Source organism: Dasypus novemcinctus, chromosome 9, assembly GCF_030445035.2.
Source record: "Dasypus novemcinctus isolate mDasNov1 chromosome 9, mDasNov1.1.hap2, whole genome shotgun sequence".
NCBI lineage: Eukaryota > Metazoa > Chordata > Mammalia > Cingulata > Dasypodidae > Dasypus > Dasypus novemcinctus.
Genome location: NC_080681.1, coordinates 9236503 through 9377877, shown reverse-complemented (window position 1 = coordinate 9377877; position 141375 = coordinate 9236503). Strand labels below are relative to the sequence as shown.

Sequence of the window (141375 nt, the reverse complement as noted above, 5' to 3'; positions counted from 1 at the left end):
CTCTCTAAGGAAAGAATGCAGGAAGCATTGATGCATTAGGTCCCATCCCTCTTTGGTCAGAAGTCTGTCTCTCCACCAACTGGCCAAAGGCTAACTCCCCAGGATTTCCAGGTTTCCCTCGATGTAGTCAGACAGCAAGACTTGCTGCCGGGAGGGCTGTCAGGGTTGACAGCCTGAAGGTGGTCTCAGCTCACAGTGAACATGTTGGTCAAAGAGGTGCAAAGAGATGCACGGGCAATTCCAGCCCTCTTCAAACTTCCACAACAACCAGCAGTGTGAGCTTGGGCAGGTCATTTCACCACTTGGAGCTTCCGTTTTCTCACACATGAAGGCGGTGGTGATGCAGGAGAGAGGAGGCAGTAGAGTTAGAATAAATTCTGCCCTGTGGCTCATTCAAAGTGTCTAGGACAGCTGTGCTAGATAGGGTAAGCTAGGTGTTGTGGCAGTGACCCCATAATCTGAGTGGGCTCTTTTTTGCTCATAAAAAATCCGATGAGAATGTTACTGGGAAGTTCTCTCCCAAGCAGTAGAGTTTGGTTCGGACATTCCCTATGAAACAAAACTCCCAGATGTGACCTGGAGAGAGAGAGGATGGGTCAGATGCCACACCAGCGTGTAGGAGAAGGCTCCCTGGGGAGGGTATGTCCTGGGAGTCAAAGTGGAGGAGGTGGGGCTGCGGGCAGATGTGGGAGGGCTCGGGGGCAAAGAGGGACCATGAAAACTCAGTTTGAGTAAACAGTGAGTGATTTGGTTGAGAGGAGACACAGCCTATAAAAGGCCAGTTAGTGGGGGTTCTGAAGACAGGTGGTGCGATGGGAAGAGGGGACAGGAGTCTGGATCGTGATCCCAGCTCTACCATTGATGAGCTCTGTGACCTTGGGCAAGTCATCAACCTGCTCTGGGTCTCGGTTCTTCATCCATAAAGTGAAGGAGGAATTTCAGGGTCCCGGCAGGCTTGAGAGTTTACCCACAACCAGCTAGATCAGTGGGGAGGGACCTCACTAGGTGGAATCGGAACTTGGCAGCTGACCCAATGATGGGGGTGGCTATGGCCTCTTCATCGGGGCAGGAGAAACAGTGGCCATCCTTATTGAGAGTGTGGGCAGAGATTCAGTTCCAAGACTCCTGATGAAATAGCTGGGTCTCCACAGGTAGTAAAGAACCCTGACGGGAAGCTGGGTTAAGTAACAGCTGGCACCAGAGAGGTGAGTCATGTCTGGGCTCCGCTCTGTCTGTCGGAGGGTTTATACAAGCACGGCAGGCCTTTGGCCAGTTCCAAGTGGCTGCTGCGGCAGCAACGGTAGGTGACCAGCGAAGCTTCAAGCTCTCCTCCCACGTTGGAGAGGTATCGTTAAGATGCAGCTGTCTAGCCAGGGACCCTAGTTCTCAATCCACTGCTGAGGCCGTGGGACGAGCTCAGGGCAAAAGAATGTCAGAGGAAATGATGTGTGTTATTCCAGGCCGAGGAGATTCATTATCAGCCATGCCTTCCCCACTCTCTTCCCCTTCTACAGCAATCTTGGAGGCTGCACGACAAAGACAGGAAAATTACAAGATGGAAGGAGCCTGGATGTTTGAGTCACTGCTTGGAGGAGAACTTGCCAGTGACATTCTCATCGGACTTTTCATGAGCAAAAATGTAACTTGTATTGTGTTAAGCCACTCAGATTATGAGAGCTAGCTTATCCTATCTAGTACAGCATCCTAGACACTTTGAATGAGCTCCAGAGCAGCAGCTTAGTTGTTCGGGGGAGTTACAACTTGGAGAACCTAGTGATGAACCTACAGATCAGTCACGTGAGATGTTCATTTAAAAAGTATTTATGAGGTTCCTACCATGTGCCAGATCATTTTCTTCAGCCTGGAGATATAGTGCTGGGATGACAAAGTCCACAGTCTTATAAGGTTTACATGCCAGTGTGGGGATACAGAAAACAAACTGATGTGCTAGATACATGTCTTGTAGGGTCAAAACATAACTTGCTTTTTGTCTTCCACTGCCCATTTAAAGTGATCGTTCCCTGACACTGCAATGGAAATGTGGGCAGATCCCATATTTTTCTGCCCACTCCTAGTTATAGACTACCCTTTGATCACTTTAAGAGTGAAAATGGTCTCAACGAAAAAGCTCAAACATCTCGTGCAATTATTAGGGCTTCAGTTTTGTTCAAAGGTTGAATTAGCACTTCTGAGTTAAGGCCTGTAGTTGATAGCTTCTGACTGCAGATAAAGTGATGTAGTCAGCTTTTTCTTTTTCTTGTTTTATCCTTTTCTCTATCTTACCTCACTCCTCCTTATTTTGCTCCTTTTAAAGAGAGGGGATTTTAAGGAAGGGGTAAGAAGATGGGAAAGTTTTTACTAGATTGGGAGAATTTTGTGTTCTTGGGCCAGGCAGGTGGTTAAAGCGGCTGCTCTCTTTGGCGATTCCAGTCACTGCTGTTCCTTTGGATCAGGTGGACACATCTTGATTGTGATGTGTTATTTGCTATTATTTCTTAGCCCCTAGGAAACTGGCCTTCTTTTTGTTGGGATTGCATCTTCCTCTAGGGACTTCCAATGGGTAGAACCCAAGGCAAACCTCTCTGACTTTTCTTGCATTATCCATATTGATCTATAGAAAATATTCGAGCATCTCTCATCCCAACAGGCTCTGGAAGCACAGACCAAACCCAGTACAGCCTTCTCTACCCTCTAATCCCAAGCCGACCACTTTAGTTGTGAGAATCAGGCACAAGTCCATCATCTAACACCCCTCTCCCCATCTCTCCAGCCTGAGGGAGCAAATAGCACTCTCTCTAAGTGGTCCTCTGAACGCCTTTTCCCAGGCTTGTAGGAGGTAGCATGCCCCATCTCACCCCTTCCCCTTGGGTGGAGGGAATTGGCTCTCAGAGAACAGCAACTCCTTCATAAATCCCTCCTTCTTTACTGGCATCCCTCCTTTTATTTATTTATTTTTATTTGAAAAAAAATTTTTTTTACAAGACAAAAATCCACAATTTTATTTATTTACTTTTCAATAAGTTTAAATCCTTGAGGGGTATGGCGTCACACGGATTCGGTGTCCAAAGGCCCTCGCTGGAAGCTTGCTTTGGAACTCAGCACGGGCCGGGCCACTGTTTCCGTGGGCGCGAGTTACCTTTCCCCAGATTACTCAGGCTTGCTTAGGTTTGCCGCCACGAGGGACTGTGTTGATTTTTGCTTTGTACACAAAAGCACAGCTCTTGCCCAAATAGAATTCAGTTCATTTTGGGCATAAGCGCCTTCAATTTGAAGAAGGGCTGTGTGCTTCCTCTGGTTCCGGAGCTCCCGCTTACGACCAGCCAAAGTGGCTTCAGACCCCAGCCCTTCAGACATATCTGCTGTTTTAGAAGTCCTGCTCCCAGCAGGCTCCACAGGCTCCCAGACGGCGGAAAGACTTCCCTCCTTGCACATACTCGATCTGGCTAAGGGGGTCCAAAAACCATTGAAAGCCTCTTGACCTTTGTAGATTTTGCATGTGGGGATCTAGCTTTGAAACTTCACATCTCTTGTCACGTATCTTAGTGGAAACATCTATTTTCACATCCTGTTACACAGGTAAACAAATAAATTAAAGAAAGCTAATTTCAGATAGTAATAAGCTCTACGAAGAAATGAAGACAGGGTGATGCGATAGAGAGTGACTTGGGGGAAGAAGAGCTCATTTAGAATGTATGATCAGGGAAGGCATTTCTCTCAGAGGAGGCAGTAATTTGCGATGTGACCTGAAGGACAAGAAGCCAGTTCTGCCAAGATCTGTGTGCGTGTGTTGGGGGAAGGTAAACATTTCAGGCAGTGGAACAGAAAGTGCAGAATCTTAGGTGGGAACAAGCTTGGTATGTGCCAGGAAGGCTCACTGAACTTGGATTTTATTGAGCAAAAGGAAGAGTGATGAGAGGCACTCTTGGAGAAATGAGTAGGGCCTTTGGAAAGTCATAAGAACTCTGGATTTTATTTGAAGTGCAAAGGGAAGCTGTTGGAGAGTTGTAGGCAAAGAAACAACCTGATCTGACTTACATTTTCAAGAGATCAATCAATGGCCATCGTCTTAGTGTGCCAAGGCTGCTGTAAAAATATATCACAGGCTAGTTGGCTTAAACCACCGATACTTCTTATCTCACTGTTGTAGAGGCTAGATGTGCAGATCAAGGGGTCACAGGATCACACTTCATCTGTGGCATTCTGGTGCGTCTCCTTCACATGGCCTTCTCTCTCCCAGTCTCCTGCTGACTGTCCAAATCGCCTCTGCCTGCAAAGGCCCCCGTCATATTGGACGAGGGCCCTCGCTGATCCAGTCGGGTCTCATCTTGACTAAGAACATCTTCGAAGACCCTGTTTACAAAAGTGTTCACATCCACAGGGCCGGGAGTTAGGACTTGGATATGACTTTGCAGGGGAACTGATTAGATTCATAACAGGCACGAAAGGAAAGATGGAGGGGGCCGGTTATTACAGAAGAAAACCCTTAAGAGACTTAACAGCCAGCTGCAATGCGAGAGACTGAACGGACCAATGGACAGGCACCAGAAAACTCGGACCGTTACAATGGTTTGGAGCTGTATATACGACCCCAAATATTCTGCTAAACTTCATCCACTCCTGCGGGTGTGAACCCCTTGTAAGTAGGACGTTCGGATGAGGTTGCTTTACCTAAGGTGTGGCCATTTATAAGCAGAGTCATTTGATTCTGCTTGTAAATGACTCTAGCACAAGGATTAGGACCCATCCTTGATCCTGTAAGCAGAGCAATTAATCCTACAGGCCTAGAGAGAGAAAGCCACAGAGGAAGTAACCAGAGGCTGAAATTGACAGAACCCTGAAGAGAAGGGCAAGGCTGCCCCGTGACCACTTTATGACAAGCCCAGGACCAGGACCCCCTGGCGGCCAGCCCCCGAACGCCAGTCTTCGGGAAGAAAGCAGGGCCTGGAGGACACTCGGATTTGAACTTTCTCTTAGCCTCGAAACCGCGAGCTAATAAATCCTCATTGTTTAAGCAAGCCCATTGCAAGGTATTTTGCTTGAGCAGCCAAGGAAACGAAAACACCTGCCTTCAGCGGTAATCAAGAAAGTCCAGCTCACTGCCTACAACCCTCTGTCCAGGGAGCTGGCCTTATCTATAACAACATCCCAGGAAGTCAAACCGCAATCCCTGCAACAATCAACCTAAAACAGTGGGACTTGACTGGTAATACAGCTTCCCTAAGCTTTGCCCCTGCTTCCGCCTCAGGACCGACTGGAGAAAGCCGCATATTCTCTGCTAACCAACCAAGGCTGCCAGGTCTAGTTAGCCTGCCTCTAGCTTCCTCGTGTCTAGACTCCAATCAAGGCATACCAGAGGCCTTCCCTTTTTCTACTCCAAAGCTTTCCTATTCCTCTGCCTGCTTTAAAAAAATTTTTTTTAACAAATCAAACATTGATGCATATTAATAAAGCATAAATCTGTCCAAGGTTTACAGTTGATGGTATTTGGTATAATTACATATTTGTGCATTCATAACTTCAATCATTCTTAGAGCACTTTCCTTATTCCAATGATAATAATAGAAAACAAACAAAAGGCATCGCCTCTTAAGCTCTCTTTGCCTCCCCTGCCATACAGAGTTGCAATTCTTTTTCCTTCTCTCTTGTATATTTGTATTTATGTTTTGTAAAAACGGCCTTATATAAGAATGTCACCCATATTCGTGTTTTACGTGAGGTTTTACTATCTCATACAGTCTGGTGTTACAGTTTTTATCTTTCCTTCTAGTAATATATAGACCTTAGACTTTCCCATTCAACCACTGTTATACCCATGTAATAGCACTGCTAGTTACAAACACAGTAATGTGCTTTTACCATTTCTATTCATTTCCAAAGATTGACAAACAACCTTTTCCATCAATCCTGCAAAGATTAACCCTCAGTTTTCCAATCTCTACCCTCCTTCTTTTCTGGTGCTCTAAATTCTAATTGTTAACTCCACAAGTTTACACAGTATATTTAGTTCATAATAGCACAATCATACTGTATTTGTCCTTCTGTGTCTGGCTTGCTTCGCTCAACGTCATGTCCTCCAGGTTCATCCATGTTGTCACACGCTTCTCGACTTCGTTTCTTCTTATCACCACATAGTATTGCATCGTGTGTACACACCACCATTTGCTTATCCATTCTTCAGCTGATGGACACCTGGGTGGTTTCCAGCTTTTGGCAGTTGTGAATGATGCCGCAATGAACATCGCTGTGCCACGGCTCTCAGTTCTTCTAAGTATATACCTAGTAATGGTATCGCTGGGTCCCATGGCAAGTCTATATTCAACTTCTTTAGGAACTGCCAACAGTCCTCCACAGAGGCTGCACCATTCTACATTCCTACCAACAGTGAATAAGTGCTCCTATCTCTCCACATCTTCTTCAACACTTACAGTTTTCTGAACTTTTAATAGCGCTGCCTGCTTTTTTTCTTTTTCTTCTTCATGGATTAAAGTTTTTATTGTAGTTTACAGTCTCTCCTACCCAATTCTGGAGGTTATGGCAAGATATATAATGGCCTGTATCTGTTATTGCAATGTCATTCAGAATAATTCCCAAATCCTGAAAATGCTTCTGTATTACACCTATTTTCCCTCTCTCTGCCCTCAGAACCTGCAATGGCCACTGCCTCTATATCAATGATACAATTTCTTCCATTGCTAGAATCACCATAAATCTATAGTAGAATACCAATAAGTCTACTTTAGTCCATAGTTCATTCCCCAGTCTTGAAGATTCTGTGATGGTGATGCCCACTCCACTTCTAATTGAGAGAGGGCTGTGAGCCATTAGGGCCAGTGGATGGGACTCTCTTGTTTGCAGTTGTAGACGCTCTCGGTTCCTTGGATGGTAGTTGTCCATCATCACCTCCTTGGTAGTTGTGCTGGGTGTGACCAATGAACTGGAGAGTAGGTATTGGAACTCTGTTCTGATTCAGGGCCCAGCTGGCACATGGACAGCCCAAAGATTTTCTGCCTGCTTCTGAGTCTCTGTCAAACACATATAATGGTGGCTGACTCCCTTGCTTTAGCAAACTCTGAATACCTTGTCTTTGTCCTCTTTTGGGTGTACTTTATTTCCACAATTATTGTGGAGGTTCTACTGAGATCCTGTCTGAGTTGCCCATCATCATGGACCCCGGCCTTTGCCCAGGGATGGTACGCACAGAGGGCCCTGTGCCAAGCTGCTCATGCCTTGTCGAGTCTGGACCAGCATGGTAAGTGTTGTGGTATCTACAAGTGCTCTGACTGTCATAAGAAGGAGAACCATCGGGCGGAGCACAGGCACAGGCCCTCTAAGCCTCTTTGGGCCAGCCTCACACACTGGGGTCCACGGTTCTCACCAGACCAGCATCCACTTGGACAAACTTTGCTGTGGGTCGCCTGGGTAAGGTTCTCCTCCTGCCTCGATTTCTGGCCTCGGAGTTTGACTTTGATCCAAAGAGAACATTCTCTAAGGTTTTCCATCTGCTGGGGGATTGTTAGGTTTGCACTCAGAGGGCCCAACCATCAGGTGGGGGGTCCAAAACATGAGGTGCACAGCATTGCATTTTTTAAAAGACTTTTCCCCCGCTGAGATGGCTTCCTTGTCTGTTTTGCTTGTTGTTGTTGTTTTTGCTCATTGTTTGAGCTCGCTATCTGTCCTCTGTGTCCATTTGTTGTGTACTTGTCTTCTTTTTAGGAGGCACTGAAAACTGAACGGACCGAGGACCTCCCATGTGAGAGGGAGGTGTCCATTGGCTTGAGCCACCTCCACTCCCTGCTTGTTGAGTCTCTCATTGTGTTTCCTCATTGTGTCTCTTGTTTTTTTTTTTTTGTTCATTGTCTGCTTGTTGTTTTTGCTTGTTGTTTGTCTTTTTTATGAGGCACCAGGAACTGAATCTGGGACCTTCCATGTGGGAGGCGGGTGCTCAACTGCTTGAACCAGTCCTTTCCCAACAGCATTACGTTTTGATGAACTTTTTCCGGTTTTCATGGTGTCATTGAAATCTAAATCCTCTACCCCTCCAGGAAAAACTTTCTTACATATACTTTCATTACAATCCTAATTCTTACAGCTACCTTTTTAAATGGCATAGCTTCACCACAAATAATTTGGGCCTTCAGTAGCCACTTTGGGAAGGATTTGACTTGAATGAAATTGTTCATTTGAAAGGTGCTTCAGAAAAGAAAGGAAATAGGATGTCTTGGAGCCAATGGTTAGCATTTTTTAATTGGTATGCAGAGGCTTCCAGACGAAATTCTGAATTAAAAAAATTGCTTTACTAAAAGATTCTTTGATTAAAGCTAATGAGCAATTTGGCAAACATAAGCAACAGCAAACTGGACTCATTGCCTGGTAAATCTCCCCTTCTTGTACTGCAGTTTCCTCCCCACCTCCAGTTCTCCCTCCTCCCTGAATCCATGTGATCTCTCTGCCTTTGTACCTCTGTTATCTCACTCTTCTTCCCCCTGTCCAAATCTTCTCTACCTTTTCCCCAGAGTCTCCCAAAACCCTAAAATGCCAGTTACCTCTAAAAATCCAGTCCTCCCATGAACCAGGTATTCAGGCACCTGTGGAATTTGAATCCTAAATGTGAGCTGAATTAAGAGCTATAATTAAGGTTTTCCCTAAAGCCCAACAAGACCGGCGAATATGTATAGAAGAACTTGGAATTCTTTTGAGTGCATATGCTCCAGAGTTACCTTGTGCTCATACTGGAACCTCAGATGGTTAAATCCTGGATGGCAAAAAGCTGCTTGGATTGACCTCAAAATGTCCATGTGAAAAGAGATAATATGGAAGCTAAAGGACATGATTTAGCAGTTATGCCAAACAAGCTGCCTTAACCAAGGTTATGATCCTATCTAAACCATCAAAGGATAAATCTCTGGCGGGATTCAAAGAGGACATTATAAAATATCAATGTTTAGCCCCGGATGATTTCAAATGGATAGTAGCTACATTTCTCCATTAATCTGCCCATTATGGAATAAACAAATTGGTTGCTATATTCAATCACCATTAATGGGAAAACTTTAAAAAGACACCTGAGGTTATTTTTGGATCATCTGTCAACTCCATAATCCTGAAAAAACTGTATAGATGCGACATGGCCAGGAACCAAAGCCTCAAGGGCCCTGTCCTGGTTTGAGTCATTTGTGGACCCCAGAAAATTCTTTTCTTAAGCTAATGCATTCCTGGGCTTGCAAACCTACCTTTGATTAGATCACTTTACTTAAGAGCCTTTGATTGGTTTGCAGGACCAGGGTAGGTCCTAGTCCTGTCACTGGGGTCCTTTATAAATGGGCAAACCATGAGAGAGATACAGAGAAAAAGTACTGCCGTTTTACCCTGCCATGAGTAAGAGGACTCCAGGATTGCCTGCAGCCGCAGAAGACTACACCCCCACGGGGCTGAGAGAGGCTGAGCGAGGCTGGAGGCTGGAATCATGGAGCTGCTTGAAGCTGAAGAGACGAAGCCCAGAGGAGAAGGGAGAGGTAAGTCACTGTGCCTGATAGCCCGCAGCTAAGCTCGGGGAGACAGCGAGCCTGGAGGAGAAGGTGGAGAGAAACTGGCAGGCCTGCCATTTTGCCTTGCCACGTGCAGGAGTCCAGGACTGCCCTTAGCTGTGATTCGGTGAGACATCATCTCTGATGATGCTTTACTTTGGACATTTTCACAGCCTCAGAACTGTGAGCGTTTCCTCTAATAAATCCCACTATAAAAGCCAACCCATTTCTGGAGTTTTGCTCCCAGCAGCCTTGGCAAACTAAAACAGGTCTTTCGAACATCTTCAGATGGACCTTTTTTTTTTTTCCATACCAGGGAGCAGAGATCAAACCCGGGACTTAGTATGTTAGAAGCTGGCGCTCAGCCACTGAGCCACATCAGCTCCCTGAGTTGTTTTTTGTTTGTTTTGCTTGTTGTTCTCTTCTGTTTTTTTTATGAGGCTCTGGAAACCAAACTCAGGACCTCCCATGTGAACAGGAGCTCAACTGCTTGAGCCACATTGCTCCCCTTCAGATAGATTTTATCTTGCTTCCACCCTCCATGGGATTTGAATAAATTTTAGTTATTGCATGTCTATTTTCAGGTTGGGTTGAAGCATTTCCTTGCCAAAAAGCTACAACCCCTATTGTTGCTAAAAAACTGCTTCATTTCCAACCTGAGGTATCCCAACTTTAATGTCAAGTGCTCAAGGCACACACACTTTACAGGAACCATTATGAAAGAACTTTGTAAGGTATTCCCCCTTACTCAAAAGCTACACTGTCCTTATCACCCACGATCTTCTGGAAAGTCTGAGGGAACCAATGGCATCCTTATTAAAACTAGCAAAACTTAGGGAGTGGGTGTAGCTGAGTGGTTGTGTGCCTGCTTCCCACATACGAGGTCCCGGGTTCAATCACTGTACCTCCTCAAAAAACAAACAAAGAAGTTAAAAAATAAAACACTTGCAAAACTTTGAGAAGCCCAAGAGCTCCCTTGGTCAAGCTAGCACTCATGGCCACGTGGTCTGCTCCCCCAGGGACACTTAGGTTACATCGGTACGAATTGGTAACTGGAAGGCCGATGCATTTAGGGATTTCACCTCTGATACTAGACTCTGCCCTACAGCATGCAGATATGGCAAAAGACTGTAAGCGGCTTATGTGCTATACTCAGTCCTATCACCAACATGTTAAGGCTGCCTTCCCATAATATCCTCCTAAGCAGCCTCTTTATGATCTTCAACCGGAGATTTTATCTATTGAAAGAGATATCAGAGAAAAAGCACCTGCAAACCTCATTGGAAAGGACCTTATCAGATACTATTAACAGCAAATATGGCAGTGAAACTCCAGGGAATCCATTCTTGGGTTCATGTTTCACAATCAAAGAAGAAATTCAGAATTCCACAATTGAAAGACTACTCCAATAGAGGACCTTAAATGGAGGAATCACAGAGATCCTGCAGGAGCAGATGCTCTTTGGAAGCAGATAGTTGGCTCAAGACGTCAGAACAAGACTCCTATCTAATTCCTGTTTTGTTTTTTTTTTACTTACTTGCTTACAGTCATTCTTCTTCTCATTTTCTATAGGCCCCTTCTTGCCATCCACCCATAATGGCCTTTTGTCTTTTCTTTCTTCCTTATTATAATGGTTAGGTCAGACTCATTTTAATGCGATTCTTAGATTACACCCAAACAGTTGCCACTGTCTTCAATCTTACTGATTCTGAATATGCCATCCATTACCAGACCCCTATGGTAAAGACTTCTTGACAATTCTGGTTTCATCAAATGAGACCAAAGGGAATTAGAGTCAAAGGCATTTCCACTTACACCTACACACACAACTGATGTTAAACACATCAACCTGTGACTCTGCTAGAGTCCTTCTTTCCCAGCAGAAGAGTCAATTATTGCAATCTATTGATCAGACCCCAGGTAATGCTAAATTTGAATCTAACAACCTGCATACGGCAAAAACCCAATTACTTGCCATCAGGAAGAGCCTGATAGTGATCCAGATATGTAACCTGGCTATTGTAAGGCCTAGCTTCCAACCTCATGCCATGAACAACAACTTTTATCTGGGTCTCCATGTGCCCCTACTGGATGTTACTTCCTCTGTGACCAGGGTTGCTGGTCCCATTTGCCTCAGACTATACCTCATGTACTTTAGGAATAGTATCCCAAGACTGTTCACAGAAACCCTAATGTTAGAAATCATCAAGCCTGGAAATTCCAACTCAGACATGAGCTCCAAAATGAGGCCGTTCTTGACTGTTCAGGCATACCACCTGGGGGTATTACTGACTCATTGTTTATGCAAACAGTCAGAGCAGTGTTCTTACCAGAGGGAATCATGCAAATAGAAAAGACTGTAAGAAACCTATCACTAACTCGGGCAGAAGTTATTAACAGTACCACATCTGCCTTAGATGGACTACAAATCAGTCTCAAGTCACTGGCTGAGGTCATGGTGGACAATTAGGTTGCTCTAGATTTCTTGTTGGCTAGTCATAGCGGCATCTGTGCCATTGCTAATATATCATGTTGTACTTGGATTAATGAAACAGGCAAGGTGGAACAGGTTATACATTGCCTGAAGGAAAGAGCTATTTGGCCCTTTAAGTTTGATCTTCATGGACTACGGAATTTTTTCCATTGCCCTGGGTTGGGTAAGTGGGGTTACCAGTTCCAAAGTATCTTACATGGACTATTTTTGTGTGCATGGCACCATTCCTGGGCAGGCTGCACTTTTCTCGTGTGGGGCGGCTCCCTTTACGGGGTGCACTCCTTGCACGTGGGGCTCCCCTATGCGGGGACACCCCTGCATGGCACGGCACTCCTTGCGCGCATCAGCACTGCGCATGGGTCAGCTCACCACATGGGTCAGGAGGCCCGGGGTTTGAACCCTGGGCCTCCCATGTGGTAGGTGGACGCTCTATCAGTTGAGCCAAATCCGCTTCCCTAACGTGGACTATTAATTGGTCCTGTTTTGTCATGGTGGTCATGATGCTGGTCCAGTGTATTCTATCTGGAGTTTTAAATGTTTCTTTCTATACAAGCTGTTTTAGTTTCCTGGCTGCTAAAACAAATACCGTGCAATGGGTTGGTTTAAACAATGGAAATCTATTGGTTCACAGTTTTGAGGTAAGAGAAGTCTACCATCAAGGCATCGTCAAGGCGACTCTTCTGGAAGACTAAGGCATTCTGGGGCTGGCTGCTGCCCACCTCTGGTCCTCGGCTTTTCTCGCATATGGCAGCCTCTCCTGGCTTATCTGGGTTCTGTTGACTTCCAGCATCTTAATAAGGCTCTCTCTTTATGTGTCTGAATTTCATTCTACTTGTAAAGAATTTTGGTGATAGGATTTAAGATCCATCCTGATTCAGTTGGGCCACACCTGAACTGAAGCAACCTCATCAAAATGTTCTATTTACAGGGGGTTCACACCCACAAGAATGGTTTACATTTAAGACCATTTTTTTTTCTGGGGTACATAGTGGCTTCCAACCACCTCATAGCCTCTTTCTCATGAGATGATTGATGTGATGATGCAATAACAAAAGGTCAAAGTTGAAATACAGTTGAGTGAAATACAGTTGACTCTGAAGACAACTACACAATCCCTGAGCTGTAAAGCTCTTCAAATTATGATTCAAGTAAAATTTATGTCCTTGGAGTTGCAATTCGGCTGAGCTCAAGTTAGCAATGTAATTGTGGAGAGCTAGCAAAGAGGCAGGGGGACCTAGAGGGCTGGCTAAAGAGTTTGGAATGCCTGGAAACTGTAATTCTACAAGATGGGCCACTGGAAGAAACCACTTCCTACTAGGAACTGTAGATCTCAATCTTCAGGTAAAACCCTTGAAATAAACGTTTTCTCCTACTAGGCCATGTGACGGTGCATTTCAGCAGTGAGCCCAGAAACACAGATCTTACATTTATTCTGTGTTAGGTCAATTACGTAAACACCCATTTAGCTGCTAGAACCACTGTGTCAGCATTTAGGGATCTCTAATGGAGCAAAGGAACTCCCGACTGCTTGAGATCTGCCCAGAGGCAGTGCTGTTTGTTGGAAAGGATTTGCTTCTGGTGTCGCTATTTTCATTTGCTTTCTGTACAACTGGTAATACAAATGGAAATGTGCACTTGTCGCTATCGATCTAGCAATGGCTGGGGTTTTCTGGATATAATCTAATTTTAGGGGTCAGGGCTTTTTTGCTTGAGGTCCCCCCTCTCTCCCCCTTATGTGTGAAGCATTCTCTCTTGCTAAAGTGCTCTGATGTCCTGGTACTAAAAGTGTTCAAAAAACACAAAGTGGTCTTATTGATCATGGGAAGAGAAGGCTCTGAATGGTAGGTGGAATGCAGTTGGGAACGAGCCATGCGAGATGCGCAGACCTCCTCCCTCACCCCTCCTAGGCAGCAGCTGCTCAGACTGTTCTCTCTTCTATCAGCCTCCCTGACCCTAGATCTCCTCCCTCCGCTTGGACCCACCTTGCCAAGCTGTACTCCAGAAAACCAGGTCACCCCGTACCTAACGTTTCCCTGGCCAATGACTTTTAGCAGCTTGTTGAAGCTCGCTGTCTTGTAGCTAATCCTTGCTCAGCCCAGCCATGCGTGCTGCCATTAGGGAACACCGTAAATCAGCCCTCAAGGACTATAATCGTCACTGTGATGGTCGGAACACAGACTCACTCCCGCCCTGGTGTCCAAGTGGCAGCTCCTGGAACAGGTCCCCCATTGTCTTCCTAACAGCTCCGGCATCTACTGAGTTTAGGGTCTCAAATCTCACTATTCCTAGCACGTTTTTCCTTAAAACAAACATTCTTTCTTGTATTTTCTCTGCTATCTGAGACTGGCACCTGTTCCCCAGCTTCCACCTATGGATTTCTCCACCAGCCCTAGCCACTTGCCATCAGGCAAGTCATTTCATTTATTTGAATCCTATTTTCTTCTTAGGTAAATAAGAGTAACAACCCTCCCTTCCTTCTTTCCTGGTGTTGTGCCAGGTGCTGGGAGATTTTGTGGGGGGCCTGCAGGGATGATACAATGAGACATGACTTGTGAATGCCCCTTTCATGATATAAGGCCCTGCACAAAGGCTAGGAATCATTGTAGTAACCAAGAAGTGTGTAGAGGAGGTGGGGCAGTGAATATATAGCAAGAAACCAGTGAGAAATAAGACATAATCTCCGTCTTTAAGGAACTTAAAACGTGTGGTATATACAGATAAGAAAACAGTCGCTTACAATACAGAGTGGTAAGAACTACGGTAACGCTAAGTCCCTTATGAGAGTGACTAGAAAACACATCTAACCTAGACTAAGGGGAGTCAGAGAAGGCTTCCAGGAAGAGGTGCTGGCTATGTGCAAGGCTGAGATCAAAGAGGGACCAGACTAGGAACTCTGAATTGTTTGGTCTGGCTCCATCTAAGAACAAAGGCCAGTGATGAGGCTGGAGAGGCAGAGGCCAGATTATGGAGGGTTTTGACATTTTGAGGCACTATTGAAAGAGTTTAAGCAGACAGTGACATGATCAGATTTGTCTGCATGCTGAATAGGGAATGTCTTGGAAGGAGGAAAAACTGGATGAGGAAGATCAGTAAGTATGCTACTGGGATAATCTGGTTTAGAGATTACAATAGGATCATCTAGGATGCTGCTGGTTGAGAAGAAGTGAGTGGATTTAAGAGATACTTGGGATAAATTTTGATGTTACACAGGATATGGGGACGGAGGAGAGAAAAGGCCAAGGGTAACACCCTTATTTCTAGTTTGGAGAACTATATGGAGGGTGGTGCCATTTCACTGAGGTCAGGAAGATGGAAGGAGAAGAAAAGTTGGGGTGAAGAGGGAAGCGGACTTGGCCCAGTGGTTAGGGCGTCCGTCTGCCACATGGGAGGTCCACGGTTCAAACCCCGGGCCTCCTTGACCCGTGTGGAGCTGGCCCATGAGCAGTGCTGATGCGTGCAAGGAGTGCCCTGCCACGCAGGGGTGTCCCCGTGTAGGGGAGCCCCATGCGCCAGGAGTGCGCCCCGTAAGGAGAGCCGCCCAGCGCGAAAGAAAGTGCAGCCTGCCCAGGAATGGCGCCACCCACACTTCCTGTGCCGCTGACGACAACAGAAGCGGACAAAGAAACAAGACCCAGCAAATAGACACAGAGAACAGACAACCGGGGGAGGGGGGGAATTAAATAAATAAATAAATCTTAAAAAAAAAAAAAGTTGGGGTGAAGAAAGATGATATTTTCAGTTTCAGGTTGTGGCTCATTTTCAAGGCCTATGGACTCGACGTGCGTTGGCTGGCCAGTGACTTTTCATGTATGGTCTGGATCAAACAAATGAGTTATTCTAATCAGATTCTGTCTCTAGGGAGTTTCAACCAAGCCATTGAGTATTGCCAGTCAGTCATGGGCATTGGTGGAAGTCCTTCCTGAAAGGCTGGGGAAGAGAGGAAGATAGAACAGATAAACAACTGGGAGACAATGACACCACCCCTGAGAGAAAATGACACATAGACAGGCAGAGGCAGAGAAAGAGAAGACACCTGGCTTATTCTCTAAAATTTTGGTTCCAGTTCCCATGAGCCTGGCTGCCCTTCCAATCTCTCTATCTATCCATATATCTATATCTATCTATATTTATACTTAGGTACTTATAGTAAAAGTTTCATTTTACTTTAGTTCTTTTGAGTGTATAACCAGAAAAACCCTAATTAGAATATACATTGGTACCAGGAGTGGGGGTTTGAAGTCATAGAGCCTTCAGACATGAGGTATCATTAGGATGAAACATAATTTTAAAAAATTTATCATAGGATGGGAAGCTTGCAGCCAGTGATTTTTCATGGCAAAATAACTAATTAAATAGTCACGTGCTATTCTTTGAGACCCAGATATTATCAGACCAGTGGTGACCCTTTGGGGGCTTGATGGTTGAATGTAAGGATTCTTGTTTATAACTTTAGATAAAGGCAAGCAGCAAAGAGGCAGGTTTCTATCCAGAATTTCCTGTCCATAAGCAAACAAGAATGGGAGCGTGATTATGTAACTCTTGCGCAGGAAACTTATTTTGCCTGTAGCCAGAGCTCTCTAATTACTTACAGTCAAGCCCAGAAACTAATAGGCCTTGGAAAACCAGGGTCTTCTTCTAATTTTCTGTCTCATTGAGTTTCTAGTGCCAAAATTAAAGCTTTAATGGACAAAGATGGATATTCAGGCCATTGGAAAAGGATTATTTGGGAAGAGAAGGAGTTGGCGGGAAATACGACACCTGACAATCTCTTCCAAACATTCACGCTCCTTCTTTCCCACGACACAAGAAGATCCTTCTCACTGGGAGCTGAGACTCGTACTTAGGGTCTATGGATAAAGAAAGACATTAGGAAAGACATACCTAGGACTTTCTCTACCCTGAGGTATTGGACATTAAGAGAAGGACAGTCAGATGGAAGGAGTGAATCCTGAGTTCTAAACAGAACCTTTGTGAACCTGCTCCTCAGGATTAGCTGCAGCTGCTAAGAACAGGCAGCCTCTCAGGCATGCTGGCCCTACAGAGCCAGCTAGGGCTCCCTGCTGCTTCAGGATTTGATTTATGCTGGAACCAGAAGCCACTGCATGGCCTTGTTCTAGAGACCTCCTTCTTTGCTCTCTTTTTCTAAGTAAATGCTTTCCCACCCCCACTCCCCCACCCCCGGTTGTGGCCTGTTTTTTTTTTCTCCATTGTTGGATACTGGGGGTATGGCAGAGATTAAATTTACCATTTAGTTCACAGATTGTCGGAAAGTGAGGAGTACCATTTGGATAGGATCTCACAGAGCTAGCACATATGTTGTGCAGTCTGAGGCAGGCAAGCAAAGGTTGAGATGGCCTCTTGACGCTGCTTCTGAACAAGGAGCAGAAGGTGAAAATGAGCTGTTTCTTATGGGGACAATATGTATGATTTGTAGGTGTAAATGTGGTCAAGTTAGGCAAGAACATCTCTGAAATTCTATGAAATGGAAAAAGGTTGAGTGCGCCAGACAGTCAAGCAGTAGAACAAAACCAACAGGCTCATACGCCGTGCCCTGTCCAGTGAGGCTGGAAGGGGCAGCTCTAGAAGGCACGCGATCCCTGCTCTCTACAGGGCCACAGCTGATCACGCCTGGTGGACCCCCAACCCAGGGAGGCCAGTTCTACGCTTCCCATTGTCCAGTGGAGTGGATGGGCTGATCCATCTTCCTCCCAAAATTTGAAAATGTGCATGAAGACACAGAGTCTGTTACCACTTGGAGTAGACTTGAGTTGGGTCCTCTATGTTTGGAAGATGATGAGCAGGCAGAGGAAGGCGATGGGGAGAGAGAACCAAGCAGACTCAGAAGCCCACCAATATGAGAGGTGGGCGGCCCCGGCGAGGGGAAACAAAGTGCTGCTGCTGTTCTCCTTGGGCTTCCCCCGAGCTAAATTCTAGCTCCACTCGGGTCTGGCGGGATTTTATTTTCTGTCCTTGAAGTTCACTGGATTTCTGCTTTCTTTCAATAAATTCCGAACCGTGTCAGAAATCTAGAGTTCAGGTGAGATCTGGGGGTGGAGACGTGGTTTTCGGATTCCTCAACATTTCCATGGAATTGAGACCCTGGGAGTGGATGAAATCACCCCAAGAGGGTATGGAGAGAAACAGGAAAAGTTGTTTTCTGATCATTATAAATACCTTACATTATGCCGTACTTTTACAAGACATTAAATGTTTGTATATCTTATTTTATTTACTCTTCCAATCAGTTCTGTAGGGTAGCTCTTTTTATCATCCTCACTTTACAATTGAGGAAAAGGTGATAAAACAGGGTTAAGTTGCTTCGCCCTGGTCCCGCTTTTCTATGGCAGTAACAGTGGTGTGCCAGGGCTTCTGGACTGAGTCCATTTGTCAGCTCCCTTAGGAACAGGTAGGACTTGGAATTCACAGGGCAGGGCTACCTGCCTGGACCAGAATCTGGGGGGGAGCAATTCTCTTCTTGGGGTGGGCATCACTTGGTGAACATCAGGACGGGTGTTGGCTGATATTTGCAGAGAAGTTGGAAAGACAATAAATGAGCAGAACGAGGCATGCTTACCCAGAGTTCCTTATTTCTCGTTTGGGGTCTCTCCTCTTCCCTCCCCCATGGCTCACCCTGGATACACACCCCTCCTCGTGGGACACCACTGACACGCCCCTGACCAGGGGGCACGGATGGGCCCGGGCTCCAAAGTGAGCCTTCTCTCCAGCCAAATTTCTGTCCCTCAGGGCTGGGTTTATTGCCCCAGTTTTCTGAGTCAGGGGGTAGAGTGGGGGAGGGTGGTAAAGGGAACCATGTGGGAAGAGCGCTGCGTGATCACATCAGTCTGGGAAATGCTGAGTCAAACAAACTCAGAGAGGTTTCCTGCCCTCAGTTCTCCAAGAGTTAAGTGTGTTCATGGGAAATCTCCCAGAGGAGAATATTATGGGCAGGATTTCTCAATCTTACTTGACCACAGAACAACTTCCTAATGTGGTAACATGTTAAGCAGTAAGGGGGAAGGGGAGAAAGAGGTTGTGGCAGTGGGAGGCTGACGAGAACATCTCAAGTTCACCTCCAGGGCTTGCAACCACCTCCTCTATTCGTGAGCACCTGGCCTTGACTGCAAAGAGGGGGCGTGTGTGTGTGTACGGGTGGTGTGAGCAGTCGTGTGTTTGTGTGCCCATGCACTCACGCACGGAGGCACAGTTCCTGGCTCTTAGCTCAGAGTTGGGACTGTAGGAAAGGGTTAAGTTTAGTTTTCACAAAGGGGAAGCCAGAGCTGGCTCTGCCAGTTGGAGGAGGCAGGGAAATGGGTTCTAGCAGCCTTGGCGTGCCAGGAATTTGAAAAATGGTGCCAAAATGGGGGGGGGGGGGGCGCAATGGTGAGATGTGGGGGCGGGGACAAGAGTCAAAGAGATGCCAAATTGGAAAAGTGAGCCAGGAGTGAAAGTGGCTCTGAGTTTCCCAGCCCGCCTGGATGTAGAGAGCGGGGAGCGGGGACTGGAAGCGGGAACGTGTGACTTAGACGATTCTGATAGGCCGTAACCCCTGAAGTACCCAATCAGGGGGAACAGGGCAGGTACCTGCGTGTTAGGTTTAGGTTATAAATATCACTGTTTCTTGTGGTTTGGCGCACTGGCCATTTTATCCAGAGTGCGCACCTATTCTTGCAAGATCATTAATAAAATTCTTTTCTCCTCCACCATCAGGTGAGCTTTTGTTTTCTTATAGGTGCAGGTTTCTTTTAACAGGACCCAGACTGATTTTTATCACTTAGCTCCAGAAGTGTTCAGGGCCCTTCGGGGACTCCCTGTTAACTAAGGCATCGCCTGCCCCACAAAGGCTGGAGGTGGGGGTGCAGGGAGGACTCTCGTGCATTCTTAAAAGTGCAGACAGGGGAAAGGAAAGCGGTAAGAGGATACTTGCACCCTGGGTGTCCCCTGGACCCGTGGGTGCTTCCTCTTTCTGTCCTGCCCTAAGTATTGAGGACCTGGTGGGTGAGCCTTTGCATGAACTTCGCTCAAATTGACACCCTCTGTTGATTTTTGTGCCCCTAATTACCCTTTCAACTTGGCTTTTTTTTAGAGGCTTGCCATGCACCTCATTATCAGCTCGTTAAAACTCCTGCCTCATATTTCTACCATTTACACCCTTAATTAAACACAGTGGCCTTCGTTATCTCAGGATGCTGGTCTTGTTAGCATTGAAATGGGAGGACTTAGCTCTGGCCTAGCTGGCTTCTAAGTAGTCCTTCCGCTTCTTCCAGTTTTCTTGCCTCGAGCCCGGGCTCCCCAGGGTCGCCTCCGTTCCCTTTTGGTTATTCTTTTCACGATCTAGGGCTGAGCCTGGAGAGGAAGAAGGCTTGGATTCTGGCTGCTCCGCGTTTTGCTTTCGTTTTGTCTTGTTGCTTTTTTGGCGTCTTCGGCCTCCTTCCCCCGCCCTCCCCGGAGTTACAAGGGAAGAGGTTGGTTGGGTTTATTTTCTTTTTAAGGTTTTGCCAATGTGTGACCAGAACAGCACTGCTTAATTACATGCACCCCAGGAGGCAGATCCCTGATCTCACACCTGCTCATCTTCCCAACTCATCAGGAAACGCTACCTTATTATCTCCTCCTGGCGGCAAGTTTACGTTCAAACCTTCTTGGTGGGACTGGCCAACACGTGGAAAGCGTCTGTCCTTGGAGGTCCCGCCGGGAGGCCGCTGAGGTCAGAGCGGGGAAGGCTGGCACTTACAGCCTGGGGCCCTGGGCGCCCGGCCGAGAGGGGAGGCAAGGTGTAGGCTCACCCAGGGCCCCTGTCTAGCGCTTGGGGCCTGTGGGGGACTTGCACTTTGGCTGGGTCAGGGCCAGCTGCCAGTGGTCTGTCCTTTGCGGCCTGGTGGAGCTCACAGACTCCCTGGCGAGGGGTAAGACTGTCGTCTGTGCTGATGGCTGGGAGAGAGAGGATGGGGTGCGGGCTGAGACCCTCGGGCACAGTTAGGGTCACGCTCATCTAGGTCTGAAATGCGGCCCCTTCTTTCAGCTTCCTTCCTCCGCCTAATGAGACAATACTAACAGAGCCGCCCTCCTGGACAGATGTCAGGATGAAGCCAGGTAATGCAGGAAAGGACCTGGCACATTAGAGTCAATTACCAAAGAAAAAAAAGAAAATAGGAAGAAAAACAAAAACAGTCAGTTAACAGATGATAGCTAGAATGAAAATTAACCTTGGTATTATTAGAAAACAGTGACCATTCTGGTCCTAAGTGGCCACTCCAGATAATAGGGGCAACTTAGAGATCCTTTCAAATCATGTATTCTCTTTAGGCTCTTTCTCCCGGAAATGACCCTGTGCTCTGGGGATAGCGTAAGGCAATTCTGGGTCATTTTGATGGTGCTGATTTTGGCCTTTAGGAAAAATCATCTACTCGTTTCCAATTAGATTTCTCCAACAGACACTTATTGAGCACCTAATATGTGCCAGGCACTATGGAAAATGCATTGAGGACATCAGCTTTCAAATAGCCCTCTACTCAGGCGGGGAGACCCTAACAATAAGGTACATCAGAATGAAATATATCCTAGAACAGAGATGTGGGCATTGGACTTAGAGGAACAGAGAGGCAGGAGCCACTGATTTTGACCTATAAGGTGCAAAACGTGGGAGGACAGAGGAGGAACAGCTGAGCAGGGCCATGAAAGGTGGGTCAAAGGGGGAATGCCAGAACAGCCCAGGGGGAGGGCACAGGATGAGCCCTGTCGTGGAGAAGTGGAAGTGCAAAGGTATTTGGGAAACCCAGCTTGTGTGGAGCAAGCAAGTGGAAACGTAGGCCCGACAGTGCCCGGCCTTGAAAGGCACTTGAGAGAATCTGAAGGAATGGGGCCCTTAGAGAAGTACATCAGACCCTGGTTTTAGGAACGGTGAAGTTCGATTGGCAGTGGTCCTCCTTCACTATCAGGAAGCCCCCTTGAATCCTTTATCCCCGTTGATCTCACAGTCTGATTTGGACCACTTAACAAATCGCATTTATTAATAGCCCCAAGATTTTATGGAGGCACACAGACAGTTTTCAGTTGTTCCTTTTTATTTATTTATTCATTCATTCATTCTTTTTTTTTAAAATTTATCTCTACCCCCTCCCTCCATTGTCTGCTCTCTGTGTCCCTTTGCTGTGTGATCTTCTGTCTGCTTGTATTCTCATTAAGTGGCTCTGGGAACCAATCCTGGGACCTTCCGGAGTGGGAGAGAGGCGATTATTCTCTTGCACCACCTCAGCTCCCTGGTCTGCTGCGTCTCTTATTATTTCTCCTCTGTGTCTCTTTTTGTTGCATCTCCTTGCTGCACCAGCTCTCTGTGTGGGCCAGCGCTCCTGTGCGGGGCAGCACTCTGCATGGGCCAGCTCACTACACGGGCCAGCCTGCCTTCACCAGGAGGCCCCGGGCATCGAACCCTGGACCTCCCGTATGGTAGACGGGAGCCCAATCGCTTGAGCCACATCCGCTTCCCTCGGTAGTCCCTGTAAACACTGACGACCCCATCGAGATGCCAGCGTACCAGATTGGGGCCAATGGGGTAGAGAGGTAGGAGAGCAGAGTTCAGAGGCCCCTTGGGCAACCACCTCAGTTGTCTGGGCCAGAGGAGATGAGAACCTGGGCTCAGAGAGGGGTACAGCTTCAGAGAGGCACTGACAGGTGTGAGAGAGGCAAGCCGTGGGTGGAATGGACAGAACGACTGGCTGCGGGGCCGAGGAGAGGGGGAACGGCAGATGACTCAGAGGCTCCAGGCCTGGGGACAAGACTATTACTTTTGCCATCACCGAGAGGGGTCAGGGGAGGACTGGTGGTCTGGAGGAGAGGCAGTGGAGAGTGGGCTGCACTGAGGCTGAGGTCCCACGGCCGTGTATGTGGCCTCCTGCGGGACGATGGGCACTCAGGAGGGGTCACTGCTTTCGGTCGGCTCCAGGCACTTCCTCACTGGCAGAGAAGCCAAGGCTCGCTGAACCTGCCACTGTCACGCCCATGAGCCCTCCCATCCACTCTCCCTCTTCCCTTCCGCTCCAACCAGTCCCCAAGTGCATGCGAGGGGCTTCCTAGAATTCTCCCGTGTCTGTGTCTTGGACACCGGGCAATGCTTGTTGACTGGGAGAAGCAGAGGGTTGGGTTGGGAGGAGGGGTGGGACAAGGGGCTCCGGAAGAGGTAGCCGGGCAGTGGTCCAGCACTGCCCCCGTCGCTGCTTGGCCCCAGCCCGCGGCCTGCTGCTTCAGAGCTGCGGCTCCTGGTCACGAGCCACCTGTCTGCACCTACTTTTTTTTAAAGTAAACTTTACTTCAACTTCAAAAGATAAAATAACAGGCAAAGGGCAGCTTAACCAAAGCATTACTTTAAAAAACTCTGTCCAGGCACATTTATCTCATCTCATCCCCGAAATAAGCCCAGCTGTTTCTCCAGTGTTCAGAAAGATACATAAATAAGCACAGACTGGGCAAATGACGCGACCAAGGTCTTGTTAATGAAGAAAATGAAGGAAAAAATGCTTATTCATATTCATATAACACTAAACCCCATATTCTTATAGCATTGATATAGGGCCTTCTTTGCCTTTGCTACAAAAACATTATAATATTACTCTTACTTATAGTCCATAAATTACATTGGCTGTATTTCCCCCATGTGTCCCCATATTCTTAACACCTTGTATAATACAAACACAAGGAGAGCTTTCCTGTATTTATATGATTAACCATAATCCTCATATATACAGGACCTAGATTATCCTCTTGCTGTCTTTCAATTAACATTAACCTCCCTAGCCTCCCCCTGTCAGCCACAATCACGCGTACAAATCAGCAGGGTTTGCTCTACTCACGATAATGGGCCACCATCAACTCGATCCGTCACCACGTGCTCACGATCAGCCTTCTTAAACATTCTGCACACATTCAGGATCAGCTCTGAACACAGTATAGTCAGAACTACACCCTGAGCAGCAGAGTTCAGCTTAGGAGGAGCCAGCACGTGGGTTCAGAAGGGAGCTGATCCCCAATGTCTGCTCCTTGTTTTCTTCTATGGAGACAGCGGCAGGGAGGCGGTGATGGGAGCAGGTGGCTGGTCCCGCTGCAGTGGGGACTGAATCGCAATAGCCTTGGTTGGGGCGTGACCTTCGGGGTACTGGGCAGAGTGGGAACCAGAGTTTGCAGAGTTAGCCTTTGCTGTTAACATGCCCTCCTGTTCAAGTGGACAGTGGGTGCCCATAGGGCGGCCAGACAGATGCCCAGGTGTCCTCTGGGGCAAGAGTTCCCCCCGTCCCCAAGGCTGCCCAGGAGTAGACCAGGGTAGTTTGGGACAGACGCTGGCCCCCTGTGACCGCCTGCCATTCAGAATTCAGAGCATATCACCCGTGAGCGGGCGCCAGGCCGGGGCCTTCTCTCCTGCTCAGCATATGCATGAAAAGAAAGCTAACAAGACAAGGCAGCGCACAGCAGCAGCGTCTAAGCGGGAAGAGTGAACGCAGGGAGGGGAGGCCCCTCTCTCCTTGCAGAGGTCGGGGAAGGCTTTTCCAGGAGGAGAGGCTTAGTTAGGCCTGAAGGAATGGGTGGGATTTAGGTTGCCCAGCACAAAAGGAGGGCATCCTGAGGGGCAAGAACCAGCATAAGCAGACCCCGGCTCTAGAACGGGTAGGGAGATGCGGGGAGGATCGGGGGTGGAGGGCCTTGAATGCGAGACTGATACATCATCAGTTTCATGTAAAGAAAGCCCTTGGCAATTCATAAAGCATTATGCAAAAACATGAGTCATTCTTTTTCCCCCGTGTGGGCAAAAGGGGAGTCAGTGAAAATTTTGAGTATTGGTGGGATGCATACCAGAGGAATTAGGGAGACTAAACCACCAGGGAAGTGGGGAACGGCTTTTCAGGGGTTGTCACGCGGTGGTCCAGGGAACTAATCTGATTAGTTTGCCCAACACAGAGTTGTTTTTTGTGTTTTTTTTCAATTTGTATGTCTTTAAAGTTTGCACCCTCCACCTCCCGTAATCTGCCACTCTGCCTTTGTTTTACAGCCTCCCACGTTTCTGCTACCTGCTCAGCCCCGGAAGGTGGAGTTTTGGAAGGCTGGAATGGCACAGAGGGGGCTGGAGGTAGGAATTCCAAGTAGGAATTCCAGCAGGACAACTAATGAGGCCAAGAGCAGAGAGATCAGGAGGAAGGTGAACTATAAAGAAGAAATACATACGACAAATGGACTGATGAAGGGAGAGTAAGGGAGTCAAAGATTAGCCTAAGGGAACAAAGCTCCTGGCGTTCACAGACGGCGCAGGAGCCGGCTCCCAGCGATGATCGCTTCTGGAGTGTTGGGTTGAGGTGCAGCTACGGGCCTTGTCTAAGGCAGTTGGCAGGTCGGGCCTGGGGCTCAGACCCACGGGTGCAGGGGTGCAGTTAGGGAGGAGGCAGGTGACGCGGAGGTGGGTGACGTTGTCCAGGCAGAGGATGTGGCCTGAGCCTGGGGACAACCTCACTTCTTGGGGTGTGTGTGCAAGAGTTGGGGTGGCGGAGAAAGTGGATCCAAGGAAGGAGACAAGAGCCAGGTAAGGAGAGGCCGGCTCTGATCACTGGCGGGAGGCACTCCAGAAGCCGTGGGGAAGCTGGCTTGGGGTTGCTCAGTTGAATAAGCTGTAGGCTTTGTGGACTGTTGGGCAGGTGGTGGGGAAGGGTTCCTGCCCTTTGACCCCGCTCCCTAAATGGGGAACCACCAGGAGGGTGGGGCTCCTGGGTATTTGGTGTCACTGGGGCTGGCCCTGGACTCCCTGCACAAGCTAAATTGGACGGTGGAAGGACGGCCTCTCCTCTGATGTCACTGTGAACTCTGTAAGCAGCTGTGCTTGGACAAGCCTGAGCTGTTGTTGCTTTTTTTAAGATTTATTTTATTTATTTCCCGCATCCCACCCCCCACTGTTGTTTTGCACTCGCTGTCTGCTCTCTGTGTCCATTTGCTGTGTGCTCTCTGTGTCTGCTCATCTTCTCTTTAGGAGGCACTGGTAACCGAACCCGGGACTCCCATGTGGGAGAGAGAGGTGCTGGATCTCTTGAGCCACCTCAGCTCCCTGCTTTGTTGTGTCTCTCATTGTCTTTCCTCTTTGTGTCTTCTTGTTGCATCAGCTCACCATGTCTGCCCATCACGCCAGCTCACTATCTTCCTCACCTTCTCCAGGAGGCACCGGGAACTGAACCTGGGACCTCCCTTGTGGTAGGCAGGAACTCAATCGCCGGAGCCACATGCACTTCCCAAGGCTGTGCAGTTGCCATTTGTCCTGAGCGGGCTGCCCCTGCCCTTCTCCCCAGGTAGTCTAGGACACCACGGCCGCCCGGCCGTCTCGGCGCCCCGAGCCAGAAGCTGCATTCTGGTAAATGAGCTGGAGCTGCTGGAGCTTTGAAGCCTGCCTTGGCCACGTCAACTTGCGGGGTGGGCGCGCACGGCCAGGTTTCCATTTGGGCTTTGGCTGTTCCTCCTCCTTGCACCCCAGTCGTCCTGTACAGTTAAAGAGAACGGCCACTCTGCTGTGACAGCAAGTGGGGAAGCTCGCCTTAGGGGTAAGGATTGGGGTTGGGGATGAAAACCGCTCGCTGTCACTTGCCTTCATGTTCTTCCCAGAAGCGAAAAGCCAGCAGGTTTGCCCACCCCCAGTTTGTCTCTGAAGCGGTGTCTGGTATTTATAGAGGACTGAGGCGGGTCCAAGGAGCGCAGATGGAAATCCTGAGCCCGGAATTCTCCAGAGCGACCCTCTCTTGGCTTTCTCTTCCCCGCAAGGTCAGCTAAGGTTTTCTCCTAGAAATTTTGGAAAAGCGCAAATGAGAAATCTACACTAAAACAATCCGTCCTTCTCTTGGTGTCCCTTGGTATGTTGTTGTTTTTTTCCTAGATTTATTTTATTTATTTCTCCCCCACTCCTCTATTCCACCCCTTGTCTGCTCTCTGTGCCCATTTGCTGTGTGTTCTTCTGTGTCTGCTTGTCTTCTCTTTAGGTGGCTCCGGGAACCGATCCCGGGACCTTCCCAAGTGGGAGAGAGAGAGGTGATTACTCTCTTGCGCCACCTTAGCTCCCTGTTCTGCTAGGTCTTCTTATTTTCTCTCCTCTGTGTCTCTTGTTGCGTCATCTTGCTGCACCAGCTCTCTGCGTCAGCTGGCACTCCTGCACAGGGTGGCTTTCCCACGCAGGGCAGCTCTTCTGCACGGGGCTGCATTCCCACGTGGGCCGGCACACAGGCCTGGGCCAGCTTGCCCTCACCAGGACGCTCTGGGCATCAAACCCTGGACCTCCTACATGGTAGATGGGAGCCCAATTGGTTGAGCCACATCCGTTTCCCTCTTGGTGTGTATTATATAATTAGCAAGAAGGTGGGTGAAAGGCGAGGTGAATGGCTCAGCGGGGGGCCTGGAGAGCCGCTGCAGCGTCCACCTCTCCGGGGGATGCGAGGAAGCCCACTGTCTCCTGTTCGCACAGCCCCTAGGACCCTCTGCTTCTGAAATTACCTGCCCGTGCTAACCTACCGGCCAGAAACGGGGGTTGTCGATCGTCCAAGCCTTCCAGCTGCAAGGAAAAGGAATTGCGAAGATTTGACATTTAAAAAGACAACTGCAACGAGTGAGATATCGACTGACACATTCATTAAATGTCACCACTTTTGTTTCCCTTCAACGTTCAGTGCTTAAGTAGTTCTAAATTAATTACACAGCCCCTTGATTTATTCTTTACATCCCCTTCCCTGCTCCCTCCCTCTCCAGGTATAACTGCAGCACAGTGCTTATTCCCTCTTTTTTTTTTAGCAAATTTTTAAATTGTCTTTTTTAAAAAAAGATACATAGATCACACCAAATGTTACATTAAAAAGTATAAGAGGTTCCCATAACCCCCACTCCCCCCCCATCAACCACCACTTTCATCAGTGTGGCACAGTCACTGCATTTGGTGAATGCATTTTGGAGCACTGCTGCACCGCATGGATAGTGGTTTACATTGTAGTTTACACTCTCCCCCAGTACATCCAGTGGTTATGGCAGGATATATAATGTCCAGCATCTGTCCCTGCAATATCATTCAGGACAACTCCAAGTCCTGAAAACGCCCCCACATCACGTCTCTTTTTCCCTCTCCCTGCCCTCAGCAACTACCATGGCCACTATAGCAATGGGAAAAAAAATTTTTTTAAAAGATTTATTTATTTATTATTTCTCTCCCCTTCCCCACCCCCGCCCCAGTTGTCTGTTCTCTCTGTGTCTATTTGCTGCATGTTCTTCTTTGTCTGCTTCTGTTGATGTCAGTGGCACAGGAATCTGTGTTTCTTTTTGTTGTGTCATCTTGCTGCGTCAGCTCTCCCTGTGTGCGGCGCCATTCCTGGGCAGGCTGCACTTTCTTTCGCGCTGGGCGGCTCTCCTTACGGGGTGCACTCCTTGCGCGTGGGGCTCCCCTACGCGGGGAACACCCTGCGTGGCAGGGCACTCCTTGTGCGCATCAGCACTGCGCATGGGCCAGCTCCACACGGGTCAAGGAGGCCCGGGGCTTGAACCGCGGACCTCCCATGTGGTAGACGGACGCCCTAACCACTGGGCCAAGTCCGTCACCAACAATGGAAGAAATTGATGTGGCTTATTCCCTTTGTCCTCAAGTTCCCACTCACAGAAGGTGAGCCTTCAAGGAACGGGAGATGGTCCACGCCGGAAGCGCTCTCAGGGGCAGGTCAGAAGCCGAGCCTGATGGGGCCTTCAAAGCTCCTCCATCCCGTCGTACAGATGAGGGAAACGCGGCTCAGGAGGCTAGGTGGTCTGTCTGAGGGTACAGTGGGGACATTTGGGGGCTAGAACTTGAACTTTGGGCTTCCGGCTCCAAGCTCTTGGGTGTCCTGGAGGTGCTGGTGTGGAGGAAATGCCTCCGTCCTCACGTGGCAAGTCTGGCAGGAGCCAGCGCTGGGTGCCCGGCAGCCACGGGGCATAAAGAAACTGACCACTATAAACCCACCTGCAGCTCCATTGCCAGGGAGGGGGAGAGCATCAGGGCCCTGACAGGTGGGGTCCAGGGGGGACTCTGCTTGCTAAGTCAGGCGTATTTGGATCATCTGGCAAAGAAACTTACTGGTAATTTAAAGAATATCTGCAGCTCGCCAGGCTCTTTGATTTCATAATCCATTTTAACTGCTGTGTATCATTGCCGGTAATTTCTCCAGGGAGATGAAAGACCAGGAAACAAAAGGCCATAACCCTTTCAACTGTGATTAGCAAGTCACCGAGACTCCTCTTTTAAAAAAACAACAACCAAAAAACCACCTTGACATTTCTAGCCATGGGTTTTCTTTCCTACTGCCCCAGCCTGAAGGGTCCCTGTAAACCTGGCTCAGGCACAGCCTGCAAAGGAGAAGGCACAGAGAGAAGAAATGCTACGTGCCCCAGGACAGCCTGCGGCAGCTGCCCACGTCAGTGCCCTCTGTCATTCTGGATAATCCCTGATGTGTCAGCAAACTTCCCCAATCTGCAGGCAAAAAGGCCAATTCATGGAAGAGAATCACACAGCCGCAGCTGGGAGCCCTGCAGGAGCTGGCTCATGGCTCCAGTACTGAAAGGCAAAGACGCAGCGAGGCAAGGGAGCCAAGCTAGCCCATGTGAGTTCCTGAGCTGGCTGGGTTCTTCTGCGTCCTCTGAGTTCTTCCCTCTGTCCTGTCACACAGGAGCTCACATCAGGTTTCTCCTTTTAAGTCTAGCGGCACAAGCTTTGCTCAGAGCTGCAGCCTGTACAGTGCTGAGTCACCCTGCCTTGCCTGAACTCACAGCTGCCTTTCTAGCAGAGCAGCTCAATTGCACCAAATCTTCCACTCTTCCTTGCATTGTCCAGCAAAGGACATATTTATGGGGAGACTGGCTGGAGTCTGGTGCCACGGGTAGATCCTGCAACTCTTTAGCTATTCCTGGAGGAGCACCTCTGACGTGGGGGATGGAACTAGGATGCATGATAGGATGGATCACAAGGAGGAATGAGGCTCGGGTCTCCAAGGCTCCGTTTCAGGGCACCTTGCGGGGGACAGGCACAGACGGCTGGGTTAGGAAACGCTTCCCTAGGATGCTTTGAATCCCTGGCATATCTCTAGCATTGCCCTTGCCACATTACAGAGTAATTTTCTATTTATGTGTCTGTCTCCTTCTTGGATTGTGAGCTCCTTGAAGAGATGTGTTCTTGTTTTTTGTTTTGTCTTTCTTGTTAGGTACCAGAGCTGGGGATTGAACCTGGGACCTTGTATGTGGGAAGCTGGTGCTCAGCCACTGAGCCACACTGGCTTCCCAGAGTTGGTTTTTTCATTTGTTTTGCTTGTTGTTTGTTTTAATTTTTTCAGGAGGTACCAGAAACTGAACCCAGGACCTCCATGTGGGAGGTGGGTGCTCAACCACTGGAGCCACATCTGCTCCTGAGATAGCTTCGTGACCTTGGGCAAGTTCCTTAACCTCTTAGGGTTGGCGGGAGAATTAAATGAGATAACCTGTGTAAAGCACTTAGGACAGTGCCTGGCATATGCTAAGGGCTTAATGTATGTTAGTTATTATTACTAGTTTGTATAGCCCCAGCCCTAGCATGGTACCTGGTATACACTTGGTGCTCCATACATGTTTGATGAGTGAATGAGCAAGTGACTACCTATGTGCGTGCAGTTAAAGAGGGGAGCCTATGTGGACAGGACTCAGTCCAGCTGAAGCTCTTGTGTTGGTAGGGATGGCGTGCTTTAAACTCAGGCAAAAGTAGGACTAGGAGAGAGAAGCTGGGTTGCAGGGTTGAGTTTTGTCAACAGGTTGGGAGAATGACCAGAAAACTTGCACTTGCGGGAGAGGATTCCCACGGGAAACTGGTGAGAGCTGAGTTTAGCGTGAAAGGTCTGGCTGGGTTTGATCTCCAAGCCATGTGCTTGGCTCTGTGCTCAGGTTCTCCAGCAGGTGCTAGTTAGAGATGAGGATGGGTTTGTGGATGGAACGTCAGCCAGTGGCATCTCGTGCGGCGATTATAGTGTCCTCAAGAATTGGGCCCCTGAAAATGTGGGTGAAAGTAGATTTTTGTGAATCAAGTTCTCTTTAAGGGCCTCGGAGGAGCTTGTTATGAAGAATCATCGTATGAAGCCCTTGATTGATCTGCTTTGGCTTGTCAGCGCTTTCCTCGAGCCACTTTGCTTGGGCGCGTTTACACACGCCGCTCTCTTTTCCCTGGACCTCTGCATGTCGATGGTTCCTGCAGATGCCCCCTTTGAGTCTCTCCTTGTCTACTTGTGCCTGTTTCGCAGCGTCAGCCTCCTGTCTTCACACCTCAACTGTGTGTAAGCTTTCTATGAATTAATGCCTCACTCCCGCTCTCTCTGCTAAGCGGCTTCTTGGCCTCAGCTGTCTGCTGGACGTCCCTCCAGCATCTCGAACTCAGTTTGGCCCAAACTGGACTCACCGTTTTCACTCGTTCTGCTGAGTTCGTTTCCAGGAAAGGTACCGTCGCTCTTCCGGATCCTCGTGTGCAAAACCGACAGCGGTTTTGAGTCTCCCTCCCCTCTCCTTGCCTTCCAGACCGGATCAGCGGCCAGCCCTGATTTCCATTTGCAATCACCCCTCTGGGGCAGGTGCCCTGTGTCCAGGAGCTCTGTCCAGGCCCTGGCTCAGGCCGCCCCCCAAGGGAATGGCTGCCACTATCAGCCTCTGCCTTCAGCCTTTCCCCGTGGGCTGGGTCACAAGCCATGTCAGCCCCGTAGCTGAGAACTGGCTGGAGGAAAGGAGACAGGGAGAGGCAAGTCCTGCGCCCTCTTCCAGGGAATTCGACATCTGGACGGGAGAGCATAGCGCGGCACAAACGATAACATCCCGAGGAGCTTCTGGCTGAGAAATCGCCCAGAAAGCGAGGCTGGCTAAGTGGACTGGGTAGGGCAGCCAGGTGGATGCTCGAAAGCAGGCGAGCCTGCAGGTAACCAGCCTGTTTGGCAACAGGAGCCAAGACAGCCACGGAGGGAGGGGCAGCAGGTCTGGTTCCCAGGCGAAATATTTGGCAAGAACTGGGTGGGGTGGGGTCTGTAGCCTGGGGGGTACAGGGTTCAGGACAGGGGAAATGGAGGGCTCTTTGGGGAGACCAGGCATTGTGCCTGGGCCGACGGGGGTGGGCAAGGTGGCAACTGAGCCCAGGGAGCTCGCTGTCTTCTTAGATTCAGGGTACTTGGCAGCCCTGAAGAAATCCCAAGTCCCGTCTCTGCTCTGCACCTTCACTTGTAAGGACCCCTAAGCTTGGAACAGTCCCCTCCACTCAACTCCCACATCCCCAAATGCCACCCGTCTTCAAAGGCCTGGCTCAAACCCCATCTCCTTCCTGCAGCCACCACTCACCTGCCAAGCTGTGATACTCTTTCTTGGACTGCTAGATCCTTTGGCTGCACCTGACTTTGCTTCACTTAACCACTTTCTAGTTTGGATTATTGTTACTTATGTTGCTGTCCTATCTCCCTTATGAGACTAAAAGCTCTTTGTGAGTGTAGCAGCTTGATATGGTTATGAATTCCAAAAATAGATATTGGATGATGCTTGTAATCTGATCTGTACCTGGTCATGATTGAGTTAGGATTAGGGCGTTGAGTCCCCACCCCTTGGTGGGTGGGGACCCACAGATAAAAGGCACAGTGAAGGGCAGAGTTGGGGGTTTTCTGATATTGGAGTTTTGATGTTGGAGTTTGATGCTGAAGACTTAAGTTGGAGCCCCAGGAAGTCAGCTCGTGGAGGAAAGAGAAGCCAGCCCCAGGAAGAAAGGAACCTTGAAGCCAGAATAAAGCAAGCCCCAGGAGCGTAGGAGCCCAGGAAGCCTGAGCCCTGGGGGATGTCGGCAGCCGTCTTGCTCCAACACGTGGAAATAGACTTTGGTGAGGGAAGTCACTTACGCTTTATGGCCTGGTATCTGTAAGCTCCTACCCCAAATAAATACCCTTTATAAAAAACAACCAATTTCAGGTATTTTCCATCAGCACCCCTTTGGCTGACTAAGTCAGTGGGCAAACTCAAGCCTGAGCCATCTTCACCACCCCAGCACTTAGGACAGGGTCTGGCCCAGAGCAGGGGCTCATGATGCACTTCTTGATTTCATCCAACGATGGATAGAACACATTGTTTCTCCTGGTTAGTTTCTCTGAACCAGCCATTCACTAGTCCCCAGGTCTGCTAGGTGCACTGAGGTCCTCATCAGTGCTGTTAACCAGGGGAGCGGATGTAGCTGGAGTGGTGGACCACCTACTACCCAGGTGCCCAGATTCAATCCCTGGTACCTCCTGAAAACAAAGTCAACAAACAAATGAGAAAACCAACTCTCGCTCTCACTGGGGAGCAGATGTAGCTCAGTGGTCGAGCACCTGCTTCCCACGTAGGAGGTCCTGGGTTTACTCCCTGGTGCCTCCAGTTCTCCTGGCCATGTGGTGGGGATGTTCATCTCCAACCCCTTGTGTGTTGGGGGGCCATGTGAGTAGGAGCTCTGGCCAATGAACTGTGGAGGGAAGTGGCGCATGTCACTTCAGGGCCGCAGCACTGATGCCACTACGAGAGCATTTGGGGTGCCCTTTTCTCTCGGGCATGGCCACCAGCAATGTTTGAGACACTGGCTCATCCGCCCTCCTGGTCCCCCTGAGTAAGTACAATGAGCGGAACCCCACCCCACCCCCGCCCTGCTGACCTGTGCTGGACATCTAGCATGAATGAGAGATAAGCCTTTGGTGCTTCCAGACACTGGCACCTGAAGGCTGTTTGTTGTTGCAGCAAAACCCAGCCCATCCTGACGGGCACATTTACCCTGTTGGCTTATCAACTCTAGACACAACCAACATGTCACCAAATCCCGCCGGCTGCTCGGTGACCCGAAGGGAAGGCACTGCCTCTTTTAGGCAGCAGAGTGCTTCTCTCAGCAGCTCAGTTCCCTCGCGTCTCTCTGTGGAGTGTCAGTAATTTAGACGCAGATGTGCCGGAATGGATGGTTCCTTCTATTCGCTTCTCCAAGGGCTGCCTTCGAAATTAATTAAAAGCTGGGGGTGAGCAGAGAGGATATTCTATTAAGTGAGAATGTTCTTTTTTTAAATGTTCCAGTCTGCAACAGGATTTTTCCCGTCACTTTGCCAAGTTCTGTTTTATGAGAATTAGCAGGACTCCTCTCCTGGTAGGGGAAAGCCTTGTACTTCGCAGGTATGAGTGTGGCCTGATTCCCTGGAGAAACTTGGGCATCTGGAGGGGCTGTTCGCGGAGTGAAACAGCTGAGGAGGCGGCCGGGCTCCTCGTGCCAAATGCTCTGCGAGCAAAACACAGGTGGATTTGCAGCCTTATGGGGCACGCAGGTGTGCCTCGGGCAGAAGGAAAAATAAACAAGCCCGTCTGCTGTACCTCTAATTGAAGGGAAGTGGTTGTCTGTGTGAAACAAAGATCAAAAAGAAAAGCTTTGCAGCGCCCGCTGCGCACGCTGACTGCTAAACCTCAGGAACATAAAATGACAAGAGAAATGGGCAAGAGACAAAGTTTTAATTGAATAAAAACTCCAGGCTGTGACAAGGGCGGGAAAACAAGAAGCAGTAATTGACAACATAATGTTTTTAAAAGGACGATGCAATTAATTAACATCTTGGGTAAGCAGGAGGGGGCGGGGCATCTTTCAGTCCAGAAACATAGCTGAGTCAAGAAGGAAACTTTGTGTCTCTTAAAAAAAAAAACATCTATGTGCAAATAGTTCTAGTTAGGGAGACTTGGGCAAAGCTCACAACAACCCAAGAGGTTTCTCATGCCAGAGGAAGCCAGCAAAACGAATCACCTTGGTGTTTCTTATTATTCTCATCGGGGAAGAAGAAATATTAGGCTAGATAATGAGGTTGGCAGACATTCAAGTTTCATCCATGCTTCAGGCTGAGAACTAGTCTCAGGGGTAGCTCCAGAAGCTAAAAGTCTCCCTGTGGAAATTTCCCGAGCCTGCTGGAGCTGGAGTAGGAGCAGTTGGTTAGGGGGGCTGACCATACTCTGCCTAGGAAACGATTTTCTGAAACCATTTGGGCTGCTTGCTCGTGGGACATAGCTGCTCAAACAGGAGAGCAGGAGCTACCCTATGATTCACACGGGTGCTCCTTTCTCCAAAAGGTGAGGACGGATCATCCTCACCGGCCTAAGGGTGTGATGATGACAGCTGGATGCACGCTCTGAGCTCCCTTCCAGGGGACCCATGAACTGATCTCCTTGACCGCGCGAGCGCCGCAGGTCCCTGGGTAACCTGCAGGACCCCGGCACCTGCTCGCTGACTGAGACGGCCATCCGCATGGCGTGAGCGCCGAGTCAGAAGCAGAGGGAAGTCCGGTGCCGCCTGTCTCGGCGTGACCTTGGGTTTTTGTCCTCATTCTCCAGCTGGCATCCGGCTGCAGGACGGCCAGACCAGGCTGGTCTATTGACCAGGAGACATTTGGGGAGAGAAATTCGCTTTCCCTCAGTGACCCCTTAGCCCCTTAGCCTAAGGCCCGGCCCGGGCTGAAGTTTGGGGTAATGTACATTTAATTTTCTAAGCCGAAAACTTCTTTTGCCACAACACCCCGTTACCTCCTGCTCCATCCGGTCAGTCTGAGGACTAGTAAGACATGACCCAAAGCTGTTATCAGGAGAGAAACCCGACCATTGGGCTTAAAATGAGGGCGACTCTATCGAGTTGCTGCTCCTGCAACATGGGGCATATATAAAGAATAAGACACAAGGTTGGTGCGCAGCGTTTATGGCCTTCTAGTGTTGAAAGGGAGGGCTCTTCGGCAGACCCGTCCCGGCTCTGGAAATCGGCGTTGTTTAGCCACAAGCCGAAGAGGAAACGTACCTCCGTGCGCTCACCAGGGCTGTACAAACCAAGACTGAGCAAATCGCTTTACCTAAGGGGCTATTAATACAACAGAACTGCGCTATTTCAATGCTGAATCTTTCAACCACTTTTTTTCTCCTCCTAAACTGAATTTGGCCTAAAGTAGAGATCTAAAGGGGGAAAAAAATCCACTAACACTGAAACAAAGAACACTGAAGTACTTAGTAATTTATAGAACTAAAGTTTAACGTGAATATTGTCCCAGAGTCAACAGGTCTGAAACAGGCGCGTGCTGACTTGCTATCAGTCAAGATGATTCTCTCCGTAAGCAAGGTGGACTCAGACTGTTACTCTGATTTTGAAACTACCCATTCTGAAAAGAACATTTTATCTCAGGTTCCCTTTGATTTGTTTAGGCATTTCATACAGCTGCTTGATACTTCCTGGAATGATAAAACTATGCATAACACAGAAATCATCCTGCAACATATGTGCCTCTCTTCCTTTACGATGAAGGTCATTCTTGCGAATAAAGATCTTGTTCTCGAACGAATGTGGTCATTAACCGTGGCATGTCAGAAAACAAACGGCCTGTTTGGTTTCAGCAAACTCCTTCCTAAAGAAAATGACCGAGTTTCCATGAGGGATCCATATGTTTTCAGTTCACGAGGAAAGCAGATGAGGAAGGGAAGTGAGAAACCCTGCACCACCAGGGGAAACAGCTCTCAGCGTCTGCGATTGCAAACCCGGGGCCAGGAGTCGCATCTCAGTTTATGTCACACCAGTGAAGAAGATCCCGAGGGTCATAATCAGCCCCAGCAGGGCTCTTGGATTGGCACCACGCCTGCAGGACACAAAATGCAGCCGTAACTCCATCCCTCGTCCTGCTCCAGGACGGCGGAGCTCGTGGGGACACAAAATTTCAGAAACTCGATCCACCTCCAACAGAAGAGACTGCTATTTTACACCGTATGTTACAGAACCAACCGCTCTCCCCTCGGCTTTTTCCCTCCTTTTTTTTTTCCTCTTCTTTTCTTGACAGCGGATCCAGAAAAAGTGAAAAACCACAAAACATCACCTTGGGAGACAGGAAAGACGAAGACAGATCCGACTACACGACAGGTGTCTCGGCCAATAACCGACAGAGATGCAGTGAAGACCCTGGAGTGAGAGGCCCGCAGCCGTCCCCGCCGCTGCCGACCAGCGCCCCGAGGACACGGCTGGCCCCGCTGGTGTCGCTCGGCCCCGCGGCTCACGGCGTCGGAGGTGGTTTCGGAGAAGGGCACGAGCTCTCACTGTCGAAGCTGGCAGCTCGGCCCTGCCACTGCGGAGAGGAGAGAGAGCTGGTCACCGACTGCCGCAGAAGCTTCTAGCACCCCTTCCAGAGCTGATCTGGCCCATGCACTGAATTCACCTTTCCCAGCTTCTCGGAAGCTTTCTCGAATTTTGCCATGAGCCATGCAAAAAAATAAAATAAAATGACGTACAGAAAAACATCTTTAGACTTTCCTGTTTGGAAGGCCTGACCTTTAAAGCGGGAAAGCTTCCCTCCCCGGGGGGCACGTGGGAGCGGGCACGCGTGCTCGCCCCGCGCGTCTTAACGCGGGGCCACTTTTCACACTGAAAATCAGATTACGCTCGCCGCAAAAGAGGCGGTGTGCAGAGCGCGCGGGTACTGCCAAGAACGCGCGCTCATGAATTATTAGCAGTTTGTCTGGGCGCTGCTGGAACAGCTGAAAGCCTGCTCTTGCTTTACTTTCGGGCTCTTCAGTTTCAAAGCCGCCGGAGGGCGTTTGCCCCCCAATTTGGGACAAGGTTGGAGGTGCAGGCAGGTGGGGTCCCCTCCCCCTCGGCCACCCCCAACCCCTTCCTTCCCTGCGGATCTTTCGACTCCCAGCTGGATTCCTCTCACCCCGGCCGTGGCCCTCGGGTGGGAGTGGGTGATGCGGCGAGGCGTCCTGGAGGGAAGGAGAGGGCCGAGGCTGGACGGCCCCCCGCCTTAGCCATCCGACCCCCCATTAAAGCGAGAGGACCAGAGCTACAGTGGCGGCTGCCGGGCAGGGCCTGAGCCGGCGAACACCCTTGCCCTGGCTGGGGGCCGTTGAGCGTGAAGGTGGGTCGGCCTCCTCCACCCGCCCCATCCTTCTCGTGGGCTGCAGAGACCCCGGGCCCCCCCCAGAGGCCCGCAGGGCAGCCAGAGGGAGTGAGGCGGGCGGTCAAGGCGCCTCCCTGACCCTGAAGGGCAGCCCCGCTTCTCCCCAGCTTCAGGGCTCTCCCTTGTGCCGCAGGGGCCAGGACAGCGCACTTGTGGGTAGGACGGGGGAGAACGTGGACCCCCCTCGGCACGGCTGTCTCCAGAGAGCCGAGCCACCTAAACGGACCCCTGGCCACCCAGCGTCACCTGGGGAATGATGGAAGCCCACCCGGCTGAGTAGAGACCCAGCCCTGGGCTGGCCTAACGGCCCCAGTGCTGAGAGCCTGTGTCACCCTGCCCGTGGCTCAGTTTATGGGCTCAGTTCACAGCACTCCCCAAACAGGCCACCTGGAAGAGCTTTACAAAAGTAGCCCAGGCCGGACAACGGCGATCACCGTCGTGTGACCCAGACCCGAGCGATCTCGGGACTCCAGAACTGGCTAAGGAAACAAAGACACAGAGAAGGCAAGGTGTCGCTCAACGTCACACAGCGAGGTGGGGGCAGAGCCAGGATCCAAAACCAGGTCTCCTAACTCTCAGGTCAGCGCTCTTTCCACTCCATCCTGCCACTGTCTTAGCATCGCGCCACACTGGGGGGAGGAGGAGACGCAAAATGTGATAACAAACCTAAGCTCTTTGGGTCCACACCAGGTACTTACTCCTAACTCCGGGTGGCAGTCTCTCGGCTTGCAGGATCCACGTGAATGAAATCACAACCGAGGGTTTCCCTGGTGAAATATTTTAGATAAATAAATGCCTGGTCGCCGAGCCCTTCGTGACTTCTGACTCAAGAATTTCTTAACCAGAAGGTGACAGACGACAATTACTAACGCTTCCTTTTAACAGACCTTCATTCTCGGAGCTCTCCATTTTCTGTTACAGCCTTTCATGTGGGGGAAAGATTGCCTTGTAATTGCTGGCTTCTCCCCTGGGTGAGCACGCCACTTAAACAACCTGGTTGATAGGCCAGGTCAGAGGAGAGAGAAAATGAAATGGCTACACGGGGTTCATTTTTGTTTGTTTGGTTTTTTTCCCTTTATATCACAGCCCAAAGAGTAGTCACACCGAGTTTAATTGGTTATCGGGGACAAATGAAGAAGGAACACTGGCTCCCCTGCTAGGTCCTGAGTTTTCCTACGAAGATAAACAATGGGAGGAGATGGGGTTTGTGGACAACGGGAAGGTGAACGCTTCCAGCGGGTCTGCCTACGTGGCTCTGAAATAGCAGGGACCTGGTTCCTGGAAGATTATTGTTGCAGGGTGGCTGTGTTCCAGAAAGGTCTTTTGTTGTTCTGAAATGGGTCAGGTTCCAACAGAGATCTCAGATCTCTGGCAGAGGCCCCGAACTTGGCCTTGCTTAGAAACACGGCCGGGCGCAGGTCAACCTAGACTCTGCGTGGGTGACGCGGGTGACACACGGCCCAGGGCCGAGGCCACTGCCGGAGAAGGGCGCGCGCGGTGGTTTAATTAATTTTTATTCGGGAGAAAATCCCAGCAGGGAGAGATGTCTTTTCAGTTCATCTGTTCCCCCTCAACCTTATTTTAAACTCCAAACAAGCAAGCAAGCATGGTGCTCTCTGTTCTCATTAATAAAAAAGGAATGATCGCAGCACTCGAAACGCCTCTAAGAAAGGTGCAATATAAATACAAAGTGCTTTATAGATGCAAAGCCATTTATCTTCCCGGGAGCTGGAGAGTAAGATTTCTCTCTGTATCAGACAAATGGGAGAAACAAGCTCCAGGAGCACAGCTCTTGCTCGGGGTCCAGAAGAGACTGAGAAGAAGGCAGGTTGTGGGCTCTCAGGATGGTGGACAGGCTGTACGTTCAAATCGAGTGCATCCCCTAAACACCAAACGTACTACTTAATATCAGCCTGCTGGGGTTCTAGAGGCATCTTTATAAAGATCCTTGAACGGTGGGTGCTCAGAGTGTAGGCAGATATATATATATTTTTCCCTACAATTTTGTGCTGGTGAAATCCTAAATGGCCCAGATGAATGTCATTTTCAGCTTCTTGATTCAGAGAAATGATCAGCTGAGCAGAAAATGGTAGGCGAGTATGTGGGGGGCAGGGGGGTCTTGGTGGAAGAGGTGCAGAAATTGTAAACCCAGAGGACATGAATCAATTTATTCTCTCTTCGTTTTCCATATACTGTAACTTTGCCTTTACAGACTCATCAAATATTCATTTTCAAGGGCTTCACTTTACCTTCCATTCCTTGGCGCTCTGGACTAGTGGGGCGGAGGACTCAGAGAAAGGGGACTGGAGGTCAGCTATGTGGCTTACTTAGGCTGCCTTCATCGCCAAGGACACCTCTGTGTCAACGCCCGTGCCCCTCTCCACCCCAGGCCCCGCGCCAGCCCCGGCTCCGGCGGCTCCTCCCGATTTGCCGCGGCCAAAGGATTAGAGGGGCAGCCACAGCGCAGGAGGCACACAAAGGGCCCGAGCCATCCCGCGGGGCCGGGGACTTGCTGAAGAGCAGAGGAGGGCCCGAGGGGTCACCTCGGCTGCCCCCGCGTGGTGCCGATTAGGGAAGAGTAGACCTCGGTGGGGCAGTGAGTCCCCAGAGGGTGGGCCGCGCCGCTTGGTTTCCAAGCCGCCCCAAACGTTGGCACAGTCTTAGCCTATCCTTACCTGTCTCCCAGGGACTAAAGAGAGGGAGAGCGTAGCACCCTGCCTGGGTGCTCAGTGACGTGCCGATGTTGTCGGTCAGTGACTGACCTCCCGCGTCGGTGGACGGGGGCCCTGCGGGCCTCGCCCGCCTCTGCAGAGAGGGTCTTCTGGAAAAGAGCCTCTGCTGCAGGTGGGCAGAGGGCCCCGGCGGGAGGGGGGCCGGGGAGCTGAGAGACTTGCTCTCACTCACGGACGCCCCACGGCTGTGGGAAAGCAAAGCCAGCCCAGGCAGAAACACGAGGGCGCGGATCCACAGGAGCTTTACCTCCACGCCTGCAAGGCCCCAAGGGACGAGAGCTTCCCACGGGGCCCCGGGGAAGTCCGCCAAGTGGCCTGGCTGCCCCGTGCCGCTCTCTGGCCCACAGGACCACCCCTGCAGCTCCCGGTCTCTCCCGAGGCTCCTCCTGCTGCGGGAAGCAGGTGGACATGGGCGGTTTTCCCATCACACCCTTTCTGCTTCACGGGGAGCCTGCAAGGGATGACTCTGCTTTTAAGAAGACTCTGCAGTGCCTACAGCTGAAAGCAGGAGAACTGCATCCAGCATCCATGTGGAATCTAAGCCCCCTCTTGACGTAGATGTGGAGTGGACACAACCATTCCTGGGTCCACAGGATGGAGGAAGAGAGTATGGATTAGAGTGGACTTACTGATATTCTATTCATGGGCTATTGTGATTAGTAATAAAAAAAAATGTGGCATTGGTGTGGAGAAAGTGGCCATGGTGGCTGCTGGCGGTAGAGAGTGGGAGGAAGAGGTGTGATGTGGGGGCATTTTCGGGACTTGGATCTGTCCTGGGTGGTGCTGCAGGGACAGTTACCAGACATTGTGTGTCCTCCCATGGCCCACTGGGTGGACTGGGGAGAGTGTGGGCTATGGTGTGGACCATTGACCATGAGGTGCAGCGGTGCTCAGAGATGTATTCACCAAGTGCAATGAATGTCTCATGATGATGGAGGAGGTGGTTGTTATGGGGGGAGGGGGGTGGGGGCTATATGGGCCCTCATATTTTTTTAATGTAACAGTAAAAAAAATAAAGACAAAAAAAAAAAAGAAGACTCTGCAGGGAGCGGGTGCAGCTCAGTGGTTGATCCCCTGTACCTGCTGAAAATAAAGAAAAACTCCACTCCTCACCGAGGGCCATGAGGTGGAAGGGCTGAAGCTGTCTCATCTTTTTTAGTAGTAGATTTTTCCAGTGCTGTACAGCTCTCCGGACTTACCAGGCCTGAAGGCTCTTAAGATGAGTAACTGCTCAGATTTTCTAGGACACGGACAGTGGGATGAGGTTGGTGAAAATGGGGTTTAAGGCTTGCCTGCTCACCCCGACATCCCAATCCATTTGAGAAAAAGACCTGGGGACCTCCAAGGTGATAAATCACAGAATCTTAAAATGGCAGTGGTCCATATAATTCAAAGGACGCTTTGCAGGTGAGAAGGAAGGGCCGGGCTCACGGCTCTACGGCACAGCGGGCGGGGCAAGGACTGGAGGCCGGTGGTGGGACGCCCAATCCGGGGCTCTCTCTGCTCCACCTTGTCGGGCTGGGCCCCACCCCTTCAGCCCAGCTACCCGCCCCGACCAGCTTTCCCGAGAGGAGGCACCTGCCCTCGGCTCTCCCCCCCGAGCGGTGAAAACTGCCAAGCGGCCAACTGGCCCGAGCCTCTGGGAACTCACTGCCCCCGCAGGGAGAGGATTCCCTGCCACGTTCTCATCTCGCTCTACTTGGGACCTGCTCCTGAAGGAGGATCAGGACCCGGGGGCCTCATGGAAGCACAGCGGGCCTGGCATCGTGCAGCGGCTGCACAGACGTCCTCTGAGGGCTGGGTTTTTTCCCATCAAGGACCCGGTTTTGCTTTTGGCACCCCCGCGTCAGGGTCTTCCGTCGGGTGGCTTCCCACCGTCCCCCTCCCCCAGCCCCCGTCTACTGCTCACACGCCGGGCGAGCGGCACGCGGCCTGCACTGCCCCCTTCCCACGCCAGGCCCGGGGGCTCGCGGAAGCCGATCGCCCTTCTCCAGCCAAGGCGGCCATGCAGCGAGCGTGCAGGGCCCAGGCGCGACCTCACCCACCTCTTTGAAGGATTTCTTTACCTCCACCAAGGAGTGCCAGTGCGCGATGGGCTTCCGTGGGTAGGCCAGCATCTCGTTCCAGTGGTCCCTGCCCAGGCCTTCGGCGCTGATCCCCACGCGACAGACCCCGATGATCTCGTTGTGGCCCACTCTGCGGGAGAGACACAGGGCCCAGCGGGGTGACCGGACGGCCCTCGGAGGGCGAGGCCCTGGGGCCCGCAACCCCGCGAGCAGGTCCGGCTCTCAACTCGGGGCTCTCGAGACCGACGTGGGCAGCACCTTGGAGACAGGTGAGCAAAGGCTTGCAACCATGTCTGGAATCCCAGGAAACGGTGGGCGGATGGCCTGACTTGGGAGGGGTCAGGCTCTTCCTTTGATTCGGCCAGGACAGCACAAGTTCGCGGGAGACATGGGCAATGGGAGATAAACCGTTTCGAGCACCACCTCTCCATACCCCCGGCGGCTGCGATGTGATTGACTCAACCGGCGAGAGCATCAATCACAGGCAGATACGCTCACCGAGCACCCACTGCTCCCGAGAACTTGTGCTGAAGCTCCAGGGTGAACGCTTCACTGCCTGGTGTCTCTCTCTCCTGCCTAAAGTGACAACTGGAGAGAAGGAGCCACAGCCGCTGGCGAGAAAAATGCTTTCGAGCCAGCCTTGATGGAAGAGCAGGATTTGGATACGCTGAAGAGAAGAGGAGTATCTGAGGAAGGGGAGGTCGCGTTGGACGGCTAGGCTGTGTCCAGGGCCTGAAAGGTCTTGAGCGTCAGGGGGGCCAGCGGGACAACAGGAGCCTGGGAAGGTTCTTGAGGAGGGCAGGGCCGGGAACACTTAGCCTTTACGGAAGGGGTGCCCTTTGTGTGTGGACCAAGGCAGCAGCTGGAGGGAAGGGGGCAGCTCAACGGCTGCATGGCCATCCCGGAGTGACAGTGACAGCTGCAGCCAAAAGGCGTTTTGGAGGACAGGGGATGAGGCTGAGTGCCAGGTGGAGGAACAGGAGCAGTCAGGGAGACTCCAGGGTCTCCTGTCCCGGGACGCTGATGAGCGGAGCTGTCCCTGATGCAAATGGGCCAGCTGGGCAGGGTGAGCTTAGCCCTCTGCTTAGCGGGGTCCAGGCTCTTCCTCCAAATTCTGTACCCTTCTTGGGCGGAGCCAGATTAGAGAACAACGTGCACCTGAGCCCCTAACCCCACGGTCCAAGGTCAAGGCATCCAGTACCGGATGCGAGTGGAGACGGGAGGGGACCGTGGCCTCTGGCAACCTGCACCTACCGATCATAATCCATAACCCACACCTACCGATCGTAATCCATAACCCACACCACCTGATCGTAATCCATAACCCGCATGGACTAGTCGTAATCCATAACCTGCACGGACCAATCGTAATCCATAACCCGCATGGACTAGTCGTAATCCATAACCTGCATGGACCGGTTGTAATCCATGACCCACACGGACCGATCGTAATCCATAACCCACACCTACTGCTTGTAATCCATAACCTACATGGACCGATCGTAATCCATAACCCGTACCTACCGATCGTAATCCATAACCTGCATGGACCGGTCATAATCCATGACCCACATCTACCGATCGTAATGCAAAACCCGCACCTACCGCTCATAATCCATAACCCTCACCTGCCCGGACCAATCGTAATCCATAACCCTAATTTACCGATCATAATGCATAACCCGCATGGACTGATCATAATCCATAACCCGCTCGGACCGGTCATAATCCATAACCCGCACCGACCAATCGTAATCCATAACCCACACCTACTGGTCATAATCCATAACCCACACCTACCGGTCGTAATCCGTAACCCGCACCGACCAGTCGTAATCCATAACCCGCACCGACCGATCATAATCCATAACCCATGCCTACTGATCGTAATCTATAACCCATGCCTACTGGTCGTAATCCATAACCTGCACCTACCAATCGTAATCCATAACACATGCCTACTGATCATAATCCATAACCCGCACCAACTGATCGTAATCCATAACCCGCACCTACTGGTTGTAATCCGTAACCTGCACCTACCGGTCATAATCCATAACTCATGCCTACCGATCGTAATTCATAACCCACACCGACTGATTGTAATCCATAACCTGCACCTACCGATCGTAATCCATAACACATGCCTACTGATTGTAATCCATAACCCGCACCTACCGATCGTAATCCATAACCTGCACCGACCGATCGTAATCCATAACCCGCACCTACTGGTTGTAATCCGTAACCTGCACCTACCAGTCATAATCCATAACTCATGCCTACCGATTGTAATTCATAACCCACACCGACTGATCGTAATCCATAACCCACACCGACCAATCGTAATCCATAACCTGCATGGACTGATCGTAATCCATAACCCATGCCTACCGATCGTAATCCATAACCCGCACCGACTGAGCATAATCCATAACCCATGCCTACCAGATCGTAATCCATAACCCGCACCGACTGAGCATAATCCATAACCCATGCCTACCGATCGTAATCCATAACCTGCACCTACCGATCGTAATCCATAACCCATGCCTACTGATCGTAATCCATAACCTGCACCTACTGATCATAATCCATAACCCACACTGACCGATTGTAATCCATAACCCGCACCTACCGGTCATAACCCATAACCCATGCCTAATGGTCATAATCCATAACTTGCATGGACCGATCGTAATCCACAACCCACACCTACCAATCGTAATCCATAACCTGCACCGACTGATCGTAATCCATAACCTGCACCTACTGGTCGTAATCCATAACCCATGCCTACTGGTCATAATCCATAACCCGCATGGACCGATCATAATCCACAACCCGCACCGACTGATCATAATCCACAACCCACACCTACCGGTCGTAATCCATAACGGAGATGAGCAGGCTGACTTGGTCCATGTTCTCCGGGGGAATGTCGAAGATGATGGCCTCATTGTAGACGGGATTGAGAGTGTTCTTCTTTATGGTTGTCTTCTTCTTCTTCAGCCTCCGCCCGTCACAAAGCAGGGACACTTTGACGTAGGGATCTGTGCCAAGGCGGTGGAACGGGAAGGGATTGTGTTAAACAGCTGCTCTGAAGCATCACTTGCAGCAGAGGGATGGAAGCCCTAGACCGACTGTCGCTCATCAGATGGCATCAGTGTGTTGTTAAAATAATTGAATCACCTTGTATTTATGTAGCACACCTGTCTCTGAGGATGCACAGGGCTTAATAAATAGAGTCTTTAGCTACCTCTGTATTCTTGGGAGAGAGCTTAATGGACTTTCACTAATGGGGAAGCTGGTCCCAAATGAGACAAGCCATCTGCCCATGGGCCCATGGCTTTAAGTCTCAGCCCCAAGATGGCCAGCTGGCTCCAAAGGGTGGTGAAGCCGAACAGAGGCACTCAATTTCTTTCACCGACTTGGACTCTTTGTCTCTGTTTTTTATCCTAGCATCATTAACCAAAGCATAAGGGGGGTAAAAATAGAGCTCTATTGCCTGAGGAGTAGCAACGAGCTGGAGGAAATTGAACAGCGACAGTCCCGAAGCGTTCTCGACCTTCTCACCCGACAACATGACCGAGTCCCGTCGTCCCGATAAGCTCATCTCCGCTCGGCATCCTGCAGGGCAGCGGTGGCCCTGCTCTCTGCTTCCCTGGGAGCCGTTCCCTTCCTGCTTCTGGGCAGTGGAGGAGGACGGCGCTGCGGCCAGGGCGAGTGAAGGCGGATCCCATGCCATTTGGGACCGCCGGGAGACATTTCATTTCTCAGGGGGATCTTGGATCCTCTCCATCCAGAGAGACATTCTAAATAGGGGGTGTCTTTTTCCTGCACTCCCACATGCCTCCCATTGCTGTCTCTTCTTTCGTTTTCTGAATGGGCATTTCATGGTCATCTCTCTACCCTGAAATTTTCTACTCATCCGAGTGAACTGACACCTATTGTACCCCACAGCCCAGGTGTCTTGCTCACCAGCGTAATTGCTATTTATGTTGTGCAGCTGAAGAACGGGGAGGGCCGCTCGCAGGTAATGATAGCTTTTGAGATGCTGGTGTTCTGACACGCCGTCTTGCCCGGAAGCCAGGGCTCCTGTGAATCTGTCCAGAGGTGCGGGCTAAAGCCGCCAGCCCCCCCTGGCTGGGGTATTCACTGGCTCCTGCAGGGCATCCAAGCACCCACTAGCCCCTCATGGTGGACACTTAGAGGAAACCGCAGCACCTGCAGGTAACTCCAGGCCATGAAAGCATTTTCACAGACATCTAAATGAGCTGTAGATGAACCAATGCAACAGTGGCAGCTGTGCCTTAGCCATGGGGACACTTGGGTTTAATGGGGGACCCGGGGAGACCCTCGGGTGTTGAATCAACCTGCCGTTGTCTCTGACTACGCATTTGAAAGGGCTCTGTCTTGGGGGAATTTTCAGGGCACAGAAAGGAGGATTTTTGAGACGGCTCTCCAGCTGCCACAGGCTGCATTCTCTGTGCATATGCCCCGGGGCACTGTTCAGGCCAAGGCGGCGTGGGGGAAAGCTAGCTCCAGGACCTGTCTTTAACAGGGCAGCCTCTAAACCCCCTAAGGGTGCACACTGCCTGGCAAAGCGGCTTCTGGCTTGAGCAGGCTTACATGCGGCCTCCTTCCCCTGCCATGCCTGTTTCCACACACTCCCACGTCACCAGGCTTGGAAAAACGCGGGCAGAGGCGCCTGTCCCAGGGGTCACTGGGCAAACGCCTTATTACTGACCGGGAGAGTCTTGGCTCCCTTCTCCAACTCCATCCCCCCCTGTAGGACATACCCGATTTATAAAAGTCAGTGGGTATGCTACCCATGCAGGACCCGAAAATCTCCAAGAGGCTCGGCAGAGAGATGACTGTCCCTTGGGGTTGTCTGGGGCAAAAGTTTGTGGCCCCGGATGACCCCTGAGGCTCTTTCCCTCCCCAGCAGCCTTTGGTGCTCCGCGGAGCTGAGGGAGAGGGCACAAAGACCAGCCATGCATTTCAGCCTCTTTGTCGTGAAAAGTCATCATTTACTATGTGTCAGGCACTATGCTAAGAGCTTGACAGACATCATACCATCGAAACTTCACATCACTGCTAAACAATTTATTATAATCATCCTCGTTTTATAGATGGGGAAAGCGAGGCTTAGAGAGATTTAAAGACTTGCCTGAGACTTGAACTCAGGCCTCTTTGACCCCAAAGCTCACATTTCTAGCCACTAGACTCAGCAGTACAGACCAGAAGTGGCTGAAGTGGGATGGGCTGACTCACTCACCACCACTTTACGGCATGCTGATCCTTGCTACTATTTTGTATTATTTTTACTTTCATGGTTCCGGCAGATAGGCTTAGAGAATTGCCTCAGAAGTAGTGTAGACCAAGGAGAATAGGAAGGTTCTTGTTTTAATTAGTTTATTTTTTAGGAGGTACCAGGAACTGAACCCAGGACCTTGTCCATGGGAAGCAGGTGCTCCGCCACTGAGCCATATCTGCTCCCCAATGAGAGGTGGGTTGTTTTGTTTTTAGGAGGTCCCCGGGGGACCTCATATGTGAGAAGCAGGTGCTCAACCACTTGAGCTACATCTGCACCCAGGTTCTTGTTTTTGGAGGTCAGGGCCACATAAACCAAGACCAGCCACTAAGTAAGCTCCATTTGTTCCCTAGTTTAGTGCAATATCAAACCAGTCTGGGCTGAAGGAAACCTCCAACTAATTCTCAAAAACAGGAGACCCAGTATGAGACGCAGAGCACGTGCATCCTCCAACCAGGTTCCTCCCGCTACAAATTCAGTCATTCTCCCGGAGGAAACTGAAGAAACAAAAACTTACGGCTCGGGCATACCATCAGCATACAATAAATGCAAATAAAAATAATTTAAAAATCCATTCCTTCATTCTTCCTTCAATACAGATTTATTGAGTGCCTATTACGTGCCATACGCTATTCCAGGCACTTGCTTACATGAGTGAACAAAATAGAAATCCCTGACAAAAATTCCTTGCATTTTCAGAATCAAGCCAACAGTTTATACCGGGTTCCAAACTCAGGTCGAAAAGAGGGGCAACGGGGAGAGGAAGGTTAGAACGTAACACACAGAGACACGGAGAAGTCGCTCAGCCCACATCCTCTGCTTCGCAGCGGGCTTTACGATGACCTCGGTGACCTCACCGTCAGCTCACTCTCTAGCACTTCAGTTTAATTACATCAGAGCAGATAGTGTGGGGACTTGGGCGGCAAGATCCTCCTTTCCTCAGCATCCCTGAGTCCTTGGTGAACTTCTGTCCCTGGTTCATACTTATTTTGATATTAAATCTTCATTGTTTGTATTTGGGGAAAGCAGACTTGCGGCTGCGTAAGAGCCTTTCACGTGTCAGAAGACATTCTTTAAGCTCCTCATCGTGCCCTAATGTGTGCCCCGGGGGAAGAGGCATCAGGGAGGGCACGATTTGGGGGGAGCTTGTGTCCCTGAAGAGGCGAGCACACAGAGGCAAAGGAGGCTGGACCGGGGCCCCCCGGGCTTCAGAGCTGCAGTAAACACACATGGCTTTAGTGTTTCCCAGCCACCTTTCCCTGGAACCTCAGTTTCCAAGGCCTAATCCCTCATCACCTTCCGGCTGCACTGGCGTGCATCTGGGTCCAGGTGTTTTTGGCTGGACTGTCACCTCTTTATGGCAACCGTGATTACACTAAGGCACTTTCCAGGAAATACACAATGAATCAATAACATGAAAAATCCCTGACTTATTACCCAAGTTCAGAGGAACCTCCTGAGTGGTTTTATTTTAATCATCATCAGAAGAGGTTCATGGAATGGGGGCTGGGAAGTGGTGAAACTAGGGAATTTTTCCCCTGCATTTGCTATTCTGTGCCTGTTCTTCGGGAGGCTTCACCCCATTTCACCTCTTAGCGCAGCCTGAGCTGACAGCGGGAAGGAGGCTAGGACTCAAGCTACTCGTCTGTTATTTCCAAACTCTAAATGCCTTCTCCTACAGGGACTTGTGGGATCCTAGGGCAGGGATTAACCTCTGACACCCTGTCCAGCCCGCAGGTCTCCGTGGCTGCCCCCAAAGGAGCATTTCCTCTGTTGCTAGAATAGAAATCTATTTCTCCTGCTGTGCCCTGCAGCTCTTCTGGTGCTGAGGTTGAGGCCAGGAGCCCTGCGGGAAAAACTCAAATACAAAGGCACTTTGCTTTGCAGCCGATTTGCCCCTTTGACTCCGCACAGGCTCACCGTAGGCCGTGTGGACCCACAGACCTCCACTCGTTTACAGCTGGCGTGACCCTTCAGAAGGGCCGAGGGCCTCTTCTAAACTGGGGATATTTTCCTGACGTCTTATGCTCTTCTTTTTCTAAGAGAAAGGATGATAAAGATAGCTGAGGTCCAGCGAGGGTTTATTATGGCTCTGACACGTTCTGAACCCTGGAGACGAATTAAGTTGTTTATCCTTAAAGCTACCTGTGCAAGGCGTTATCAGTCCTGTTTTTCAGATGAGGAAACCAAAGCATTTACACAGCAAGGAAGTGGCAGAGATGGAATGCAAATCCAGGTGGTTTACCTCCAGAGCTAGTGCTCCTCCTACCGTAGTAAGCACGATTGTCTCCAGACACCCCATCCAAGCCCTAAAGTCTGGGCCGCTGGGAGGCCACACGGCAGGGAGGTTGGGTCCGGGAGGTACCTGAATAGCCTGTGATGTCCATCGCCTTGAGGTTCCGGCATTTGATCACGGTGAGGGTGAGCCTGCCTGCGGTAGGCAGGTAGCAGAGGGAGAACATGATCTCTCCCAAATCCACGCTTTCCTGCAGAGAAGCAGACAAGAGCGCAGATGAACTTTGCTCGCCCGGAAGCTGCTGCGGGGGAAATCTGGGGCCCAGGAGAAGCTCTTGGAAGCAGAGTGCCAGGTCTTTAAGACCCCAAGGGGAAAGCGGGTGTGGCTCAGGCAACTGGGCTCCCACCTACGACACGGGAGGTCGCTGGTTCGGAGCGCAGTGCCTCCTAAAGAAGACAGCGAGCTGGCGTGACGGGCAGGCGCGGCAAGGTGACACAACAAGAAACACAAGAAGAAAAAACATAATGAGAGATACAACAGAGCAGGGAGCAGAGGTGCCTGGTGCCTCCTAAAGAAGACAGCGAGCTGACGCAACCGGCAGGCGTGGCGAGCTGATGCAACAAGATGATGCAACAAGAGATGCAGGGAGGAAAAACATAACGAGAACACAACAAAGCAGGGAGTGGAGGTGGCTCAAGTGATTAGGCACCTCCCTCCCATATCAGAGGTCCCAGGTTTGGCACCCAGGGCCCCCTAAAGAAACAAGGAAGATGAACAGATATAGCAAGTGCAAACTATGAAGGGGTGGGGAGAAATAAATAAAAATATAAAAGCCCCCCAGGGCTGGCCTCCATGCCGGGAGTGGCAGGGCAGCGAAGGCTAGCAGTGAGCCTCTTCAGCGGAATTTGCCTTCTTCAATATTCCCTCTGCGTTTTGCTCAGATTCTGGTCTTAGTCCTTGCCACTCTGCTTCGGCCTCGCTTGCCCTGCGGACCCTGGCCTGCCAGCCCCTTTGTGGCCCTCAGCTGATTTCCTCCAGCGCCCTCTTCTCAGACTCTGACCCCATTCCCTCCCTCAGTCCTGGCCGGAAGGCTGTGACAAAGCCCTGTGCAAGACAGAGACTCTGGTCATCAGGGGTTCCCTCCGCCGGCAGATCTGACATTCTTTTCTGCTTCTGTCCCTCAACTCGGTCATTTGGGGTCCATCCCTTTGCCTTGACAGCTTCCTTACCTCTTCCCTCACACACCTACCATTCTTTTTTTTAAAAAGAGATTTATTTATTTATTTATTTTACTCCCCTCCCCCCCACCCCGATTGTCTGTTCTCTGTGTCTATTTGCTGCGTCTTCTTCTTCGTCCGCTTCTGTTGTTGTCAGTGGCACGGGAATCTCTGTTTCTTTCTGTTGCGCCATCTTGCTGTGTCAGCTCTCCGTGTGTGCAGAGCCATTCCTGGGCAGGCTGCACTTTCTTTCGCGCTGGACGGCTCTCCTTACAGGGCGCACTCCTTGCGTGTGGGGCTCCCCTACGCGGGGACACGCCTGCGTGGCAGGGCACTCCTTGCGCACATCAGCGCTGCACATGGGCCAGCTCCACACGGGTCAAGGAGGCCTGGAGTTTGAACTGCGGACCTCCCGTGTGGTAGACGGGCGCCCTAACCACTGGGCCAAGTCTGCCGCCACACACCTACCATTCTAACTCCAGCTCTCAGGGCAGGAGGAATCCGTTGCCCTGATGGGGACGTTCTGCCAGTCTAGGAGACTTCTGCTCCTCCATCCCGTGTGGGATGGCAGGCCTTGGAGTCACGTTGTCCCTTCTTAAATGTGATCACCCTTCACAGACAAACCTGGTCAGGAGCCTCTCCTGACCCCTGAATCATCATGGCCAGGAATCCCAAATCCCAGGAAGTTCCTGGGCAGCACGGACTAGGAAAGCTTCAAAAAAGGCGAGGCTGTCCATCCGTTGTCGTCAACACTGCTTGCCAGACATCTTCCTCTTCCTCCTGCCTGCTCCCCACATGGTGGAGGGGGGCGCTGGCCTCGTGAAAGCTGCCCCCTGCCGGCTTTGAGGTTGGCTGGGGGTCCAGGCTATCGGGATGCTTCCTCCCAGGTTTGAGGGGAGGCTCTGATTTCAGGTTGAGCCATATTTTTCATTCATTCATCCAACAGATTTTTATTGAGCACCTGCTACGTGCTTGCAGGTGTTGAGAGGGGCACTGGGGTTGTAGGAGAGAACAAAATAGACAAAAGTCCCCGCCCTCATGGGGATTACATTTCATTAGGGAAATGGACAGCAAAACGTTAAATAAATAAAACGTGCTAGTGAAAAGTGCTGAAAAAAAATAAGGCAGGGGATATGAAATGCCTATGGAAGAGGCTACTGATTTTGAAATTTTAGAAAGATTGGCCAGGGACGGCCTGCCTGAGCACGGGACTTCTGAGAAAGAGAAGAGCCAAGGCATTGGTCCGTTCTCTTCAGAAGGACCGTTTTCGGGAGACTCCTAGAGCCGCTGGAGGCTTGGCCGCAGGCGTGGATAATCCTCGGCGACCCCTCCGGCACCCCCCCAGGAGCGTGTGGTTCCAAGGATCTCCTCTAGGTGGCGTTCACACCCACACTTTCCCCGGCCCTAGATTTGTGTCTCATTCTTCTCCCACCCCCCCCACTCCACCCCCCAATCAAACCCCAGGGGCTGCGGGAGTGGGACCCCTTCCACCCCCGCTCCCCAGCTGGGGCCAGAGCTCGGCACCCTGTAGAGACGCCTCCCCGCCCAGCGGGACCCCGTTGCCTCCGCGGAGCCCGGGAGCCAAGACGGCCACCTGCAGAGCTCCAGAGCTTCTGGGCTTTAGAGTTCTACGAACGAGGCAGGGAGCCTCGCCCTGATTGCCTCTGTTTCCCGGAGAAGGAACTTGGGACTCGCTGCGCCGGGCCTCGCGGCAGGAGAGGCGGCTGGCCTCCGACCCTCAGGGCTGCAGCAGCTCTCCCAGCCACCCAACCCCACCCAGCTCCCAGCTCCTAGACCACAGCCTCATCCCCGGGCTCCCTCGCTGGCTCGCTCCTGTTCCCCGAGTGCCTGCCCGAGGCACTGCTCTCGGCGGTCGAGCGGGGCCATCACCGGTTCAAAGACCCGAGAACAACGAAGAGCAGCAGGCAGCAGGCGCCGGGGTCCCCGTCTCCCTCGGGTGCCTCTCGGTCTCCCCAGGGGAGGTCACGGGAGGCAGCCCCGGGAACTTGCCCTGTGCCCTGTGACCTGGCATGGCGGGAGCCTGGCTGTCCCCCTCCCACTCGGCGGTGCCTCTGGCCGAATGTCTCCTCTCTGACCAAGGCCCTGAGGGCCGCGGAGAAGCCCAGCTCCCTTAGGTCCCTTGATAATCCCCCGAGGTTCGGTCATTCCCCGGGTGGCAGCTGCCCTTTCTGGGTGCGATAAGCGCAGCAGCGCCACGGGGACCAGTTGCATTTTATCGTGTGCTCTGCTACATCGTTGTCCCCCGTGTGCACAACTTAGAGAAGTTAGGAGAGCAGACCCTGGGCCCCGATCAGTCCGCTGCAGGCTGTCACAGCTCACCTCTGCCCAAACACCTCGGGGGCCCCAGGCTTGGCTCCCGGAACCAAGGCCCAACTTCTCAGCTTGCATCCAGGGCCCTCGATGACTGGGGCCGCCGGCCTCCCCGCTGGGTCCTCTGTCTCTCTCTGGTCCCCCTGCCAGCCCTCTGGCTTCGGGCCCTTTTGCCCAAATGCCTCCATCTCCGTTTCGCTCCGACAGTCGTGCCTACGCGGTAGGGCCAGGGCCACGTGCCCCAGCAACGCTCCCCCAGGCCTGCCCTGCAGCCCCTCTCCCCGCGTCCCTGGAGCGTGCTCTCGCAGCCGTTTCCAAGTCCCCGAAGCTCTGCCCCGGCTTCCCATGCAGCTGAACGTGAGGCCAGAGGCCCCTCGGGCACGGGGGCTTCTGCCCTACACCTGCTCGTGCTTCCGAGGCACCCCCCAGCCACGCAACAGGAGCTCTGCAAGGGCCCGTGCAAAGAGCTGATTGCGTTTTGGCAGAAAGGAATGGTTCTCAGTGTGAGAGCTGCGATGGAGTAAGGCGCCTGGGAAGAATCTGCATGCTCCGACTGCTTCAGGAGCGGGGAGGCAAGGGGGGGATGAGCAAAAGGCTGCCGTCACTTTTAGGACATTGGACTTGTCCTGCATGACATTGCAGTGACGAATACAGGCCCTTGCCTATTTTGCCATAACTTAACAAAACTGTGCGGGACAGAATGCAAACTATAGTCCACGGTAAATAGCAATGCTTCAATATGGGTTCATCAGCTATAACAAATGCAGCTCACCAGTGAAGGATGTTGGTGATGGGGGAACGTGAGGCAGGGGGGGCAAGTCAGGCATACGGGAACCCCGTATATTTTGTTATGTCACATTTATGTAATCTAAAGCGTCTTTTGTAAAAAATTAATTATTAAAAAAAAGGCTGCCACCCCTTGCCCCACCGCTGCCATCCTACAGGGGAAGAGCTGAGCTTTCACAGCCTCTCTTTTTTGGGGGGCGGGGAGCAGGTCCTGAGCTGACTTGTTTTTGGACTTGGGAGGCTTGCCTGGGGACACGAGGGAGACCTCAGGGTGAACAGTGAGCCCCCAGGATGGGTCCCTGGGGGAGAGCCGGGGCCCAGCGCGTGCCTTCTTTCCCGGAGCAGGCTGGCGCCCGCGAGGGCCACATCTACAGCGCCACGGAGAGAAGTCCACCTGCCTCCGCGGGCGCAGACGGGCGAAGGGCCTCGGGCAGGTGCCACCGCGTCTGGGAGGCAGGAGGGACACGCAGTCCCGTGCTTCTGCCGTGGGCCGACGGGTCCCACCGGGCCTGGCGGCGAGTTAGCAGCTCTCGACTGGGTAGACGGAGGGCCGTTCTGTTACTCCGCGCACGCAGTAGGCAGAGAACGGGGTTATTTGATCAAGGAAAAGAAATAGGCTCATTTTGAGTAAACAGAGAGAAGGGAGCTGAGCAGAGACAGCACGTCCTGTGGCCACGCCCCTTCCCGGCCTGGCAGGGCCTCCTCCTGCCTTGCCTTCCTTCTCAGGAGGTCTCCCCCCAGATCCCGTGCGCCCTCCTGGTGCGCTCACGCCGGCCTCCTATCCTCATTAAGCATGCCTGTGGCTGCCGGCTCTAATAAAACCAGGGGTACGGGGCTGCAGAGCGGCGGTGCCTCATCGCTTTCATCTTCCTCTGCTGCCAGGAGAGGCTGCCGGAGGGGCCCTGCCTGGTAACGGGCTCCCTGCTGCTGGAGAGGGCCCCGATGTCCAGAAAGTGGCAGGAGCCAGCGTGGCGTTCTCAGCGCCTCTGACCCAGGCGCTGAGAGGTTGGACCCGAGCTCCATAGCAGGTGGCTAAAAGAGTCTTGGCTGGGGCTCCAGGGGGGCGGGCCTGCTGCCAGGGAGCGGGAGGAGGGTGCTGGCAACCACGCAAACTGTCCTGGCGTGTGACCTGTCCACCTGACACTGCTGCCCATAATAGCGGAGCCCTCCCCTGGCTGCAGCACCCTGGGTGTCTGGGCACAAGAGCCTAGCGTGGCTCTCACTGGCTGCCCAGGGCCCATCTGCCACAGCTTGTTAAAGCACTTCTCTCTCTCTCATGCACTCAGCCCTGGGCAGAGAAGAAAAAAAGGTCCTATCTGAGGGCTGCCCAGAAAAGAGCCGTGAACGGTGAGTCAGGAGGCCTGAACTTCAGACCCTCTCTTGCTAACCAGCTGAGACCTTGAGCAGGTTATTTCACAGCTCCAGGCTTCTGTCTGTTACGTGGAGTTGCCCTAGATGATCTTTTTTTTTTTTTTTGGAGGTAACAGGAATTGAACCCAGGACCTTGTACATGGGAAGCAGGTGCTCAACCACTGAGCTCCATCCCCTCCCCCCAGATGATCTATCTTTAAAGCTGTGCCCAATCACAAGAACACACGATTCAGACTGGAAAAGTCCGTCATCAGCCATCACCGATTGAGAGGGCCCGAGCAGGCTTAACCGGTGCCTACTGCCCGTCTCGAGGAATCTAGCAATTTCGTGTCGAAATGCTCTCATTCCTTCAGCCCTCACTGCCCCCAAATGTTCTGTTCTTCTCCAGGGCCCACGTGCTTCCTCCTAAGTAGGTAGCTAGCGGCGTCGATGCCACCGTGCCCGTCTTGGGACTCCGGGCTGAGTGAGGAGAGAGCGCTGCTTCCCCATCTCTTAGAGAACACTTCTGTTCTCTTAATCGTTAAGTGGCTTGTCTGAATCTCTCAGCAGCAGCAGAGAGGCATCCGCTGCACTTTCAGGAAGGCCACAAGGGACCTAAAAGGATCTCTGAAGACCCAGGCAGGAAGGGCTATTAAGTTACCCTGGGATGGCGGGGCCTGGGCAAGGGCTGGGCACGAAGCCGAGACAGCTCCAGTGGGGAAAGAAATACCCAGGGCGCAACCCCTCGGATTGGGCCCGGGGCTTGGTATTGGGGGTCCAGAGGTGGAGACCTGAACTTGGGACTCCGTCAACAGCCCTGGTACCTGCTCCCGTAGCACCACTGAGCTCGTCATCAGAGCAGGTCCCGTAGCATTGCTTTAGGGGATTATATGATTTGCGCCTGGTTCCTCCGTAGATGGGGGGCTCTTGAAGGGCAGGGAAGGGGTCTGGCTTCATTTCCATTACAGCGCCGACCCCTAGCCCAGTGCCTGACCTAGAGTAAGTACTCAGTAACTTCCGGCTGGTGAATAGATGGTTGAAAACGAGGATTTTGGGTCAGGCTGCCTTGGGGCGAAGCTCCAGCTCTCACACGTATGAGTCATGTGACTTTGGACAAACTCCTTAATCTTTCTCCGTCTCTGTTCCCCAATCTGTACAATGAGGCTAATAATAGTACCTACCGCACAGGGTTGTTGTAAGGATTGCATGAGACAATTTGTGTAACGTGCTTAGCATAGTGACAGTGCCTGGCAGTAAGTATTAGCTGCTATTATTAGTGGTACAGTTACTATTATTGTTCTCAGTATAAAGAGCTCACAGTCTTGGGTCAGGGGAGAGAAAGTCACACACGTCGGTCATCTGATTTGGTTTGATGAGTGCACAGTGGAGGTGTGGAGAAGATGGGGAAGAGAAGATGAGGGCACCATAATCTCTGCCAGGGATTTCAGGGCAGGCTTCCTAGAGGAGGTACCGTTTGAGGGAGAAGGATCTAAAAAGATGAGGAAAGATGTGGCCAGAGAGCATGGGGCAGGAGGGGGTGGAGGGGAGGCTGGAGCAGCACAGATGAGACTGGGGGGCTATGGGCGAGCATCTCTACACTTGTTCTTCCTTCCTATTTCCCACTCAATCCACGGTGTCACCTTCCACCCAGACACCCAAGCCAGAGGCCTTCTTCATGTTATCATTCATTCGTTAAGCACCTCCTAAATGCTTGGGGATGTGGACAGAGAGAGATGAAGTTCTAGCCCTCCAGGTGCTTGTATTCTAGGGCGGGGGGGCAGGGGACAGGACAACCACAAACATACACTGAGCAGGAGAGAGTCCCGGTGTGGCCAGTGAACCAGGGCCTGGAGAGATGGAGGAGTGAGAAGGGGGGGGCTTTAGACAGAGTGGCCTGGGAAGGCCACTCAAGACCTGAAAGGTAAGGAGGAGTCGCAGAAGAGTGTTGAGCAGAGGGGATGGCAAGGAGAGGGGCACCGGTCTGGCGGCCCCATCTGTGGGGGCCTGGAAAGGGGCTGCCGTGGTTGAAATGCAGCAGGAAAGGGGCGAGGGCAGGAGGAAGAGGTGCTCAGGGAGACATCACCAGATGTGGTAGGTCTGGAGAGCCACCGGGACTTTATTCCAAGTGTAAAGCAGAGCCTCTGGAGGAACGGAAGCGGCTGGCTTGTGAAGAAAGTGAAAACAGAACAGGAAAAAATATTTGGACACCATGTATCTCTGAGGAACTCCTACAACTCAACAACAAGAAGACCCCCCACACACACTCGCACCCAAAAAAATGGGCAAAGGACTTGAAAGATACTTTTCCAAAGAAGATATACCGATGGCCAATAAAGCCTTGAAAGAGGCTCAACATCTTTAGCTGGATGCAAATCAAAACTCAATGAGATACACTTCACGCCCACTAGCATAACTATTATTAGGAAAAGTGGAAAATAACAAGTACTGAAGAGGATATGGAGATATGAAAACCCTCATCCTTTGCTGGTAGGAAGGTAAAATGGTGCAGCCACTGTGGAAACAGTCTGGCAGTTCCTCAGAAAATTACCATATGACCTGACAATTCCAATTCTAGGTATACAGCCCGAAGAATTGAAAACAAGGACCAGACAGATAATTGTACACTGATGTGAATAGCAGAATTATTCACGAACGCCAAGGGTGGAGGCAACCCGTGCATCCATCAACAGATGAATGGAGAGACAAAATGTCTATCCGTACAGTGGAATATTATTCAATATTCAGAACTTCATTCTGATATAAATTACAAAATGAATGAACCTTGAAGACAGTCTGTTGAGTGAGATAAACCAGACACAGAAGAACAAATATTATAGGATTTCACTGAAATGAAATACCTAGAGTATGCAAATTCATAGAGACAGAAAGTAGATGACAGGTTACCAGGGGCTGGGGGTGGGGGTGGGGGTGGGAATGGGGAGTTGTTATTAATGGGAACAGACTTTCTGTTGAGGGTGTTGAAAAAGTTTAGGTGATGGATGGTGGCGATGGTAGCCCAATATTTTCAATGTAATTAATACCACTGAATTGTAGACTTGAAAGTAGACTTGAAAGTGGTTAAGGGAAGCAGATGTGGCTCAAGCGTTTGAGCTCCCACCCCCCACATGGAAGGTTCCAGATTTGATTCCCAGGGCCTCCTGGAGGAGGTGAGCTGGTGTGATGGGCAGGCATAGTGAGCTTGTTGCAACAAGATGATGCAACAAAGAGACATAAAGAGGAAAGACAGGGAAACGGACTTTGGCCCAGTGGTTAGGGCGTCCGTCTACCATATGGGAGGTCCGCGGTTCAAACCCCCGGCCTCCTTGACCCGTGTGGAGCTGGCCCATGCGCAGCGCTGATGCGCGCAAGGAGTGCCGTGCCACACAGGGGTGTCCCCGCGTGGGGGAGCCCCACGCGCAAGGAGTGCACCCATAAGGAGAGCCGCCCAGCGCGAAGGAGGGAGCAGCCTGCCCAGGAATGGTGCCGCCCACACTTCCCGTGCCGCTGACGACAACAGAAGCAGACAAAGAAACAAGACGCAGCAAACAGACACCAAGAACAGACAACCAGGGGAGGGGGGGGGGGAATTAAATAAATAAATAAATCTTTAAAAAAAAAAAAAAAAAGAGGAAAGACAATGAGAAACACAACACGCCAGCGAGCTGAGTTGGCTCAAGCGACTGAATGCCTGTCTCCCGGGTTTGGTTCCCAGAGCCTCCTAAAGAGAAGACAAGCAGACAGCGAGCGCAAACAACAAGAGGGGGGTGGCGGATTAAATAAATAAAATAACTCTTAAAAAAAAAAAGAAAGTAGTGAAAATGGGAAGTTGCATGATGGCAGGGCAAAGAGAGGAAGTCAGAATTACTCTAGATTTCTCTCCCGCCTTCAGCCTCTAGTCAGTCAGTTTAAGCCGTGCAAATTCTTTCTCTAAATAGCCCCAGACTCCGAGTCCCTCTCATGTCCCCCCACAACACCACCTTAGCTATGACCCCTCCCCTCTGGACCACCGCAGCTTTCTAATTCCTCTCTGTCCACTGCCTGCCGCTCATCCTCGGCTGTAGCCAGAGGGTCGCTCTCCTGCTCAATTTCCCATTTCACATTTGCTTCGTAGTTGGAAAATGAAAACCCCTTCTCCAAGTGAACTGTCACCTGGAAGCCCAAATACGTAACAGAGATGAAAAGTGGCCCAGAGACAGGGCCCTCAGAGTGTCACCTTCAACTCCTCAGCCGCCTCCTTGGAGCTCTGAGGAGTCAGTTTGAAAATCAGGTATTCACAGAATCACATCCATGGCATTCAAGCTTCTTCATGCCTCGGCTCTGGCCTTTCTCGCCAGCCTCACTTTCCACTTAGCCAGTGCTTATCGTGTGCCATCCTGTCCCAAGGACCTGCACATCGAGCCATACCAACTTCACCGGCCCCAGTGAGATGGGAGCTCATCCTAGCGCCATTTTTCACAGGGGGACATCAAGGTTCAGAGAGGCTATGCAACTGACCCAAGGACACACAACTAGTAAGTGGTGGAGATGGAAGTTGAACTGAGACAACCCAACTCCAGAGCCCACAGGTGAACCAGGACACCTCTACGGCTCTCCCCTCCCCAGACTCTCCAGGGTCTTTCTCCCCTCCACGCCTCTTCCCCTGCCGCTCCCCAGCCGAAACCTCTCCTTACCCCTGTCCTGGACAGCTCTCCTCTCCCCAGGCCAGCTGTCCTCTTAGCTTCTCTGGGGTCACCTCCCCTGATGGCCTGGTCTGCCTCGGGGGTGGTCTGCCTCGCGGGTAGGGTCCCACTGCCCTGCGAGGTAGAGGTCTAAGGACAGGTGCTACCAACGCCCTCATGCGCAGGCCAGGCGTTTCAGGCCACGTGGGCAGGCTCTGGCGGCACCCTGGGCGAGGGGGTGGGGGCCGAGGGGCGGAGAGCGAGGTGGTCCCTCCAGGCAGCTCCTGCGCCCGCACGCCGGGCTCAGCTCCGTCCCCCTTCCTCTTCCGGGGTGCGCAGAGAAGGCTCCTGCTGTGAGCGCCCGCCCTGGGTGAGGTGGGCCGTGCCCTGCTCCTCCCCAGGCCTGGGCCCCCGGGGCTCCGGCGAGAATCCCCGGGGCGGCCTAGTTGGGAGGGCGGGATGTGCCTGCTGTGGCGCCCGGGGGCTCCCTGCTGGGTGCTGGGTGCTGGGCAAGCCGTGCTTGTTTTGAGCTCTGCACCCACCTGCTCTCTCAAGTGCTTTCCTGCCCTGTGGGCTTTGCAGGGCAATGAATAAACGATCGCCCGGAATGGAGGCCCCTCCGAGGAGCTCTCCTATCCTCGGGCTGCAGCCTGCGGCGTGGAGGGGGCGGCCCTCCAGCCTGCGGAGAACGGAGGTGCGGGGGGAGCAGGGGGGAGCCCCGTGGCTGGGCCCGCTCCAGGGGACCCGTTGAGAGACTAACGCACGTCCGCGGGAGGGAAATGCTGCTGTATCTGAGCATCTTCGGGGAAACAGATGGTTTTATTTAGGAAACTTTTCTCAGTCTCTCCTTTGTGAACCTGCCCTTGAAAAAGAGGTCTGGTGCCTCACACGCACCATTACTTTTGGGCAAATATCCGTGAGTCAGAATCACACTGGGAGGTACAGATTTCTTCCCAGTGACTTTTAAAAAGGTGGGCGGAGGAGGGGAGGGCCCGCGAGGGGGTGGAAAGGAGCGCGAGGGGAGCTGAGTTCGGGGCCGTTGGAGAAAGAGATGCAGGCGGCGGCTGGTCAGGGCAGAGAGCCAGCAGCATGGGGTTCTCGTCCACGAGAGGCAACGGGCTCTCCTCGGACCCGTCCTTCCACTTGGCATCTTCATTAACGCCGGCGAGCAGAAGGAGCAGGTGCGGGGGCAGAAACGGCACATTAATGAAGTTAACGATGAGCATCCGCCTTCATTCCTTGCCTCCTGCCCTGCTGTGTGGTTGTCAAACAGCTGTCGGTTTCCACCGGGGAGACGGCAGGCATCCCATCTCTGCCCCGCTCGGGGCTGTGGTAGCAGGGGAAGATGCCCAGGTCCTGGTGGGGATGGGCTCCTGGGACAGCCGAGGACCGTCTGTACAAACAGGTGGCCTGGGGGGTGCCAAACAGGCAGGGCTGTGGTCTCAACCAAGGTGCACGCTGGACCGATCATGACGGTGGCCTCCGCTTCGTCATCTCTCTGTGGGCCCAGGCTCTCTCAGTCTTGCCATGGGAGGCTGCTCTGTGAAGAGCTTCTTTCTAACCTTTGAGAGAATTGAATGCACTCTTCTTGAAACATCTACTCCCTTGGGGTTCTCTTCCCACCTCTCCAGCTGCTCCTTCTCAGTCTCCGCAGAGTCCTCCTCCCGTGCTTGCCTCTGAACAGTGGAATTTGCCAGGACTCACATCTGGACTCTCTTCTCTCCTCAGCCATCCAGTCCTTTGATGCTAATGACCATCTAGCTCCATGCTTGTGACTCCCAACTTTATGGCCCCGTCACAGACTTCTCTTCTGGGTTCCAGGCTCATACTCCAACACAACAGCTCTGTGGGACGGTCTCACAGAAATCTAGATTCTCAGATGCTCCCAAGGGAACTTTGGTCTTCCATTTATAGCCTCCTCCTAGTTCCCCCAGCTCAGGAGAGGGTTCCTCCATCTACCCGGTTGCTCAAGTCAAAAACGAGACATCATCCTTGAGGCTTGCCTACTTTTCTTCTTCACATTTAGTTCCTCACCAAGCTCAGTCAATTTTAGCCTCAAGTTAGAGTTCAGTCCACCCACGTCTCTCCATCTCCCGTGCCACAGCAGAGGGTCAAATCATCGTCTTTCACCTGCCCTCATCAACTGCTTCCTAGCCCCCCTGCTCCCTTTGCCCCCTGCCCATGTTCCCTTACCAGGAACAACAGGGCATACATGATGGGGCCCCACTCGTCAACCCCAGCCCTTCTCACTGCTTGCCAGCTACACAGGCTTTCTTTCACCTTCTTAAATATCCCAAGTGTTCCTGCTTGGCCCCCAGTCTTTGTGCATTCTGTTCCCTTCTCTTGACCATTCTTTCCCCAACTCTTCACATGGCAGATGCCCACTCGTCCTTCAGGTCAAAGACACACTCTCCACTCCAGACTGCGGGGTCCCAAAGGACAGGGGCTGGGTCAAGGATGAGGCAAATGGGGTGTCCAGGGTACAAAAGTTAAGGAGATGCTCCCGCTCTGGTTTGTGCCTGACCCTGAGTCTCCTCCAAGGTGTCCCCTTAAACTTGGTGCCTTAGGTTGCTTGCTTGCCTGATCCTAGTCCCAGTCTTGTTTTTTTTTACCCACCTCTGTGTTCCCAGTACTGAGCACAGTACCTTGCATTTAACACAGAATAAATATCGACAAGTATTTATTGAATTGACGAGCAACTCAACTTTGTTGGACTGTCTTGGTGAAGAAGGTGGTGAAAGAATTGGTGAGACGTGTGGGCCCTTGCTGAACCTCAGCCTTTGGACTGCCCAGGAGCAGTTGTGGGGAGCAAGAGGGTTTCAGGGCAGAGGACATCAACAGAGAGCCACATGAGGTATTCCTCAAGGTGTGGTCTGAAGATCTCCTGCGTCGGAGTCACTTAGGATGGCGGGAACCTGATTCCTGAGCTGCACCCAAGATCTACTGGGTAGGAATCTGTGAGGTGGGGACAGGGTATTTGAATTACTGGCAAACACTCCAGGTGGTTTTTTTGTAGCCCCATGTTTGAAACATAAGGCAAAAGAAGAGATTCTGGAGCTGCCCTGGGTCAGAACCTATTAGAATCTCTGTGACCTGGGATGCAATGGAGAATACTAAATATCAGAGCTGCCAAGAAAAACTTATGACCATGAAAGGGTCTCTTCTCCACTGCTAGGTACAAACAAGGCTTTCAATGGGTCAATGTCATGTGGGGTCCTGGCTATTCCTGGGCTTTCCTAGAGCAGCTAGCTCGCCGTTGCCCTGTACCTTTTCCCTGTCCACTGTAAGTTTCCCTGGATAGTAAATTTTAGCAAGAAGGTACCTCACCCAAATATAGAGAGGGCTGAAGAACACTGGAGGTCAAGTAATGAATTTTGTGGTGCCTTAAAGACAACTGGCCTCATTCTGTAAATATTCCTTACTGTTTTCCAAGTGTGCTTCCTTGACCAGAAGCATCAGCATCCTTTGCCCACCCTTCTCCCCCTAGAGCTATTGACTCAGAAATCCATGGAATGGGGCCCCACAATCTTTACCAAGCCCTCCAGAAGAGTCACAGGCACTGAGAATTGTTGTCTTATTGAGTTCGAAGAGTCAGTTGGGTAGACACCCAGTAGCTGGTGGCAGGTACTTCACATCTCTTCCACTTCTTTGACCCTACTTATTTTGGCCATCAAAGTCCAAGTCAAAAGAGGAGAAGGGGCCTAAGAGCTACGGAGCATCTACTTGTTAGGTAGGGACCGATCTGGGCACATAATATACATTAAATTCAGTTCATGCGTACAACATCCCTTGGAGGATCATTGCCATGTTATGGATAACAGGACTGAAGTTCGGAGAGGTTAAGTAACTCGCCTAAGGCGAGTCAAGGTTGGATCTGGACTCAGGTCTGTTGACTCTGAAGGTCTTGCTGTTCTCTAGCACCCCATCCAGCCTCCTGGGGAATCATCTGTGGGTACCTGACTCCCACCCCCACCCCCTCCCCTAACCCCTTCTCCCCACTGTTGGGGACCAGATGAAAACCTATGGGTTTTGAAGTCAAAATTCTCAGCATTTTGGAAGCAGGAAGTACTGGAGGAGAAACTGCTGGGACTGAGGAGTATTTCCTTCCCCTCCGCCTGCCCCTGCCTGCCTCCTCTTGGAAGGAGACAAATGGATGGTGTCAACCTGCATTATAGATGGCGGGAGGATCCATCTCCTGCTCAGTTAAACCAGCCCGTGCCAGCACCCCGGCCTCGGCCCGTCATTTCTCACGAAAAGCACCTGTTCTGTCATCATCTCACTAAACACTAAACGGCTCCCGTGGACACCGCCTCGTGGGAAACGGCGTGGAGGGAGGCAGCTGGTGGTGGGCCAGAAGCTCTTGTCCCCACGCAGCAGCTCCGTGGAAGGACCCGGGTTCTCCCTGCGTGAGTCTCCCCATCTGAGTTTGTCCAGGGCGCAGCTGTCAGGACTGCGAAGGGGAAACGCGGACGTGAAGAAATCGTGAGAAGATGAGGTGCCTCCCTCTGTCTCCTGCAGGGATTTTCCTCACTTTCATTTTCCTGCTTCCTGAGGTCCTGAGGTGAGGCGAGGAGATGGCTGCAGCCCCTGCAAGCGTCCTGGGGGAGCTGACTGTGCCCTAGCCCGGGATGCGGTCCCTCGATGTGGGTCCCGGCAAGGCGGCTGCAGTCACGTGGGACCAGGCGGCAGGAGATCCCAAGGGCTGGGCCAGGGCGTGCGGCCCCCACCTCCAAGCAGGGCCACGGTAACCCTAACAGCTGATGCCTGCCTTTAAAAGACTCAGCAGCACTCTTCCAGGGCTTCCCGCTCCTGGAACGGAGGAAGTTCTCCTTGATGTTGCCTCCTGGGGCGTCATCACAGCTCCGGCATTCGCTTTCAAAGGCCTGAAGACTGTCCAAGCTTTCACTCCAGCCTCCTTCTCCAGGGCACAAACTCGGTTTCCTTGGCCTTTGCAAATCTCCAGGCATTTTGTTGGCCTTCATCTAGATGTGCGATTAGGAGAAGCATTAAACTTAGAGCTCGGAGCCCTGGGCTCAAATCCCAGTCCCTCCCTCCCCAGCAGCATGGTCCAGTCACTACCTCTCCAAGCTGTAGCTTCCTCAGTTGTAAAAACGGAAGCCAACAATCTTAGGAGTCGTCCACAGAATGGGGTCGAATGTGAACATTCAATGAATTGATGAGCTTCCAGCACCTTGCACGGTGTCTACTGCAGAGCAGGCCCTTAATTCATTTAACCAAAAAGGTCCTGCCCCATCTGGCTTCATTCTGCGGTGGAGCTGCCTTCTGCAGCCTGAGTGCCTCCCCAAGCCGCATTCTGACAACGCATCCCTGGGAGGAGAGAGCAGCCGTGCGGGAGAGGAGATGAGGCCAGGCGGGCCACGGCCCCGAAGACCCCCGAGGAAATGCAGAGCTCTTCACCGGGAGGTTGCACTGAACGAGGTCCCAGGTCTCCCTCACCCGCTGCTCACCAGGGACCGCGATGACGAAACTCCAAATTAGCTCCATTACTGTAACTCCTCCAAAAATTACAGGCCGCGTGTTCTGCTGGAGCCAGCTAATGGCGCCCACTGGTGAGCTGGTGACACTGATGGCTATTTCCACCCATTCAGGCACCCAGAGCAGAGTGGCAGAATCACAGAAGGGACAGTTCAGGCAGGGCCTTGGGAGTGGGGTGGAGAGGGATGCCCGGAGAAGCTGGAGTAGCTGGAGAGGCTGAAGAAGCTGGAGTAGCTGGAGAGGCTGGAGAAGCTGGAGGGGCTGGAGAGGCTGGAGAAGCTGGAGGGGCTGGAGAGCCTCGGGCTCCTGCCTGCCCCTTTACCAGGGCTTGCCGAGGCAGTCACGGTGAGGAGGGGTGCCTGAACGGGAGGGCAGGACTTATAGGTCCTTCCTTCCTTTTCTCTCCCTCCCAATCCTCGAGGGGTTGGGTGACCAAAAACTGCCTCGTTGCACTGAACGTTGGAAAATCCCCCAGCTCAGAAGCAGCCTAGCCTGGCATCAAGAAAAGGCCGTCCCCTACAGGCCACACCCCTGGCACGGCCCATCTCCTGCTGCTTCCTGGGTCGCCGTGTCCACGTCCCAGGTTCCTTCTCCAAGTTGATGCCCAGCTTGTCCTCCCACACAGCCGCCGCGTTTCCCCTCTGACCCCTTTCTCCCCCTCCCCCATCCCCATCTGCCTCTCCTCTCAAGCATGAGACAAAGCTGTTCCCTGCCTGTGCCAGCCGAGGCCCCAAAGGGGAGTAAAAGTAGCTTCTTCCCAGACAGACCCAGGCCCCGTCTTGCCAGGCCTGGCAATGGGGCATCACCAACTCCTGGACCTGGGGTGGCTTCTGTACACGTGGGCTCACTGCCAGCCACACCCCCCAGGGCTCTGCAGAGCACCCGGCAGCCCTGCGCTAGCCCCACCCCCCACCCCCCGGGATCTCTGGGCAGTGAGGGCCAGAGTGGGAGCTGGGTCTGCCTAACGCTGCTCTGTAAGGAATTCCCAACAGGCACTTCTGCAGTGAGGAGTTTCTGAGTCAAGACCTCACTGTGATAATCAGCGTTAGAGCTCAAGGGTCCTCAGAGATGACAAAGACCACCCATTTTACAGAGCAGAACATGGAGGCCCTGAAAGTCTGGCCCAGCTGATGCTAGAAGTTCTCCAACAGCTAGATCACCTGGGAGTACTGGTCTCTCACTTTCCCACTGAAATACAAATACCAGATGCAAGCTCAGGGTGCAGGGCTTCAGGGGACACACAAAGAAGACCCATGGGTGGCAGTGGAAAGCTGGGCGCCTACCTCCACCACAGCAAGGCTGGTTCTAAGGAAGGACCTTAGAGATAGTCCTAGTAGCTAGCTTTCAAAGAGCACTTGCCGTGTGCCAAGCCCTTGGCCGGGAGCTCGGTGTGGGTTCTCTCCTTTAATCCTCAGAAAGACTCCACGGGGCAGGTTCATTCTCTCCCGCATTTTACAGATGAGTTCACCCACCCACTTAGCTAAAGGGGAGGGGGATGTGGCCGGAACCCAGGCACCCAGCCCCAGGACCCACCTCGGAACTCCCGTGCCAGAGCAGCTTGGTTTTCTGAAAAGCTGTCAGTGAGAATCATAGTCACTGTACTCATTAACCCAATGTTTTGGTTTCCCCTGAAGCTTGGGGAGCCCTGATTAAGTACAGTGTGACAGGGCGTTACATATGTTAATCTCAGTGACTTGATTTTCTAAATCTTGTCTTTTCTTAATTTCATTTACTCATCACAACAAATTGATGAGCTGGGTTGTATCATTAACCCTCAGATGAAGAGACAGAGGCTTACAGGTATTAATCAGCTTTCAGAATTCAAAGGGCCCCGTCTGAATCAGCCCCGTCCCCATGTCTTTTGTGTTCTGCTCTGTGTGGCCCGCGGTAAAAATTGCTTCCTGTCCTACATCCAGGAATAGCTTTGTTTTTCCTTAGCACCGATTTTCTTTTGCTTTATGGACATAGAGTTCAGCCACGGTGCTTCCCTTTTTTGCCATTAGCTGATAGAATGCTTGAAGTCAGAGGGGTGGCCTAATTCTCATGCATTTTGTGTAGTGGCCTCTCTGGACTCTGCTTCACGTTCTTTCACTTTTCCTTTTGCTACATCTGCATGTTTTACACTTAATTTTAATCTTGCTATATGCCTTGTAAGCTAGCTCAAGTCCCTTTTGGAGCAACCCTGGGTGATAAACAAATACTGAGATTTTTTTATTATTTGCTGTCCAACCTCAGACAAAGCACTTGATCTCTCAGCGTGATTTTCTCTATCTGCAGAATTAGGAAAATGCCCCCTACAAAAAAATATGGTGAGGGTGAAGCGAGATAATGTGTGTGAAAGGGCTCTGGCAGTTCAATCGTGCTGTAGAAGGGAAAGGTGGACTCGTCATTCATACCCGTGGCATTAACAACGAGCCGGGATTGCTGCCGCTGGATGCCTGCACCACGGGGGGCCACACCCACGGATCGGTGAGGAGAGCCTGGCTGACCAACACCCGGTCCTACGTCCCTCAAAGATCCCCGCAGAGGGGTGCGGCCCGAAGGAGCCGCTGATGGGCTTCTCAGAGCCCCCCGACCCTGCCCTGTTGGGGGAATCCCCTATTCTCACACCCGAGGCAGGCCCTTAGTTGAAGCTGTCCCTCCTGGGGAGCCAAGACGCTGAAGAGGGACAGGTGGGGTCTCCAGGGCCACCACAGGCCCCCAGGAGAAGGTTGGCAGGGGCTCTGCGGGAAATCTCCAGGATTTCTCAGCCTCTCACTTGGGAAGGAGGGCCCAGAGGCCCCGCCCACCGGCCGCATCTTTCCACCAATTACAGGCGAGCGGTGGGCGGGGCCGCGGTGGGAAGGCCGCTGGGGCCACCGGAGCTGTGAGCGCCTCCTCGTGGCCCTACCCCCAACCTTCTCCCTCCTCTCCTTTCCAGAACCCTTCCAGAATCACTTAACCTCAGAAACCGGCAGGACTCTTCCGGCCGATTCCTCCATCCAGGCTCACAGCCTCCAGCCCACGCCTACCCCTCCACACGTCTATGATTTCCTAAACAACGAGGAGGCTCTTGGGTTCCATCACAATGTTAAGGGTGGTTACCGAGGGACGGCGGGTTCTGCTGAATAGTATTTCTTTTGTGTGTGTGGTTTTCTCTATTTTCCTGAAATATCTAAAGCAAGAATGTAATATGTTGCCTGGAGGCAATATATAATACTAAGAGTTCTACGGCTTTTAAAGAAAGTGATCTCAGTTTTGGCTCTCTGCTCAACCGCTTTACGGCTGTGGGACTCTGGGGGAAGGTTTGTCAGTTTTCCTCATCTACAAAATGGAAATGCTTCTTTCTCACTGTATTGAGGGGTTAAATAAGATAGGGAACTCGGAAAGTGCTTTATGAACATGTTAGATATGGTTGTTAGATTGAGGAGCAACAGACCGTGCCAAGAACCTCGGGAGGCCCTCTCCTTGAGATTTGGTTACAACCCTGTGAAACAGAGGTTATTGTTCATGTGTTCCCAACGAGAGCACTGAGAGGGCATGCGATCTGCCTGAGGCCACACAGCAGAGGCAGCGACTCCGGCTCCTGCTTACCGCAGGTTTCTGAGAGGGGTGCTACATCTGACTTTGGACCCCTGTCCCCTGCAGAAGCCTCGTGAATCCTGACTTATGATAGAGCTGGCTGCGTGGCCTTGACTAGTACTATCCCCTGATCCTGCCTCAGCTTCCCTGTGAGTAAAAGGAAGAGGGAGCTCTATCCTCTGTTTCTCGATGTGTGGGAGACGCAGCCTAAGGGAGGCTGTTGTGGGCTAATTACAACCCTCCACATGGGTATGTCATAAGCCGCAAAAACTTCAGGACACAAGGTCTCCCCGAAATCCTTTTTTCCAAACGTTTCTCAGGGCAACCAGAAAGAGTCCTCTTGGGGTGGGGGAAGAGTGGATAAAAAGGCAAACCAGGTGGAGTGGGGGGAGCTCTGTGGTTGAGCACCTGCTTTGCACGTGCAAGGTCCCGGGTTCGATCCCCGGAGCCTCCTAAAAAAAATAAAAATTCAAAAGAAAACCAACCAAACAAGCCAATGAGGTGACAAATGAGAAGCGGGCTCCCCGCTGCTTCCCCCGGACACCCACGGCGTGTGAGAGGTCCAGTGCGTGGGGGCAGCAGATGGGCAGCCAGGGACTCTGCTGAGATTTTCCCTTCCTGTCCCATGGGAGAGAAAACAGGAGCTTGGCCGGAGTGTCTCCGGAAAACATTTCCCAGATAGTGTTGGGGGCATATTTTTCCCTGGGGAACAGTCACTCCCTAAAGAGAGCTGGGTGCCTGCCCAGTCTTGGACAGGATTTGCTAATCCAAAAAAGAAAAAAAGCCCTGTCAGCGGGAACTGGCATTACCAAGGCATTTGTGGCCTCTTTTCCTTACCCAAACCTGAGAAAAAAGGCCCAGAAGCAACAAGAACGTCTGGTCCCACGTTTCCCCCTTCAGAGCCACCTCAGAGCCTTGCCCCAACACCAGTGCGAGGGCTGGCCTCCCAAGACAGCTCGTGGCTCCCACGTTCTCCTTAAGATGCACCCCTGCCCATGGCCCCCTGGTCCCTCGGAACTTAGCAGTTGCAGTTGGATCTTCCTTGCATTTTCACTTTCCAACTACCTCCAGCTAGCTGCTCTGATGGAGTGGTGTTGGGGAGGTGGGGGGAGGGCTAGTGACAGCGTCGCCAACAGGGCCCTTTGGGACTTCTTTAGCTGGAGAGGGTTCCTGATCGGGTGGGGAGACCCTTTCAAGCAGGTGCCTCAAGTCACAAAACCAACCCTGTCCCCAGCTTCTCAAGATGGGAAACGCTTGTCTCGGAACTAAGTCACATTTTCATGACACACCGCCCGAGTTGTTTTTCTCTCTTCGGAAGTTGGGCTGTTCCCAGCACAGGGTCCAATGTGTCACTAAAGAGATGTGAGTCACCCAGTGGCTCTGGGAGGGGAGGGACACACTCTGTCCCATAGGGAAGAGCCCAAGCCAGTGCTGTGGGGGGAAGGAACTACCTCTCCCCAGCCCCACCCCACAAAGGGGTGGCTTCCCTTATTCAGACAAAATGGGGAGGCTGCCTGGGGGCAGGGGAGAGGGACTCCAGAGAAGGCCAGGTGGGGAGGGTGGCGGAAGCAGGGTCCCGGTATCTTTTCCCTCCAGGTTTCCCCGTTCTTTTCTTTCTGGGTTTTCTCTTTGGTTCTAGCTGCCTGTGGTGATTTGGAGAATGAAAAGCATGTTCTTTTTTTTCTCCTGCGGTACCGGGGCTGGGAATTGAACCCAGGACCTCGTATGTGGGACGCTGGCACTCAACCCTGAGCCACCTCTGCTCCCCTGAGTTGGTTTTTTCATTTGTTTGCTTGTTGTTTGTTTTTAGGAGGCACCGGGGACCAAACCTGGGACCTCCCATGTGGGAAGCCAGCACTCAACTGCCTGAGCCACATCCACTCCCCAAAAAGCATGTTCTTAAACTTAATCTATTCCTGTGGGCGTGAGCTCTTACAAACAGGACCTTGGATGAGGTGACTTCAGTGAGGAAGGGCCCCGTCTCAATCAGGATGGGTCTTAATCCTCTTACTGAAGGCCTAATAGGGAAGGTCCAGAGAGAGAGAAAAAGCTGGAAGGCGCCGCCAGAGGCTGGAAGTGAAGGGAACCCAGAGAGGGCGAGGCCGGCAGAGGCGGCCATGTGCACGGCCATGGAATGGGCGAGGGTCCCTGGCAGCCAGCCAGAACGCCCGCCAGTCTTGGGAGAAAGCATCGCCTCGAGCCGCCTGGGTTTGAGCTTCGTCCCCGTGGTTCAGCCCGCCAGGGCGTGCTATCTGCTCTAGTAAGGAGGAAACTACAACACTACGCTACGCCGTGCCCCCGCACCATCTTTAAAGGCCCCAAGCAGAGACCTAAACCCTCCCCCTGGTTCCTGCAGGACCCCTGAAGGAGCCCAGCATAAAGAAATAACTTCTGCAAATACCAAGCACAGACAAAAGGAAATCGCCACAGGCAATGCGAACGGACGACACATAGAAAGCCTTTGTGGCGGCCGACTTGGCCAGTGGTTAGGGCGTCCGTCTACCATATGGGAGGTCCGCGGTTCAAACCCCGGGCCTCCTTGACCCGTGTGGAGCTGGCCCATGCGCAGTGCTGATGCGCGCAAGGAGTGCCGTGCCACGCAAGGGTGTCCCCCGCGTGGGGGAGCCCCACGCGCAAGGAGTGCGCCCGTGAGGAAAGCCGCCCAGCGTGAAAAGAAAGAGCAGCCTGCCCAGGAATGGCGCCGCCCACACTTCCCGTGCCGCTGACGACAACAGAAGCGGACAAAGAAACAAGACGCAGCAAATAGACACCAAGAACAGACAACCAGGGGAGGGGGGGAAATTAAATAAATAAATAAATCTTTAAAAAAAAAAGAAAGAAAGAAAGAAAGAAAGAAAGAAAGCCTTTGGGCTCTTTAATTGCTGGACTGCGTTTGGGAGCGGGGCGACTTCGTAGGCCCTGCCTGGGCTCTTCCCGGGCAGCTTTCTGCCCATTTCTGTGGCAGGGCAGCCTCCCTTTTCTTGACATTTATCTGCGGGTTCCTAAACAACCTGGCTCCTTCCTGGCAAAGACCCCATCCAATCCTCCCATCCAGCAGGGACCTCCCTCTCTGGTCTCATTTTGGTGGGGACAACCGGTTCCTTCTCAGCCATTGGCCATGTCACTCTTAAGTAACAGGAGAAAACCAATGCCGTTGAAAACACGACTGCCTTCTCTGGAGGGTGTGTCCTGTTAATGGCAATGTAACAATCTCCAAGTTCCTGCTCTTCCTGGAGAAGACGGCTCTTCCATTGTTCAACTGAATATGTTGTTGGGTTTTGACTGTGCGAAGAAGGGGCTGGAACAGAGCTCAGGTGTAGCAACGGGAGAAAATGAAATTACTTAGTACCAAAGAGGGGTGTAGCTTGTTAATTTGCCTGTGTTTTAAGGAGTGGAACCTGGGGAGATGATGGAGAGGAGCCAGTAGGACAGTGGGAGCTGGCACTATATGGCAGGGCATGGGAGGAGGACCCTGGTGGCAGATGTCCAGAGGGCTTCAGAGGATAGGCATGTCCACGTGACAATAAACTCTCAGCAGGCAACCTTTAGCTCTCTGCATTGCTTGGGGTGGGTGGAGCTGGGATGTAGTCTCTGATAGGGTCAATGAGGGAAGACTCAACACAAGAAGAGAGGAGAACCACATCTCAGAAGAGGCAGACTCCTGGAGCACAGGGGACCATGAAAACATGTGCTCTCCCCATCCCAGGAATAGGCAGGACTACTGGGAAGAGCATGTCTGAGCCAGCACCTGACAGGCAGCCTAGAGGAGGGTTAGGACGACGCACTGCGGAGCTAACGTGCATGGGTTCAGCTCCTGGCTCTGCCTCCCACTAGCCTTGTGAGCTTGAGCGGGTCACCTGCGCCTCCTCATCTCTGACCTAGAGGTAACAATGGTACCTCTCCTGCAGGCTGGTCGGGAGAATTAAGTGTGCGCTAGGGCACTTAGAATGGAGCCTGGCACATCGGACGCCGAGAAGCTCCGGCTAACGTCCTGCTTATATCCTCAATAGCAATTCTGCACATACGTGGTCATCTGAGCCTTATTTCTCACCCCTTCCTCACGTTACCTCCAGTCCCCTGGTGGTAGGTTGAATCATGTATGCCCCAAAAGGCGTGCTCTTCATCTTAATCTGTGTTGATCTTGTGGATCTTGTGGGTGTGAACCCATTTGCAAACAGGACCCTTTGATGATGAAGTCTCAGTTAAGGTGAGGACTCATTTGTGTACAGGATCTTCTAAAGTCCTTTTTCAGTGCAGCCACACTGAATCAGCATGCGCCTTAGCCCACATGCCTGGAGTCTTCAAGAGAGAAGCCAGGCACCAGAGAAAGTCACAAGAGGCGATCAAGGACATCACCCTGTGACGGGGACTGCCATCACTGGAGTACTTCTGACCTGGGAGGAAGCATGGGCCTTGCCCACATCTTGGTTTTGGACTCTAGCCTTCAAAACCATGAGGAGACAAATGTTTGCTGTTCAAGACAACCCATCGGTTGACCACAGCTGTACCGGCAAACAGAGACACCCTCCCCCCTACGCATCCAGGTACGCGTTTTCTGATGACAATACAAGAGAGCTCCTAGAGAAACCAGTCCCATGGTCAAGGATATGGGAGCCCTCCCTGAACTTCAGGCTGTGACAAGTCCAGACGACTAAGATCAGAACTCTAAAATGACAGCCATGGGTGTCTTATGATGGTCTTTGGTGTTCCTCAGGCTAGGATGGAAGGCATCACCAGCTGTGCCGACCGGAGCGGGTGAACATTTCCGCTCCCTGCCCCAGCCCCCCTCATCTCAGGGGCTGCCTCCCTCCTCTGACTCCTTCATCCCAAGGCCAAGTGGACTCCACGGAAAGCTCTCCACCCCACATCTCCCTGCAGCCCTGAGGAGACCCGGAAGGTCTCAGGGACTTTGTCCAGAACGGAAGGCATTAATCTTCATGGAGAATGAGTAGGTGTCAGTCCAGTCTCGAGAGGAAAATGTGGCTTCAGGAGAGGACTGATGAGGATGAATGAGGGACAGATGGGCACGGGGCGGGGTGGCGCTGGCTGCTGTTCAAGTCACATTTTTCAACACCATGAAAATATGCTAGCAACAGTACACGGGTTGACCTAGACCCCACAGCAAACCTTTTCTCCTTCTCCCTCCAAGGTATGAATGTGCTTACTGGGGAGGCTTTGAGGGTGGGGATCGGCTGGCTCAGGGTTCAGGCACTTTGATAAACAGCCTCAGCTTTCCTCCTTGGTTTTCTTCTGCCCTTGCTGGTTGGTTTGCCTATTTCCAGAGTCTTACCAGATTTTCCCTGTGTAGAAGAGACTAAGAGTTGGCAGAGGGGAGGTAGTCCTTGCTCTGCGCCCCTTGACCATTCAACCTTGGCTCCAGATCCTCCCTTCTCCCTGCAGGATGGAGAGGCTCATAGGTGCACAACGAAGGCAGTGGGCGGGCAGGGAGCTGGGAAGCAAAGTGGGAAGGGGGGTGGGGTTGAAATAAGTTTTAAAAACCCCACAAAGCAAGGCAGGGCAAGAGAATTTTGTCAGGTCTATAAAAACCTAGGGACAAGGAAGGCCGTGGGAAGAGCATGGGAGTGGTCCAGAGATGCACCATTCCCTGAGCTACCCTGGGCCAGCTGTGGGACTTCTCTCGCCTTCTGCCTGCTCCTCTGTGGCAGGGGGAGGTTGGTCCAGTTCATCTGGGGAGTCCTCTCCAGCTCTGCCCTTCTCCAGGTCCAGGAAGCATGGAGCTACAACCTGCGGTTTGTAGGACAATTACAAGCGCCTCTCAGGTTGCCCCAACCCCCCTAAGCTGGCGGCTCTTCTGGCCCCCAGGGCCTCTGAATCGTTGCTGCTCTACAGGACCTGGGGCAGCCCCTTGCTCCCCAATGAAGCCTGCAGTGCCTACTTCGTGACAGTGTCCAGAGGGCATGCTTGGCTGTTGCTTCTTTGGTACCCGAATAATCTCCAGGAGAAAACGTCCCTGTGGGTCATCAGACAACAGACGCGAAGGCAAGCGCATCAACGCTCTGCGGGGCGAGGCGGGCAAGCACATCCAGCGCGCCGTGTCGGAGCGCGTTCCTGTTGGTGCATGGGTTGGTGGCCAAATGCTTTCCCACTCATCCTCTTGTAGGGGAACATCGAGATATTTATACCACTGAGACACACAGCATACGAATGAGGGGTCCGCAGGGCCTGGCCAGCTGGTCAGCTCCGTGGCGAGGAGGGGCAGACCAGGGCTGCGGTGTGGTCACCCGTGGGTGCTGGACACTGCAGGGGGCAGTGAGGCTGGGTGGTAGGGAATGTAATGAGGATGAGAGTAGAACCTCTTCATGGTTCTGAGCCTCCAGCAGCCCCTTAAGGCCATTTCCTCCGAAGCTACTGGGAAGAGCCTATTGTCAAAGGCAACTTAAATGACAGCGCCCAAGGCCCGGAGAGCTTTTGTGGGGAAAACTGCTCACAGCCAGGTCAGAGTTGCACCAATTAGCTGGGCTTTCCCATGCGGCCCAGGAAACCTTCAACCCTGTGTCCCCAAGCCCGCGGGTCCGAATCGGCCCAAGTGGGAGGGTGTGGGAGGGTGAGGGCGCGCCCGTCCCCTCGGCAGGAAGAGGTCACAGGCTTGGGGTGCTCAACTGGGCCCAAACCACGAGCTGCAGCGTCCACGCCACACCCCTCCTCTTTCCATTCCCAGGCTCTTGAGAGCTGGTCAGTCCTTTTCCAGGTGGACCTTGACCCTTGGGCAGTCCCGGCAAAGCCAAGGTCCCACGATCAGCAGAGTGCGCACCTTCTTGGGACCTGAGCTTGGGCCACGGAGGGGGCCTTCGATGCATCCCCCACCCCCCCACTTGCTCCCACGTCTCCATGGGAGATGAGCTCTGGGTGCAGGGCTGCAGTTCTTATGAGTCTGGCAGCAGGAAAAGCTGCTCCTGGCTTTGAGGCTCCCATCGATCAAGAGATCCTTCCGGGGAGGCGAGCAGGTCACTCTCCCCCCGCGCAGCTGCCCTCTGCCTGGGCAGGGGCGGAAGGAATAACCAGGAGGCGGGACTTTTCTGCCCACCAGCCTGAGGGAGGGGCTGCTGGAGGAGAGCTCAGCAATCCAGAAAAGGACAAGGATAATGAGGCCAGGCCCCCCGGAGTGTGCGGGTAAATGAACGTCCAGCGAGGACGATCGGGCGGCCAGGCTGCTCCCGCCGGGCGGCGAGTAAACAAGGGAGCCCGGCAGCGCCCACTGGCGGCTCCTGACTCGGGCAGGCCCGGGGTCAGGTGGCCTGGGGGGGGCGGTCACAGCCCGCTTCCCCTGGGGGAGCAGCTCAGGCTGCAGGGCCTCGGGAAGGCAGCCTTTCCCCTCCACCCCTCTTGGGGGCTTCCGAGGGACCCTGATTTGCCCCGTGGGCCTCTTTCGGAAAGCTCCCCCTCTCTGCTTCCATCCTGGCTTGGTCCCACATGCAAGAACCCAGGTGCTGGGGAATTGAAGGCAGAATTCTAAGGGTCCTGAGGCCTGACCGCAAAATCCTGGAGGAATGCGTGGCTCTGGCTCGAGTTCTGTGAGCGGCCTGGGGCTGCTCGCTCGGCTCTCCCCACCCCCAGCCCCCGCTTTCCTCCGAGGGATGGCCCCAGCCCCCGCCGGGCCAGCTGACCCCCTGCAGAGCCAACCTTCCTAGTCCTTTGAATCTTTTTTCAAGGTCAACTCCCTGGGGAAAGTTTCCCTAAAATAACCTGCACTTCAGTGTTCCCCAAATGATGGACCACCAGACGGGTTCTAACAGAACGGCTCTTCTCAAGGCTGAGGAAGAGCTCCCCGTGGCTGGATGAAAGCCGGTTCCCAGCCTTGCCCCTGCCTGATCGTCAGGGCATGCGACACAGCTGATCCTTCCCTCTCTCCTCCTGGGAAGGCTTCCTTTGTCTCCCGGGAGACCTGGCTCTCCTGGGTTTCCTCCTGTTGCCCTGGCTGCTTCTGCTTTGCTGAGATTTCCTCTCGGCCTCCGTGGTGAAACACGAGAGCGCCCTAAGACCTGGTCCTCCTTCCTCTTTCCTTCTCTAGCTACACTTCCTCCCGCTGGGATCTCAGCCAGTCTCATAGCTTTTAACACCATTTGTATGCGGACATCGCCCACATTTCTATCAACAGCCAGTGCCTCTCTGCCGGACTCTAGACTCCATATCCAGCATCTCCACCTGGATGTCGAAAAGGCATCTCAGACACAACATGTCCAAATCTGAACTCCAGATCTCCCTCCCCAAGCTGGTTCTTCCTCCAGGATTCTCCAGCTCAAAAGATGGCAACTCCACCCTGAATTGTTCAGGCTGAAACCTTGGTTCTTCTGTCTACACCCTCCCCCCTCCACCCAATCGCCAGTAAATTCTGCTGGTTCTACACATAGGCAGAAGCTAGTCATGTCCGACATCCCCTCCATCCTCGTTCAAGCACCATCATCTCTCCTTTTTAATGGCAATAGCTCCCAACCGATTTCCTCAGTTTGTGTTGGTTGTGTGGTCTGTTCCTAGCCCATCACCTAGAGAAAGGATTTAAAAGTTTGATTGTAGAGTTCCATTAACCTTTCCTGCCCCCTTATCTCTCTCACTTCATCTTCTTTACCCCGCCACCTCCCAAGCGCATTTGTGCTCCAGCCACACTGGCCCCTTGCTATTCCTTTTTTTTTTTAGGAGGTACCCGGGAATCAAACGCAGACCTCATACATGGGAAGCAGGCACTCAACCACTTGAGCTGCATCTGCTCCCCCTTTGCTATTCTTTGAACAAGCCAGGCACTCTCCCACCCCAGGGCCTTTGCACTTGCCTTTTTTCCCCCACCCTGGCTCTCTTCCTCCAGATATCTGAGTGGCTCCCCCACCATTTTTCAGGCCTGCCTAAGTGGTACCCCCTTAAGGAGATCACCCCTGACCACTGTGGTTTACTCTGCAATTCTCCCTTCACGGCCATGCTCCCCCAACCCACACTTCCTGCTTTATTTTCTCCATACCACTTATCACCATCTGCCGGACTACTTATCTTATGGATTCATTTGTTTTTTGTCTGTCTCCCTCACTAGAGCATAAGCTCCGTGAGAGCAGGCGCTTTGTTTATTATTGCATCCCCAGTGCCTAGGACTGTGCTTGGTACTCAGCAGATGCTTAACCAAATCATTTTGTTGAATGCATAGTTCTCCAAACTACTGCAACTTTGCTGTTCCCTTTCTTTCTTCCTGTGAGCATTCCCCAAAGTTCAGTTCTTATTCCTGAATTCTTTTTCTGCCATCTTACCTCAAACCATTTATACACTCTGCTGGTACCAATGATCACCTCTATCTCCCTTTTTACACTAATGCAATTTTTAGAAAATATTTTATTTATTCATTTATTTCTCCCCACCCCCTCATTGTTTGTGCTTGCTGTCTGTTCCGTTTCATGCTCTGTCTTCCTTTTAGGAGGCACGGGGAACCAACTCGGGCCTTCCCATGTGGTAGGTTGGAGCTCAATTGCTTGAGCCACCACTGCTCCCTGCTTTGTTGTGTCTCTCATTATGCTTTCCTCCTTGTGTCTCTTGTGTCATCTTTTTGCATCAGCTTACTGTCTTGCTCATCTTCTTTGGGAGATACCGGGAACCGAACTGGAACCTCCCATGTGGTAGGTGGAGCTCAATTGCTTGAGCCACATCTGCTTCCCTCTAATGCAATTTAAATCCTGGTGTTCCTTTGATTATATGTTTACTAGCTCTGACTCCCCTGTTAAATGGTAAATTCTTCAAAAGCAAGGACCATGTTTGCTTCTCCAAGACCCAGTTTTTCTAGTACCCGAGCATGGTCCTTGAGGGCTCGCTGAAGACACGTTGAGTGGATGAAGATTCATTACGCCTCCCTTTGCTCCTGCCTGCCTCCTGGCCAGGACACACCCAGGAGCCTGAGAGCCAAGGCGGGCACTTGGAAGACACTGCATCAAGGTGCTGGTCAATGAGCCTCTGGGGGCTTCATCCTGGGGCAACTGAACAAGTCACAGTGGCTCAATCAGTCGATTATTTTGCTCTACTTGAAAAAGTCCTTTTTGGCCACTCTTGGGTCTCATTTGACGGGAGTACGTGGGCACGAGAAAGGGATGCACGTGAACTTTTCTCTGCAGGGGAGCAATCCCGTCCCAGGAGGCCAGCCTTTCCTCGCCTGTGCTGGGCCAACGAGGACCTCCTTGGCCCCAGGACAGCCCAGCGCTGCCTCCCTGCCTGGCGCACTGGCCCGGGAGGCTGAGACAGGGCTACCTGGGGCCAGTACTAGCCATTACTCTACGTGCAGTTATGAATGAAGGAAAGAAACTACCAACCAGTTCTCTCCAGATACTTTTTCCAATCCACAGAAAATAGAGAAGCACACTCTCCTGTCCCTGTCTCTGGCCCTCGCTGCCATCAAAACCTGGCCTAAAACTTTTGTTTCCTAGAAACTTGTTCAGATCAAACTCATCTCATTCTGACTACTTTTCTCTAGCTCGCCACACTTCTGCATGAGGCTTGTGGCACAATCACTTGTCTAATTTTGCTATAAAAATTCTGCGTTACTGTGCCCCCAGGTGTGTAAGTGAGTGTCTGTGGCGCAGGGCAGGGAAGGGGGCTTGGGGGGACAGGGATGCTTTGCTGTTCACTTTCCCCTGGGCGCGCTGAGGGGAAATGCTCTTTTGTTGCCATCCTTTCTCACTCCGTAGCCAGCCCAAGGTTCTATACCCAACAAGTGCTTGGTGATGCAGTTGGCCAGCACGTAGTCGGCGCTCAATAAATGTTTGTGGAATGAAAGAGGAATGCATGTCAAACCCAACGCCCACAGGAAACGACACTTGGGAGAAAAGCAGAAGAGTCTAAGTGGCAGCACAGACGCTGCCCCTGAATTGACCGGATTATAAGAGTAAGGAGAGAGCCTAGCCAACCAATGCAGAAAATACACCACCGCTCTTCCTGGGCCCTGGACAGCCTCCAGCTCCACCTTCCATTCCAAGGACAACGTGTCCACCCCTTTCGGCCAGATCACAGACCCTTCTGGAGACCTGGGTGCGAATTCGAGGTCTCCTACTGTCTGTGTGTGACACGGGGTGAGTCACTTAGCCGCGGTGCGCCCGCTTCTTTATTTAGATGTAAGGTTGTGGTGAGGATAGAAACGTGATAGAGCAGGTCGCAGTCTTGGCCCATGGTAGGAGTCAATAAACGACAACCCTCCTCTCTCTAGTTAATGGGGGATCTGGAAGCTGATGGGTGGGGGTGGAGGCTGGGCCTGGCCTAGGATGGGCCTCGTGGGAAAAGGAGGAAGGAGCTTGTTGGAGACGCCTCCCCTCCAGCAGGGCCTCTGAAGGACGTTCCCAGGGAGCACCGGGGCTACGGGAAGAGAGGATCGGTCTGGAACTTCTGCCCGGGCCCGTTGCCCCGGAGGTTTAGGCCTCTGCTGTGGAAACCACCCTTCCAGGACCTTGGTAGCTCTGCTCTGTGAAAGCCAGAGAGCCAAGAACTTCCCTGTGAGAGAAACCGGGCATCTGAGCAACTCGCAAGTTTGGAGCTGCTTTAATACTTGAGAGCGCTGCAGCCCGGGAGGGGAGGTGACTTGTCCAAGGTCATGGCGCAGTTGAGAGAAACAAAATAGGAATGATAATCACCACCACCACGTCAGGTCGGGGGGTCTGGACAGGAGGGGAGGGCTGGGCCTGGCCTGCGGGACCGTGGCCTGCAGGGCCGGACCTAAGAGAAGGCACCCGGAGAAGGGGGTCAGGAGGCAGCTCTGCGCCAGCGCCGTCCCGGGGATCTCGCGTTATCTATTTCCTTTAATCCATGTGATACCAAGATGGGCTACCGATGGTTAGGTCTCACCCAGTGTGGCTGATGAGGAAACAGATTAGGCACAGCTTAGAGAATGGCCCCAGGGTGGCAAAGCTAGGAAATGGTGATGCTAGAACCCAACACAAATTTGTGTGCCACCCAAACAGGTGGCACGCTGGGGCTTCTTGCAGCACGGGTGAGCCTGTTCCCAGGCTGGAGGCCACTCCACAGTACAGGACCCCCCCTTCCTCCCTGCAGGCCCCGAGACCAGGCTCCCCCCCAGCCACACCCGTGCACGTGCACACACGCACACGCCGCGCACACACGCGTGCCCTCTGGCCTGCCGGGGCCCTGGCAGGGCGGGAGGACGGCCGAGTCCGTCAGCGCCGCCAAGCACAGCACATATTTACGGCCCCAATTACCAGCCTTCGCCTCCCGTGGCCGCAGAGGCGCGGGAATAGTGAGCGCCGGGGGCCTGGGGCCTCGGTAGCAATAGCTACAACACTGCGACTGCGGAGACGTGAGCAGGCCCGGGTGATGGCGCCTCTATTAGAATGATAAATCTACAGCTTTATATAGAAATAATGAGACGGGGGGCAGGGGAGGGGGGAAGGGAGGAGCAGCAGGATCTCAGCCGACTGGCGTTCCGGGTGGAGAGAGAATGACAAACACCCAGGAACGCCCCGAGACCGCCAGGGGCTCTCAGAGGAGCCAGGACAGCCCGAGGGTCCCAGCCAGCCGTGCACAGGGCCGGATTCGAGGAACTCCCGCAACTTCTTCCCAAGCCTGAGCTTCTTGCCAGGGGAACGCAAGGGGCCTCCCGCTGCCCCCGAGGTCCAGTTTGCCTGCTTCTCACCCTCCAGGCCTGGGGCCGTGGGGGAGGGTTTTATATCTGCAGTGATGCTGCCCAGATGCCCCCCCACACACAACCTGGAGGTGGTAGGGGGACGTTCCTTGCAGCTTAAGATCTGCAGTTAACCAAGAGGTAGAGACCCCATTCGTGACACCCTTTACTAACCCTGAACTTGAAGTTGGGAGACTGGGCGAAAACGATACAGTGTTGGAGGCTTTGCTACGTGCAACCACCCCGGGCCCTGGGACAGGGGCCGGAACAGGAACCCGCCTGCTTCCACCCGCCAGGGCTGAACCTGACCCTCGGGCACGAATGCGAGGAGCCGCGCCGAGCCCTGCTTCCAGGGGGATCTCCTTGGGCCCGGCCCGTGGGTGGCTGACCTTGTGCTTGGGTCCGGACCACCTGATCTGACCAGTGCATCTCTTGGCACCCCCAGACACAAGTCCCTTCCCTGAGCTAGACCTGTGCATGGCTGCACCGGCTGACAGTAAAGGTGGCACAGACCTCTCCCAAGCCTGGCTCTACCCATTTTCAAAATGCTGTGTCTCCTTCTCCTCCAGGAAGCCATCCTAGGTTGGCCACATCAAATTCCAAGTCCTTCTCGACTAAGCCTTTCCTTAGGCATCAATAGTCAGAGTTTTAATTAAATTAACTAAGCCTTCGGCCATTCAACAAGAAAGTGCCGGGCAATTACTGCTTGTGTAAAATGACACGCTCAGCCCCAAGGTGAAATACAAGAGTGAGGGGAGACAAGCCATTCTTGAGTCATTGGAAGACTTTACAAAATGGATTAGGATTCAGGATAACCAGGGGATACTGAGAATGCATTTGGACTCAGCGGTCAGGTGCAAGAGGGTTTCAGGTAGGCTTTTGAAAGGTGTGGGTTTGGGCCGGAGGGACCCACCTGAGCAAAGGTTAGCAGGAGGCAGGAAGGGCTGGACGTATTCCAGAACAGCCTGGTGGGGCAGAGGAGCAGCTGGGGCTCCGGGGCAGGGCAGCTCCAGCTCCAGGCACAGCTCCAGGAGCGGACTCTGGCAGGCAGGAGAGCTGGCAGTGCACTCGTGGCCACCCTAGCCTCTACCTGTCCCCATGGGGCTCACTACAGGACTTCATATACACTGAGGGCTCAGTCATTCCCGGAGTCAGCTGACTTGGGCCTCCCAGACCCCCAAATAATTGGAGTTTTTTTGTTTTTAAGGAGGTACTGGAACTTGAACCCAGGACCTGTACATGGGAAGCTGGCGCTCAACCACTGAGCTACACCTGCTCCCCAGAAAAAGTTGTTTTTTCCGTTTGTTTATTTTGTTTTTAGGAGGCACCGGGGATCGAACCTGGGACATCACGCATGGGAAACAGGTGCTCAACCATCTGAGCTGCCTCTGCTCTCCTAGTTGGAATTTTTGAGTCAGCACAGAAGGAGGGAAGAGCACTGGCCTTTTCTGCTCTCTTCCCTTGCCGGAGGCCTCTCCCACCTCCCACAGCACAGCCAGGGTAACGGGCGGTAAGAGCTGTGTCAGCTGGGAAGGGTGAGGGCTGGGGAGTCCAAGGGCCTCGTCTGAGGCCCGTCCTCCAGCTCAGACCACCCACAGGCCAAGATGCTGCGTGGGAGCACGGCCCCCCGCCCTGCGACCCTGGGAGCTCCGGATCTCCCCCGGGATGGCGGCCCCAGGCTGGACTGCTTCCCCTTTGCCGACTCCGCTTAGCGAGCGGGGCTGGAGAGGGAACGTGACGCTGCGGGAGGAGGAGGAAGGAGGCGATTTGTCCAGCGCCCTCCGGGATGATTGCCTGCTTGTGAGTCTGGGCTGGGGAAGTGGGGATGGCAGGGACAGCTGCAGCGTCCTAAGACCTGGGGTGCTCGCATCGAGGAAAGGGGGTACTTGGACGCGGATGGCCTACCCCAGACCAAGGCCTCCACATCTGCCTGGAGACGAAGGCCCGGAGAAGGGCGGTGTGGACTTGGCGAGGGGCGCTGGCGGCCCCTCCGGGGGCTGAGCCGAGCTCTGCTTCCGAGTCCCCTGCCCTCCCCGCCCTCTCTCTAAGCCCCTCTCCCTTGGCCATGGCTTTCCTGTGCTCCGTCACCATAAGAGCCGCTCCAGGTGTGAACTCGGGCGGGATTTACGGGCTCCCGGGGGCACGCCCTCTGCCCACCCCGTCTGTGGGTCTTGCTGTCTGTGCTGTTCTCGGGGACGACAGTTCAGGAAAGCAACGGTGGGGAGGCACTGGGACATGTGACAACCGGATAGGCGCAGCCCCGGCGATGAGCGTGGGGCGCCCCGGAGCCCTTCCCTGGGGGCAGGAGCAGAGCCCACTGTGCTTGCCCTTTTTGTAACAAATCAAGATTCCCACCAGAGTGGGCCTGCTCTTCTCAGGCTCTCCCCGCCCAAATCCAACCCAGGCATCTTGAGGAGTGACTGTCCAGAGGGAAGGTCTGCAGACTGAGTGGGGTCACTCCTGCCCCAGACAGAAGGTCCAAGAAGATCCAGGGGGACAGTCAGCCAGTTACCACTCAAGACACCAGACCGAAGGCCACGGGGGCTCTCAGCCGCCCAGGAGAGACTAGAGGAAGGCATACCACCTACACCTGCAGGATGCGGGCACACAGCTTCCCCAACACACCCCAGTGGACTGCAGACACCCCGTCTACACCGGATGTGCCCTCTTTCATTCTCTGTGCCAAACTTGGTCCTCCCTTCTCCTAAAACCCTACTCGAACTCGAGACCTGAAAGCCTCCCTGGGAACAGCTGAGCGCCTCCCTCCTATGTGTGGCTTAGCCAGGTCTCCCTTCAGACCGCCTCCCCTAGGCTGGATAGGGAAGAGGACTCTGAAAGATGGGCAGTGCTGGGTGGCGGTCATTAGCCTGGTTCATTTAGTAGGTCCAGTTCTTCTGGGCACATAGTAGGCTCACTTTGCCCTGCCCCCTTGTCGTCAGGAGTTGCCATGTATCCTGCTTTGGTTACTGAAATGGGAGCGGAAGAGCCATGTGCCACTTCTGTTTGGAGACTTTAAGGAATGGCATATGATTTGCCACATCTTCTGCCCCCCGATGTGGGAACACATCAAGATGAGGCCTCTGTCGGCCTGGGACCCCAGCTAAGCTGCCAAGCACACGTAACACGAAAGAGAAATGAACCTTTGTTGTTTCAACCGCTGAAATCCTGGGATTGGTTGTTGCTGCAGCACAACCTGGTTCATCCTGACTCACGAAACTTGTCCTTGAATGCCTCTTCTAAGTGCCTAACACGCATAAGCGCCCTCACTAAACGTTCCTGTCATTCCATCTGTGGGCCTGGGCCAATGCTTATCCACGATCAAAAGGACATATGACTGGTTATTTTATAGTTGGTAAACCCGAGGCTGGGCAGGTAGAGAGAACCACCCCAGAGCATCCCTCAGAAGCAATAAATAAGAATTCACTTCTCTTCTCACCCACGTGGGGGCTGCTGCCCACGCCAACCTGGGGCCTAGTGCAAGGACACGTCCAAGGTCGGCTAGGTCTTTGGGCAGGGTCCCGAGGACCCCTTCCTGCCCCTATGGGTGAAGGCCCATCTGTCTCTGGGGGAGCCGCGTCCCACTCCCCCGAGAACGGCCGAGGAGCAGGTCTGTACTCACGCTCGTGGCGTACTGGATGTCCTTCCAGATGGAGGTTTCCCGGGACAGGTCGGAGGCCTCAAAGAGGTTGTCCAAGATGACCTCCCCGATCATGTCGTGGCGGGAGAAGCGGTCGAAGTCGAAGACGCTGAGATGCAGCTTGCGGTCGGCCAGCTCCTCGTAGGGCACGGGGAAGTGGAAGTTCTCGTCGAAGGTGGGGTTCAGGGTCTTGCGGTGGACCCGCGTCTGCAGCTTGCACTTGCGGTCGGGCAGGAGGTAGATCTTGACGTAAGGGTCAGAGCTGCCGCAGAAGTCCTTGGCGGGGAGGTCGAAGGCCTTCAGGATGCGCACGATCAGGGTCTCACTCTCATAGTCGTAGCGCAGGCTGAAGTTGATCTTGCCGCAGCTCTTGGCCGCCGCCGACTTGGCCTCGTCCCCGTCCACCGACTTCTGCTTGTAGAGCTCGGGCTTGATGCGGCCGATGCAGGTGGGCTGCTCCGCCGCCGGCGGCAGCTCGTTGCCGTAGTCGACGCTGGAGACGTGCATCTGCCGCGGCAGGTGGCGCTTGAAGGAGGTGTGCCTGGGGGGTGGGGGGACGGGAGCGGGCAGAGAGCGCGCGGTCAGGGCGCGGGCGAGGGAGGAGGCGCACCCACCCTGGCAGCCCTGCGCGCCCCAGCTCTCATCTGGACCCCTTTCCTTCCGCGCCCACCTCCTGCACAGGGCGGTTGTAAGGGTTACGTCTTGGTGTATGTCAAGTTCTTAGAACGGTGCCTGGCCAGAGGCAGGCTCAATCAACATTAGCCATCGTTATCGCTCTCGTCATTCTTGCTTCCTGCTGCCTGCTCTCTAGGTCTTCTCCTTCTAGACATGGCCCTGATCCTTCTCCCATTCAATTGGGAGACCTGTTAGGAGAAGGATCAGCCTCTCCTATCCTCAATGGGATACTTCCTTCATCATCATCATCACCACCACCACCACCGCAGTTAACATTTACCGAGCATTTACAGTATGCCAGGCACTGGAGTAGTTGAAAGCGTGGGCTCTGGAGCCAGACTTGCAGAGGTTAATTTTGGCTCTGCCACTCTCTCGCTCTGTGACCTTGGGCCGTTTATGTAACCTGTCTGTGCTATAAAATGAGGATCATAAAAGTGGCAGTTGCACAGTTTCTGTGAAGAGGAAGTGAACTGATACCTATAAAGTGCTTAGCACAATAAGCGATGCATGTGCTAGCTCTCCTTTCACTGGCTGCTCACAACAACCCTGGGCGAATCCTTAGCCCCATTTTACAGTTGGGAAAGGTGAGGCCGAGAGGTGAGCAGCTTTCCCGAGGTCATATGACAAACTCTGCCCAGGTGTCCCCCCCCGGCACCCTCATCCCTGGCCTCCTCGCTGGTCCCCTGGGAGATGGGGCACCACCGCAGGGACCCAGGAAGCCACAAGAGCCTGAAGTCGTGAATAAAACCCGCCTCTCGCACACGGATGCACCGCATCTTTCCAACAGGGCTCTGAATTTGCGCTGATTTTTGTCGTTCTGTGTGTGTTTCCAGCCAAAAGGTGCCCAGTGCGACCCTGCTGTCGAGCAGAGGGCTCCAGGAAGGGTTTCACAGGGGACCTCACTCTCGGAATGTCAGGGACCCTCCTGGCGCCAGCTCGGCTCTGCGGGGTGCACCTGGGGTGGCCCCGGCTCGGGGCGCGTGGGCCGCTGTTTCCCGTCTCTGTTGCACCCAGGTGGGCTCTCCCTGAGGTACCGAATGAGTCAGGGGGCGCGGGAGGGAGGGGCCCACCTGGTGGACGACGCTGGCTCCGTGGTCTGCCGCTGCAGCCGTGCGTGACGCATGATGTGCTCCTTGACCGACATCTGCACCTCGGCCGGGATGTCGGGGGACGTGTGGCTGATCTTCACCGCCGCCTCCAGGAAGCCCACCGAGCTGGGGTCTTTCAGCTTGTCCGCCATGGTGCCTCTGGAGCCGGGGTTCCAGGGGGCCTCCCCGGGGGGGCTAGCAGGCGGGGGCCTGGAGGCCTCCTTGCTCCTCCAGGGTGTCCAGGGCCGCTTCCAAAAGAGAAAGAGAAAAACTGCCACCAGGGCCACGCCACATACAGTAACTACCACGGCGAGGAGGCTGGCGGAGGCGCCTGCCCTCGGCACGGGCCGGCCGGGAGGGACGCAGACAGACAGAGGGCCGGGAGAGGCAGGCGAGGGGGCCGGAAAGGGGGCACACAGGAGGGACGAAGACGGAAGAAGAGAGAAGAGCGGTCGTGAGAAAACTGCCACGGCACAGCAAGAGAGGGTCTCAGGGTTTTCTCTCGAATGTTTGCTCTGGGAAGCAGGGGCGGCCGTGCGCTCACCCTGGGCTGCATCCCCCCTCCCCACACCCCCACCCCTCACCCCTCGGCCTGGGGAGCCCTGGACCACCACCCCTCCAGCCGCCCTGCAAAGTGCCCCCGGAAGGTGAAGTGATTGAAACAGCAGCTTTGGCAAAATGGGCACACCCTTGAACCCTTCTGCGTGCAGACGCTGTTTGAATTCCTATCAGAGCTCTCACGACCACCAGACCTTTAGCAGTCGTTCTCCTAGACAGCGCTCCTCCTCAGCGGGGGAGCAGAGGCTCTGCTAGTGCATCCTCTCCCCTGCATCCCCCCACCCCACCTGACTGAGCCCCACCTGGGAGGTGGATAAACATTCCTTGAGTTGTCCTGGAGTAAGTGAGATTGAACCTAGCCTCCTGGAGGGCAGGGATTAGGGCTACGGCTTTCTCTGCGCTCCCAGAATCTGCACGTAGTAGGCCTGATAAATGCCAGTGTTAATACGGCATCTGATCTGCACAATGTATTTCAAAGCTAAGTCCAAACGAAGCTTACAGCTGCCGTGGTTTTCATTGCTGTGGCTATCCCAGAGCTTTGCTGTAAAACCAGTGTTTCCCACTGTTATGGTGGGTGGACGGAGGAGGGCACTCGCTGCCATGCCCCAGGAGGTTGCCCATGGGAGGCATGTCCCCTTTGGGGAGAAATTATTAAACAGACCTCCCACCCCACTCCCCTCCCCAAATCTGGGAATGAACCTTTGGGCCCAAGGCCAGGGTCGAGGGGTCAGAGGCGCTGAATGAATGGGATGGCTGGCAGGGTTTGCAAAACGGTCACTGCGGACGAGCCAATGGGTGAGTTTTGTTTGGCTTGAACCATGACTGAAAAGTTGCGTTCCATCATCATCATCACAAGAGAATCCTGGCTTCCCTGGTAAAGGCCGAGGGACCTGTGCTCCTGCTTGGTGGGCACCAGCCGTTCCTTTTGCAGGGCCATGTCCTCACCAGCTCTGCCTTCCACCCCTGTTATCTTACACTCACTCCCGTTACCTGCCCGCCCCTGCTGCTGTGTGAGTTTGCGGCCTCCGGACTAGCCTGGCCCTGAGCTTTGAGTGTCAGGATTCAAGGTTAGAAATGATTTCCAAAGTACTGATGCCAGCCTGTTTTTCCATTTTTTTTTTTTTTTTTGACAGATGGGAGCGGTGGTCCAGAAAAGGGACTTGCATGGCCCATAGAAATGAATGAGTGAATGAATGAATGGTAGATAAAGGGCTCAATTATTTCTCATTTCAATTAACCAGCATTTAAGGAGCACGTGCCCTGTGCCAAGGTCTAGGCTGGGCTTGGGGTACAAAGAGGCTCAGGTCCCTCCTGGGGGACCCCAGGAGCCCCAGGGGAAGGTGTCCCACGTCCAGGAGAACCTGAGTCGCCCCCTTGGCACAGCCTCCTGCCCCCCTGCTGTGGACTGCTCATCTTGACTAGCTACCCCCTCCACCCATGGGGAAGGGCAGCAGGGGGTCAGGTCCTTCCACGCCTCCCCAGCCCCCAGCCGCCTTCGCAGAGAAGACGGGCGTCTTCCCCTGGCCACAGGCGCGAGGTTAGTCCTTCATCCAGAGACCGCCAGAGACCAGGAAAGCTGATTGGAAGAAATGTTAATGGTCTCCAAAGTGGTATGCCCGGGGAGGCACAAGAGGAAAAACACCAGGGCATTTCAATATCTATTTATTGGCTTAAAACTAAGAAACCAAAATTTTAATAGACAGTTGGATAGTAATAGAGATAATGGCATTTCATTATTGAATTTAGTCCATTTCTGGACCATTATTATGTCCAAGGTGCAAAGTATTTTTTATGTAGTCCGTCATCTCATCTTCCCCAGTGAAATAGGTACATTATCCCCGTTTTACGGACGTGGGATGTGAGACACACAGGGTCTCACAGCTAGTCTAGTAAGTGGTAGAACTGGGATACAGCTCAGATAGTCCGGCTCTGCAGTGTCGCCTCTGTGATAGATAACTTGGGAACAAATATACGTAATGTCTGAGGCACTAGATCGCGTTTGTAGTTGTTGTTGTTTTACTGTGATGAGTTCATGATCAAAAAGGTTTGGAGACTCACATTAGGCTCCTGACTTGCTCAAGTTCACCAGGGAAGCGACCATAAATGCGTGTCCTTATTCTAAGTATCTGGGTATCTCTGCAATATGAGTCACCTTAAAACAAAAGGTACTTCTAGGGCTTGGCTTTCCTTTGATCATACATCTTACTTGTTCTGGTAATAATTAGAATTTTAACGAGAAGAAAGGGGGGAGGGCAGAGAGCCTAGAGTGCATTTGAATGTTCAGCCTGACAAAAAAGCTGAATACCGAGATGGAAAGGGAGGTGGAGGAAGGGGCCGGCCGGGGAATCAGTGTTCCCTCGGTGTGGCTGCTCTCGGGGTCGCTTTGCCACGTGAGCCCGGCTGCGGTCCCCTCTGAGCTGTGATTAGGGGAGGCAGAGGGTATGGATTATTGGGAATCAGCACCCAGCGCTCAGTACTGGTTATGTAAGACCCGGAGGCCCTCCCTATGCCTAGAGAATCTTCTCCCAGGATTAGGAAAGCCGGAGCTTTGAGCATCTCGCAGGCAGGCAATGCAAGGAGAATTGGGGTTCCTAGCTGAGCAGCAAGGCTGCGAGGAGCAGAATCAGGCCAGTGTCTGTCGGAGGGTGGGTGGGCGACAGCAAAGGATTTAGTGCCTTTAAAATCCCTGCGTGGCCTTGAATTCTGCGAGCCCTTTCCTTTCACCTTGATAAAGGAGGGTTCATGGAAGGGTCAAGGGCTGAGAAAAGGCCCAAAGGACTTCATGTGTGCCCCCTCATCCCGGGTCCAGCTGGCGCCAACCCATCGGGACACTTAGTCCCTTAGGAAGTGGCAGGTGCTCGAGAAGCCTTCGAAGCCCCCTCCGCACTCGGTTCTTGTTGGACCCCTGCCCCGGGGAGGCAGAAAGAACTTTGATCAGCAACGCAACCCCGTTTTGGAATCCTGATCCAGGATTCCGACTTGGACCTTGAACTAGCTTCAAAAGGAGAAAGTGCTTCCTAAGTCTTTGTATGCTTCTTCCTTCTTTTTTTCCCCCTTTCAGCCTGGAGAGGAAGAAGCGTTGCCCCTGGAGTCAGCCTGGGATCATTCAGCGCCCACCTCCGCCCCTTTTTAATTGTGACTTCACCTCTCTGAGCCTCACGCTCCTCATCTGTGACATGGGGGTAATAATTGTATCTACCTCACAGGGTCATTGCAAAGTTTAAATGAGATCGAAAGTGTATTAAAGAGAGCTGAGAGGCAGCGTGTGCAATAGAGTAAGCAATATAATAATTATTGGCTATTTTTATTAGAATTACCTGTGCCCAGCCATGTCCTCTAGTTTTAGAGTTTGTTTAGAGGGCAGAACACCTGCAAGCCACGAACACTAATAAATAGAGATAAATTTATCATGACCAGGAACAATCTTACTAGCTGAAGTCATACCACTATTTCATAGATAGCCAGGTCTCAACAATATCTCAAAATATAAAACCTACTATAGTCAAGACCTCAAGTCTCCAAGTTTTTCTGTTCATACTCATTAGCTTGCGACTTGTCCAGTTGTTGGGTCATCAACGTCACCAGCAGCTGGTGAACCGCAGCACGTTCCCAAGGGGTAAGAAGAAAATCATGGGAGAAAAATCTACCATCGGGAACACCCTATGCTTTTGCAGATGTTTCTTGGAAATTGGGGGAAAGGAATCTATTGCTCAGTGGTAGGAAACACCTTCATCTAAGTATCAGAGGAGCCCCAGTATTCCATGGGAACGTGGTTTGGGAAACGATGGTAATTAATTACCTATAAGTCTCTGGCTGAGAAAAGAACTCTGGGACAAGGCTCTGGAAACACAAGCCAGGGACTTGGAATTGCACAGGGGTGCCTGGCTTGTGGCCTCAGGGGCTCAGACACCGGACAGACATCTGAGGCCATCACCAGTGCCTGCATGGCCCCAGAGTACACTCCATCCATTGGGCTTTCCAGTTGTGTGACACTGAGCAAATTACTTAACCTCGCCAAGCTTAGTTTCCTCTGATTTAATGGCAGGATTCTAATCGTCCCTACCTCACCTTCGCTGTGACTATTAAATCAGTCCTGCCTTTGGGCACAGTACTGAACTCGGTGTAAGCTGCTCTACTTCTTGATGCTTTTTTAGTGGAAGATAATAGATAACTGTGTACAGAACAGACCTGAGGCAGGGGAGGGGCTTCTCCAACCTCTCACCCCACCGCCAGGTGAAGCATCTGAGAGACCCGTCCCTCTCCTCTCCTGGGAAGTTGAGACCCCCCCCCCCAGGGCTGACAAGGCAGGACCTATTTGTCACCGGAAGTGCGTCCGTCAGTCTGGCCAGGCTCCCCGCCTTCCTCCTCTCCCTGGAAAATGCTGGGTTATTAATTCACAGCCCAGGGCTTTCTTATCTCCCCCACTGACACCTCTTTCTCCAAAGACAGAGCCCTGGAGCCCCCTGCCCTTCTCTCCACCGCAAGAGCTAGGATTCATCGGCAGTTCTTATCGCTGGCTATTGTTCCCATTTTTCTAATGGGCTCCCGTGTCAGGAAAATCCATTTTGTGACAGTAACAGGCATTCTTGCTAACAGATGGTAATCGCAGAGATAAACTGGGGAGAGGAAGGGGAAAAAAGACTGTTTTCCTTTCTCATCCCAAAGCTAGAGAATGTTTGGCTTTAGGGCCCGGGGCTGCTGGTAGACCCGCAGGTGCTCCGGCTGTGCTGAGCAGGGGCTGCCTTCACTTGAGCGCTCCTTCAGCTGGAGGCAGAGACACAGAGAGGTCGCAGCCCGAGAGGGCAGAGGCGCAGAGGCCCGGAGCTGCAGAGAAGGGCACCTAATCTGGCAGAGCCGTTCCTATGACTCCGCTTCATATTTGCTATTTATTTCTCCAGGTCAGCACCAGGCCTTTACATGATCTCATTTAATCTTTATGGCTGCCCTAAGAAATTAGTATTCAACTCTCCAAGAGAAAACAAGCTCCCTTTAGAGATGCTAAGTGACTTGTTCAAGGGAACAGTGCCTTAGGTGGAAGAGCTGGGGTTCGAACCCAGGACCCTCTCATGCCGATGTCCAGGTCCCTGGGCCAGGAATCTCTGGGGGGCCTGGAGGCTGAGCTGCGGAGCTATAGAGTCAAAGCCTGGCCGGAGAAGCTGGGGAGGCATTTCTTAGCTGTCGGCAGAGAAGGCGGCGGTGAGTCCTCTGCACAGCAGCCTGACCCTCCGAATCTCAGCAGGACCCTGGAGACTCAGATTTTGACTGGCCCACTCATACACACACTGCTTCTCCCCTCTCCTCTCTTCCTTCTCTCCTGGAAAGTACAGACGCTGCAGGTGACCCACCAGTCACCAGGCAAATAACCAGTGGCCTCTGGAAAAGTCGCAGCCGCAGAGGTAGCTGGGTTGTGCGTGTGTGTATTGGGGCTCAGAGGCTGCTCTGTGCTGCAGCTCACAGACTTGGTCCACGAACCATGAACTGGGCCATTTGGCTGGTAAATTTACTAGGAGAGCCCGGTGTAATTAAAATTAGGGGCTGGGGGCAGGGCGGTGGAGGGCCTTCGCGCCCTTCCTTCTTGCAGAGATCCGGGCCACCGGGCTACCTACGGGGATAATTAGCAGCGTCCAAATGGAGAAGGAATTAGTGCTCCTGGAAAAGCTGTGATGAGGAGAGACATCGGCCCGGCTAATGACGGCCGCACCAAGCTTTATGGCCGGGCCGTGGCTGCTGCCATCGTTGGGGGAGCCCCAGATAAACTGGAGACCAAGGTGGAGTGTGACAGCTGACAGAGCATTGGCTCTGGTGGAGCGATTATTTGCATTTGTCGCTTTGGCAGGTGGCGGCCCTACCTTCCCGCCTGATCCGTCGGGGGCACGTGGCCGAATGGGGGTGTCGAGGCTGGGCTGAAGGGGAGGGGCCGACGGAGAACCGGAGAACTTGTCCCCCCAGGGTTCCCGTCCCTGTCCATCTCTGTAACTAGTGGGAGGAGAGGATGGCCGGGGTCCACAAGGGGCAAGGGACACAGCTCGGCGCCCCCCAGAGAGAGAAGGGAGCCAAGAGGTGGTGCCGATATACCCGGGGGCCTCCAGAGGGGGATGCCCTGCTCACCTCCACTTTCAAAGGCCCCTCTCATTTCCGTTCCTAAATGTGCCCCATCCTTAAATATGTCTTTGCCTAACAAGGGCCAGCAGGGGCTCTGCAAAGCTCCGCCAGGACGCTCTCTCTTATCTTGCTTTTCCCAACTCCAGACAGCCCTGCACAGCCCCTAAAGAAACCTGGCCTGATCCAGGGGCCTCGTCGCAGCCCTAACGGTTTGCAGCCACATGTTCTACCCTCAAGGCTGTGGGCAGAGAAGAGCAAAGTTAGAACTGTTAATAGAGAGCGCCGTCTTTCCTGCAGAGCATGGAAAAATGGAGTGTTCTGAACTTAGAGTTTTGAGCTTTAGGATTCTAAATCTAAGGCTCACACTATATATAGAGTCAGAATAGCTTTGCCATTGGCTCGAAAGGATTCATTCATTGCACCTTTCCTCAAAGAAGGCAAAATCTGCAGAATTCCTTCCTTCCAGCAAGAAGGAGTGAGAGAGTGGCTGATTATTCAGTTACAGAAATGGGCCTTTTGTGTTTTTAATGAAATGCTTTCATTTAATTTTCCATGACAGGCAGGATAAAATTCTCTGTGTTGCAAAAAGACGAACTTCAAAGACAGGTGGCTGAGCCAGAGGACGTCTCTGGAGTTAGGAGAGAAGTGGACAAACATCACGTACATCTCATGGCCACAGGTAAATTGGAGAATAACCGTTCCCAGGTGACAGTCCGAGGGTCAGGGTGGCTTGGGCTCTCCTGTCCGGCTCCTACATTTTCTGGACCTACTTTGAACCTCCACTTACCACCTCAAGTTCAGAACCCACACTTGGCACACCCAAGCCTTTGCAACTTAGCCTGCGGAAGTTCATTGGCAAGGCAGATGACCCTTGGGGGTGGGTGTATGACAGAGGAAAGTGAACCCTTTATCGTTAGAGATTTTAAAGAAAAAGGGGGACATTGCCTTTAACCAATACAGTTTGTGTAAAATATTCCTAAGTCAGGGTTTGATTAACTGAGGCATTCTGTGTAATTCCTAGCACAGACCCTGGCATACTGAAGAGCCTCCAACAAGTGATGGTGGAAGCTGAACGTTAGCTGCTGAACCTCAGGTTGCTTCCAGAAATCCCATGAGCTAGAGGCTCAGAGCAGGAGGAAGGCTGGGGCAAACACGAAATGGCAAAGGAAACGGGGCGTGTTCTAGCCACTTGCATTTTTCATGATACCGCAAATGACAAAGATCCAGTATTTCTCCGGCTGGAGGATCTGGCTGGGAGGTGGCATCCCCGGAAGCCTGGTCTTGTGCTCTACAACATCTCCCTCGACCCCCAGCTCACCTAAAGCCCCCAAACTCCAAAGCCGTTCTCAACCGCTTTCTTCCCTTTGCTGTGATCCACGGTCTCCTCTGCCTCTACCACCGGTGTCAAGCCCCCCTCCCCCGGGCTGGTCCCAGGGCTCCCAGAGGCTCATGACTCAGCAGCCAAAGTTAGAGTTGCCCAGGGCTGACAACTCAAACGCAGCCTGCGGAGAAGGCGGACTGATTCATCGGGGCCGCCTGGCTGTCCCCCCAGCCTTCTCTCCCCCTCAGTCTGGTGGCTCATGTGCCTGTCACTCCAGACTACGGGGTGTCCCTCTACAGTCAGAACACCAGTGCCTCCCCCAGCAGGATATGCCCCGGCCACCCTCCTGGCCCCTCCCCGCATGCATTCCTGCCCTGGACAAACAGCAGGGGCAGCCCCGTGCCTGGAGGAAGGCACAGGTGTGCTCTTTCTTCCGACGATCTCCTCTAAGGTCAGGGTCGGCATCAAGGGCCCCGCTGGAGATGGGTCATTGGAGGAAAGGAGGGAGAGGTGGGGAGTGGGGGAGGCAGGTAGAGAATCCCTGACTCGGGAAAAAATTGTTGAGCTGGTGGGTATAAGTTGAGTGGTGTAGAAAGGGATAAGACCAGAGAACCAGAGCCTCGTCATACTTGTTGGGCCTAGTCCTTTCAGAAGAAATATCTGAAGAGAATCAACCTCTGTAGCCTCCATCATTGTACCAGCCTTTGAAAGTTCTTCCTTCTGTCTAACCTCCGTCCCTTCTGCTGCAGTCATCAACTTACTGATTAAATATGGCTAGGGCGATAGAGAAAGCAGTGGCCCCTACTGCCCACACAGGGCTGAAGTGGGCTGCACTCACCCCAGAACCCTGACACCCTCAAACCTCCCCTTGGCCCACTACCCAGTTCCCAGGGATCTACTGCTATCGCCGACCTTTGACCCGAAGCAAACCAGGGCAGCCTCTGGGACCCGCAGCCCCTGGAGAGCTCGATCCACATGCACCTGCTCCAGCCCGCGGCTTCCGAGCCCCGGACAAGCGCGTGGGGACGAGATTCCCGCCTGCCCGGTCCATTCCTCCCCTTCAGGGCCAGCGGTGCCGAGCGGTGGGGGGACCCCGGTGCACCCCCTGGCCCCGCGGCCCTGGGGCCGGAGTAAGGGGCCAGGGGTGGTCGGGTCTGTGGAGCCTGCGGGAACTCGGGGGCCTCGGTTCCTGCAGGACCTCCCCACCCCCACCCCGCATTCCCTCGAGGCCCCGCACTGCCCAGCCCCCGCCGAGCCCCCTCCCGCAGCAGACCGGACTCCGCGCCCGCTCGCGCCCGGGACCCTCCAGCCGTCTGGATGGGGACAAAGAAGCCTCGTTGCGGCCCGCGAGTGTGGCCGCAGGACGCTGAGGCCGCAGGTGAAAACCCGGCACCGAGCGGCCGCCCACCCTCCCGCGGCTCCCGCCGCCGGGGCGCGACAGGCCATCGCCGCTGTCGCGACTCCCGGGAGGCGCCGCCGCGGCGCGCCGGGCCCCGGCCCCGCGGGGCTCGGGCTCGGGACTCACCGGCTCGGGCGCGCTCGGCTCGGGCACCCCCTCCGGCCCGGCGGCCCCGGGGGCTGCGTCCGGCTCAGGCAGGGTCCGCGCGGCTCGGGCAGGAGGCGCCCGCTCGGCCAAGTCGGCGAGAGGCAACTGCTCAGCCGCGCACCGGCCCCGAGTCCGAGTGAGTCAGGCAGAGACGGAGCGAGCGAGTTATAGGGGCGGGGGTGGGGGGGCACGCGGCGACACCCTCCCCCACCCCGCCCCCGCCCCCCAGGGGAGGCGCAGAAAGCCACTCGCAGCCCGGCAGACACCGGGACACCAAGACCCCGTGCCGGCCGCCTACCCAAGTTAGTCCCTTTTGGAACCAGGGGTCTCGGGCCGCGCGTCCCCAGAGAGAGCAAACGGACGGACAGACTGACAACGGACTCTGGGACCTTGAGCCCCCTAGAGAGACTCGCTTTCTTAGCCGGGATGGCCCTCATCTCCCGCTTGCTCCACCGTCCCTCTCCTGGCAGAGCGCCCGCACGGCGAGCGGAGAGGCTCGAGGGAAACTGAGGCCACGAGGGGCGCCGCGTCCCGGGAGCCCGGCTTCCCGCGGGAGCTCCCGTCGTAGCCACGGGATGGGACAGGCGGATCCTCTGCCTCCAGGGTCCCCTTGGCGGGTCTCTTCTAGCCCTGCGGGAGGCTGGCGAGCGGACTGGTTGCGGCCGCTTCCGAATCCCGAATCCCGAGCCCGAGTTCTCGCTCCAGGTTCCGGGGGCCCCCGGGGCCGGCGCCTGGGGGATGCGGAGCGCCAGGGCGAGTCCCCGGGAACGGAGCGGGGCTCCGGGGCGCCCGTTACCTGCGTCGGCCGCGCTGGGACTCCGCTCAGGGGGCTGCAGCTCCAAGCTCCGACAAGTCTCCAAGTCCAGCCCGAGCGGGGGCGGCCGGGCCCTGCACAGCGAGGTCAGGACCGCGAGCGCCTCCTGGCACTGGGGCCCCCCGGCGCCCCACACCCCGCTCATGCCCCGGACAGCCCGGCCCGCCGAGCAGCCGCGCGAACCTGCGCTGCCACCGGCCTGGGGCGGGGCAAGGCGGCCCCGCGAAGACCCTTCCCGCAGCGGCCCCCTGCGGTTCCGTTCGGCTTTTAATCACTTCCCCGCAGGGTCCCCGCCCCTCACGTGGCACCCCGCGGCAGCTGGCAAGTCTGGCGCCTCGCCGCCGCCCCCTCCGCGCTCGGGGACCCGCCTGGGTCCGGGCGGGTGAGCGGCGCGGAGCCCCGCTGTCCAACCCCCCGGGAAGGCGCAAGGCCAGAGAGAAAGCTCGGGGTCAGGCTTGGGCGGACACCACCTCGCGTGACCTTGGGCCTCTGTGGGCCTCGATTTTCCTTTCTGTAAGAGGGGCACAGTGATGGCTCGTGCTCCCGGGCTGCCGGGGGGCCCGTAAGGATACTGTTTGTGAAAACATCGGGTAAACTGCCACACGCCATGCAGGTGTCAGCGGGATAGATACACCTGTAAAAGAGGCTGGGGTCCTTTCGCAGAAGGACCTTGGCCGGCGTTCCCGGCCGGAGAACTTAGACTTGCACCCGATTCCGGCTTCGGAGGTAGAAGCCTCCCAGACTGCGGGGTGTCGCGAACTGCGAGTAGACTTTGAGAGCTCCGCAATCCTGCGGCCCAGGGTACCCGCGCGTTGCTATGGCGACGGGAGGCAGCGGCCGTCTCTCTCCATGGCAACGGGAGGGGAAAGTTTCTGGCGAATAGGAATGGGGGGCATTGCAAAGAGGACTCTCAGTTTCCGCCAGACCCACCACCCCACGTCGGGGCAACCCCACTGGAGAGAACGTATCTTGCTCTTGAACAGGACGGTGACCGGAAAACTAGCCGGGAGAACTGGGGCTAGAAATGGGGCAGAGCTTCCCTCCAGGAAACGTGGGGCGAGGCCCGGGAGCAGGTCGGCTGCGGGGCCCGAGGCGTCTCACTCTGCCCTGGAGAGCCTGGGCAGCTGCGGGGCGCGGCCGGGAAGGGGCTCCAGTCCCGGGAGCCTCGTGTCCTCGGCCCGTGGGCGGGCGAGCCTCCTCCTGGGAGACTCACCCGAAGCTCCAGACTTCGCATTCCTTTGCCTTCCTTGGCGCTGGGCAGGAAACTTTAACTGGAGCCTCCGGGCGCCGCGGGGCTGGTGGGGGGGCGGGTGGGGGAGGAGGGTCTTTCCTCCTAATTATCACGCTAATTGGCAGTGGCTCGGGCGGTGACTCACGTTCCGGGGGGAGGAGATTCAGAGCGGCAGCTCCTGGCGGTCGCCACAGCGCACCATCTGCGCCAGCCGCGCCAGCCGGCCCCTGGCCTCGCGAGCCGCGGGCAGCCAGGGCCCCGGGCACCGCGGGCCCAGCCTGGCGGGTTCTCTACCCGGTACGGGCGCCTGGCTCTGTCCATGGTGCTGAAAGCTCTGTTGGTGCCATGATCGCGTGGGCAAAGGGGGGGAGGGGTGTAGGGCCTGGGGGCAATTGCTCTGGGTTTGCAGCTTCCACCCTGAGCCGTGGCACCCACTAGAGGAGGGGTCGAGAAAATCAGGCAGGAGGGACCCTGGCAACACTGCAACCCAGGCAGCCTTCCTGCGGGAGGTGCGAGGTTCCGAGCGCAAAGGAGGCTGTAGCGTCCCCATTCGCGTCCCCGGTGCTTCTGGAACTCACCTGAGGATTCCAGAGCCCCCTTCACCTTCGCCTCCGCTACGAGATGCAGACCTCAGCACCCGGGAGACCCCGGAGCTCGGAGGTCCCTGGGCTACGCGCTCATTAGCAATTTCCGAGGCGGCAGGTTTGTGTTTATGTAAAATACAAATGGAGACGAACTGCTCTCTGCCCGTGTTTATGGCAACTCTGTCACTCCGCGGCGATCTCTCCCTCCCCCACCCGAGTTCCCGGGGAAATTTGCAGAACAAAGCGCCTTGTTTTGCTTTTGCAGGGAATGAAAAAACACAAGACCGTTCCAAGGGCCCAGACCTGTGATGCAGGGAAATCAATATTTTGCTTACAACGAGCGGGGGAATTTGCATCCCAACTGAAGGCAAAGGAGCCTGTTTGGAGCAGAGCAGGTGGCAGGAGCCGAGAATTAACAGATAATTTCTCATTGTTCCCGGATTCAGCCTCCACACTCGGCAGGCGGTTCTGCAGCTACGTCTCTGGCGCCCCAGCAGCAGCTCTGGACCTGGCATTTCTCAGCCTGACAGGGAGAAAGAGGTTCTTCTCTGACAGGCTGCGGAAGGGACTGGGGTTCTCGGCTCGGTCAATAACAATTGAATTTGGAGTGCACAAGTGAGTGTGTGTGAGAGAGACCGAGGTGAGAGGGAGAGAGAGAAAGAAACAGAGACAGAGACAAGCTGAGGATGAATCAGAGACACATAGAAAGCGATAAGAGATACAGAGAGATACAGGGAGGCAGAGAAACAGACACACACAGAGACAGATGCACAGAGATGAAAGAGAAAAGAATTTTTTCTTCCATTAAGAAAAAGCCCCACCCTCGATGTCCTTCTCATGCAACCTCCATCCCAGGTCAATTTGCTGGCGTCACTGAAGGCATACATACAACCTGCCAAGAGGAGAGACACATCCTCATATAAAGATGAGAACCTCTCTTCTCCAAAATCCCTTTCCCCCACAAACCCCTTCCAAAACACATCGGTACTTTTTCCACATGGAGAGACCAAGTTCAGAGCCTCAGGGTCCCATCCAGATCTGGGGGAGAGGAGGCAGAAGCAGCAGACAGAGTTAGCGTGGCGCAGCGGCAAGCCCGGGCGCTGGGCAGGTGCCAGGCGCATGGATTCCACCATGGGGCACCCAAACAGCCGCGGGGCCAGTCAAGTCTCCTGTCTGGGCCTCGGTTTCCTTATCTGCAAGATGGTGAAGTTGGATGAGGAGCTCTTGGAGGCTCCTTCCAGCACCAACACTCTAGAATTCTAGGAGGGGAGAGGAGGAGGCTGTGTGGGGGAAGGCGGAAGGGAGGGCGCCTAAAGAGCAGTTTTTCCTGGATCTGAGGAAGGAGGTAGTTTTTTAGATTTTCAAACTTACTTTTGCTTCCCCCCCCCTCCCGGCCCCGCATTTCTCTCATCCCATTTGAAGCCAAGGCTGGGGCATCCTGAGTCTGTTGTACCCTCTCCCCCCAGGCTCAGAAGCAGAGCGAGGAGCTGGGGGTGGGGTGGGTGGCAGAATAAGGGGAGATTTGAGGCGAAAACCAGAGGCCTCTCACCCCATGACTTCTCCTTAGAAACAGTCAAAATGCACTTCCCCCTGCCCTACCCCAAGACTCTTAGACAGTGGCCTGACTGCCCTTGGGTTGGCTCCTACCCTGCTCTGAGTGGCAATGTCCTCTTGAGTTGTGCTACAAATAAAAAAATTTTAAACCTCGGTAGGAAATTGCTAATGCTGTAGGCGGGAAGAGTGAGCTCCTTTGACATGAGCCGATGTGTCATTGTCTTCCCATCTCAAAGCGATTTCTAAATAGGGAGCCCTTTCCCCATTCCCTCCTCCCTGCCGAGCCCCCAGCAGAGCTGCGAAGGGAGCAGTCTGACGTTCAGAGCGGGACTGTCTGACGTGCGGGGACAGACGCAGAGAAGAGACACGTGCGAGCCGAGCCGACCCACTGCTTTGCCGAGCAGGTGAGCGCCAAGGCGTTTCAGGTCCACCCTTGAGCGTCCCTGATTTCCTCTTCCCACCTTATTCCCTGCTTGCTGAGGCATGCGGCCGCTTTCTGCAAAGGTTTTGCCTTTACTCTAAGAAAACACACATCAGTTGAAGCTGGTCTACTGCTGCTGGAGAACCAGGTTGATGTACAGCATTGCGGGGTGGGGGAGGAACTTTATACCTTTACTTGGAACAACCTCTGCTAGTCAATCCCTATGGGGGTTCTTTTTTTAAAATTTATTTTTATTGTCTTTTTTTTCCCCCAAAGATAAATAGATCACACAAAATTTTACATTAAAAAACGTAAGAGGTTCCCTTATACCCCACTGCCCCACCCCCGCTCCTCCCACATCGACATCCCCTTTCATCAGTGAGGCACCTTCACTGCATTTGTGAACACACGAGCACTGCCACACCGCAGGGACCATAGTTTACACTGTAGTTCACACTCCCCCAGTCCATCCAGTGGGTTATGGCGGGATATACAATGTCCTCCATCTGTCACTGCATACCATTCAGGACAACTCCAGGTCCTGAAAATGCCCCATATCACACCTCTTCTTCCCTCTCCCTGGCCTCAGCAACTCCCGTGGCCACCCGTCTCCACATCAATGACACAATTTCTTCCATTGTTAGAGTCACAGCAGTTCAATAGTAGAATACCAGCAAGTCCACTCCAATCCATATTATATTCCTCCATCCTGTGGACCTATGGGGGTTCTTTTATCAGTACAACTTGATCAGTATGTCCAGAGACATCACCCTCTGCACCCATCCCCCACCCAACACTCCCACAACACAGCAACTCTATCTATCCAGAGCTGGGTGACTTCACCAGAAGAGCTTTCAGGAGTCCCTCCTTGCCCGGGAAGATGCAGGAGACATCACAGGACCCTGCGCCAATGCCCAGCCTCTTTCTGAGAGCCCAGTCTTGTTTTCAGTCCTTGGCAATTCAAGCCTCTTGAGCAAGGGATACATTTGCCTCCCTTCCATTCCTCCCCCATTTCTGAGGTCTCATCTCTGCTTGTAGACTCTGCCCAAGCATCCAGTATTCCAGGTTAGTCTTGGGATCCCTGGACAAGGTTTGCTGAATCCAGCCTGGCTTTGTGGGCTCAAGTAGTCATGGAGCTGGGCAAGCAGGGGCAGGTGCAAGGCCAGAAGGCAACATCATCCTCAAATAGCTTTAGTGCTGGACCTAACGCTGGTGGGTCCAGGGCTCTACCTGCATTATCTGAGAAGGGAAAACGACATGGAGGTGTAGGGCTAGGAGGAAAGCCACGTGCATTCCTCTCCTCCATGACCTTGTGTAGAAGAAAGAGCACAGGTTTTGGAGTCAGACAGACCTGTGTTTAAACCCTGGGTCTATCACGTACCAGCTATGTCACTTTAGCTCTCTAAACCTCAACTTCCTCATCTGTTAAATGGGAAACATAAGGCCTGCTGCGCACTGTACAAGGATTGTATAAGCTAGATGAAATGCCTAATGTACTCTGATTGCTCATAGCAGGTGCTAAATAAATGGTGGCTCCTATCTTCTTTCCTCCTCCTGTCAGATACTACAGAGATCCAGCAGGCTCACTGCCCAGAGGCTGATCTGTTCACTTCCATGGGGTCGAGTCCCTGAAGGTTCTCAAAAGGGAATTCTTTGCACTTAATTCTTATGAGAACCCTGAGAGACAGAATGAGGGGATACAAGTAGTGCCTTCGGTAGACAAGGAAGTTTAATGACTGGCCCATGGTCATGCAAGCTAGGAAGAAGCAGAGAATGAGAATCCAGGCCTTCTGACTCCAAACAAGGTGTGCTTTTCTTTTACACCATGCTGGGGTAGGACAGAAGGACTGTAAGTCATTTTTCTTCTTTTCTTAAAAGGGGTTGTAGTATTTTTAAATGGAAGTTATAATAAATATAATCATTAGAAATACATTGCAGAGCAGTGAACAATTTATTCCTGTGCCGCTTTGCACAGCTCTTGGCCCTTGGACTTCAGCCGTTCCGTCCAATTGCCTTTTGGACCCAAGCTTGGGCCGCTTCTTGGTCTGGGGGAAAGACCGTGTCCCTGATAACACACGGGGCTGGGGCCAGGCGGCGTCACAGCTCAGGACAGGCGTGGCTGTTCACTCTCCACCGAGGCGGGGGTGCGGCACGGCCGCCTCTGCTGTCCCTGGCTAGCGTCCTTTGGTGAGCACCCAGCTTCCAGAAAAAGACCAAGCCGAGATTCTTGTAAGACCAGGACCCCAAAGGCTGGAATTCTCCCCGAGGAGTCTGGAGAGAGTTTGCCATCTCAGGACTCTGACTGTTCCACTAATGAAAAGAAACCAGATAAAATGTCAAAACTAATTAAAGTGACAAATCCGAAAAGGCCCCGTCAAAGCCAGGAAGTCTTAATCCTTGATTTCAGCAGACTCGAAGCGGGCAGAATCAACAGAGGATGTTTTGGGCCAGGGGCCTGAAGCCCCCTGTGGAATTGGGGGGGGGGGCTGGAGCCCCCTGGAGACAACAAATCTGTTCACCAAATCCAACCTCCATCCATTCGGTGGAGTAACAATCCCTCCCTTTCCCAGCCCCCACATTTCTGCTGTCTGCTCGAGGCCCAGTGAATGGTTTCAGTGAGTCAGTCCCCAATCTTTATTAATAATCCCGTCTATTTGTAAAGCACGGTGCAGTTTACACAACACTCTCGCATATGTTATCTCATCTGATACTCACAACAACCCTGCTGAGGTCCCAGGCAGGTTAAAAATAACTGGCTTGGAATCCTGCAGCTCGCAAGTGGCAGAGCCAGAACTCGAGCCCGTCTTTTCCTGTCATTCATTCATCGGGTGATTAATTCGCCCACCCGGCATTCGTGAAGGTCCTACCAGGTCCGGGTTCTGGGCCAGGCACACGGGGCACAGTCCCGTGGTGCTTCCCAGACACGCTGGCCTTCAGCCGCACAGCGGGCGTGGACACGAACACGGGGGCTCTGTCCTTGGGGAGCGCACGTAATTGGCCGGGGAGAGAGGCGACACGTGAAATCGATTTAAAATGAGTTCTTTGACCCCTGTGCTGCACAGTTGCCCAAGCCGACGTCAGCGGGGGAGTTTTCTCCTGTGCCATGATCCTCCCTGGCTTTCGCCTCCCTTGCTGCTTCTTGCACGCTCTCCTCTGCCTCCCCCCTTTTCTACAGGGCTCAGCTCTGACACCTTCTTTCTTCTGTACATTCTCTCCAAGTGGTAGCATCCACTCCCAGGCCTCCAGACGCAAAATCATGCTAAGGTTAAGAGGGTGGTGCTGGATGTTGACTGAGCACTTTGTCTGGCCCAGGCTCCATGCCTCTTGTATAATAAGGGTTATATCGCATAATGCTCACAAGGAACCTCTTCTTATCTGCAGTGGATAGGTGTCTAGGGAGAGAGCCAGAATCTGAACTCAGGTCTCTCTCCCCAGCCCGTACCCTAAAGCTTCTCCGATTCTGTACCTCTGACTCCTCTCTGTCTCCTTGGCTCTATACATGCATTTCTAAATTCCTGTTTTGAATTCATGCTTCCTTCCCCAACCTGTCCCACCTCAGAGAAGGACATAACTAGCCTAAACTAGTCGTTCGAACTAAACATTTCAGAGCCTTCCTTGATGCTGCCCTTTGCCACGCACATTTCGCCAGTCACGGAGTCTTGTTTTTACCCCTAAAAGGTCTTCCACCACTGCTGCCCTCAAATCAGGCCCCCAAACCTCTCTCCTGGATCATGGCAGTCATCTTGGGGGATAAAATGTTGATGTTATCCTCTCGTTTAAAATCCTACATGGGGGAAACGGATGTGGCTCAACCAATTGGGCTCCCTTCTACCATATCGGAGGTCCGGGGTTCAATGCCGGGGCCTCCTGGTGAGGGCGAGCTGGCCCACGCGGAGCGCCAGCCCACACGGGAATGCGGCCCCGCGCAGGAGCGCCGGCCAGCGCGGAGAGCTGGAGCAGCAAGGCGATGCCACAAGAGACACAGGAGAGACAATAAGAAGACGTAGCAGAGCAGGGAGCTGAGGTGGCGCAGGAGAGTAATCGCCTCTCTCCCACTCCAGAAGGTCCTAGGATCGGTTCCTGGAACTGCCTAATGAGAAGACAAGCAGACACAGAAGAACACACAGCGAATGGACACAGAGAGCAGACAATGGGGGAGAATGGGGGAGGTGGGGGGAGGAGAAATAAATAAAATAAATCTTAAAAAAAAAAATCCTACATGGGCTTCCTGGGGTTGAGGCTGAGTTTGACATGCTCTGGCTCAGCGTCTGGGCCCCTTCCGGGCCTGGCCTGTGTCACCTGGGCAGTCCCCTCTAGGCACTCCTGGCGCCCCTGAGGCTGCCCGCGCTGTGGCCCCACACCGGCCGAGCCTGTCTCTCCTCACTTCCCGCCTCACTTCCTGCGCTTTTGCTCGGTATGTCCTCGCAGTGCCTCTGCTCCTCCCCCCGTGCGCTCTAGATTCCAGTGCTTTGCAACTGCTTTTCTCTGGTCCCAAACACCTTTCCTGTTTCCATCGCCACCCAGCTGGTTCCTACAGCATTAGTGGAACATAGAGATCAAGCCTGGCGGCCCGGGTCGAAACCTTGGCTCTGCCATTCAGTAGCTGTGTGACCTCAGGCAAGTGATGAAACCTCTCTGGGCCTTGGTTTTCTTGTCCATAAAATGGGGATAATAAAAGTCGTAGCTCTCCCATCAGTTTCCTGGGAGGTTTAAATGAGTCGATACACGCGGGACCCTTGAAAAGTCCCTTCCTTGACTTCCTGGGCTGACTCAGAGGTGGCTTTCTTGTCAGCCCATTGCACCAGACCCTTGCCTTTGCCATAGACTTGGGTGAACCTTCTGTTGACTTCCTGCTGGACGGGTTGCCCCTTGCTCTGGAGTCTTTTATTCTTCTCTAGGCTCTCCGTGCCCCACATTCGTTCACAGTCGGCGACTGTCTACTACTCTGAAGAGAGGTGGGCACGGGGCTGTGATCTGGTGCCCAAGGAATCCGTGTGCTGGAGGAGTCCCAGAAAAGGTGGGGCTGAACTCAGGAGCTGAATCAGGGAGGCCTTCCCGGGGAAGGAGAGTTTCGAGTGGGTGTTTTTAGGCAGGGGAGACTTGGAAGAAAACTCGGGGGACACGTTCGATCCCGGTTGCAGAAGTGGCCTGTGGCAAGGCTCTCAAGAGAAAATGAGCACAGCGTGTGAGCAGATTATTCTCGGCGGGGCAGGGATGGGGACACGGGGACGGGGAGGACGCCCCCGCCCTCGTGCAGCCCTGGATTCTCCGCACAGCCCCTCGGTCCCACTTACCTGGCTTCTCTCTGGAGCCCCGCTTTCTGGCCCCTCTGAAGGCAAGGGGGACGAAGACCCACTCCAGCCCTCACGGGAGGAGCCAGCGCCCAGCTCCTCGGGAGCACAGCTCGTCGGGGTCACAGGAAGTTTCCTGGTGAGAAAAAATTGCTCATTTTTGCCTAAGTGTCAAGCCATCGCTGTGAAGCGCCGGCATGTGTCTGCTGGGGCAGCTGACTGTTTTCAGGATAAATTTCTGATACTAACACAAAGTCATTACTTTGCAATTAGCTCTGCTAATGGGGGGATGCGAAGTTCCCTTCCCACTCCTTCCCTCCCTCTCTCTTGTTTTTTTTTTAAACCTTTCTCAGTTCCTCCTCCCCCTGCACACTCTTCTCATTCTTCTCAGACCCCTCCTTCCCAATCATGGAGCTGACGGTGGGCGAAGGGAGGGCCCGAGGGGGGGGACATGAGGAGCTCAGGATGGGGCAGAGCACAAAGGGACGAGGATGGAGGAAAGCGGGAGCCGACGGCACCTGCAAAGGTGGAAAGGAAGGGGCTCGGTGAACTGCATCCTGGAGAGTCTGTCCAAGGCTCTGGCTCTGGGGGGCTTGTGTCTGGCAGTGGGGAGGCAGCGGGGCGTCGGGGCCAAGTCACGGGGCTGTGGGTGGCTGAAGCTGTGTTTGTTGGGGCTGCCAGTAGGCGCAGCAGCTAAGCTTGATGGGAAAATATTTTGTTCCATTCTGAGTAATTATTTTCCCTAAACACACCCGGGCACTTAGACACACAGACTAGGCCAGATTCAGACTCACGCCCACCGCCCGCCCCCGCCCTGGGGATTTTTCAGCCCTGCGCCCCAAAAGCGCCCGACAGATTCCCTGACACGCTGTCGCCTGCGCCGGCTGGTGGGAGCGAAGGAACCCTCAGCAGCCCCACAGTGTGGGCAGGGGCACATGGCACAACTGCTCAGAGCATGGCAGAGGGGAGGCCCCGAGCCCGGGAGGCGCCTCTGCCCAAGCGGGCTGTGGGCGGGGGGGCTGGAGAGCCGCCCCGCTGAGCCGTCGAGGGGAAACCGGCGGTGGCCGATGGGGCCTGATCCCCCTGCCCAGGGGACAAGAGGGTGGGCAGAGGGCCCGGAAGAGAAGGCAGGAGAAGAGGGAAGGAGGAGGAGGACGACCCCGCCTACGGCTGGGAGGACGCAGAGACAAGGTTACCGAGAAGGGGCGCCTGGAGGGGGGGACTTCTGGGGAGGGCGGGTGTGGGGGTGGCCGGGGGCCGGCTCGGCGGGGGTGGGCAGGAGCTGCTCCAGCCCGCAGGCGGTGGATTGCCCGGCCTGGCTCTCCTGTCTCCCCTTCTCTACGACTGTCCCCCCCCCTCCACCGTGAACATTGCCGAAAGCCAATCGCTGTCCTCCCAGCTGTGTCACCTGGGGTGGGGGGCGGTAGGGGAGCCAGCGGGGGCTTTTCATTCTTCATTGGCTCCAACAGTTGGAGTCCAGCAGCACGACGGGTGGGACGTCAGCGGCTTTCTCTGAAAGCCACTGCGATCGTCCACTGAGTCAAAGGGCGAGACCTTTGTCCCGGGAGACCCCCGCGCTCCCCGCTGCCTTGGGGCTCACGGCCGGGGTGCTTCCCCGGGTCCCCTTCGTCACCCCCAGCCCTGCGGAGAGTTCCTTGGCCGAGGAGGTGGCCCACTGGCTTCCCTCAGTTGTGACCCCTCCCCATCCCCCCACAGGCGTCCTGAGACAGGAGGTCGAGCCTTCCTCGCGTCGTGGGGCCTCTTCTTCTGGGGGGGCGCCCGTCCCCCCGGTCGGGGTTAGACCCTCCGCTTCCGAGACCGGGCAGGCTAGGTGGTGGGCAGTGCGAGGTAGGAGCTCACCCGCCCTTTCCACGCGGCTGCTCCCAGCCCTTGGGATGGTGCCTGCTCCCCGGCAGGGACGGGATGCGCTTCAGTGGGGGGAAAGAATGAACTGAGATAGTTTCGTTGCCATTGTCTTTTGATTCCTCCTCCCCAGGGAAGGAAGGAATAACTGTGAAGCGTCCAAAGGCCCAGGGGGAGGTTGGCTGACCGCCGAGTTGTAGAGCGGGAGGGGCACGCCTTCCTCCTCCACAGGAGGTCCCTAAACACTGGCCACCAGGTGGGAACTCCTGCTCCCAAGGGGAAGCCTTGAGAACTCTCCGTAGAGTTAAGCAGCCGCTTTCTCTGGCCTCTGGCGCTAGGTGCCACCAGGGAGACCCTCAGAGCAGGGAATTGCCTGAAATCCTGGCTCTGGAACCAGTGGCCTCATTTCTTACCCCCGGTTTCCCCCCAGGAGCTGTGGCTGGCTCCTGCGGCTGCCTCTGTGTTCTGCTCCCGGCGGGAGCTGCTCCATCCCCCAAGGCTCCCGCCTGGGAGAGGACAGACTTCTCTTCCTTGCCACTCCTCAGCACGCAATGCCAGACCAAAAATTTCTAAAGGAACCTCAAGAACTGTTAAGGAAGGAATTAAATGCCATCTAAATAAGTTTTGGACAGTCCGTTTCTCAAAGCACGGCCTTCTGGTCTGAGGGTCACCCCAAAGAGCAGTGCCACGTCAGGGGTGCCACGTCAGGGGTGCCTCACCTGGGTCCCGGCCTGCCAAGGGGAACAGGTGAGGCGGAGCTGGAGCTCGGTCTCGAGACACCAATTGAACTGCAGGAATGAGGGGTCCTGAGAGTTAGCCCAAGCCTGGAAGCTGCAGCCAAGCTGGTCACTTGGGTAATGCCAGAGATACCAGGGCTAAAGGCCACCCAGGACCAGAGACGGAGCGAAGGCCAGTGTGGATCCAGAGGGTCACAGGCCGGTGGGGAGGGGGCAGCACCCAGCAGGTCAGGTCCCAGCGTGGCCGTCATACCCGCTTGTGAACGGCCCACACTTGCATTTACGGGTGGGTGGCGATGTGCTGTGGTGGAGTGGGGGGCAAGGTCACAGCATTTCGGAGCAGGAGAGAGAGCCTCCCGTCCTTCCAGACCCCGTCCAGCCTTCAGAGGAGCCGGTCAAGCCACACCGGCCTCTAACACAACCGAAAAGAAAGACCACGGTGAACTGTCACCCAGAGAGCAGGCGGATCCACGTTGTCAGCTGAAAACAGTCATCAGTTGGCAAGACCCGGAGGAGGTTAGCAGCATCGGCTTTGGAGTTAATCAGAGGTGGACACACATCCTGACCGTGGAATTTACTCAATGTATATAACCACAATTTCCTTATCTGTAAAATGGGATAATATGACCATCTATCGGTCCAGAGAATTCAACGTGATAACACCTGCAAAGGATCTGGCATACAGTAAGTGTGTAATAGCTGGTAGCTCTGTACAGTGACCGAGTGGCCTCAAATACAACGCGATGGCCTTGGTAAAGTCCCCGATTACAGGTCACCAACTGAACACCTTCACCACACGAGAACAAGCTGTTAGTTTCCTAGTGCTGTTTTAAGATGGATGGCTTAAAACAAGGGAAATGTGTTGTTTTACAGCTCTGGGGGCTGGAAGTCTAAAATCAAGATGCCAGTGGGGCCACACTCCCCCTGCATCTCCTTGCCTCTTGTACCTTCTGGAGGTTGCTGGCCACGCCTGGCGCTCCTTGGTGTGTCGATGCAGCCGTCACTCCGTTCTCTGCCTCCGTCTCCACGTGGCTTTCTCCTCTGTCTCTTTCTTCCTCTAAGGAGGACCCTGGACATATTGGATTACGATCCACCCGGCCCGGTACGACCTCGCCTTGACCTGCTTACATCTGCAAAGACCCTATTCCAAACAAGGACACATTTGCAAGTCCTGGGGGTTAGGACTTCAACGTGTCTTTTTGGGACACAGTTCGGCCTATAACAAACAGTAATGCCCACACCGCAAAAATGGCCCTCAGCTCCCGAGGGTCAGGTGCCTTCCTGTAAGGTAGACGGGTGTCTCTGCTGGCCCAGAAACGTTCAGGCGGCCCCTTTCCCCGTTGCTGAGGTGGGCACTAGTGGAGGAGGGGCTGGTGTTTAAACTGAACCCTTTACCCATAAATGATGAATTGGGAACCTTTCCTAGTTCAATTACTCCCGCTCCTGGGTGGTCTGGGCTCTGGCTCACAGTTAGCACGGTCCAGGCCCCCCAGGCTTCTGCTTTCATCCACCCTGGCTCATGTGGCTATTTTGGCGGCAGGAAAACTATCCCTCTGTGAGGCAGGCCGTGCCCTAGGCCACGGGCTGGCCCCCTTCGGGCTCTCCTAATCCCTTTGCCCTTTGTGGAATTGCCTTATCCTTCCTTTAAGCTTGTCGACATCATCGCCAGCTTCTTTTTTTCTTTTTAATTGAACCTGAGAAGTATTAATAAAGTCACTCAACTCCTAGATTTGTGGGTTCATACTGAGCTGATTCATAGACACAAGCCCAGTCAGACAGACCTCTAGAGCATGGGGTACTTGATGAAGGAATGCTCCTTCTGGGCCCCAAAGGGGACACTGTTATTTTGATGCCTGCGCATGGGAGAAACCAAGAGGGTGGCTTTTATTTTTAATTGAAATTTTCAAGTATATACAAAAGTAGAGAGAGTGGTGAAATGAAATCTCATGTACCCGTCATCTTGCTTCGAAAATTACCAACATTCTCCCAATCTTATTCATCCCTTCCCCCATCTCCACCGTTTTGCCCCTGGAGTATTTTAAAGCAAATCCCAAACATTTTGTCGTTTCACCTGTCAGTTCTTCGGCAGCCTCTTCTAACCGATAAAAACTTTAAATATATCATTCTACCCATATATAAACATTATCACCCCTGACAAAACTAACAACATAACAATTCTCTAACAGTACCTATTCCATATTCAAATCACTCTAGTTCTTTGAAAAGAAAGTCTTTTCACAGGTGGGCTATGTCAGACAGAATCCAAAAGTGGTTGGTTTTTAACACTAGCTTCAAGCTTCCCCCGCCCAGTGTTGGTGACGCAGTGGAATGACCTGGAGAGCAGCCAGGTGTGGGCCCTCATTGGTGTGGGGATGGGGGTGGGGGGCATGGGGAGAAACCTACAATTTCCCAAGACAGGTCTGAGCCCCAGGAAATTCTCTTTCAAGCTTGGGCTTCTTGGGGCTGTGCCTTGGAGCTCTGGACACAGAGGTGTCCTTCTGGCATATTATAACAGTCGTCCTCTGGGATAGGTCTCCCAGGATTACTACAAAACTGGGGTAAAGTGCTTACCGGGCTCAGGGTTCTTCTAGAACCTTTATGTACCTCTGTCTCAGCAGTTATGGTTTTCTCTCCCATTCATGGATTTAAGAAAATATTTTCTTAATGATTATTTGGCACCTGTTCTGAGAAAAGGGCTGTGGAAACAGACCAGGAATGAACAAAGTCTGGATACATTACGGAGTGTAACGTGGGAATGTGTCTTTAAGCCCCTTGTCAAATGCACATGCAGAGAGCAGCAGGAGCCAGAGGAGGGGGCCTCTGAGTCTTCCTGGAGTTGGGGAAGGCTTCCAAAGGGGTGTTCTTTTGAACTGATATTGGAGGTGTTGAGGCTTCTGAGGGGGTCACATCACATCTCCAGATTCTGAACAGAAACAGACGTGGGAATTGGAGAGAGCTCAAATATCTGCTTCATTACTGGTGAGGCTGGATTGGAGGAGAAAGCCTGGATCCGAGGCCCCAGTGGGCTCCCTGCGCCTCATCATGAGTGATTTTAAATCAAACACAGGTTGTATATACAGGAGAGACAACAGAATGAAACGTTAAACGAATACCAGACTGAAAAATGTTATTGTGACCAGGTCACAGCTTCATCAGCGTGGACTCAGTGACGCTGAGAAGTTTGTCTTGGACTGGGTGGGCCAGGAGAAGCTGTGAACAGTCCAAGGAGGCCTCACAAGTGGAGAGAGAGGAGGTCTGTGTCTCCCGTGTCATTGTTCAAGGGACTTTCCTGGGCTGGGGAGCCTGCCCAGCTTCTCTTAGCCAAACCATGCCCCTCACACACAGCAAATCTCTTCAGTAAATCTCTTCTTCCATCACTTCCTGCAAGGTCAACCCTGCCTTCGATTTCTTTTGGATCCTACGATACCTGTCACAGGTAAGAGCCTATTTCATTTCTTCATTTGTTCATTCATTCAACTAATGATTAAATCACCAGCTAACCATAGGAGACATAGCAGTGAGCAAAGCCAAATGGCCCGCCTTCGTGGAGCTACCTGATGGGGCGTATGGATGTTGAGCAAATAAACAGTATAGGCTGTCATGTCAGGTCTAGTAAGTGCCAGGAAGAAAAATTACGTGAGGGCAAGAAAGTGGAGAGTGACAGCCCGTGCCTTTCATTTGTAGGGTGCTCAGGGGAACTTTTCCTGAGGAGACGGCCTTTGCAATGACGGGGAGACATTTGAATGTCCAGGGAAAGTAAATTCCAGGCTGAGGGAAGAGCGAGGGCAAAGACCGTGAGGTGGGAACGTGTTTAGTATATTCAAGGAGCTGCAAGAAGACAAGAATGGCTGGAGCCGAGGGAGCCAGGACAACAGGGCAGGAGGCAGAGTCAGAGGGCTTGGATGGGCTGCCGTATCCAGCATGGCAGCCGTGAGCCCCATGGGCCTTTCAAGTTCAATTAATCAAAATGGGATTGTTTTTATGAGAAATCAGGGCAGGGGATTGAACCCAGGACCTCGTGTATGGGAGCCAGCACTCAACCACTGAGCCACATCAGCTTCCCTGAGTTGGTTTTTTTCATTTGTTTGCTCATTGTTTGTTTTCAGGAGGTACTGGGAACTGAACCCAGGACCTCCCATGTGGGAAGCTGGCACTCAACTGCTTGCGCCACATCCGCTCCCCCAAAATGGTATAAAATTTAAAAAATCAGTTTCTCAGTTGCAGTAGCAAAGATTTCATAAGTGCTCAGTGGCTACATGTAGCTAGTGACTGTGGCATTGGACAATGGAGGCGTAGAGCATGTCCATCACTGCAGAAAGTTCTCTTGGACAGAGCCGATACAGTCTTTTAGATCTGGGGGATGTTGGGTTTTATTATAAGGGTAATAGAAAGCTCTGAGAAGGTTTGGGGCATGATCTGATTTGCATTTTAAAGGTTCATTCTGGCTACTGTGGAGAACACAGTGTAGGGGTACCAAGGTGAGAGTGGGAAGACCAGTTAGATAGCTGCTACGATAATCCAGGAGAAGATGACAATGTCTTAGACCAGGGTGGTTGTGGCGGAGGTGGTGAGACCTAGATGGATTCTGGATGTATGTTGAAGACAGAACTGAAAGGAATCAACAACGACTTGCAGGTGTTTGAGCTGAGAAACCAGGTGACTTTACGGAGCTGGAGATTCCCAGAGCACAGAGGCTTTCGTGGGATTGAGAGTGGTATGAAAATCGTGAATTCAGGGAAATGGACTTGGCCCGGTGGTTAGGGCGTCCGCCTACCACATGGGAGGTCTGCGGTTCAAACCCCGGGCCTCCTTGACCCGTGTGGAGCTGGCCCACGCGCAGTGCTGATACGCACAAGGAGTGCCGTGCCACGCAGGGGTGTCCCCCACGTAGGGGAGCCCCAAGCGCAAGGATTGTGCCCCGTAAGGAGAGCCGCCCAGCGCAAAGGAAAGTGCAGCCTGCCCAGGAATGGCGCCACCCACACTTCCCGTGCCGCTGACGACAACAGAAGCGGACAAAGAAACAAGACCCAGCAAATAGACACAGAGAACAGAAAACCGGGGGAGGGGGAGGAATTAAATAAATTAATTAATTAAAAAAAAAAAAGAAAATCGTGAATTCAATTTACACGTGTCAAGAGTGAGATGCCTAATAGGCATCCATGTGGCGATATAAAGAACCCAGCTGAATAATGAAATTTGAAGTATAAAGGGAGGTCAGAGCTGGAGATGAAAATCTGGAAGATTTGATGAAAAAAATTCAGTAATGGATAGTGATACAACATTGTGAGTGTAACTAGCGCCACTGAATTGTACACTTGAAAGTGGTTAAAATGGGGAATTTTGAGTTGCATATGCATGACCGCAATAAAAGTTTTTATTTTTTTTAATATTTAGGAGATGATCTTTAAAGCTGTGAGACCAGATGGGATCATCCGTGGAGAGAGAGAAGATGGAGAGGAGCCATCTAACAACTGAACCCCAAGTCTTGCCCCATTTAGACTCTGGGAAGAGCTGCAGGATCCACAAACATAACTGGGAAGGAGCAGCCAGGGAGGTGGCAGGAGAAGAGGAGAGCGGGGTGCCCTGGAAGCCAAGTGAAAATTTGTTTTAAGACGGCTCGACAGTGCCAAATGCTGCAGAGAGCTTGGTAATAGCAGACCTGTGAGCTACCCATTGGATTTGGCAGCGTGGAGACCGCTGGGGAGCGCAACAGTGGTTCTGTAGAGGGGGGTAGGGGTTGGGAGCAAAACGTGCTTGGAGAGCATTCGAGAGAGAATAGTAGGTGAGGTTGTGGAGATAACAAGGACGGTCCCATTTTTTTCAAGGCGTTTTGACATAAAGGGGCACAGGGAAATGAGGCAGTTTCTGAGAAGATGGTGAGGTCAAGAGATACTTTTTGTTTTGGAGGTACAGGGGATTGAACCAAGGATCTCATGTATGTAGCTCAACCACTGAGCTACATCTGCTCCCCAAGAGATAATTATTAAGATGAGAGCTATAATAGCATGTTTGCATCCAGTAGGGAGGGAAAAAGTGATGGTATAGAAGAAAGACAAAATAGTGTAGGAGCCGTGACCTTGGCAGGGGGCAGGGGAGGAGGTCGGGTGCACAGGGAGGGGGTTTGGCCTTCTGTGGGGGCATGCACTGAACATCCTCACAGCAGGAGGGAGGTGAACGCTATGGATCCACCATGCAGGCAGGTGGCTGGATATGGTAGTGGGAATTTCCATTTTTTTCAGTGAAATAAGATGCTGCTAGAGGGAAGCAGATGTGGCTCAAGCAATTGAGCTCCCACCTACCACACGGGAAGTCCCTGGTTCGGTTTCTGGTACCTCCCTTAAAGAAGACAGCGAGCTGGCACAACAGGCAGTCATGGCGCGCCGACGCAACAAGAGACACAAGAAGAAAAACATAATGACAGACGCAACAAGCAGGGCATGGAGGTGGTTCAAGCATTTGGGTGCCTCCCTCCCACATTGGAGGTCCAGGTTCAGTTCCTGGTGCTCCTAAAGATATAAGAAAGATGAACAAACACAGCAAGTGCGAACAACGAGGGTGCGGGGAGAAATAAATAAAATAAATCTTAAAAAAAAAAAAGATGCTGCTGGATCATCAGCTGAGAGTGAGGAGGGGATCACGGGTGTAGAGAGTTTGAGGAGAGAGGAGAAGGGATGGAGTAGGACCCTTGGAGGGTAGCCTGGTGGTGCTGAGAACTCACTTGAGTTTGGTGGTTATGAATTATAAAAAGAGCCAAATCACCATGGTTGTGTATTTTTTTCCAGTCGTGACTGCAGGTGAGGAGTACACAGAGAACTGGATGGGACCAGGATTGGAAATTTGCCAGGCAAAAACCAAGAATGAGGCAAGGCAAGAGAGCTGAGCGTGATGAGGCAAGGTCTGGGGATCTAAACTGGGTAAGGAGTGGGGCAGAGCGGCAACCAGGGAGTGGAGCGTGGAAAGATGGCAGGGTCAGTGGGGTGGGGGCCTGATGATGTGTCTAGTTAGGTAAAGCAAATGGGAGTGGGTGGCAGGAGAGGACAGGATCAGGGGCCAAGAGCAAGTCCAGGACCCAAAAGGCCAGGGAGGTTGACATGAAAGAGAGAAACAGTAAGCCAGCTGATAAATGGGCGAAGAGAGGGGTGCTTGAAAGGACAGCAGGTGCTGCAAAAAAGGGAGCATACTGGGTGGTACCATGTGCTTCAGAGGACCTGAGGAATTCCAGGGAGGAAGGAGAAAAACTAGGCTGAAAGTGGCAAAGAGTAGTGGGGGGCATGACTTTGCCAGGCCCCAGAGAGCGGCAAGTGGGCTACGATAGACAAGACAGCTACTGCTGGTGCCAGGATGTGCTGTGAATCCGACAGGCAGGACCTGACCTTACCGAGAGTCTATCTCAGTTAGGGAAGACAGAGAATACACCAGTAAACAAATACATATACAAGATAACATCCGCTAATGAGAAGGGCCATAAAGAACATGAAGAAGCTGATGTTATCACACATGTCTGGCCGTTTTAGTTGGTCTGGTCGAAAGGAGCTGACGAGGCGGGGCTGGACGCCCCTGGTGGAGGCAGAAGCACGTGCAAAGCCCAATTCAGAAGCACGGTGTGCGCGAAGCAAGATCGAGAAAGACCAGGGTTCCTCCAGACTTAGGGGACTGGGCTCAAGGTGGAAAGAGGAGCTTTGCTAAACAAAGCCCCTGGGAAACCAGGACCCACGCTGGCACTATTTGCCGACAATGGCTCAAGGTGTATTAGAACCGAAAAGAACATTCTAGATGAATCCCTTTGTATGACTCAGAAAGGTGATGGTAGGTCCCAATACCTGCTTTCTTTACAGTTCCACAATGTTCTCCCCCCACCCCTTAACCAAATTCTTCTCCCTTTGTCTAAAATCAGAGAACATTTTTATTCTGTTTCCGTTGTTGGCTGAATGTTAAAAATGCATCGTCGGTTTTCTCCCTCACTTGTTCTCATTTATTTTATTGTTATTCAGTGCAAAACAAAGAGCTGTGATCAGGAAAAAGACAATAGAGGGATGCATTGTCGAAATAACCTCCTGTTTAGCAGTTTTGCTTCTGCTCATCCTTAAGACTTTCATATGCATAAAAAGGCCAGAAATTTATCACAAATGGCAGAAAATTGCATTCCATTAATTTCAGAGCTTTGGGCTCCGACAGCTCAATCTTCAAGAGAGGTTGCTTCTAGGATGCTCAAGGAAACAGAGCACATCCTCACAAAAGCTATTTTGTTTATCTGCTTTCATATTGGAGAAGAATACATTTCACTACATTACTCAGAGATTTGGCTCGGAATCTCATCGTTTTATTTAGTGTCAGCTGGCCCGCACAAGCCCTTGACGTCAACTTGGAGAAGAAAGTTGAGAAACTGTAGATGAGGTTGGTGGAAGGGAATCTCTTACAGGAACCAAATTTTAAAAAAGTGGAGTGCTTTTCAAAATGAACGGAGAATTACCCGAGAAGCAAAGCCTGAAAAGAAAACTGCAGAACCTCAGAATCGCACTACTCTACTCCCCCTGCGACCCTGACACGTGCTCATCAAGCCTCTGCTTGACTGTCTCTAGTGACAAGGAACTCAGGGCTTCCTGTGACAGACGGTTCCATTTTTTAAGCAGTTTTAACGGGGAGAACGTTTTTCCATTTTAAGAGCAGGAAAGGACTCCCTGTAATATGATCCCACTTCTACCTGCTGCTGCACAATTCTCCCAGTACCATAAGGCAAGCTCCCCTTCTCCCATGGATTCGACATCCCAAAGGGATGCTCCTTGGAATTGCTCCTCTCCAACAGCTCTTCTGTTGCAAAGGCCTTCTAAAATCCAAAATGGCGGGCCTCCAAGGTTGCTGCTCAAATCTCCCACTGTGTTTAGGAAGCACTGGGCAGAGGGACAGATGATCTGCAGAGGCTAACGGGCTGGCGGGAGCCTGCCCACCACTCAGCCTCCCCAGCAGACAGCTGCTGCTGTCCTGCAAAACGGGAACTTACTCTCTTAGCCCTTTCCCTCCACTAGGGTCAAGGCCAAACCATACACGAGCACATGCATTTCCCATCCTTTTTTAGGGTCGTGACTCATTTTGAGATGCTGATAAAAGCTGTGGGTGCTCTCCCCTGAAAAATGAACATACCCATAAAGTACAGCGTTTGGTTTCATCAAACTTGATCACCCCACCCCGAATCTCAGGCATGGGCTGCCCCGCTCCCCGCCCACAGGGGCCATCCACCCCAGCTCAGGACTCCCTGCTGTAACCAAAGCCTGCACCACTCGGCCCTCAGCCCTCCACGGTGTTTCAAAAGAGGTTTCATTTGAGGGCTTGAAATGAGTCATCCCATCTTTTCAATCAAATTAATGGAGCTGGTATTGTGTATCCCATACCAGGGACACTGAACAAGAGGCAGTCTCATTTGGGAGCTCACAATTGGTGGGCAGAGAGAAAGTAGGCAATTATGCGTACACAATGACCTAGTGAAGTCGCCATGCTAGAATAGATACAAGGACTGGCTCTGCCACGCTAGCACCCAGGGGAGAATCTAACCCAGCCGTGGGGGCTGCTGAGTCCTGAAAATTTTTCATCTTAGATTGAAAAAATTTTTTTTCTTTTAAATCCCAGTTCGAGCACTCATCCAATTGGTTAAACTGGTCATACTCTTGGCTCAACCCAACTCCTCCCTGAAAGACTCCCTTGCAGTTCATCTGGCCTAAAGGGTGCTTCCTCTTAGAGCCTCACAGGCAATTCCCCAAGAGCCCTGCTCTCCTTCCCCATTGCGTTGCTTCCATCCTGGGCACGCCATGGTGATTTCCCACAGCTGCTGCTCCTTCCAAACCTCCCCGGCCCCAAGGCAGGTAAAATTGGGACACAACTCTAGCTGCTAATGAAGAGATGATGTTCCTCTAATGAAAACAGGACATGGTGCTGAGCGCCCACTACGGATGAATAATTACAACCTAATTAAACACTGCCTTTTTTCCCCCTTCATTTATTCAGTATTAAATGTGAATGAAGTCTGCTTATGTGGGGCTCAGCTCTGACACATTCCTATGGAGGCAGCGAGCAATTATTTTTCTCATGGTGTTTATTATCTAGCACTTGGTGCTCTTTTTAAAAATCAGGATATATATGTATACATTTAACTTTTGGAGGTGGAAAAAGTTCCCATTGTAACTCTGGATTCTCTTCGGAAAGAGTATCTGGCCCTGGGATTTTCTTTTTTGAAACAAGCCTTTCTTTCATGTTCTGATTGGCATGATCCTCTCCCATGATTATATCCATTCTTCAGTGTCATAATGACCAACTTTGCTTACGCTTCATGGCCATTTCAGCAGGAAGGGATGGGTAAGAAACACTCTCCTTAGCTCAGTTCTTGGCATAAGGATAAGGGGATGGCTCAGAACAGGACTGGGAGGATTAGACTTTTTTTCAAGTCCTTGCAGGCTATTTCTTCATAGTTTGGCTTTATCATCTGTTTAGAAGCTTTGCAATTTTGCAGAATATTAGACATCTTCATATACAGATGCATTTCAAGGTCCTGACAGGATGTTTCTGCCCCAAGCAGGCATATCCTGGCCGATCCTTCTGCCATGGAGAGTCGAGCGCTGTCGGTATTTTGCAGTGATGGTGGACCAGATGGCCCGCAGACAGCCGCCCTGGTGAAAGAGAACCAGGAGGCCTGGGGGGCCTCGGAAGGACGACACTTTCTAGTCACCTTGTGTTTGGGTCCATGTGGTTCATTTGGGCCAAGGAATTGTAAGCAAAAGAAACATGGGACACGTTCAGACTCAAGTGTTTGCCGATGTGAGAGGCTCCAGAGCCATTGAGCTGGGGGCAGTTCCATCAGTATGGGTCTCTGGGTAGCCAGGATGAGCAGGCTTCTCCCCCTAGAGACAAAGATGCTTATTCATAAATTACCTGCATCGCCGTTGTGAACTAACACCTCAAGGTCTTTAGGGGGAGGGTCATCGCTAGAAAAACGAAGGCAAATCCGCACTTCAAAGAGTGTTTCTGATTCTTTTTCTTTTTCGGCCAATGTCTTGCCGTATCTGATGAGATCATCACTTTTGTTTTTACTGCAGATGCACGACTCCAGATCAGGGGTAGAAAGGTCAGTGCTGCCTCTTGCTGCCCACTGAGGCTTCCGTGATTAGTGTTCTCTTCAAACCCCAGGAATCCTTTTAAGCTGTTTGTTTGTTTTATGGGAGTTAGTTTAGTTGAAACTAGATATAGCATAATTTCTAACTCCATAAAAACAACAACAACAAAATATTGGCATACACACAAAAATACCCGCGTTAATTAACAGGCGAGGGCACCGCCCTTACTCTCCTGGGTGCAGAGTCCCACTGCCTCCTGTGGGCCTCTCTGGACCATTTGCTTGAGTTTCAGAACCATCTGACACATGGGTCCAAGAAGGAGTCTGGTGTCATGCCAGAATGTTCAAGATTGGTAAGTGTAATTGCTTTCTTAATTTTAAAATTATAGAATACCAATACTGCATTTTACCGACTTGAAGGCACGCAGTTTTTTCACATTCCAATGTCTCTGAAATTAGGAAGCATCTTATCATCAATAGCATGTCATAGCTTAATTGGTAGCTTCTTGAACACTTTCGTAATGGTACATAAAAATGGCACATCTTAGACTCAATGGCAACTTCAGTAGATGATCTCGCATAAGTAGAGATTTCAGGATCTTCTCTCCATTTTTTTGTGATCATGTTTAGAGACCAGCACTCTAGAGTCTCGCTGCTCAGGGTGTGTGTTTTCTGGACCAGCTAAAGGAGCTTGATAGAAAGGCAGAATATCAAGCGCCACCCCAGACCTCCTGGAGCAGATCTACAGTTTCACAAGGCTTGAGAAGCCCTGCTCTAGAAGCAGTGGGATTTGGGCTTGTATCCCTGGAAACTTACACTCTCTTCAGTGAGAACAGACATACTGCACAGGTGGAGACCTTCTCCAAGTGGTTAATGTCTACTTTTTCAAGACTCGGCTCTGCGGGTACCTCCTCAGTGGTTGACCGATGTTTAACAACCAGCATTCTGGAAAAAGAAAAAAACAAACAACTGATTTGTAGTATTTGCCAGTTTCCATGATATAAATATTCTTCCCATGGCTGATTTCTAACCACTGATGGTTCTCTCGGCTAGGAAAATTCCTTGAAATGTTGACAGTTGGCTCTCCAGTGCCAGCAGGAGTCTGCTCTGGCTCTGTCACTCACTGCCCTCCAGAAAGACCTCCCTGCCTCCTCTCCCTCGCCCCAGGATGCTCCTGCCCCGCCCGGGCATGTCTCCTTCAAGGCAGGGCCGCGCCGTGACCTGCTTGTTCAGTGTCCCTGTGGTGGGAAGGATGATGCTCCACCCAGAGACACGCACATCCTAGTCTCCAGACCTGGTGAGCGGGTCCTGCCCCAGGGCAAGGGGGCATTCGGAGAGCAGATGGAAGAAAGCTGATCATCAGATGACCTTGAGATGGGGAGATTATCCAAGATCATCTGGGTGGGCCCAATGTAATCATAAAGGTCCTTAAGGATGAAAGAGGGAGCTGGCAAGTCAGAGCAACGCGATGGGAGACAGACTTGACTGGAATTGTTGGGAGGGGCCACGAGCCCAGGGATGTGGCCGCCCCTAGAAGCTGGAAAAGGCCGGGAAGCAGATGCTCCCTTAGAGCCAACAGACAGGAATGCAGCTCTGCCAGCTCCTACATTTTAGACCAGCGAGACCCACATTGGGTTTCTGACATCCAGAGCTGTAGAGAAAATAAACCAGTGTTGTTTTAAGCCACGAAGTTTGCGGCAATCGGTTATGGCAGTCACAGAAACCAACACGCCATGTCTCTCCCTATAGATCAGAGGTTCTTGGTCTCAGCTACACTCTGGAATCATCAAAGATATTTAAAAATTACAGATGCTTGGGCCACTCCAGGAGAGCGTCTGACGTCATCATGGCCTGGGCACTGGGATTTTTAAAAGCTCCCAGGTGATTCCAATTTCAGGCCCACCTTGCAACAGCTGAAGCTCGTTAGCATTGCAGACTCTCAGCCTTGACCCGGGGCTACAGAATCAAAATCTGCCTGGTAATGATCGGTAGGACCATGAAACCGGAAGCGCTCTGCTCTAGCTCCTGTCCATCTAGAGGCTGTTTCCTCAGCTCGTTCCCCAAGCCCCCAGCATGGCACAGAGAGAGCGACAGATGAATGATTGACTGCGTTCTCAACGCATGCAAAACCCACATGCTAGAGGTTTGCTGAAGTAAACTGATAGTTTCAGAAAGGTCGAAGATGATGGTTTTCAAACTTTTTTTATTTAAGTAGGGGAGCTTTTTACTTTTAACTGATTTCTTACGTTGAACAGGATATGTAAGGCAGAGAAAAGGGGCCCGATAGCTTTCCTCTCTCGGGTCCCCTCCACACGCGGTGGCTGAGATCTCCGAGAACGCAGCAGGAAGGTCTTGCTGCAGGACAGGGCTTGGAAGTCAGGACGCAGGCAGGGACGGTCCACGCAAGGGCGGGCGAGCGGGCAGTGCGCCAGCAAGGTCATCCCTGGGGAGGGGCCGGAGAGATCATCAGCCGCGAGAGTCCCCAGGCCAGGGCGTCGGGCCTCAGCTGAGCAAACACGCCCGGTGCCCGGTTACGGGGAGTCCCATCCGGAGGCGCAGGCCCAGCAGCAAGAGGAGGGCAGAGCCAAGTCCAAACGCCCGGGCGGGCTCAGAGAGGCCAAGGGCACAGGCAGGCCTGGGCGCTTCTGTGCATGTGTGTTGCTCTCTCCCAGGGTTAAGAGCGAGTCCGGCTGGCCAACCTCGGAGAGCCTGCCCCCACCTTCCCTTGCCTAGGGGAGGACAAGTCAACCCCATTTGCAGGCCTGTCAAACCGCTCCCAGGGGAGCGGCTGTGGCTTACGCCGTTGGGCACCCGCCTCCCATGTGGGAGGTCCCGGGTTCGGTTCCCGGTGCCTCCTGGAGAAGGTGAGCAAACGATGAGCAGACAGATGAGAGAACCATCTGGGGAGGGGAGGGAGAAAAATTAAAAATAAATAAATCTTTTTAAAAAACCATACCCTGTGGGGAAGCAGTAACTCCCCCAAAGGAAAGCAAAGTGCTGGTAGGAATGGACACTAAAAGTTACCGTGTGTCGCTTAGGGGCAGGGAGTGTCATCCTCATTTTTCACAGGTGATACCGGAGCTCAGGCTGGTTAGAAAACTTGCCCCACATCTGCAGAGCTACTGAGGGCAGGTTCTGGGGGACGGCACGTGGTCTGGTAGGAGTCGAGGGCCTGGGACCTGGGCCCCCGGAGGGCAAGATCCATCGCGGCCACTGATGGGGCGGCTCTGCGGTCCCGTGTGCTTCCTGCTCGGGGCAGCATCGGGGCTGAGCCTGTGGCCCGGGGCTGGGAGGGCCAGGGAGGAGGAGCCAGGCGAGTCAGCACAAGGAGGGGAGGACGGGCCAGCCACCAGGTGGCCCTGCTGCCCCTGACCTGGCCGGCTGCACCTCCACACCCGGCTAAATCCCCTTCCGGGTGCCAGGAGAAAACGACGGGCTGGGGCGTGCTTCGCCCCGACTCGAGGCAGGACTGTACGCGAGGCGTGTTATTCCCGGGAGCGTTCTAGAGCATGTGCTGTGTGCCTGGCCCTGAATCCCAGCCCTCGCAGAACTCACAGGCCGGTGAGGGAGAAAGGCTTGTGAACGGGCGTTTGGTGCCACACGAGGCGCAGTTAAGAGTTCAGAATCTGGGGCCGGATTGCCTGGGTGCCAATTCTGGCTCCGCCACTTACGAGCGGCGTGACCTAGGACAAGTTGCCCAGCCTCTCTTTGTCGCTGTTTCCTCATCTATAAAAGAGTCATACTAATAGTAGCTTACCTCACTGGTTTTTACAAGGCTTAAATGGGTAACTATTTCTCAAAGTGCTTTAGCAAGTGTTATGTAAGTGTTTGCTAAATAAAACCATTTAAAGTAAACACCAAACAAAAATGAGGAACAGATGTAGCTCAAATGGTTGAGCGCCTGCTTCCCATACACGAGGTCCCGGGTTTGGTCCCTGGTACCGCCTAACAACAAACAAAACTAAGAAATGGAAAACCAGCTCTCATTGGGGAGCAGATGTAGCTCCATGGTGGAGCACCTGCTTCCCATTACAAGGTCCTGGGTTCAATCTCCAGTACCTCCTAAAAAAAAACAAAAGCAGACAAAAAAAAGTAAACCCAGGATGCTGAGGAGCACAGAGGAGAGATGTCAAACCCAGACCGAGCGGGCTCCGGGGAAGCTTTTTGGACTCTAGCCCAGCCCAGCCTGGGGGAGGCTGTGGAGAAGGACGAAAGTCGGGGTTCTGCAGAGGGCAATTAGGGCTGGTCATTGAGGGAAGCGTGGGGGTGGTGGGATGGGGGCTTCAGCTCCCCTGCCATGGGTTCCCCCACCCTACCCTCGGCATGGGGGGGGGTTGGAGGGAGGCTGGCGCCGGTCCTCCGCAGTCACTTCTCAGAAATAGCAACAAGAACCAGCACAGCCAGTCTGAGCGCCTGCAAGGCTCCTTCCTCCCTGGAGGTAGGATCAGCCGCTCTCCTCTTCATGCACAAAACAGTTGCCAGGTTCTAATCCAAGTCCAGCTACCTGCAAACATCTCGGTTGCCTCGACTTACGAGTCTGTGTACATCCAAAGGATGGAGAAAATTTAAGAAGCCAAGAGTGATTCGAAAGGCCAGGGAAACCCTCCTGTACCCCAGCCCGAATTGGCAACCGGACCCGAATCGGTGGGCCAGCCAGAGTCACGGTAAACTGCAGTTTTGAAACCGGCCCAGGCCCCAGGGACCCCACCCCCGAGGGCATGGCCAATTAAAGGTGACCAGATTCCTACAGATTGCAAGGAGAGCCTGCTTCGATGTTCGCCTCCCGGCTTGCGAGCCCCTTGGCTGACAGCAGAGAGGCGGCCACAGCCAGGAGTCAACGGTGAGGCCCGCAAAGCGGAGGGCCGGATGGAAACGGCAAACGCTGCTCTGCTCGAGGGGCTTCTCTCTGGCGTCTGCAGCCGGAACGGGAGCCGGGAACCCCCACAGGGCCCGGCCCAGCCGAATCCTCTGCCCAATTGCGGGGCCCGTGTCACTCCTCTCTTCCCAAGTGCCCTGGGGAGTCGATTCAATATTGAGATGTCTCCTTAGGTCCACCTCTTGGTGTGTCTGGATTTCTTTTCCTACTTTGTACAGGGAACAGCATGGGGAGGGGCGTCCCCACTGGGCCTCCATTCCTTACATACAAAGAGGTGACACCTCCGGAGAAGGGGCTGCCAGCCTGGGGGCTGTGTCCCCTTGAAATGTCCCTTGCACCACAGTCCTTAACGAGGCTGATGTGCAGTGAATAAGAAAATTAGTTTCTTGTCAGGTGCCCTTATTGGTGAACGCTTGCCAATTGATACATTGAAGCGACACCAGCGCAGCCCATTAAACGGCTTAGCTGGGGTGGGAATCCCCAAACACAGGGCTGCAGTTGCTGTCCCCTTGTCGCTCGTCCCGAGAGGAGCGGCCAGTGTACCGGGGAGTGAGATGCAATTGCCTGAAAGGGATGATGCAAAGAGGCACGGGGCTTAGCATTCCCTCTCTCCTTTGCCAGTAAGCTTTGTTCTGAAGCTCCCACCTGACGTCTTACCTGTGCCCCCACCAAAGTGGATTCGAGGGCTGGGGTAGAAACCTGTGGAGGGAGAGGGGACAGGGTGTCAGCTGCAGCCGCAGTCTCCCAGGGCAGCAGGGGATGGCGAGAGGCGGTAAACGATGGCTCCGTCCTTGAGCCCTTCCCCCGGGGCCGGCCCCGTGCTAAGCAAAGACCGCCGGGGAACGTCCTTCTTCCTCCTCGCCCATAGACCTTCCTCCTGAGTGGGGAGGGGGAAAGCCGCCAGCCATGCCCAAGGGTCTGCCGCAGGCTGCAGGGGCGCTGCAGACCCTACCCGTCCGCTTTGTGCTAACACTCCTCTGTCGTGATGTCTGTGTGTGTGTGTGTTTAATTTACTTATTTTAAAGATACTTAGATTACATAAATGTTAGGTTAAAAAAGTAGGAGAGTCCCACGTGCCCCAGTCCCTCCCCCTCCCACAAGTTCCCAAATTAATAACATCCTTCATTACTGCGGTACGTTTGTTACAATTGATGAACACTTACTGAAGCACTGCTACTACGTGCGGATTGCACTCTACATTATAGTTTAAACTCTGTCCCGCACATTTTGTAAGTTATAACAAGATATAAATGGCCTGTGTCTGTCATTGCAACGTCACTCAGGACAGTTCCGATGTCCTGAAAATGCATGATGCTTTAATTTGCTTTTCACAGCAACCCTAAAGGGTAGGAAATATTCTGCCCAATTAACACGGGAGGAAACTGACACTGACACAGTTTAAAGGATTTGATTCACAACTGGTTTAAGGGGAGGGCTTGGATTCAAACTCAGCTCTGGTCTGTATCCAAAGTTGATACACTCAAGTCCTTCTCCCTCTAAATAGCCATTTATTTATTTTTAAATATATTTTTCACTTACTTTTAAAAGATTCTTCGCTTGCATAAAAACATATAAGGGATTCCCATATGCCCCACTCCCCACACCCCCTCACCCTTTCCCACGTTAACAACATCCTTCGTTAATGAGGTATATTCGTTGCAATTGATGAACACATTTTGGAGGCATCACCACTCAGCGTGGATTATAGTTTGCCTTACAGTTTACACCCTCTCCCACTCCATCCTGTAGGTTATGGCAGGATATATAATGGCCTGTATCTGTCGTTGCAATGTCATTCAGGACAATTCCACGTCCTGAAAATGCCCCCGTATTACACCTCTTTTTCACTCTCCCTGACTTAGCACCTCCACTGGCCACTGTCTCCACATCCATTGCTAGAATCACAACAGGTCTATAGTAGAATACCAGTAAGTCCACTCTAGTCCGTATTTTATTCCTCAGTCCTGAGGATTCTGGGATGGTGATGCCCACTCCTCCCCTAATTGAGGGGGCTTCGATCCCACATGGCTGAGGAGGGGACTCTCACCCCTGCAGCTGTCGACTCTCTCGCTTCCTTGGTGGGGTGGTTGTCCATCCTCGCCTCCTAGTTAGTTGTCCTGGGTGAGCCCAATGACTAATGTCCATTTAGAGGAAATTTGTGCCTAAAACACAAATAAAGAATGTGGTCTCTGGTAAGACATGTTTATAAGTGCAGCTCAAACACGAGTTTTAGGACACGTCTTGTCTCCGGAGGGTTAGCTATAGCTGCGTAACTTTCTCTGCTGGTCAAGAAAAGCTAATTATTATGCTAGCGTGTGAGAGTCATGCTATTATTATATCTGTTCTGTTCAAAAAGTAAATAATTCCCTTAATTGGGGACTTCAAGTATTATTAGTAACAGATTATTTGCAACGTCCCTCATAACTGATTGCGATGTTTGTCTCAGCGGTTCTTGAAGGAAAGAGTGTGTGAGACGTAGATTCCTGGGCCCCAAACCCACTGCCTCTCTTCTAGCCCGTTGGGTGGGCCCCAGAAACCTGCATTGTAAACACTTTCCCCAGGAGACTCTGAAGCCAGTCGGTCCACAGTTCCCACTGTGAGGAAATGCCACCCGGACTGGACTGTGTTTTCCCTGTTTCGATGTGGGGTAGGGAGGCAAGGCCACTAAGGCTGGACTCAAGGGTCCTGGGTTCTAATCTCAGCCAGCCGTGTGGTGGTAGACCTCTCTGGGCCTCAGTTTCCCTCCCACTCACTGAATGGCAGAGCCAGGTTCCCTCCTGCCCCAGAGTGGATGCCCAGTCCTGCCCATTGGGAGGGAGGTGCGTGCTTTCTGGAGGACATTTTTAAAAGGGGAGAGGAGGGAGGGGCCGGGAGGGGCAGGCGAGGAGGGGCTGACGGCTGTGACTCCCCCGGCCAGGGCTGCCTCCAGATGCTCCCAAGCGGCCGAGGCCCCTGCACCTGGGCTCCTGGACTCCCCGACTGCAGCCCACCCCGAGGAGAAGCTTGCGCTCCATCCCCTCTGCAGGCGGATTTCAGGTAAAGGTGTTCTAGACCCAGCAGGTGCCGGGGCGGGCTTCCGGTGCACCGGGCAGGCCCCCAGGTGGGGGAGCAGGGCCCAGGACTCCCCTCCCTGCTCTGGCCCGACCTGCTCTGTGTCCTTCTGCGAACCCCTTCACCTCTTGGGGTTCGGCACCGCCCCGTGAAGCAAGGCTGTGGGATCCTGATATCCCAGACCCCTTCCAGGTCCGAGACTCCTCTCCCACCCGCAGGACACTGCGTCTTGAGCATCCTGTCGCGGTCGCCGAGCTGTTGAAGGCAGCTCCGCGCGCTCCTCGGAAGGTGAGCGAAGGCTGAGGGAGGGAGGACGCTGTCACAAGCCTCGGTTCTGCACAAACGGAATGTCTCCGCTCAGAACTGCCACTTGGACCCCCGCACGTGTTAAAAAGGAACGTGCCATCACGACTCCCCGGCCTGTCTCTAATAACGCGGCCCGGGGCACTTGGCTCCTGAAGCAGTGTTGGGGAGGGCGCAAAGAGCAGCACTGGCTGTGCCCGCAAAAACGGCGGATCCTCTTCTCACAGCAGCAATCTGGGCTAGGAAGACACCAAGGGGGCGGGGGACGTGCCGGGAGAGCGGGGAGGGTGGGAGGAGGGCGAGGGCAGGCCTGGGGCCCTGTCGCCGTGGTTCCATGTTCTACGCCCCTCCCAGGCTCCTTGGCCGGGGGTTGGGGGGCGAGGGAGAGGTGCAGGGAGGGGACAGTGGGACTGCGTTGAGTTGGGTGCCCATGTCCTGCCTGCCAGTCCTGCGGTCCTGGCGGCAAGGGGCGCAGGAAGCAGCGAATCGTTTCCCACCCCACGGCACCTGTTAGCCCAGGACGGCTGAAGTGTGGAACCCAGTGCCAAAATGAATAAGATTCCCGTCCCCTCCTACCAAGCCTCGGGCCACACCTCGGCCCAATGCCTGCCCCCAGGAGCCACCTGGGAGGGCGGGAGGAGAATGTCCCTTCCAGGGCCACCTGGAGCGAGCCATGCCAGAGGGAGCCATGCCTCGGGTACAGAGGGACAGGGCGGGCCCAAAGGCAAGGCGGGCGGGCCCAAAGGCAAGGCGGGCGGGCCCGGGGGCTCGGCGTCGGGTCCCTGCGCTCCCGTGGGTCCTGGCACCGGCCTAATCCAGGTCTTTATAAACCTCACCCAGACACCCCAACGGCCTCCTGCGCCACCCAACAGCCAGGGAAAGGAGACTGGTGTGGCCTGTGCTGCTCTGACGGGGCCAGGGCTCGGGGCCTCTTGCTACCCACTCCAGTTCCTCTACGTCTTTTTAGAGAAAGCACATTCTTTATTTCTCTCCCACTTTTTTATGGTTGTAGTTCACACAAAGAAAACTTGCACGCGAGCCGTTGATTCGTTTTCTTCGCTGCGCGGCCGGGCGCTGGGGCGGTGGACGCTGGCGGCCGGCCGGGCTGCTCTTTCCAGCTCCCTGCCGCTGTGGACCGGAACTTTGGGAAGCCGCTGGGTGGCACGTGCTTCGGTTCCTGGTTGGCCCCATAACCAATGCTGGGCATCAAGATCCGGCCCTTGGGTCTTCTCCTCGCCCTGCTGTCGGTGCCTCTGGGTCTCCACCAGTTACATTTCATTTTGATATGTCTGTCTACCTGGTGCCAGATGCATTTCTTGGTCCTCTTTTGGAGAATCTGAGGCTGCATGGGGGTCTGAGGGCAGCCGTGATAGGTAGACAGCTCCAAAGAGGAGAGAGCTTAATCACGTTCTTCAGAGCAGTCTGGCTGACCTACTACTCCCCTAAGTAAAATTCCAGAAGAGGCACCCCAGCAGGCGCTGTGCTGGGAAGGGGTGTCCCTACCCCTGCTCCCCATTTTCCCTACAAGAGGTCCTGGCCTCCAGCCTCTGCTCCCCATTTATACTCCCCAGCCCTGCCAGGTAAGCCTTCCTGAAGCATACTTGGGCGGGTCTCCCCACCAGCTCCAAGAGCCCTCAGGGCCCGGCTGACTGACAAGGCTGGGGTCACTGGCACTTATCAACTACCTGCTTTGTTCCAGAAGCCAGGCTGGAGGCTACAGGTGCACAGGCCTTACGTAACCCTCACCACAATCCTGTCTGGCAGGCAGTGTTACCTGCCTCACTCAACAGGTGAGAGAACTGAGCTTCAGAAGCCCGGGTGCCTGAGGTCACAGTGAGACCGCCACAGAACAGGATTTGCACCCTCAACCCATGTTCTTGCCCCTCCGGCCCAGAGCCTCTCAGTCTTTCTGGGTGTCCACTAGACAATCTCATAAACTGATCTGTGCTGACAAGCCAAGGTCAGAGTTTGGAACCATTAACAGCCCTCTTCAAAAGCAGAATTTCCCAAGGTGTGTTCTGAAGAACTAGCCCTTGAGGTACTGGGTGAAGAAGCAGTTCTCAGGCCAAAAACACGTAGGACAGGCTTTATTCTTTATCTTCCTCCTGGGAGTTCACAGTACACAGCAGCTCTGGGAAGTTCTCTGAGGAGTGGCCAGTCTACCTTTGCATGCCAGAGCAAATGTTGAGATATTATTTTCTGCTTTGTTCTCACTGTATTTTTCCCTTCCCCGTCCCCTTCTCCGGCAGAAGGTGACCAGCCTTTTGTGCTCTCTTGGCTGAGGGAGGTTTGTTTTGTAGGATCTCGGTAACCACTTGTTGGTGGACCCTTCCTGCCTTTGAGTGGAGGAAATTCTGCTCAATCGTCCCAGAAAAGGAAGAAAAAAGCAAGTGGTGGAGGGTGAGGTGGGAAGCAAAAGAAGAGAGGGGAGCTAGAAATTCCCTAAACCTGAAAAGGGAATTGGGGGGTTGAATTAGCCAGCCAACGGGGAGCTGATACAAAATTCCAGAAATCTGTTGGCTTTTATGAAGGGTATTTATTCAGGATAGGAGCTTACAGTTACCAGGCCATAAGCGTAAGTTTCTTCCCTCACCAAGGTCTATTTCCACATGTGGGAGCAAGACGGCTGCCGACGTCTGCCAGGGCTCAGGCTTCCTGGGCTCCTCTCTTCCCAGGGCTTGTTTCCCTCCGGGCTCAGCTGCTGTGCTCTCACCACAGGACCCACTATAGATAGTCGGGTGAATGGCTCTGTCTCTCTCTCTGGGGGCTTCTGCTGTGTCTAAGGCACTGTCTCTATTCCTCTGAGTTCTCCTCCTGTGTGTTCACTTCCCAGGCTCCAGCTCAAAAACTCCAACTCTAGCCTTTGCCACGTTTTTTGTCTGTGAGTTCCCACCCACCGAGGGGCAGGGACTCAATGCCCCGCTGATGTGGCCCAATCAAAGCCCTAAGCATAATTTAATCATGCCCGGAAGAAAAGACCAGTTTACAAACATACTCCAGTATTTCCTTTTGGAATCCATCAGTGACATCACACTGCTGCAGGGGTTCTGGGAGAAGCTGGCAGCAGGGCCCCTCGGGAGGCATCAAGACCTGACAGGAGCTCCAGGCACTGAAAAGCTCCCCGAGCCCAGCACGGGCACGGCCGAGCCAGCTCCCTTCAAGGGCCACGTGGGCCTGGACCAAGGGCATTTGCCGACGTCAACCCAGCCCTGAGTCAGGGCGTCCTTGTGGCCTTGTCACAAACCTGGGGGGAAGGAGGGCAGCGTCGGGAGAGCCCTCGGTCACGACTGAGGAGGAATTTTGTATTAGCGCAGAAGCTGGAGACTCCGATTTGGAGTGCATTTGAGTTTAAGGAAAGAGGGTAGCCCGATGGAGGGTAGGACTTGACGTTCTTACCCACTAAACTTACCTCAGAACCACAGACATCTCTTTAAACACATACAGCCTATGTTGGCAACTGGTAGAGTTGTTGGTTGTGGGAATGCATTTTGGGAAGTTCTGACTTCAGAACATTTGTTTCCAAGTCTATGAGTTGACTTCCCAGGAATCTTACCTGGGGCCAACCGGACCGGATAAGGAGGGCAGGAGGGGTAGAGAGAAGGAGAGGACAGTGGGAGAGGGAGCAGGAGAAGGGAAGAGGGAGAAAGCAAGGGAGTGGAGGGAGGTAGAGGGGGTGAGTTCTAGGGTGATGGGCAGAAAGGGGCAGAGGAGCAGAGGAAGAGAGAGGAGGAGAGGGAAGGGAGGAGAACCCGGGGGGAACCGGCGGGCGCTTGGCCTGGCTGCTCAGAACACGGGGGCAGCACCCCCCTTGCCTGCGGATAAGCAGCCCCTCGAGAGCACCAGATGGGCCCTCGATGAGAGGGAAGAGAGGGCTGGAAGTGGCGCTGAGAGGAGGCTCCGCTCAGTTTTGAGGGCAAAATCCTTCCAGACAGGTGCTCTGGCACTGAGAAGGGTCCAGGGGGGACTGAAGGACTCCCTCTACTAGAGAGACGGCTAGAGCTGGAGGCGCAGCTGCAGCCTGAGTCCTCGAGGGCATGAGACGAGAAGGGTCTGGCAAAGCTGGCTTGTGCCTGCTGTGAGTCCACCCCCATCTCGGTCCTTTCCCTTCTTCAGAATCGCTCCTCTCGCCCATCCCTCCCAGGCACGCTTGGAGAAGATTTGTGATAAGCCCGTCCTCACGAAGGATGGGCGTCTTGATATGTTATCACTCCCAAAAGGATGAGAATGTGGGGAAGGAGCAAGGAAAGTACCTCTGACTGTGGGATTTTCATATACGTTGTCCAGGCAATGAGGTAGACACTTAGGAAGGAAGGGGATTGGGCATTTGGCCCAAATTTGCTCTGAGTTTTCTTAGGGTAAGACAGAGGACTAAGCTAAAAATACAAGTTACGACCACAGAGCAGAATGGCGAATTCCGAATCAGGAGACCTGAGAGAGTCCTGCTTATGCCAGTTGACTCTGTGACCTGGGCTAGGCCTTTTACCCAATGCACCTTCTGTCACCAGAGGAGTGGAGCTGAAGGACTCGTTTCAGACATTTCCCTCTCTAGGTCCCTCCCAGCGCTAACATTCTATGGTTCCATACACGTAACTTTATGCAAATATAAAGTAAAACTTACGACCAAATAAACCAGCACAGACTTGGGATGCCCATGGCTGTCACTGAGCTACCTAAATAAATGGTCGGCGGTTCATTTAAATGAGCTCTACTCGGCCTGTCCCAACCCGGTCGTGGAGGAGGGGAAGATGCAATCCAACCCGAAATCCCTTTTAGGCATTTTTCCCACAACAACCTTGAGGTAGTATACTAATCAAGACTTCTGCTGGTGAATGTCAGAAAGTCAACCCAAAGTAATGTAACAAACAAGGGAATTTATTGGCTCAGATAACTGGGAAATTCAAGGGTGCATCTAATTTCAGACATAGTTGGAACCAGGGGCTCAAATTATTTCCTTAGTTCTCCCTCTGTCTTCAATTTCTGCTTATTTCTGGTTGGCTTCATTCATCACGTGCTAGGGTAGATGGCTACTCATATTTCCAGACTCAACTCCTCCCAGCTGAGAAACTCTAGCACTACAGAATCTGTGTTTCTCATTAGGCCCACCAGAAACAGGGGGATGACATACTCTGACCGGCCCTGGGTACCCACCTACTCTGTGATCGGTGGGATGAAGAGGGGGTCAGCTCTACTTGAACCCTGTGAAATAGGTTACCTATAGGAAGGAAGGGGTTCAGTAAGCTAAAGAAGGGGTTCCAGATGGATGGAGAGATCATATTTCCTCAAACATATGGTTTTCAAGCCCATTTTACAGATGAGAAAACTGATGATCCTATTGGTTAAATAGTTCACCTCAGGTCACAAGACTAGTGAGTCACAGAGCTTGAACTTGAAGTCACATTTCTCTGCCCCCAAAGTGCTTATTTGTAACCATTACATTCTACTAGGTGAGTTGTCCCAGCACCCCAGGAGCCCCATTACCTCTACTCTGAATGCTTGGGGTTCATCATTCAGGAGTCCCAAAGTAACTGAAGTTGGGAGGGTCTGGCAGTAAGCTAGAGATCCCTGAAACTTCAAAGAGCTTGCTGCTTGTGAAGTGGATGTGGCTCAAGTGTTTGGGCTCCTGCCTATCACATGTGCGGTCCCTGGTTGGGATCCCTATGCCTCCTAAAAAGGACAGTGACCTGGTGCAACAGGCAGGTGTGACGAGCTGACACAACAAGATGACACAACAAGAGACACAAGAAGAAAAACATAATGAGAGACACAACAAAGCAGGGAATGGAAGTGGCTCAAGCAAATTGGCACCTCCCTCCCACATTGGAGGTCCTGGGTTCAGTTCCTGGTGCCTCCTAAAGAGAAAAAAGCAAAAACAAACACACAGCAAATGCAAACAATGAGGGAGTGGGGAGAAATAAATAAATAAATAGTAAATCTTAAAAAAGGAAAAAAAAAAGAGCTTGCTGCTGTGCTCTGTTCCTCTTCCGGGTATTGGGGAACCACAGCATTTATTTATTACCTTTTCCAAGCCTGAACACACCTGTGGGTAGGAAAGACTGTGTTTCACCATTTAAGGCAAAAGCTCTCAGTCATCCGGGAGGCCACCTTGGTGAGGTAGTAATGCAAGTGTGACGTGTAATGCGAGTAATTTATTTTATTAGTAGTTCAAACACAAAATTTTGAAAATGACTTATCCTTTTTTTAAAAATCTGAGCAAATTCAGGATTATCCTTATAACAACAACCACTGCATTCACTTGTCTTTTTATATGATTTTTATTTATTTATTTCTCCCCAGTTTGCACTTACTGTGTTTGTTCATTTTCCTTGTTTCTTTAGGAGGCACTGGAAACCGAACTCAGGACCTCCAATATGGGAGGGAGGTACCTAATTGCTTTAGCCACCTCCATTCCCTGTTTTGTGGGGCCTTTCATTGTGTTTTTCTTCTTGTGTCTCTTGTTGCATCATCTTATTGTGTCAGCTTGCTGTGAGTGCCCATCACGCCAGCTTCCTGTCTTCTATAGGAGGCACCTGGAATGGAACCAGGGACCTCCCACATGGTAGGCAGAAGATCAATCACTTGAGCCACATCCGCTTCCCATATGCTTTCTCTCTCTTTTTTTTAAAATTTATTTCTCTCCCCTTCCCCCCACCCCCAATTGTCTGCTCTCTGTGTCCTTTCGCTGTGTGTTCTTCTGTGACTGCTTCTATCCTTATCAGCGGCACCGGGAATCTGTGTTTCTTTTTGTTGTGTCATCTCCATGTGTGGGGCGCCATTCCTGGGCAGGCTGCACTTTCTTTCGCACTGGGTGGCTCTCCTTACGAGGCACACTCCTTGCGCGTAGGGCTACTCTACGCGGGGACACCCCTGTGTGGCTGGGCACTCCTTGCTCGCATTAGCACTGCGCATGGGCCAGCTGCACACGGGTCAAGGAGGCCCGGGGTTTGAACCGCGGACCTCCCATGTGGTAGGCGGACGCCCTATCCATTGGGCCAAGTCTGCTTCCCATATGCTTTCTTGAATAGGAGAGAGAGTGGTGAAGTTAAAGCAAGCAGGCATGAATCTGTCGTTATCTTGGTTATAACCACGGCCCATTTTCTTGCTTACGTGTCCCACTAAAAAAAGGTGTGGGAGTTATTTATTTAGGGGAGACTTGTGATCACAAATGCCTACTCAATACCTACTTTCAGTTCACTAAGTAAAGATATATTAGTGTTAAAAGCAAAACTGAATGGGGGGATGCTCCACAGTCACCGGCCTCTTAGCGTGAATTATAGGATACCCTTGTATAGAGAAGAAAGTGTTCCATATCTCCCAGGTAAGTGGAGACATTTCTGAAATACTTGCAGATAATAAAACCATCTGAAGGATTTTAAAAAGCCAAATTTTAAAGGGAAGCTTTAAATAGAATTGAAAGCTTTGCGTTAATAGATAATTGTATGCAAAAAATCCCTTTCACACTAGCAAGCAGCTTCCAAAGTGATTAACAAAGGAAGCCGCAGACTTTTCGCCCTTGTGGCAAAGTGCAGCTTTATCCTTCCAGCTCCTTTTGACTGGTGGGTATTTTTAATACAGTTGTAGTATAAGGAAGAGCCTGGAAAACTAGCGGACCCCCCTCTGGTGAACTACACGGCAAAAGAAAAGTTGCCGTGGAAAAATGTGTTGCAAAATAAACACTCAGAAGCAGGGAGAATATGGAGAAAGGAAGAGAAAAGGGGATAGTGAGGAGCACGCGGAGGCTGGAGTCTAAGAAAAAGCACTTCTTTTCAATAGTGCCACCGAGGGAAAAAGGCACAGCAATGCCATAGCCCAGACTGTACAGACGGTGAAAGTGTTGGCTGAGAACTTACAAACCTTCTGGAGGAGAGAGATGCTTCTGCCTCATCGAAACGAAAGCTTCCATCACAGTGGTGAGGGCTTTGGTGCTTCCCCAGATCGCTTTCCCCACCCCTAGCGCAAAGAAAATGCCGTGGAGAGAAGGAGTAAATTGGCGTCGTGGAACCCCGGGCAGATGATCAGGCCAAGGCGAGGGGCGCCGGGTGGTGAGAGAGCGCGGAGAGGCCAAGGGCGCGTGGCCCGCAGGCGGGGGCACGTCGGGCAGGGTGCTGGTGGAGGGGGAGAAGAGGGCCAAGGCAAGGTTTCCCGGCAGAGAAGCAATTTGATGAGCATTGGTCCTGCCTTCTCCCTTCCTCGAAACCCAAAATAGTTCTCCTTCAGTTTTCCTGGTTCCTCCCACTCCCCACCCCACGGGCGCTGGAAGGTAAAGACGAGCCCGCCCCGGGGAGCCGGCGCAAGTGGGCGCTGTGCTCTCGAGGCCAGGAGGCAGCCTGCTGGGAATTCTGTCACACAGATGGCTCCAGGAAAGGTGGCCCGGGCCAGCAGCCGAGCAGATGGTCCTTGCAACGTGCAGCCCCCCTGGACTGGGAGGGGGCTGGCTAGGATGGCGTCCTCCGGGCCAGGCCGAGGGGCTCGCCCTGCCCACCCCGGACGCCAGCGCCTCGAGCCAGTGCCCCGAGCCAGCGCTTGTCAGGTGGAGCTCTGCCAGCCAGGCTCCGTTTATGAAAGTACTTGGAAATGTTCTCTAATGCAGGTTTCAGTCAAGAGAAGACAAAGGTTACGTGAGAATGAGCCTCACTTCCTGTCATGAGGACTTTCTGAAATTTACTACCTGGTTAACTTGGGGGAATTGCAAACATTTTGCAGCAGGGTGCTGATCTCCGTTTCCATTCCATCTGAACTAAGGAATTGATGGATCTGTTGATTTTATGTTACCCAGGTCTAGCTGATCTGCTTCTTTCTTTCCATCTAATGCTCACACCAGTCTGGGTCCAGTTGGATTCTTTTCCTGGTTTCAAGGCTCTTGTTACTAATTGCAGAGAAGTCTCAATCTCTAAGTCTGTAATTTCTGAAAGTTCAGATTGTAAATAACAAGGGCCACATCAGTTGATATCTGGGAAGGTTGCAAATTCCAGTGTGTTCTGCGCAATGACTGCTGGCAGTTATTTATAACCCACAAACGGCTCCTTTCTCTGCTTGGAATGCACCGTTCTGCTCCACCGTCGGCATCTGCTTGCCTCTGCTCAGCCGCCCCTGTGGCAGGGCAGGGCTGGGGACTGGCTCCTTTGGGCTGCAAGAATCCCTTGCAGACGGACTCTGAGCTTCCCCCTCTGGAAAGAACATAGATTCTAAGACACTTCTTGAACGACCCCTTCAGCTGGTCAGGGCTTTCCTCTCCGGTATTTCCCATTTGTGGAGGAGAACAAGGAAAAACTTGAAGACCACGTCTCTGTGTATGGGTAGGAGTTTATACGCTATGCAAAGGGACCCAGGAAGCGAGAAGGACGGAGCGCCAGTCCTGCAGGAGGGGACGCCTGTTCTTCGCACATCAGCACCAGCTCTCCACCAAGCCCAGGGCTGGTGGAGCTGCGTCCCCACAGAGGGGTGTCCTTCTCGACACTCTGTGGGCTGGCAGGAGTCTCCCCTGAAGCGGATGCTGTGCAGCGGGGTAACCAACACCACCGAGCACCAGTTCAAAGATGCGTAGATGCCATAGCCCCACAGACGCACCTACTTGTCCAGTGGAGCAACTCAGGACTGATCTCCTTCAGCCACGGGTGAAGGTGGCGAGGGGTCAAATGTGCCAGACCAACGTGCATGGGGAGGGCAGCTCTGTTCAGTGTGGCACTGTCTGCCCTCAAGTCCCGCTTCTCCGGGCTTCTCTTTCCTTCCTCATCTTTTGCATGTCCTCCCCCTGCGGCTCATGTTTTGCGTTCTGGAATTCTCATGGCCTCCCAGACACAGTGGTGTGCTTTGATTGATGCTCTTTGTTCTCCGTGTAAGTGGAGAACGGCTGAACAGAATAATATACTCTTCGGGCAACTCTAGTCGTTCCTTTAGTTGCTAAATTCACTGCTCAGGTACAGAAGTAAAGGTGGGAACAGTTGTGAGCTCCATTATGCACCACACATGATACATGATACATGGTGCTGGGAATACAATGGTGATCAAAGTCCCTGCTCCCATAGAGCAAGAAACGAAATACATAAGAAGTATGTACAGAATGTCTAAAAAGAAAAGTAAAGCAGGAGAATGTCAAGGTGGGGGGGCGTTGCTACTTTCATGGGGTGGCCAAGAAAGTTCTTAGTAGTGGGACAAGAGGTAGGAGGGCTAGTCTTGCTATTATAAATGCTATGTAGGGTTTGCAGAGGTAAGTGATATACTCTCACCTATGTTTTCAAATTGGCAGGTGACAACAGGTGGCTATTACAAAGAATGTGACATTTGATTAAAGATCGAAGGAGATGAGTGAGCCTTGGCAGTATCTGGAGGAAGAACTCCCTATAAATCTTTCTGGAATTATCACTCTTCTGATTGGCTACCCTGAGTGTCTATTTTATTCATGCTTTATTTACCAAGTGTATTAGTTATCAGTTGCTGTGTAACAAATCAGCCCAACACTTAGTGGCTTAAAACAACAAAAATTTATTATTTCACAGTTCCTGTGGATCAGGAATCTGGGTGTGGTTTATCTGAGTGTCTCTCATTTAGGCTTTCTCAGGGTTATAATCAAAATGTTGCCCAGGGCTGCAGACATCCCAAGACTCAACTGGAGAAGAATCCACTTCTCATTCTAAGCTTGCTCCGGTGGCTGCGGGCCAGCTGCAGGGTCCACACTGCCTGTCAGCTGGAGATCTCAGATCCTTGCCACTTGCACCTCTCCTGAAGGCAGCTCACATCAGGGCAAGCCAGCTTGAGAATGAGCAAGACAGAAGTCACAGTCTTTCTCTAATCTAAGCTCACAAGTGGCAGCTCATCATTTCTGCCACATAATATTCAATGAAGACGTGTCCCCAGGTCCAGTTGACATTCAAGGGAAAAGGATTACACAGCACATGAACACCAGAAGATGGTCATCGAGGCTATTAGAGGTTGCCAGTACTGCAGGAGAGGGGCAAAGACAAGCATACTCTGTAACAGCCACCTGGAGGCACCTGCCAATTTTAAAACATTTTTAAAAGAGTGTATCGCTTACCTCCGCAAACCCTATACAGCATCTTACACTAGGAAGACTAGCCCTCCTACCTCTTGTCCCACCACCCAACTGACTCTCACTGCTCTGGCCACAGGAGCGTTATGGGTCTTGCTTGAATGCGCCAAGTCCCTTCCCACCCTCTGCACCAGCTCCTCCTCCTGCCTGGGACAGGCTCCCCTCAGGACCCACATGGCTCTGTCTTCCCTTCCCCTCACTCAGGTCTCTGCTCAGCTGCCATCAGCTCCGTGGGGCTTTTTTTTTTTGACCCTCCCCATCTAAAACATCCCCCTGCACCTCACCCTTCTTTTCCAGGACTTTATTTTCCCCATGCCACTTACCACTCTCTGGCATTGTACATTATCATTTTTTTTTAAGGATCCACTAGGGACTGAGCCTCCGACCTTGTACATGGAAAGCCGGCGCTCAATCACTGAGCTACGCTCGCTCCCCATGGACGTTACTTTTATTTGTTTGGTGTCTGTCTCCCTGCCTAGAATGTAAGATCCTCGAGGCAGGCATTTTTGTCTTGTTTTGTTCACTGCTGTCTCCAGTGCCTGGGACATACACGATTCTTGGTCAACGTCTCCCGAATGAATGAGTGAATAAATGAAGGAATGGCATTGGAATGTATATAAAGATGAAATCATCTCTAACACAATAATATTTCCACTTGGGGGGCTTCTTATGTCCTGGGCAATTTACAAATATAATGTCATTTACTCCTGACCAGCACTCCACGAGGTGGGGGCTATCATCATCCAGGGCTTGGCAAGACCAGGACACTTGGGCACGGTCACACAGTGAATGGAGGGGCTGAGATTCACGCCTAGGGTTGTCGGACTGCACAGCCCGCGTCCTTAGCCACCGAGGGACATTGTCTCCCCAGCAATAGAGCAACTAAAACAAGTGGCTTTCAGTGCCGGCCCACGCAAGAGCGTCTGCAGGCACCGACTCTACCACGATGGTATGATTCACTGTAAGACTATTTCTAAAACTGCTCCCTTGCAAATTCTGATGTACAACCTGGGATACGAATCGTTTCTCTAAAGAATCCTATTGCACGCTTCGAGATGGAGTGAAAAAATATTAATTCAGCGCCTCCCTCGGTCTTTAATTCAACAGAAGCCTCTAAACCCAGGTCAGCTCCGGCGAAACGGTGGCATCTAGCTTTGGGCTACTGAGACCTTGAGCAGACTAGGGCAGCCCCGGGTTTCTGCCCTCCTTGCCTTGCCATGCTAATCTGTG

At 52.9% G+C, this 141375-nt stretch overlaps 1 protein-coding gene and 1 long non-coding RNA gene across 5 annotated transcripts; both read right to left on the bottom strand.

Moving 5' to 3' along the window:
• Window positions 1–34514: 34514 nt before the first annotated feature.
• On the bottom strand, window positions 34515–98388 carry SYT6 (synaptotagmin 6). 4 transcript variants are annotated; one of them, XR_011649597.1, is made up of 8 exons: window positions 98075–98373; window positions 87734–88082; window positions 85971–86529; window positions 50472–50592; window positions 45671–45842; window positions 42769–42919; window positions 38690–38758; window positions 34515–37160 (listed from the first exon to the last, which is right to left on the bottom strand). XR_011649597.1 is itself a non-coding variant. In XM_058303010.1 (7 exons), exons 1-7 carry the CDS (start codon window positions 98235–98237, stop codon window positions 37089–37091), a joined length of 1587 nt encoding a protein of 528 aa, XP_058158993.1. In that variant the 5' UTR covers window positions 98238–98388; the 3' UTR covers window positions 34515–37088. The 4 variants fall into 4 exon arrangements, 2 of the variants coding, with proteins under 2 accessions (XP_058158993.1, XP_058158994.1); XR_011649598.1 differs by having other exon boundaries at window positions 42790–42919; window positions 98075–98339; XM_058303010.1 differs by lacking the exon at window positions 38690–38758 and having other exon boundaries at window positions 98075–98388.
• A 5422-nt stretch (window positions 98389–103810) lies between these two features.
• Window positions 103811–104813, bottom strand: LOC139439606 (uncharacterized). Its single transcript, XR_011649547.1, has 2 exons — window positions 104598–104813; window positions 103811–104192 (listed from the first exon to the last, which is right to left on the bottom strand). It is a non-coding gene; the product is annotated as an uncharacterized lncRNA (long non-coding RNA).
• Between the last annotated feature and the right edge of the window lie 36562 nt (window positions 104814–141375).

Bases quoted from the DNA above. Each gene is read 5' to 3' on its own strand.
- SYT6 (XM_058303010.1), bottom strand. From the start codon at position 98,237: ATGAGCGGGGTGTGGGGCGCCGGGGGGCCCCAGTGCCAGGAGGCGCTC. The intron at 42,920-45,670 runs GTAGGTGTGGGT...TCTCTCCCGCAG, and splicing joins TCCGTTATGGATTACGACCG to AGTGGGCCACAACGAGATCA. The intron at 37,161-42,768 runs GTGGGTGAGGTC...TCCTCTCCGCAG, and splicing joins TAAAGAAATCCTTCAAAGAG to TGGCAGGGCCGAGCTGCCAG.